This window comes from Bos javanicus, chromosome 11 (genome assembly GCF_032452875.1).
Source record: "Bos javanicus breed banteng chromosome 11, ARS-OSU_banteng_1.0, whole genome shotgun sequence".
Taxonomy (NCBI): Eukaryota; Metazoa; Chordata; class Mammalia; order Artiodactyla; family Bovidae; genus Bos; species Bos javanicus.
The window spans coordinates 47,306,765-47,450,943 of record NC_083878.1 but is presented as its reverse complement, the minus strand read 5'-3'; the positions used below and the strand labels follow the sequence as shown (position 1 = coordinate 47,450,943).

The 144,179-nt window shown below is 42.1% G+C and overlaps 2 protein-coding genes and 1 pseudogene across 5 annotated transcripts; 2 read left to right on the top strand and 1 right to left on the bottom strand.

Moving 5' to 3' along the window:
* The first annotated feature begins 20,478 nt into the window (after positions 1 to 20,478).
* Positions 20,479 to 25,583, top strand: SPMIP9 (sperm microtubule inner protein 9). Of its 3 annotated transcripts, none has more exons than XM_061432602.1 (4): positions 20,479 to 20,947; positions 21,885 to 21,921; positions 22,637 to 22,749; positions 25,054 to 25,583. In XM_061432602.1, the coding sequence occupies exons 3-4, from the start codon at positions 22,693 to 22,695 to the stop codon at positions 25,474 to 25,476; spliced, it is 480 nt and encodes a 159-aa protein (XP_061288586.1). In that variant the 5' UTR covers positions 20,479 to 20,947; positions 21,885 to 21,921; positions 22,637 to 22,692; the 3' UTR covers positions 25,477 to 25,583. The 3 variants fall into 3 exon arrangements, with proteins under 3 accessions (XP_061288586.1, XP_061288585.1, XP_061288584.1); XM_061432601.1 differs by having other exon boundaries at positions 20,481 to 21,140; positions 22,657 to 22,749; XM_061432600.1 differs by having other exon boundaries at positions 20,483 to 20,947; positions 22,657 to 22,749.
* Positions 25,584 to 50,130: 24,547 nt separating this feature from the next.
* On the bottom strand, positions 50,131 to 133,785 carry EIF2AK3 (eukaryotic translation initiation factor 2 alpha kinase 3). Of its 2 annotated transcripts, none has more exons than XM_061432598.1 (17): positions 131,421 to 133,785; positions 114,261 to 114,390; positions 89,476 to 89,670; positions 87,350 to 87,483; positions 84,781 to 85,015; positions 83,571 to 83,733; positions 82,305 to 82,445; positions 81,333 to 81,455; positions 79,128 to 79,345; positions 78,645 to 78,757; positions 73,521 to 73,643; positions 69,311 to 69,460; positions 66,802 to 67,579; positions 63,340 to 63,507; positions 59,004 to 59,105; positions 53,567 to 53,629; positions 50,131 to 51,333 (listed from the first exon to the last, which is right to left on the bottom strand). In XM_061432598.1, exons 1-17 carry the CDS (start codon positions 131,729 to 131,731, stop codon positions 51,133 to 51,135), a joined length of 3,348 nt encoding a protein of 1,115 aa, XP_061288582.1. In that variant the 5' UTR covers positions 131,732 to 133,785; the 3' UTR covers positions 50,131 to 51,132. The 2 variants fall into 2 exon arrangements, with proteins under 2 accessions (XP_061288582.1, XP_061288583.1); XM_061432599.1 differs by having other exon boundaries at positions 122,360 to 131,513.
* A 5,426-nt stretch (positions 133,786 to 139,211) lies between these two features.
* On the top strand, positions 139,212 to 140,742 carry LOC133256588 (eukaryotic translation initiation factor 4B-like; annotated as a pseudogene).
* Positions 140,743 to 144,179: the final 3,437 nt, after the last annotated feature.

Here is a 144,179-nt window from a genome sequence, read left to right as displayed (position 1 = left end):
CGTTGAAGGATCTGTTTTGTCAGTTTCAAGGGTTTTTTGTTTGTTTTGTTCTTGTTTTAGATTTTTTTTTTTTTTATGTGAACCATTTTTAAAGTCTTTATTGAATTTGTTACAATATTGCTTCTGTTTTCTGTTTTGGTTTTTTTGGATTTTAGCTCCCTGACTAGGGATTGAATCCTCAGTCCCCGAATTGGAAGGCGAAGTCTTAAACACTGGCCCACCAGGGAAGTCCCAGTTTCTAGTTTTAGTGCTGTAAGACATTTCAGTAGAGGACTATTCAAGGATAAAATGAACACTTCTACTTGCAAGGGGGTATACTCTATAAACATGTGTCCCCGTCCAAATTGAAGCCAAAACCAGAGAGGCAACATGGTAGCTGAAAAAGAGTGGCCTTTTAAGCCAAACAAACAATGGGTCACTTCCTAGCTATGTGCTCTTGGGCAAAGTCCTTAAATTCTTTGGTCCTCAGTTTCTTCATCTGTAAAACTGGCATTCTCATCCATTACAGGATTGTCATGAGGACTAGTAATAATATACATGGAGTAGGTAGTGCATGCGATCACTTTAAAAAAAAATTTTTTTTGGTCATGCCACATGGCATGTAGGATCTTAGTTCCCTGTTGTTGTTTTGTTGTTGTTTTAGTCACTAAATTGTGTCCGACTCTTTGAGACCCCATGGACTGTGGCCCACCAGGCTCTTCCATTCATAGAATTCTCCAGGCAAGCATACTAAAGTGGGTAGCCATTCCCTTACTGAACCCATGTCTCCTGTGTCTCCTGCATTGGCAGGCAGATTCTTTCTCATCTGAGCCACCAGGGAGGCCCCTTTAAGTTCCAAGTACCCTGCAAATAGTAACCAGAAGAGATGACTATATTATCAAGAGTCTGTATTTCTCTTATGTGAACAAGTGGCCTACTTTTGTAGCAAAGATGTTTCCTATCCCCCATTGCTTCCTCAGATGGATTTGGTTCTGTAGCTCTAGGACTATAGCAATACTGAACATATTTTGCAAGAAACTTACAAATCAATTCAAAGGCAAAATCAGTTTGAAAATTAAAGATCTACAGTATCAGTTTAGCCAAATGATGTAGCTTAAATTTTGCTTAATTAGTGTTTAGTGAGATGGAAGAAGGGCTTATTATGATAGCATGGGTTTGCAATATAGTATATAAAAAAGGGAAAACTACTCTGATAATGAATAAAGATAATAGTGGACAGTTCATGAGCAAATATACAGTGATGTGTATGTGTTTAGAGGGAGAGATACAGAGTGAGAAGGAAAGAGAGAGTTATAAAATGCAAGTCAGAGGAAGAATATTTGCTTCACAAAGGATTTGCCTATTTGTAAATCTGTAGAACAATGTCTTATCATTGGGGTCAATGGATGGGCCTCAGGGGCTCTGAGAAGTCCTTGATGGTGCAGATAGGATTTTTTGCACATAAAATCCACATTTTTGGAAAAAGTTTCCATGGCTTTCATCCGATTATCCACAAAAAAAAGTGTGGAAGCACTAACTGTTGCTTTAAACATTGAACTTTTAAACCATTTCAAATAGGTTTTTATTACCTATTTATGGGAAATGTAGTTAAAGTTGACTGTTAATCATGTTCGTATTTGGGCTTCCCTGGTGGCTCAGACAGTAAAGAATCTTCCTGCAATGCAGGAGACCCGGGGTTAGATCCCTAGGTTGGTAAGATCCCCTGGAGGAGGGCATGGCAACCCACTTCAATATTCTTGCCTGCAGAATTCCATGGAGAGAGGAGCCTTGCAGGCTACAGTCCATGGGGTTGCAAAAGGTTAGACACAACTGAGCAAGTAACACACACACACATGTACTCGTTTTCATTTTCTTTTTCTTTTTTCATTTATTTTTTACTGCACTGGGTCTTTATTGCTGCAGGAGGCTTCCTCTAGTTGTGACAAGTTACTCTCTAGTTTAAGTGTACGGGCTTCTCATTGCAGTGGCTTCTTTAGTTGCAGAGCATGGGATCTAGCGCACACAGGCTTTAGTAGTTGTGGTGCACAGGCTTAGTTGCTGTGAGACATGTGGGATCTTAGTTCCTGGACCAGGGATCAGACCCACGTCCCCTATTTTGGCGGGTGGATTCTTAACCACTGAACTACCAGGGAAGTCCTCTATTATGTTTTATCACAGGATATTGATATAGTTCCTTGTTGTTTACTCATTCTGTATATACTAGTTTGCATTTGCTAATCTCAAACTCTCAGTCCTTCATTCAGTTTCTGGCTCAGAGAAAATGTTCACAGATGTCTGCTGTGGTCCCTGTGAGGCAGAAGACAGAAGAACCATGTGCAGAAGAAGCAACCAGGCATTTTCCCCTTACTACTGTGAGCTCCAGGATTTTTTGAGCTGGGCCTTACCAGTTGTTCTGCTGCTACTGCTGCTAAGTCGCTTCAGTCGTGTCTGACTCTGTGCGACCCCATAGACGGAAGCCCACCAGGCTCCCCCGTCCCTGGGATTCTCAAGGCAAGAACATTGGAGTGGGTTGCCATTTCCTTCTCCAATGCATGAAAGTGAAGAGTGAAAGTGAAGTCGCTCAGTCATGTCCAACTCTTAGCGACCCCATGGACTGCAGCCCACCAGGCTCCTCCATCCATGGGATTTTCCAGGCAAGAATACTGGAGTGGGGTGACCAGTTGTTCTAGGTAGAACCAATAAAATTCACTAGGTGGTATGTAAAATATAAATGTCCTTTGTTAGTACAGACACTGCCATCTGCCATCAGCAGTCTTGGAAATATGCCTCATGGTTGGCTTTCTCAGCTGCAGGGCAGAGCAGTGCCCTGGGCCAGCACAGAGCTGGCACAGACAGCAGCTGGCAGAACCCAGTAACTGAACTGAATTCAATAGCAGTGTCAGAGGCCACGAAGCAGAATGGCAAAGTCAACCGAAGTTTGACCCTCAGTGCCTCAGTTCTTTAACTTTGCAACTTAGGGCAAGTTACCTTTTTTTGTCCAAGCTGTGTGACCCACGGGGAAGGACAAAAAGAAGTGAGCCTTGCAGAGTGTTTTGTAAAATGTCTGGCACGTCATAATAAATGATGTTAAGTGGCATGAATTAAGAATTGGTTGCTGAGACTTCTCTGGTGGTCCAGTGGTCAAGAGTCCATCTGCCAGTGCAGGGGACATGGGTTCAATCCCTGGTCCAGGAACTAAGATCCCTCATGCACAAAGCAGCCAAGGAAAAAAGAAGAAAGAAAGAAAGAAAAACAACTACAACAAATGAGTAATAAGTGCAGGTCAAACCTGTGAAATCTTAATAAACTCCATGGATTATATCCATGTCAATTTCCTGGTATGACAGCATAATATAGTTACACAAGATGTTAACACTGGGGGCAACTCGAGAACACTCTGTACTTGTAACTTCCTGTGAATCTGCAATCATTTCAAATAATAAGTTTTTTTAAGGAGTTCCTGGTCTTTGTGTTGAAGAGGAAGAGTGGATGTCAGTGGTAATGTTATCCACAGAGACTTGATGGAGGTTGGATGGAGTAGTGACAGTGGAGGTGTGAAGCTTGGAGGGAAAGGAGAAAACTTTTGAGGCTGTGATGGAGTGTATGTAGAGGTGGAGGAAAGGGAGGAAAAGAGTCAGGAATAAGCCCCCAGGTCTTAGACCTTAGTAACTGGATGGATGGTGGTGTCACCCATTACTGAAATGGTAGAGAAGGGAAGAAGACCAGGCTTGAGTGGGCAACACAACTTTTCCTTTTGTTGATTGTGGAAAAAAGTTCACATAAAGAAAATTGCTTGGGGCTTCCCTGATGGCTCAGTGTAAAGAATCTGCCCGCCAATGCTGAAGACATGGGTTCAATCCCCGATTCGGGAAGATTCCACATGCTGAGGAGCAACTAAGCCTGTGCACCACAACTACTGAGTCTGTGCTCTAGAGCCTGGGAGCTGCAACTACTGAGCTCACGTTCTGCAACTACTTAAGCCCATGTGCCCTAGAGCCTTGTACTCTCAACAAGAGAAGCCACTGTAATGAGAAGCCTGTGCACCGCAACTAGAGAGTAGCCCCCATGCCTCGAAATTAGAGAAAAGGCTGAGCAGCAACAAAGACCCAGGACAGCCAAACATAAATAAATAAGGAAAAAGGAAAATGCTTAAAATGTACATGAAAGTGTTAGTCACTTAGTCATGTCTGACTCTTTGTGACCCCATGGACTATAACCTACCAGGCTCCTTGGTCCATGGGATTCTCCAGGCAAGAATACTGGAGTGGGTTGCCATTTCCTTCTCCAGGGGATCTTCCCAACCCAGGGATCGGACCCAGGTCTCCCACACGGCAGGCAGATTCTTTATCTTCTGAGCCACCAGGAAAGCTCTAAAATGTACATAATGTAATGGATTTTTCTAACATATGTAAGTAATCTCTACCCAGATTAAGAAATGGAACCCTGCAAATCACTCACTCCATCAGCATCCTTCCTGATCACATATATCCCTCCCCACAGAGGTAACTGACATCCTGATTTCAAGTGTATTGCCTCCTTGGTTTTCTTTCCATGTATCCCCCCCAAATATGCATCAGCCAAGTTCAGTTTGAGATGCCATGAGACGTTCAAGTAAATATCTGAATTCAAAGAGCTCTAAACTTCTAACACCTTGAGGCTTGGAATATGGTCAAATCTTCATATCCTTTAAGGCTTTTATTTCCTTTTTGAGGCTGGAAGGAGGAGAGCCATTCATGACAACATCACGCAAGCTTGGATATTATAAATACTTGAGGAAGACAGTAAGAACTTCAGGGCTTGCTGCAAAGATATCCTTTTTGTCATGCTATTTCCTTTACTACTTGTAAAGTCTTAAATGTCAAGTTAATGGGACTTCCCTGGTGGTCCAGTGGCTAAGACTATGCTCCCAATGCAGAGGGCCCGGGTTTGATCCCTAGTCAGAGAACTAGATCCCACATGCCACAACCAAGACCCAATGCAGCCAAATAAATAAGAATTTGTTTTAAGTCAAGTTAACTTCCACACATATTTCCATAAAATAGCTTTGTGGGGAGTGCCCTGGCAGTCCAGTGGTTAGGACTGTTCACTGCTGTCACCCAGGGTTCAACCCCTGGTCAAGGAACTAAGATCCCAGAAGCTGCCCAGCACAGCCAAAACAAAACCAAAAACTTTCTAATGTAATTCAAAAGATCAGTGGGAGCATAGAACATTTATTTCTGCAAAAGCATGTGTTCTTTTAGTTCTCAGGACCAGGAGATATGAACAGCTAAAATGCTCTGTCTATTCTGATGGCCCTGGGATGGGAGCCTCCTGTCCAGTTCTGGCAGCACTGGTCTCATTCAAATGACAAGACCCATCCATGTGGCCAAATGAAGGGCTCTGTAGGTAAGTCCTTTTCACTGATATTGACATTAATAACCATAAAGATAGGATTGTTGGGTGGGTGGTGTCGCGAAGTCCAGGTCCCCTAGTGTTAACTCAGAGGGCACTGATTGGGCCAGAGAGTCAAGGCAGGGCCAATCTGGCTGCAGAACAGGGTGAGTGGGGGGTTGTGGGGGGACCTGACCTGCCATTCTAAGGCAGCTCCTTCAAAAGTTCCTTCAGACATTGGCCTAGGCCAACCAATACCCTGAGGTGAGACCCTAACCTCAATGCTACAGGGTATCTTTATTCCTCAAAGGGCTCTGACCCTCTCACCACAGCCACTGACAGCATCAGTTCTGACTGGGTTCCTCCAAGCACACTGCTTCTTGGAAGCTCTTCTGTGTTGGTAATCCTTCATCAGTGTTACTTGTGTTTCTGTCTCAGAACCCACAGGCTTGAACCCACATAATAATACCAGAGCCCCCCAATAAATGGATCCCAATCATCAAATGATCTATTACTATGCTCATAAATCACGACCTATGCACACAAATATTTTCTGAAGCACAAATGTCTTATGTACATATTTCTATGTGTCCACACACAAGACGCTAGACAAACCTAAGACATTGCTGTTTTACATCCATTTTGTGAGTTCTGAGTAATCTACTCAGTGGTCTAATGTCTAAGACTCCATGCTCCGTGGCCTGGGTTCAGTTCTTGGTCTGGGAACTAGATCCCAATATCACAAGTAAGACCAATGTCGCAACTAATTACCAAAGTAATTACTTAATTAATTTTTTTTTTAAAGATACAGAGCTGTTCCATCACCACAAGATCTTCCTTATGTTACACTTCATAGTGTCACCCAGTCTTCTTCCCCTGACCCCTGGCATCCACCCTATATGGGTGCCTGCTAAGTTGCTTCAGTCATGTCTGACTCTTTGCAACCCTATGGACTGTAGCCCACCATGCTCCTTTGTCCATGGGATTCTCCAGGCAAGAATACTGGAAGTCCACTCTATAATTGTCTATAAACTCCTTGTCTATCACGTTGTCATTTTGAGAATGTTGTATGAATGGGATCGTGCGGTTTGTGACCCTTCAAGATGGGCTTCTCTTTTTCATGCATCATTTATATCCTTGGGATCCATCCGAGTCATTGCATGTATCCATAGCTGTTGCTTTTGCATTCAAAGTGGTATTCAATGGTATGGCTGTCATCTTCAGAAACAGAACCTGTCATTTCTGGTACAAGAGGGGCTTTCCCATTGCACTGAAACCAAAATCTACATACCTGGCTGACACATCTCTGTGGGCCTGCTGCCCTTCCCCTCCTCCTCACACACCATCCTTCTGCCCCTCCTGAAACCCACCCAGCCTGTTTCTCTGTGCTTCTCCCCTGGGCTGGCCTCTCCCACCTCGCCTTGTCCTCCAAGTCCCTGCTTAAGTGTCAGTCCTCAGAGAGGCCTTGCCTGCACCTTCCTGGGTAAATGCTGCCCTCCTTTCCTGTTTTACTGCTTATTTCCTCCTTTGCACTAATTCTATCTGGTATCAATTTTCTCTCTTTGATTACTTGTATAGCGTGTGTTGCCCTCCCCCTGACAGGGTGACCAGTGTGTTATTCATTTGCTTAGTCATGTCTGACTCTTTGCCACCCCATGAACCACAGCATGCCAGGCTTCCCAGTCCTTCACCATCTCCTGGAGTCTGCCCAAACTCATGTCCATTGAATTGGTGATGTCATTCAACCATCTCATCCTCTGTCATCCTCTTCTCCTCCTGCCCTCCATCTTTCCCAGCTTCAGGGTCTTTTCCAACGAGGCGGCTCTTCATATCAGATGGCTAAAAGTGCCTTGAGAACCCTACGAACAGTATGAAAAGGCCAGTGGGTAACAGACACTAACAAAGGAATGAGTTGAATCAAGCAGTTCAGTGGTCTCCAAAAGAGAATGCTGATGATCAGTAAGGTACATGTGTGTGCCTGGCCTTATTCTAGAAGGGTTCAGGGTGATTTGCAAAAATACAGACAACATAACAAGATACAAAATAATAAGGAAGGAAAAAAAGGATAAGAGACAATGAAGCCAGGGTGGAAACGCCCACGGTCTGCAGATGGGAGTCAGAGCTGGCTGGACTCCTGGAAGTGGTGTTACAGGTGTGAGAAGAAAAGAACAGCTTCTTCTTATCTCCAAATGAGGTGCTAAGGCACCATGTCCAACTGAGGCAGACAGATTCACCAGCAAGGTGTGAGGGTTATGAAGAAAATAAAAGTTAAACATGGTCACAGAATCTGCAGTACCCTTGAAATTTAAAATAAGTCTGGTTTGGGATAAATAGCAAAGTCCCACTATATAGCAACAGGGAACTGTATACAATATTCTATGATAAACCATAATGGAAAGGAATATGAAAAAGAACATATGCACATATGTGTATAACTAAGTCACTTTGTTGTACAGCAGAAATGAACACAAATCGATGATACTTCAATAAAATAAATTTAAACAAATAAAACAAGTTGAGTTTGTTATTCCTGATTCAGAGAATCGAGGGGAAATTTTACCATAGATCCTAACATTTTTATTTTGAGGATAATTTTTTTTTTAAGACACAGTATAGTCCAACCCTAGAAGTATAATAGACAATAAAATGATGAGAGCTTTGGAACTTTCCCTGGTGGTCCGGTGATTGAGAATGCACCTTCCAATGTATAGGATGCAGGTTTGATCCCTCGTTGGGGAACTAAGATGCCACATGCCAGGGGGCAACTAAGCCCATGCACCACGACTGAGACCGGACACACCAGATAAATAAATAGTTGTTTTTTTTTTTTTTAATGACAAGAGGTTCTTGTCTTCTAGAAGTCTGTGTCATGGGGAAACAGGTCCCAGGTACCAATGATGTCTCTCTCTCTCCCTTTCTCCTCACTAGGTCCTGTTGCTCCTACCTCGTTCCTGCCCCCTGAAAAATTAAATGACCAGAGTGACACAGCTGGTTAGTGGCAAGCTGGGCCATGAAAACAAGTGTTTGGCTAGTCAGTCCACTTTCTTTCCACAACATTCACCCCTCTCATCAAGTGTTGAAGCTATTATAGTCTCAGCCTTGGCTGGCCTTAGGCCCTGTGCAGACTCCACAGCTTTTCTTTGTTAGTTCAGTTCAGCTCAAATGAATACCAAAGACAGCCTCAGATAAGGGGGTTGATTCAGCAAAAACCAGCTTACCTGCTGAGAGGTGTGCTTGTGTGTATGTATGTGAGTGTGTGAAGGGCGGAGCCCTAGCCATTCCCACACCTCACCTAGGGCTCAGCTCCCCCAGGAAGCCTTTGTCACCCTCAGCGTCCCCTTCACACACTGATTCTGAGTTCTGAGCCCTCCTCTGTGTCTCATAAGACAGTGAAGTGAAGTGTTAGTTGCTCAGTCCTGTCTGATGGAAACTGTAGTGTTTTCCAGAGGAGGAAAAAGCCTTGAGTTCACAGTGGGAGGTGTGCAGTGTTGGTGTTTAAGGTTTAGAAGGTGAGAGAGATGGTAGATGGGACATTGAAGCTGACGTAGAGGACGGGAGAACATCCCTGGGATGCAGGAGGTGACGCAAGGCTGAGACTGGGCTGTGGGATGGACCTGGTAGGGATCTGGGATCATGCCTGACTTGGAAGGAGTGGGATGGAGAGGAAAACCTGTGCTCAAGTCTGATGGAAGTCAGGAACTGGGTAGATGTCTGGGGCACATCGGGGCTTTGAGAGGCAGAGCCAGGTGTTACTGCCTTACTGAGCAGGGACCATCTACAAAAGCAGACGAGGAATGCTTCAGACACACTGTCCTGGAGCTGGGAAGGGGCCTTCCCTGCCTAGGACATTCTGGTATGTGAGGCCTGGAAGAGTGAAAAGTCGTCACTGAAGGTTTGGCGCCTGTGTCCACGATACTTTACAAATAGACATAAACAGGGAGGAAATCTCAGAACTAAGGGTAATTATTTCAACTTTTAAAATCTTTCTTTTTCATAAATTTGTATCTCTATCTCTGAGCTGTTCAATAAATGTTTGCTAAGTATCAGTAAATGGCATATTGGACTTGCCTGGCAGTCCAGTGGTTAAGACTCCTCACTTCCACTGCAGGGGGCATGGGTTCGATCCCTGGTTGGTGAACTAAGATCCCACATGCCATGAAGTACAGCCACACACACACACACACACACACACACACAGAGTAAATGGCTTGTATCTATACAATATGTCTTGAAATTTTCTTATTTCTCTTCCTAACATTGTTTTTGGTGTTATCTTCCGTCTGATATTTGCTGGAATATACACAGAGGCACCCACTTAAATCAAGCTTCATTTGTTTCTTAAAGATTTTTTTTTTTAATGTGGACCATTTTTAAAGTCTTTATTGAGTTTGTTACAATATTCCTTCTGTTTTATGTTTTGGCTTTTTGACCCTGAAGCATGTGGGATCTTAGCACCTGGAGCAGGGATGGAATCTGTACCCCACTGCATTGAAAGGTGAAGTGTTTATCCCCGGACTGCCAGAGAAGTCCCAAGTTGCATTTTTTACTTCTAGTTATTCTCTACCGCAGGATAATCGAGACATAAGGTCACTTGACTGTCTGCAAATGCTTCACACAAAGATATGATCAACCATCATGGGTTGCTGAAAGACTTGCCTATGGGCAAAATATCACCAAAGTCTGTCTAGGTTGTCCTCAAGCTTCAGGGCACAAAAGAATCTTCTTGAGAACTTGTCTAACATGCTGACTCCCATGCCTGACTCCAGCTTCTCCCATCAAAATCTGATTTGGAAGATAGGGAATGGGATTTTGAGACTGTTTTTAGCAGTTACTTGTGGAGGTCCAAGGACCACACTTAAAGATCCACCAGCTTACCCTGAAAGTGTTTGTGCTCAAAAAAGTCAGTCTTTTTTCCCAACCTCTCGTGGCCAGGTTTGTGGTATGAGGTATGAGGGGGTCTGACCTCAAGGTGACTGACCAATCTGTCAACGGGGTTCCTTGGGAAGATGCTCCTCTCGGCACTTCATTCCAACGTGATGGCATAAAGGCAGATCCTCTCACAGATTACGGTGCCAGTGCCAGGTCAGGTAGGGAGGGGATGGGAGTGTGACTTACTGATCACCTTGCCCTTTCAACATCTAATAGCCCGACCCACCACTGACCCCAGACCCATGGCCCAAAAAGCACTGGAAAGAATTTAGAGAAGGCAACAGAGATAAACAGAGACAAAATAAGGGCTGCTAATATGCTGGAGTAACTGTTAGGCAAAGTAAGATCTTTTAGGGATAGTAGTGTTCTAATTCTTTGGGGCATAGAATCTTTACCACTTCTTTCTTCATCATCAACCATCACAATAATCACTAGTTACTGAGCAGTCACGGGATACAGTTTAGATTTACTATGGAAAAGAGACCCCGAGAGGTGTAATTCTCCATTTCACCTCCAGGTCTTTAGGCAAAAGGATTTTATCCAACCATCTCTAAGGTTATCACAATTATTCTTTAATATCTTCTCAGAAATAGTATATCCTTCTCATGGACATGAACATCCTCTCATTTCAGTTCATCTGAAGGTCTATTGTATTTCCTTTAAAGGTGTGCTAATATTTCAGTGTGGATTTTTCTATGTTTATTTAATCAGCTCCTGCCAATGTAGATTTCATTTGTTGCAAGTTTTTCCTGTTTCAAGCAATTCCGTAATGAACCATGCTACGCCTGTCTTGGTACATGTGAGTGATAATTGATGTCAGACCAACATCCAGGAGTGTAACTGCTAGGTCAAAGAGTACAGCCTTCTGATCTTTAGGCAGGTAGCTCTAACTGCCTTTGAAAAAGCTATGGTCGTTTATACTCATGACTATCATGTATGAAAAAGTGTCTGTTGCCTCATGCCAGTACTGGACATTATACTTATTAATAAAACTTCCTTTTGGCACTCATAAGTAGGAAATTTCATATTTATTTGCATTCCTTTGATTTGAAATGATACATTTATTGGTCATTTGTGTATTTTTATTCTGAGAAATGCCTAATCTTGTGCTAAACACAAGAAAAAGATTGTTTAATATGACACAGTTTAATTTTTGTAATATTCAATTTTTAGAAGAGTAAGCTTCATTATTGGGAAAAACGTATGATATAGGGGCACTCAATACCTCATTCTTCACCTATATTCCATAACTTAAGCCTTGTTTTAATACAGAGAAGCCAGTAATCTGGATGAATTTTTTAAAATGCTTTTGAGCACTGCTGAAATAACAATAAAATGAATTAAGAATTGCAGTCTAAGCTCTTTCTGCCAGTCACCATGCTAGACATGGCTGCATGTTCTGCTGTTGAATTTTCTTTAATAAAAAAGTGAAAGTAGCTCAGTCGTGTCCAACTCTTTGCGACCCCATGGACTATATACAGTCCATGGAATTCTCCAGGCCAGAATATTGGAGTGGGTAACCATTCCCTTCCCCAGGGGATCTCCCCAACCCAGGGATTGAACCCAGGTCTTCTGCATTCCAGGCAGATTCTTTACTAGCTGAGCCACCAGGGAAGCCCTATATATATATTTGGCTGGGTCAGGTCTTGCTTGCTGCACACAGGCTCTCTAGTTGCAGCTCATGGGCTTAGTTGTCCCAGGGCATGTGGGATCTTGGTTTCCCGATCAGGGATTGAACCCTTGTTGGAAGGTGGATTCTTCACCACTGGACCAAAGTCTCTATTGAATCTTTTTAACAATTTGTTGATGTCAATATGATCCTCACTGTCACTTTAATGAAGAATTCTTTCTCTTTTCTTTAAAGGAGATTATGTGTGTGCTCAGTCCCTCAATTGTGTCTGACTTTTTGTGAGCCCATGGACTGTAGCCCACCAGGTTCCTCTCTCCATGGGATTTCCCAGGCAAGAATACTGAAGTGGGTTGCCATTTCCTTTTTCAGGGGATCTTTCCAACCCAGGGATCAAACCAGAGTCTCCTGCATTGGCAGGTAGATTCTTTATCACTGAGCCACCTGGGATTACTACTACTACTACTACTACTATGTCGCTTCAGTCGTGTCCGACTCTGTGCAACCCCATAAACGGCAGCCCACCAGGCTTCCCCATCCCTGGGATTCTCCAGGCAAGAACACTGGAGTGGGTTGCCATTTCCTTCTCCAATGCATGAAAGTGAAAAGTCAAAGTGAAGTCACTCAGTCATGTCTGACCCTCAGCAACCCCATGGACTGCAGCCTTCCAGGCTCCTCCATCCATGGGATTTTCCAGGCAAGAGTACTGGAGTGGGGTGCCATTGCCTTCTCCAACCTGGGATTAGGGGAACACAAAGATAATTATAGTGACTCTTTCTGAGGCCCCAGTCATGGCATAGCCTGACCAAGATCCCACTTCTGACAGGGAGAGGCAATCTGGGAAACAGCTTGGATATTGAAACACTGGGATTTCCAATGACTTGTCAGTGACTTCCATCCAGGAACCTGCCTGGGACTGAACAGCTGGGTTTTTGTCCAGAGAGAGAAGACACACAAGGGGGAGTTGTTAGAATGGGGTGTCAGGAAGTACTGATCATAGGATTTGGCCTTGTGTTAGGGTTTTGAGGGAGAGTTCGAGGAAGCGGGGCTTTGGTCTGTATTGGACAATGTTGGGAAGCAGGTGTAACTCTATAATTGGGTATCACAATAATTTTTGTCTATCAGGAAGGAGGGTTAAGATGAGAAGCAGGAGTGGCTTATTAGCCAGAATGAAGCTTTTTGGTCATTTTTGTGTGTTGGACAGGGTTCCTCCTTTGTCTGGGTTCAGACATAATTACAGAGTAGTCTTGTTTCTGCCTTGATCCGCTGTAGTCACAGGGGTCTTGTCGAATGTGTGTGTTATGTGAATCTTCACATTTAGCAGGAGGACACCACAGCCCAGCCATGGGTGCCAGTCTCTAGATTAGGAACCACTTTTCACTTTCTCAGGCAATTTCAGGACACTGAAAGGAAGACCATCCCCTGCAGTGCAGCATACAGGTTGCCCTATTCTAGAACCCTGTCCATTGTTTCTCCGGGTGTGTGGAGGCCGTACGGCCCTCAGATGGAGAATGTGGACTCTGGCCCAAGGCAGCTGGGGCTGCAATCCTGATTCTGCCACTTACTAGGCACAAGGGACCCTAAGCAAGTCACTTAACCTCTCTGTGCCTCATTTTCCGCATTTACAAAATGAAGAGAGGGATGAAAAGGGCTTCGTGTAGGGACTTCCTTGGTGGTCCTGTGGCTAAGACTCCGCACTCTCAATGCAGTGGAGGCCTGGGTTGGGGAACTAGATCCCTCAAGCCACATCTAAGACCCAGCACAATCAAAAAGAAGAAGAATCTGTGTTGTAGGGTCACGATGATGCTGTCAGGACAGTGACCAACACAGGGTACATGCTCTGTTTGTTACCAGCATCTCCAACTGTCCAGCCAATTCTCAAGTGCCCGGCTGATTGTAGAGGCTCCAGCTGTTGTCGTTTCTCCAGCTGTGTCCCCTTTCCTGTCTGTGCTGCACACTCATCCACACTGACCTCTTTAAAATGTCCCCTTCATCATGTTACTATTGAGTGGTATCTACCACACTCGTTCTTCTTCGCTGAGTACATCCCATTTGCAGTATATGTTGGGCATCGTGCTGAGCAGGACCAACACAGCACTTTATTCCTTTCTCCTGCCAGCAAGGCATTTTCAACCCCCATTTGACCACTTGAGAACGTAAGTAACTTATCCAAGGACACACTGTTGTTAAGTGGTAGTGCATGGGTGCATGTTCAGTCATGTCCAACTCTTTGTGACCCCATGGACTGTAGCCTGCCAGGCTGCTCTGTCCATGGGATTTCCCAGGCAAGAATACTGCAGTGGGTTGCCATTTCCTTCTCTGGGTCTTCCTGACCTGGAGATCGAACCCACATCTCCTGCACTGGCAGGCAGATTCTTTACCACTGAGCCACCTGGGAAGCCCAGTAAGTGATAGAGCTGGGTTCAAATGCAAAGTCACCTGACCCTCAAACTCTTTTCCTTTTCGCACTCAGCCTCTTGTCTGAAAGTCCACACTCCTTAGCAATGAAGGCCTTCACTGTCCTACTGCAGCCTGCCCTTCCAGCTTGACCTTGAAAAATTCCCCAGACAATCAAAGAGTGTCATGGAAGACCCAGCATTTACAGGTCTAGTCTAGGCTCAGAGGGTGTGGAGAGGCAAAAGGCAGTTCAGATCTCTTGAGGAAGTAAAAAATGCATGAGATCAGATCAGATCAGTCTCTCAGTCGTGTCCGACTCTCTGTGACCCCATGAATCGCAGCACGCCAGGCCTTCCTGTCCATCACCAACTCCCAGAGTTCACTGAGACTCACGTCCATCGAGTCAGTGATGCCATCCAGCCATCTCATCCTCTGTCGTCCCCTTCTCCTCCTGCCCCCAATCCCTCCCAGCATCAGAGTCTTTTCCAATGAGTCAACTCTTCGCATGAGGTGGCCAAAGTACTGGAATTTCAATAGCATCTATAAAGTGACAGGTATCTGCTGGAGTGTCCTAAATGTTCAGAGAAAAGGAGGGTGGGTGAGCAGGGGTGGACAGGAAATGGAACCTTCAGAGAAGGGCCAGTTTCTGGCAAAATAAGCTCGTCATTTAAGACTTGGTTTCACCACCACGTCTCTGCTAGGTCTCTGGGCCCCATTCTATACCACATGGTCCTGCCTCCACACTTCCACCTGTGCTGGTTCATTCTTCCTCCTCCCCCCGACTCACCAGGTTATAAAGTGCTAGATGGCAGGAACCTGGTGTTTTTTTTCTTTTTCTTTTTTTGGTTGCACCATGTAGCATGTGGGACCTCAGTTCCATGACCATTGAAAGTGTGTATGCGCATGCTCAGTCATGTCCAATTCTTTTGTGACCCATGGACTGTGGCCCACCAGGCTCCTCTGTCCATGGGATTCTCCAGGCAAGAATACTGGAGTCGGTTGCCATGCCCTTCTCCAGGGGATCTTCCACACCCAGGGATCAAACCCACATCTCTTGTGTCCCTGCCTTGGCAGGCAGATTCTTTACCACTGCACCACCTGGGAAGTGCATTACCATTGGAAGTGCAGAGTCTTAACCACTGAACCATCAAGGAAGTCCCATGTTTTCCATTTTTTATCATCATTCCAACAACACACCCTTCCTACTACTACTACTACTATTACACACACATACACACACACAGCAGCAGCAGCAGCAGCATTTAACACGTCTCGCTCACCAAAGGTGGTCATACATGTGTGTTGAACAAATGGAGCCAAATGCCCCACATTCTTGTCCCAATTTAACAATTTCCCCAGCTCTTCTGGCATCATTTCTGGAGTACCCTACACATCCACCAGTGTACCAATCGCAGCCAGTCGATTGACTGCCCTTGTACAAGATCCTGGAAGGCTCTGGGTCTCAGCTTCCTCCTGCACAAAGGCTGGGGGTGGCCCAGCCGGGATTTCCTTCCAGAGGAGTGTAGGAATCCTAAGAATCACCAGGGAGGCTTGCGAAAAGGTAGATTCCCTAGTTGGCTCCCCCTCCCAGAAATTCTGACACTGAAGGTGGCAGCAGAAATCTGGTTTTAATACGCATCCCAGGCGACTCTGAAGCAGTCACCGCGCTGCCCTTGAAGAAATCCATAGCTTGGCGACCCAGGAATTTCCCAGGAATCTGGCGTGGAAGGGGCTAGCAGACCGTGTTGGGAGCTGGCGAAAGCATCCGTGTGGAGACAGACCTCGCTGATGCACAAACACAGCTTAATTTTCAGAGCCGTCCACTTCAAAGCTAATGACCCGGTGGTGAGCGTACAGGGAAAACCTAGAAGAGCGAGGCGGTGGGACCGTCCCGCGGCCCCTCCCCCTCCTGAAGATGCTTCCGCTGCTGCTGAACTCCACGGATCGACTTTTGTTTGTTTGTTTGCTCTTGGCGTGAAGGGGTTTCTATTTCTACTGAGGGCCTTCCCGGCTCAGATACCCAGTTTGGGAAAAGCAGCGTTTGCTAAACCCTCCGAGACTCCGGGCTCCCGGAGGGGGATCAATATCCCCACTGCTCTGGGAGGAGGCCTTTGTAGTGTCGACTCGCTGTTTGTGCTTCAGGCTCTGGGGGAAGGTTTGCTCCTAATTAAAGGCGTAAATGCTTTAATCCCCGGCCTGAGGGCTTCCCAGAGCGCATTAGGCGAATTAGGAAGGAAATGGATTGTAATCCCTTTAATATAAGCCTGGAGGAACTCGAGGGCTTCCAGAAGAATTTCCTCCTGTGATTTAACAACATTAGCAAGCTGAATTTGCATAGACAGAAACTGCGGGCCCAGGTTTTTCTTCAGAGAAAGCCAATAGGAATTTCTCTCAGATGAATGAAGGTTGCAATAATTAAACTCCTACAGCATATCAGATCAGGTGCCAAGGCATTGTGCGCGTTTTTCTCCTTTGTTTGCCTAATCGCTCAGCCCTTTCAGACTCTTTGCAACCTTAAGGACTCTATCCCAACAGTCTCCTCTGTCGGTGGGACTTTTCAGGCAAGAATACTGGAGTAGATTGCAGTTTCCTTCTGCGGATCTTCCCCACCCAGGAATGGAACCTGTTGTCTCCTGTGTCTCCTGCATTGCAGGTTGATTCTTTACCGGCTGAACCACTGGGAAAGCCCTTTTCTCTTTTAGCCTTCCCTTCCAATCTATGAATATGTATTTTGTCAATAAGGAAACAAAGATGATTTGCAGCAACAGGGAGGGACCTAGAGATGATCACACTAAGTGAAGTAAGTTTGGACAGAGAAAGACAAATATCATAGGATATCACTACATGTGGAATCCTAAAAAAAATAGATACAAATGAACTTTACAAAATAGAAATGGACTTACAGAGAGGGAGAAAAACAAATTCATGGTTTCCGAAAGGGAAGGGGAGGAGGGATAAATTGGGAATTTGGAATTAATAGATACACACTACTATATATAAAATAAACAGCAAGGACCTACTATCTAGCCCAGGGAACTATAGTCAATGTCTTCTAATAACCTAAAATGGAAAAGAATCGGAAAGGAATGTGTGTGTGTATGTGTAACTGAATCACTTTGCTGTATACCTGAAACAGTGTAAATCAACTGCACTTCAATGTAAAAAAAGAAAAGAAATAAAGATGCAGAGGTTAATCTCCTCCCAGAGGCAGGAGGGGAGGATTTTTTGAGGGCCTTTGCTGTGCCCTGTGCTTTGTTACTGGAGAAGGAAATGGCAACCCACTCCAGTATTCTTGCTGGGAGAATCCCATGAATGGAGGAGCTTGGTGGGCTACAGTCCACGGGTCGCAAAGAGTCAGTTTATTGAATCCTGTCCACACACTGTCTTTTGGTGTGTGCTTTTTAAACAACATTTACTTCAGGAATACACTTGTGTTGGTGTATTATGAACTTATGTTGGTGTATTATGAAATTTAGTTTATCTTAGCCCACACAATTTGAAGCTAGCACTTGTATGTGATTTAGGCTTAAAAATAACAACCAGGATTTGCTTTCTGGTTTCTTTTTCATACCTAATGAGTGTGGACAAGATGCCCCCTGCCCCCCTGCCCCGCCACACACATGTGCTGTTGAAGGAGAAGGCAAGAACCATGAGAAATTTACCTGTGTTGTGTATTTCAGAAAAATAACATGTATCGCACTATAACTGTTGTTTTTATCAGACCCAATCTGGCCCTGTGCATGCATGCATGCTCAGTCATGTCTGACTCTGCAATCCCATGGACTGTCAAAACAGTGACGGACAGGGAAGCCTTGCACGCTGCAGTCCATGGGGTCTCAAAGAGTCAGACATGACTTAGCAACTGAAAAACAGTCATCACACTGTACAAACTTAAAAATTGGCACCACGTGATATTTTGCATGGTCCATCACAAGCTTTACAAAAATCCCTGACTATTTGAAGTCTGGTTGGAGGAAGTCTGAAACATAACACAGTGTTTCAACTCTCAGTGAACAAATAGGGACCCTGAGGTATGCTGTCTCAGAAAGAGAGATCCTCTTCCCCAAGAGCTGGGGATGGTACTCACCAGCCCACCTTGGGTCACCATCCTCTCCCTGAATGGCAGCCTAGAGCTGGAATTTTCTAGGGACAACAACACCCATTTAGAGCTGGGGTAGGATCAGCACCACTTAAACAACATGATTCCTGAAAGGGAGAGAAACAGCTCTCTAAAGGGAAGCTAGAATGAAAAATGGGACAGTCACAGATGCACAACATGCTCCCTCTCTTGGTTTCATGCCCTCACCCACTCCTTTCCTTGGCTTTTCTTGTTCCACTCTTGATCCTGTCTTCCAAGCTTTGCAGTCCTGACCCCTGTGCTAGGAAGCCCTTTTCTCCAGGTCTTTCCCTACTGAATTATTGGGAAAGCCTTTTCTCCTTTAGTTTTCCCATCCAATCTATGAATATATGTTTTATCAATAAGGAACTAAAGATGATTTGCTGGCAACAGGGAGGGATCTAGAGATGATCATACTAGGTGAAGTAAGTTTGGAAAGGGAAAAAAGATATATGCTATCACTTACATGTGGGATCCTAAAAGAAAAATAGATACAAGTGGACTTTACAAACAGAAATAGACTCACAGATACAGAAAACACATTCATGGTTAACAAAAGGAAGGGGAGGAGGGATAGATTGGGAATTTGGTATTAACAGATACACACCACTCTATATAAAATATATAAACAACAAGGACCTACTGTATATATGGAACTATACAGTTGCATGGCTGGTTCTTTCTGTGCTTAGATTGCTGCTTTAATATCTCTCTCCTTTTTGGACAACTTCCACCCCAATCTGAAGTGCCTCAGTCATTCTGCCATCTTGCTTCTTTAAAAAAAAAAAAAATATTTATTTGGCTATGCTGGGTCTTAGTTGTGGCATGTGGGATCAAGTTCCCTGACCAGGGATCAAACCCAGGCCCCCTGCATTGGTAGCACAGAGTCTTAGCCACTGGACCACCAAGGAAGTTTCCCTCATCTTGCTTCTTTGCTGGATCTAATGGAGGCTGAATCACTTAGTACTTGGTTTACTCTGTGTCTTGTTCACACCAGGGTGTAAGTCCTATGCAAGCAGGAATTTCCATCTGTTTTGTTCACTGATGAATCTGCAAGGTTCAGAACAGTGCCCAACACCAAATAAGTCCTCAATAAATATTGGTTGGGTCAATGAAAGGAGTCTATGGTGTATCTAGAGAGAAACCAAGGAAAGCTTTGTGGAAGAGGTGGCCCTTAGAGTGGAATTTGTGTGTATGAGAGTTAATATATTAACATTTATGCAAATGGTATGTATATGTAAAGTTTATCATTTGAACCATTTAAGTTCACAGTTTGGTGGCATTAGATACTTTCACAATGTTGCACAATCATCACCACTCTCCATTTCCATAACTCTTTCCTCTTTCCAAACTGAAACTCGACACATTCCTCCCAGCTTCCTGGCAGCCACCGTTCTACTTTCTGTATCTATGAATTTGACCACCCAGGTGTTTTATGAAAATGGAATCATACAATATTTGTCCTTTAAGGTCTAGCTTATTTCATTTAGCATGTTTTCAAGGTTCTCACATGTAACATGTGCCAGAATTCCTTTCCTTTTGAAGGCTGAGTAATATTCCATTTTGTGTCTACATCACAGTCTGTTTATGCATTCATCCACCAATGGATTATTGGGTTGTTTCAACCCTTTGGCTATTGTGAATAATGCTGCCAGAAACACAGATGTATAAATATCTGCTTGAGTCCCTGCTTTCAGTTCTTTTAGGTACATATTCAGAGGTGGAATTGCAGGATCAAACAGCAAATCTATCAGAGAAGGAAATGGCAACCCACTCCAGTATTCTTGCCTGGAGGGTCCCATGGACAGAGGAGCCTGGTGGGCTACAGTCCATAGGGTTACAAAGACTCAGACATGACTGAAGCAACTTAGCACGAATGCACACACGCACGGCAAATCTATGCTTAATTTTCTGAGAAACCGTCAAGCTCTTATCCACTTACCCACAGTGGCTGCATCATTTTACATTCCTTCCAGCAATGCACAAGTTTCTCCCCATTCTCGTCTATACTTACTATTTTTTGTTTTGGATTACAACCATCCAAATAATTGTGAAGGAGAGTGGAATTTTGACAGACAGAGGAGGGATAAGCCAGGCTTTCAGGCAACAGACGCTTGGGAGGGCTCTGGTATGAGACGGATTCAGTCACAGAAAGTCTAATGTCATAATCCCCAATGAGATTCTTTTTAACCTGCAAATAGACTGATTCAGCAGAGCGTTGGAAAGCCTTGCATTCTGGGTACCTTTCGATGCTGCCAGGGTTCATGTTGGCTCAGGTGTGCTGGAATACCATCAGCTCTCCGTGAGAAAGGGTGGGGCCAGGGATAAGGGGACAGACACACAGGAGGTTGGCCAGTCACCCCATCACAATGCCCAGGGACTGTGACCAAAATAGCCAACATTGTATGGGTCAGGGTTCATCTCACAGACTGCTGTGGTGAGAGACACAGCAGCAAGCCTGTCCAGGTGGCAGGGACACTTGGAACTGGCAGGGCTGAAACATCATTATCCTCTCGGCAGAAGGAAGGGTAGGTGCTCTTTGCATTGAAGTTGGCTTCCTGTCTGGGAGAGGAGCTGTCTATGCACAAAAAGGAAGGGACACAGGGGCTATTTGAGGTCTCTCAACCACCCTGATGGTCCACGGACCCTGAATGGAATGGCGCTCAGGGCAGGATGCCACGGGAATGAAATGGAGGAGCCATCCAGAACCTAGAGAGCCAAGTACGTGAGATGGAGTGGGCTCAGAGAGCTCCCCCAAGCCCAGGTAGAAAGGCCTCCCCACTAAGATATCAGGATTAGGGAGTGATTGGACCCTTCCACAGCTGTTGTCCACCAAGAATACAGAGCCTCAAAACCATCACCCTGGATCCCTTCAGTCTCCACTAGAAACATAGTTTGTGCTTCCACATCAGGATGCCTCTAAGTTCCAGGCCTGACCATTGCTTTCTCAGGGCTGTTCAGAACCCTGGCTCCCAGGGACCCCATGCACTGGAGTTATCCCGGCTCTGGGAGCACATTCTGTTTGCATGAGTGCTAAGTTGCTTCAGTCGTGTCTGACTCTTTGCGACCCCATGGGATTCTCTGTCCATGGGATTCTCCAGGCAAGAATACTGGAGTGGGTCGAAATGGGCCAGGGTGGAAATGACTTAGCAGAACTTCGCAAATGCTATAAACTGGGGTTTATTTGCCTCCCCCGCCCAAAAAGGAGATTGCTAAACATTTACTAGCACAGCACTTGCTATCAGGTTCACCTCTGCCTGAGGGGTAAATCTGATGTTCTCAACAACTGATTCCCTCTGAGTCCTGCTGTAGCCCCTGTGCCCCAGGACCCCTGTCCACCAACCCATTTAGCCCTGCTGCCATCACCAATGCCTGGCGATTGAGTCATGTGATTGGTTGGTGGAGCTTTAGACTACTTTCCCTGCCTGTGGCAGAAACGGGGCTAATCATCTTGTCTGTGTCTAGGTCGTCTGCTATGTCAGGTGTGGTGTTCCCCGGACAGGTGAGTGTTGTGGGCTTCTGACCACTGTGACCACCTCAAGATCGGCAGCATTGACAAACAGCCCCAGGGAGGGCCAGGCTCCTTGAAGCTCCCTCTGGTTACCAACCCTGCATGGCGTTCTTTTTTTTTTTTTAATAAGCAGAAGAAAGTTAAGAGTTTATAGTTTTCTGGAGATTCCTTTACTTGCTTAGTGTACATTTATTGTTCACCCATGGTATGTCGGGCAGTGCATTGGGCTTTAAGGTTGAAAAGATGCCTAAGATTAAATCCTAATCGAGTATCCTTCACTAAGTCAGTGATAGCACACCGTGATAACTGCTGTAGTGAGGGATGTAAAATGTGCTGTAGAAGCAGAGGAACAAGAGTTTAATTGTTGGAAGGTAGAGAGAGATGGGAGGGAGAAATTTGGGGGGAAGGGATTTAATATGGGTTTTGGAGGATGTGTAGGAATTTGCCAGCAGGTGAAGAATACAGCTCATGTTTTCAGCTGGAGATAAGAATATGTGCCAGCCACCTGGGAAGAGTCAAAAGCAGTGAGGCTGGGGTAATGGGCATAGAGTTGGGCCAAGGGGGTTTAGATGGTAGAATCAAGTAGAAACCAGATCATGAAGAGCTCCAAATTCCAGGCTCAAAAGTTAACCTTTGTCCTACAAACAATGAGAAGTCACTGAAAGCCTTTAAGTGGAAGAACGACATGTTGAAATCTCTTGTTTAGTGTTCTCCCTTAACCTTTAGGCCCCTGTGGATTTGGACATATACCAAAGCTCCTACATGATCGACTACAGACCTTATGGGAAGCACAAATATGCCAGGGTCACATCAGAAGAGGTAAGAAGTCACTCAGTCCTGCCTTCCATTCAATGGCCCACTGAAATCCTCTTTATCCATTTTTATTGTGAGTGTGGACATTGAGGGCACTTACTGAGAACAGTGTCTGAAGCCAGGAGATCTAAAGAGATATTCCGTGTGTACGTGTGTGTACTGTTTTATTTCTTTTTTTGGCCATGCCTCGGGGCATGCGGGATCTTCCCTGACCAGGAACGGAACCAGTGCCCCCTGCAGTGGGAGGGGGGAGTCTTAGCCACTGGATCACCCGGGAAGTTTGTGTGTATTGTTTTCAAATATACACCAAGTAGGTCACCCATACAACACCTAGTAAATAAAAAACATTTACAGTTTAAATAATGTTGATAAACTCCAACGTACCTATTATCAGCCAGCTTAAAACACAACACATTAGAGCCCTGCATGCCCCTCCCTGTTCCCACCCCTCCCCCGACTTCCAGAGGTAATCATTCTTCTGAGTTTTGGGTTAAGCACTCCCTTATATGTGTGTGTGTTTTAAATAGTTTTACCTTTATGTATGTATCTCTTTAAATGGGAAGTTTGGCATGCTGCAGTTCACGGGGTCTGGAAGAGTCAGACAAAGCTTGGTGACTAAACAACAGCAATCTCTTTAAATAAATTATTTAGGGTTGCTCTTTTGGAACTTCATTATATAATTGAATCATATTATTTGTCCTCTTCTCTGATTTCTATTGTTTTGCTGAACCTTATGGCATGTTATTCATTTTCTGCGGTATAAATATTATATTGCATAAAGATGCCATGACACATTTGTCCCCTCTCCTGTCAGTGGACATTGGGGTTATTTATTTTTTGTGACTCCTCCCACCCACAAATACTGCAATGAAGATGAGGCAGGGCCTCCTGTGCAGGCGTTCACCCCTCCCAGGAGTGGAATTGCTCGTTGGAGGTGACATCACTGTTCCAAAGTGGATGTATCAATTTACTTTCCCACCAGGACAGTCAGGTAGCTCTCCAATCTTGTCATTCCTTGGGAGTGGTAGACTTTTTTTCATTTTTGCCGACTTCAGTTCAGCCGTTCAGTTGTGTCCGACTCTTTGCGACCCCATGGACTACAGCATGCCAGTCTTGCCTGTTCATCCCCAACTCCTGGAGTTTTCTCAGACTTATATCCATCAAGTCGGTGATGCTGGGCTTGAAATAATATTTTCTTGTGGTCATAATTTTCATTTCAGTGATTTCATCTTTCATTTGTTCATGGCTGTTTATTTTTCTGCTTATGTCACTTGTCCACTTTTCTATTGAGTGGCTTGTCTTCTTCTTATTAATTCGTGTGGGTTCTTTAAACATTCTGGACTCTTACATGTGTCAGTTATATAAGTGGCAAAATTCAGTCTGTGACTCGTCATGTCACTCTTTCACTGAATAGAAATTCTTATTTTAATATAGGTAGATGTGTCAGTCTTTTCCTTTATCATTTGCTCTTTTCATTGTTGTTTAGTTGCTAAGTCGTGTCCAACTCTTTTGAGACCCCATGGACTGGAGCACCACAGGCTCCTCCATCCATGGGATTCTCCAGGCAAGAATACTGAAGTGGATTGCCATTTCCTTCTCCGGGGGAATCTTCTTGACCCAGGGATCAAAACTGCGACTCCTACATTACAGGCAGATTCTTTACTACTGAGCCACCTGGGGAGCCCTTGCTCTTTTTAAGTCTTGTTTAAAGTTCCTATCTTGAGGTAACCCCACTAAAATTAATAAGAAGATCTATACAAACAAAGGTGGAACCGTTTCTGAGATTATTTAGGAGAAGCAAAGTGCAGACTGGAATAATAATATGTATCACTTGTGTACAGATGGAAGGCATCTGGATATATACGTGTAAGTTTACATGTACATCAAATATTTCTAATAAGACACAGAACACTCTGTGACAGTGGGTGTCCCTGGAGAGGGGACCTGAGAAAGAAGGAGGGTAGGAAATAGACTTACTTTTCGCTATAAACCCTTTTGTACTATTTCAGTACGTCCTTCTGTTGTATATATTGCCACTCAAAAACTAATCTCTAGAAAGTAAAGAAAAGTATACCCTGTCTCATTTATTTATTTTTAAATTTAATTTTCTTTTTTTGGCCACCTTGCGGTATGTGGGATCGTAGATCTCCAACCGGGGATTGAACCCATGCCCCTGTAGTGGAATCATGGTGTCTTAACCACTGGACTGCCATGGAAGTTCCAAGTGTGCTCTGTCTTGGAGACTACCTAGGAAGAAGCTTCACTGTTGCCTCGCTCAGCCCTCTTTTTGTATATGATTTATTTCCACAGCAAGCAAAGCTGGACACCCAACTCCAGGACAAAGAGTTCTACAGACCCACCCCCAGCCCCAACCCCAAGCTAGAAGATGGATACCCTGCCTTCAAAAGGCCCCACATGACCGCCAAGGACCTGGGGCAACCTGGCTTCTTCCCACCCCAGGGCCGTGTGGGCCCAGTGGAGGATGAATGGAGGTTCACCAGCACCTGTCCATCTGTGTACCCAGCTTCCCACGCTCTGTACCTGGCCCACGGCGACCCAAACCGGATTCGACAGAGCGCCGACTTCCCCTGTCTTCTGGAGCCTGAGCACCAGCCCGCCCCAGACGTGGGCAAAGGCTACTTTCTACTGCCCGGCTGTGCCTGTACTTATCACTGTACAGTCAAGGTTCCCATATTGAACCGATGGGGCCCCTTGATGCCATTTTACCAGTAGGTAGGCTGAGAACACCTTCCAAGGGCCCTGTGGAAATTCCTCCCTCTCACAAGGAAATCCCTTGAAGTACGGATTGGAGAACTAAAAATAAAACTCTGGAAAGACGATCCAGTGGCACCAAGACTGTGCTTGTTTGACTTGGCCTGCCTGGTTTCACTTGACTCCCTGGCCTGCCCCGGGGCACAGCATCCCCGCCATAGAAGGAAGATGGGAGGGAGGGAAGAAGGGAAACTGGTATGTATGAAGGGTGGAATATGTGTGTTTCAGTATAAGTAAGAACCTTGCTGTAAAGAGTCTTACAAAAGGGAAAATAATCATGTTTCCCATAGTCATTGAAAGTTGGGTAAGATTATAAACCTTAAAATGCTGTTGGATAAGTTTTTACCTCAATGCTCTTAATTCATTCCACACTCCCACCCTTGTAGCAATCAACAGTAACCATTTAGAGGGCTTCATTTCCTGTATTTCTTCTTGCTCAGTGGACCTTGGGGAACACAAATGTAAGGGTCAGTTAGGAAACAGGCTAAGGTGCTGTAACAAAGAGAACCAAAGTACAAAGTCTTGAAAAATGTACTAGTTTGTCTCTCATCTAACAGTTTAGAGGTAAGCAGGTGAGAGAAGAGGAAAGGGCGTTCTTTGTAGCAGTTTCTGGCTCTGAGTCCCAGGTGACTGCTGTGGAGTCCATTGTGCCCCCATCCAAATTCATATGTTGAAATCCTAACCTTTAACGTGACTGTATTTGGAAACAGGGCCTTTCAGTTCAGTTCAGTCACTCAGTTGTGTCCGACTCTTTGTGACCCCATGGAGTTGGGGGTAATTAAGGTTAAATGAGGTCAAAAGGGTGAAGGCTTAATCTGAAAAGACTGGTGGTCTTTAAAAAGAAAACGAAAAAAGTAAACACACACACACAATGAGAGCTCTACACACACACACACACACACACACACACACAAACACACTCCAAAGAAAGGCTATGGGAAGATACACACACACACTCTCTCTCACTCTCTCTCTCTCTCTCTCCAAAGAAAGGCTATGTGAAGATGTAGCAAAACGTTAGCCTGGGAGCCATAAAGAGGTCTTACCCTGCCAGATCTTAATCTTAGATCCTCCAGCCTCCAGAACTGGAAGAAAGTAAATTTCTGACTGTTGTACTTTGTTATGGCAACTGAACAAACTCATACAGTGGCTGATTTTGTGACTGATAACTTTCAGTTAGCAGAGAGTTAGAAACAGGGCTTCCCTGGTGGCTCAGTGATAAAGAATCCACCTACCAATGCGGGAGACATGGGTTTGATCCCTGGTCCAGGAAGATCTCAGTGCCATAGAGTGGCTAAGCCTGTGTGCCACAGCCATTGAGCCTGTGCTCTAGAGCCCAGGAACCACAACTACTGAGCCCATGCGCTGCACCTGCTGAAGTCCGCATGCCCTAGAGTGGTTCTCCACAAGAGAAGCCACCACAATGAGAAGCCCTTGCACCACATCAAAGAGTAGCCCCTGCTTGCCACAACTAGAGAAAAGTCCTCATAGCAACAAAGACCCAGCAGAGCCAAAAATAAATAAATAAAATAAGTGCACACTTAAAAAAATGTAAGTAAGAAACCACCAGGGGGATTCAGTCAATGTCCCTTTTAGGGGCAGAAGTGAGCCTCTTCACTTCCAGTGTGTCCTCTTGGCCAGAGCTCAGCCACATAGTCCCACCAAACTGCAAGAAAGGCTGGGAAACATAATCTTTGTCCCAGGTGGCCATGCACCCAGCTAAAAGTGAGAAGTTAATGTAGAACTAAAGGTCGGACTTTGGTAGATCAGATCAGATCAGATCAGTCGCTCAGTCATGTCTGACTCTCTGTGACCCCATGAATCCCAGCACGCCAGGCCTCCCTGTCCATCACCAACTCCCGGAGTTCACTCAGACTCACGTCCATCAAGTCAGTGATGCCATCCAGCTATCTCATCCTCTGTCGTCCCCTTCTCCTCCTGCCCCCAGTCCCTCCCAGCATCAGAGTCTTTTCCAATGAGTCAACTCTTCGCATGAGGTGGCCAAAGTACTGGAGTTTCAGCTTTAGCATCATTCCTTCCAAAGAAATCCCAGGGCTGATCTCCTTCAGAATGGACTGGTTGGATCTCCTTGCAGTCCAAGGGACTCTCAAGAGTCTTCTCCAACACCTCAGTTCAAAAGCATCAATTCTTTGGCGCTCAGCCTTCTTCACAGTCCAAATCTCACAACCATACATGACCACAGGAAAAACCATAGCCTTGACTAGACGAACCTTTGTTGGCAAAGTAATGTCTCTGCTTTTCAATATGCTATCTAGGTTGGTCATAACTTTCCTTCCAAGGAGTAAGCGTCTTTTAATTTCATGGCTGCAGTCACCATCTGCAGTGATTTTGGAGCCCAGAAAAATAAAGTCTGACACTGTTTCCACTGTTTCCCCATCTATTTCCCATGAAGTGGTGGGACCATTTTTGCCATGACACATGAGAAGGCATCCCCTTTATAGGATCGCACTAAACACTGGTGTTTCTGTAGGGAATCTTGTTAAAATGCAGATTCCAGTTCAGTAGGTCAAGGATGGAGACGAGGGACTTCCCTGGCGATCCAGTGGTTAGGACTTCTCCTTCCAGTGCAGAGGATGTAGGTTCGATTCCTGGTCAAGGAGCTAAGATCCCACATACCTCGCAGCCTAAAAAACATAAAAAAAGAAGCAATATTGTAACAAATTCAATAAAAATTTTTTAAATGGTCAGTGGTCCACATCAAAAAAAAAGAAAAAGATTAAGAAAAAAAAAAAAGAATGAGAACAAGATTCTGTATTTCCAAACAAGCTCCCAGATGATGCCAGTACTGCTGGTAGATAAATCACACTTCAGTAGTGATGCTATACACAGTACTCTATTCCTTTTCACACTCCATTACTTACAGATCCAATTCTTTTTCATGACAGCCTGATAATCCATTGAATTGATAGATTTTGATTTATTATTTTCATATTGGTGCATAGTCATGCTTTTTCCAATTCCCTCTCTACAAATCATGCCACAATAATTATTCATAAACATATATCCTTACAAATGGTGCTTTGATTTCTATTAGACAGAATTGTACAAATGGGATTTCCAGGTCAAACCATGTGAGTATGTAGTGTTAATAGATCCTACCAGAACAGCCTCCTTCCTGCCAGCAGTGGGTAAGAGTGCCTCTTTTCCCATCTCCCCACCAGCTTGTGGATATTATGAATCTTTAAAAATTTTGCTAATTTGATAAGATGGAAAATGGTATCTCATCATGTTTTTGTTTTGGCGGTTTTTTTTGTTTGTTTTTGGCTTTTTTTTTTTTTTTTGCCACACCACAAGGCATGTTCGAACTCAGTTCTTGGATTGAAACCAAGTCCCCTGCAGTAGAAGCATGGAGTATTAACTACTGGTTCATCAGAATGTACCAGCATAGTTTTAATTTAACTTCTAGCAATATATTGAATCTTTTGGCTACTGAATCTAACCATTGGGTTTCTGAGTTGCATCTTTCTCCCTTGAATTATTTATCTTTTTTCTCATCAATTTATAGGAGATTTTTGCACATTGGTCGATATAAACATTTATCTAGCACATGCTCCAAATATGTTCACTATTTAGTTTCAAATATAAAAGTTTAAATATGTAATCTGCATATATTTTCTCTGGAATATGTTGCAAAATGAAGAAAAGTGTGAAGAAGAAAAAGAAACCACCTGTAATCCCACTGCTCACTGACAACTTTGGTTGACTTTTTGATGCCCAGGGAGTCGAGGTAACTCTTAAATTATTGTGCAGTGGAGCCAGACAAAACTGGAAATCCACCAGTTTGGGGGAGCCAGGCAAAACTGGGGTTCCTGAGTTCACAATTTACCAGCTGAGGAGTATTCTAAAGACTTATTTCATCTCTCTGAACAGTAACTTATTCATCTGTAAGGGGTATTAATAATGCTCATACCTTTTGAGTGAACATAACACCTGTGATACAGTCTGTGTTTAGTTATATGCACATTTTACATGTTTATATGCATATTTACAAATCTCACACTGAACACATTATTTTACATTCTGCTTGGTCTTGTTGCATTAAGTATACACACAGTTACTCAACCTTAAACCTTCATAAATATTATTGCACGGACTAATTATTGCATAATTAGTATTGTTCAACATCCAAGTTTTCAATGATGTATTTTCTCTTACAAGTAACGTCACAGAATAAACTTTTTTCTCCAGTTAGGTAGAAAAAGAAAGATGAAGTTACTGGGTCAAAGTGTATGAATATGTTCTTGATGTATATTACCAAATCACTTACTAAACGGGTTTGGTTTTAAATTTTTATTGAAGTTGATTTACCATGTTGTGTTGTGCCTCTTAGTCCCAAAGCCCAATCTCTGGCCCCTCCCCCTTTCTTCTTCTCACAGGTAACCTCCAGTGTGTTCTCTATGTCTGTGGTGTGCGTGTGTGTGTGTGTTTGTCGCTCAGTCGTGTCCAACTTTGTGACCCCATGGACTATAGCCCACCATGCTCATCTGTCCATGGGATTTCCCAGGCAAGAATACTGGAGTGGGTCGGCATTTCCTTGTGTGTGTGTGTGTGTGACTGAATATATGTATAATGGAATATTGGGCTTCCCTGGAGGCTTGGATGGTAAAGAATCCACCTGCAATGTAGGAGACCTGGGTTTGATCCCTGGGTTGGGAAGATCCCTGGGAGAAGGGAATGACAACCCACTCCAGGATTTTTGCCTGGAGAACGCCATGGACAAAGAAACCTAGTGGACTACAGTCCGTGGAATCGTAAAGAGTCAGACACGACTCAGCAACTTACACTAACTAATAATGGAATATTACTCAGCCATAAAAATGAACGAAAATTTGCCATTTGCAACAACACAAATGAATCTGGAGGGTAATATGCTTAGTGAAATAAGTCAGACAGAAGAAAGACAAATACTGTATGCTTTCACTTATATGTTGAATCTAAAATGTAAATGAATAAATATAACAAAACAATTGGACTCACAGACATTTGTCTCCTCATCAGTTGTGAAATGCTTCCTACCTAGTATGTTCCCTTCTCCCTTACCTGTTATATTCTTTAGTGAATCTCTTTTATCCATGATGCCTTCCAACATGTCCATAAAAAAGGTATCTAAGAATGAAATTGCACTACTTCTCAGTACTTGTTAATAAATAACATTTTCCCCAGTGTTGTCATGTGAATCAGCTGTTTGAACATATAGTTTCTTCCACAAAATGACTTAGTTGAGGTGAAAACATGAATAATATTGTTTTCTTTCTCTCTTTTTTTTATGTCTCCCTCTCTCTTTACATGTTTCTTTTTAAAAATATTTATTTTTGCCTGTGCTGAGACTTTGTTGCTGTGCACAGGCTTTCTCTAGTTGCTGCAGCAGGGGCTACTCTCTAGTCGTGGTGCTCGGACTTCTCAATGCGGTGGCTTCTCTCCTTGTGGTGCATGGGCTTGGTTGTTCTCAGGCACGTAGGATCTTCCCAGACCAGGGATCCAACCAGTGTCGCTTGCATTGCAAGGTAGATTCTTAACCACTGGACCACCATGGAAGCCCCCTTTCAGGGGTTCATCCTAGCGTTACAAGGGGTATGACTGGCTCTGCTTAAGATAGACAATTGAGCGTCCAGACGTACCTGGACAGCTCCAGGACTGGACAGGGCAAGAAGACTAGCTGAGCCCTGGGTCACATGGAGCAGGAGAGGACAGTGGAGGGGAATTCCAGGAGGGATCCGCTCAAAAGAGGAGGATGAGACCCCAACACGTTGCATATGAGGCACTAGCTTCACGTTCTCAAGTCTGAAGGCTGATAAATTGGGCTTTCTCTGAGCAACAGCCACTAAAGTCCCAAGTTTCTGCCTCAGAAATCTCTTAACTTGGCTCTTCCTCCGGACGCCGCTGCAGCAATGTCCTCTGTTGGCACAGGAGCGCCCCCTGCAGTTCCTCCTTGTATTACCCCTAGAGGAACCTTAGAAAAAAGGTCGGATTATTTCTCATCTCCCTGAAGAACCACACCTTTGGGGTCGTCACTGTAAAGGCCCTTCATATGTGGCATCAACCTTTCCAACCCCACCTCCCTGCCTTCCCTATACACACACACACACACACACACACACATTTCACACTTCTGTGCTTTGCACTTGCTGCTTCTGTCTGTCTGCTAGAAAGTCCTGCTTTCTCCCAACTGCATTATCACCTCCTCCAAAGAGCTTGCCTTGATAATCTCCTGTCCCAAGCAGTTTGGGTTCCTAGGTCCTTTCATTTTCCCACACTTTATAGGGATGCTGTGAGGGTTACATGAGTCAATGCCTAGAGCCTGGCAAACAGTGAAGGCTCAATAACAGTAAGATATTTTTAATTTTTATTTTTATTATCTTTACAATTATTAGGGCTTCCCTGGTGGTTCAGACAGTAAAGAATCTGCCTGCAATGCAGGAGACCAGGTCAGTTCCTGGGTTGGGAGGATCTGCTGGAGAAGGGAATGGCAACCCACTCCAGTATTCTTGCCTGGAGAATCCTATGGAAAGAGGAGCTGGCAGGCTACAGTCCATGGGGTGGCAAAGAGTTGGACATGACTGAGCAACTAACACTTAAGATTATTACTTAAAATATAAAATTGTTTTATTTATCTTGGTGGCTCCTGAGACCTGGCACACAGCAGGTGCTAGATAAACACCGAAGGAATGAATGGCAGAGGACAGGCTTTCCAAGCCGAGACATAGAAAGGAGGTGGTCCCAGGCCTGACCTCCAGACATTTCTGTAGCTGCTTTCCATGCTCTGGCCTCCAGCTGCATCAGGCTCCAGACAAGGTGGTCTGTCCAACTTCAGCCAGCGAAGCTCTCTGTACCTGGCCATGTCAAGTGAAATTACCTGGGCAGACATTCTCGAAGATGGCTCACACCTTTGCCCACTGAATTCTACTCTCTACCAATCAGAGTCATCTTTGGGAAAAGCAGGATGGTGAGAACTTCAAATAAAGTTTGTCAACCCCCCGTGCCACCCCTCTACCCCCAATATCCCTGGCCCCATGCCTTCCCAGTCCTGATCCTAGCCTGGACTGGTTGATCAGTGGATCCAGGAGAAGCCTGCTATGGCCAACAGACATGGCAATTTTCTCAGCAGAAGGCTTTCAGCTCCATGCCTGGTTATTCCTGCAGCAGAACATGGCTGGGTACTAGTAGCCACCCCATCTGTCTTCATTGCTCTCCATGTTTAGAGCTCCCTGAGGTCCCCAGGGAATAGGAGTAGAGCACAGAATAGGGAGCAGGGGCTATGGAGGGGACCCATGTGCCAATCCCAGTGTCAGGCCAGGCACATGCCTTATAAAATACCCCTCATAACCATTGAGAAGATAATCTACCTCTCACTCTGCTTTATAGCCGAGGAACCTAAAGGATCAGGTGATTTAGCCAAATGTCACAGGATCTGAAGCTTGGCTTCTTTCTTTCATGAAATCCCATTTCCATGAAAACCTTCAGTTTTCTCATCTGTAAAATGAGGATAATTATACCCATCTTACAAGGTGCAAATGTGCATGTTAGTTGCTCAGTTGTGTCTTTGTGACCCCATGGACCGTAGCCCGCCAAGCTCCTCTGTCCATGGAATTCTCCAGGCAAGAATACTGGAGTGGGTTGCCATTTCCTTCTCCAGGGGATCTGCCCAGTCTAGGTATCAAACCAGGGTCCCTGCACTGCAGGTGGATTATTTACCATCCAAACCAGTACATGAAACATGATAACACAGGGAACTATACTCAGTACCTTGTAATAATCTATAGGGGAAAAGAATCTGAAACAGAATATATATATATATATATATATATATATATGTATGTATATAACTGAATATATATATAAGTGAATCACTCTGCTGTAAGTGATGCAAGTTGATTGCAAGTTGATTGTAAATCAACTATACCTCAATTTAAAAAAATAAAGAGGTGTACTTAAAAGAAAATAAAAAGAATGTACATTAATGGATATTTAAAAATTTTTGGTAAATGTTAGTAAAGTGTTTTACTTCATTTGCTTAAGACATGACACATGAACTGAGCTCCCCGCCCCCACCATGATGTCAATCTGATGGGATGTTTTTGTCATTCCTTGGCCTGGGGTGGGGCCTTGATGATGAGGCTGCAGAAACAGGACTGGGAGGCTTCTCTGAGATAATACTAACAGCCCTTACATGTGTATATTCTTCAGCGTTTACAAAACACAATCGCAGATGCTATCTCCCAAGATGTTCATCTCATCTCTGTGACTTGGGAATTCTTAGCCCCATTTCACAGAAGGATAAGTACCTAAGGCAGGGCGGGGCTGCAGACCTCAGGCTTGTGCTGCAGTGTGCCCTCTTCTGGATCAAGTGGCCATCCACTGTGGATTGGAAACTCTGAAGTCACGCCTAGCAGGCAATACTATCTGAGCACCTTGATAAAATGCTGATCCTCAGCCCCACCAGGTGTGGGTGGAAAGTCACTAGGTCTGGAGCAAATGTCAAGCATCTGCATTTTCATCCAGTTTACCTGGAGATTGGCTCCCTGGTGCTCTGAGAAGCAGCAGAAGAGAATGCCGAGTTCCTGGAAGTCTTGACAAGATCAGCCAGTAGTAAATCTCTGATGGAGCTAAATCACAAAGTGGGGTGCAAGAGACAGCATGGAGGGGTGGAGGTGGATCAGAGTAGCAGCTTTTTTTTTTGACCGAGACACACTGGCTTATGGGATCTTCCTTCCCTGATCAGAGATTAAACCTGGACCCTTTGCAATGAGGGCTTCCCCTAGTGACTCAGCAGCAACCCGTTCCAGTATCCTTGCCTGGGAAATCCCATGGACAGAGGCGCCTGATGGGTTACAGTCCATGGAGTCATAAAAGAGTCGGATACTACTTACAGACTAAACAACAAACAACAGCAATAACCTTGGCAGAGAAAGCCCCAAGTCCTAATCACTGGACCATCAGGGAATTTCAACACCTATTTAAATGTCTCAAGAGTATTTTGGCCACACAACAAGCCAGAATGTGTGCATTAATTTCCAAACATCTCCCTTGTGGCTCAGCTGGTAAAGAATCCACCTGCAACATGGGAGACCTGGCTTCTATCTCAGGGTTGGGAATATTCCCTGGAGAAGGGAAAGGCTACCCACTCCAGTGTTCTGACCTGGAGAATTCCATGAACTATACAGTTATGGGGTCACAAAGAGTCAGACACAACTGAACGACTTTCACTTTCAAAACATGTGTGTATGTGTATATACATATGTATGTACACACATACACATATGTGCACATACATGTACACATATGTGTATGTGTATATATGTATATGTTTCATTTATAAGAAGTGCTTGGAGTAGTCAAACCCATAGAGACAGAAAGAGAAATGGTGATTGCCCAGGGATAGGAGGAGGTGGAAAGGTGATGATGTAAAAGTTCTGGAGGGGGATTGGTGATGGTTACACAAAAGTCTGAATATACTCAATGCTATTGAACTATACACTTAAATGTGGTTTGAATGGTACATTTTATGTTATGTGTATATTTTATCACACACAAAATATATAAATATGTGTGTGTGTTAACTCACTTAAGTCATGTCTGGCTCTTCATGTCTGGCCACCAGGCTCCTCTGTCCATGGGATTCTCCAGGCAAGAATATTGGAGTGGGTTGCCATGTCCTCCTCCAGGGGATCTTCCTGACTCAGGGATCGAACCCACATCACGTTATGTCTCCTGCATTGGCAGGCAGGTTATTTCCCACTAGTGCCACCTGGGAGGCCTATATATATATATATATACGTGTGTGTGTGTGTGTGTGTGTATTTAGAACACAAATGAAAGAAGCATCTGAGTCCCTTACATACCAAAAAAGAAAAAAGGCCAACAGTGCAGGAGAAAAATTATTTTTGAATTCAACTCCTTACTTGTTTGCAAATATTTGTTTAATGGTATATGCCAGGCACAAGTCTAAGGGCTGGGAATACAGCAAGAACAGTAAGACAAGGAGATTCCATACCAATTGGAAAAATGATAATAAACTAAAAAGGAAAGCAAGAAGGCTGAGCACTGAAGAATTGATGCTTTTGAACTGTGGTGCTGAAGTAGATAGACTTCAAGAGAGTCCCTTGGACAGCAAGGAGATCAAAGTAGTCAATCCTAAAGGAAATCAACCCTGAATATTCATTGGAAGGACTGATGCTGAAGCTAAAGCTCCAATCCTTTGGCCACCTGATGCAAAACGCTGACTCATTGGAAAAGATCTTGATACTGGGAAAGACTGAGTGCAGGAGAAGAAGGAGGCGTCAGAGGATGAGATGGCTGGATGGCATCAATGACTCAATGGACATGAGTTTGAGCAAGCTCCCGGAGTTGGTGATGGACAGGGAAGCCTGGTGTGCTGCAGTTCATTGGGGTTGCAAGAAGTTGGACATGACTTAGCGATTGACCAACAGCAGGAGATGCTGGTAGAATTAACCATGGCCCAGTTGTTTATGCTACTTGTAGGTGGCTACTCATAGTTCCAGTCTTCTCTCCACACTATCATTCTGAGGCTAGGCTACTGGAGGAGTGCTGAAATAAATGGAAAACCTCACCCACATCTACCTCAAACGTTAATTTGCTTATGAATCATTTGGGGGCTCCAGTTAAAGTGTGGATTCTGAACCAGCCAGTATGAGGTGTTGAACCTGAGATTCTGCATTTCTGCCCACACTCCTGGGCCAGCAGGACTATGACTGTTGAGGCTTGTGGTTCCCAGCCTTGATTGTATCTGGGAATCATCTGGGAGCTTTAAAAAAAGCCTGATGTCTGGATGTCACAGACAGAGAGTGTGGGTTTTTAAGGCTGGAGTGTGGCAGGGGGTTAATGGCATTTTTAAAGGTCCCAGTATTCTAACCTGCTGCAGAGATAGAAAAGCAGAGCTTTAAAAATCATCCAGGGAGTTTTTGTTTGTTTGTTTGTTTGTTTTAATGTAGGTTCCCAGGTGGCTCAGTGGTGAAGAATCCGCTTGCCAAAGCAGGAGAGGCAGGTTCCATACCTGGGATAGGAAGATCCCCTGGAGGAGGGCATGGCAACCCAATCCAGTGTTCTAGCCTGGAGAATCCCATGGACAGAGGAGTCCATGGGGTCGCAAAGAGTTGACAAGGCTTAAGGACTAAACAACATGTTGTAGGATAACAATTCCTAAAGCCTTTGATTTTTCAAACCTTAGAAAAGGTTCCCCCAAAAATGTGCGTTTTAGCAGACAGCCCTAGAGACTCCACTGCCCATGAATCGCATTCACGCAGGAGCGCTCCCCCTCCCCCGCTCCAAACGATGCCCAAGGCCAGCGATTATCTGAATCAGATACAGCGGGTTTGGACTCCAGGCTCATTCAATAGCTGCATAATTGCAGGTAAATCACCTTAAAACAAAACAAAACAAAACAAAACCTTATTTGCCTTTCCCACTAAGGTTAATATAGTGTGTGGCTATTTCTGAAAAATAGATTCCACAAGGGGAATTTCTGTATCAAGAAGAATTTGCTTGCAAATTTCAACAGATACCAAAATTCATTCAAATGCATTCTTCTTTGCATTCCTAACACTGTGGAGAATTCTTTTTATCACACACGCACCCCCACAGGTGAATCTTTCAAATTCTTGCCATCGACGAGTGGAAAAATGGGATCCCCGTTGTTGCTTTCGTTCGTATTTCCCTGTTGAGCAGGGAGGTTGAGTTCTCTTCATTCATATATTTGTTTTAAAATATTTACAATCCGCCTGGTGTGCCTGATTATCCCTATTGTGGGTAAATCCTTCGACTTAGTTTTCCTTTCCTCCGCTATAGAATGGAGGCAATACTATCTCCCAAGGCGGTTGTGAAGATTAGGAGATCTCATGAATATACAGTGCTTAGTACAGGAGTGGATGTACAGTAGGCGTTCCAGGAATGTTTGCCTTTGAAACTCGCGCAGGAGCCCACCCTACCGCGGGCAGCAGGTCTGAGCCCCAGGCAGGTTCATTCTACCCAAGGGAGGGGAGAGGGAAAGAGGGCCGGAGGTGGGAGGTAATTAACAACGCGGAGGTACCAGCTCCTCCGCGCAGTGCGCACCATTCGCGCAGCGTCCGCGGTCCATCACATCCCCACTAAAGTGTCCCCTGTCCAGTTCGCCTTCCTGCATCTGCCCCACATAGGGACAAGCCACTGGACAGACTAGGTACCACCCAGTCAAACCCCACGGTCCGCGGAGCTCCAGCCTTCCCTCGGTGTCTTATCGCCCCCACGTGGTCAATCTGAGCTCTCTTCCTCCCGGACCGGTCTTTGCACCAACAACAATTCCTGGCGCCGCTCCCGGCTGCGCAGGAGCCAGACATCAGACCGCGGGCCAGAGAATAGATGTCTCATTCACATACCTTTGGTCTTCAAACCCTCTGGCCACCCTGCGCCCCGGCTCCCCGCGGAGTCAAACCAAGGAAGATTCTCAGGCTGCCCTGTTGACCTGAAGCTTAGGGTCAAAGTTCTGAAAGAAAGGGGGAATTTTCAGCACCACCCTCCCCCCCTGCCTGGCCCCACAGGGCAGCCCCACACCCCTCGGGTAACAAAGGGCGTCTCTTGATTACTTTAATAATAACCACACTTTCATCTTAACCTAACACATTATCCTCGTAACATCAACTGTCAGCCTCTGGTCTTTGTCATATGTATATTCAATGTCTGTAGTTTTGCAGAAACAGTATGAAATTTATAAGCTACATATTTTACTTTGGGATCTTTTCTGCTTTCGTCTCCTGTTTCCTTCTTTTCTACTCCTTGAGGGCAGTTAACAGCCAGGGGTTCTTTCTCTACCTTCCTCTCTCCCCCATCAGGTAATCGTAGATTTGCATATATGCACTTTTGTGTGACTCTTTAACTGAAATTATGTCACTTAATCCTCATAGTAACTCTGCAACAAATTATGCCCATTTTATGTATTTAATTTTGACTGTGCTTGGTCTTCGTTGCTGCTCCGGCTTTTCTCTAGTTGCAGGCAACAAGTGGGGATTAGTGTTCAATGCAGTGTGTGGGTTTCTCATTGCAGTGGCTTCTCTAGGGCACTAGGGCACTCTGGCTTCAGTAGTTGCAGCTTGCAGCCTGGGTTGCTCTTTGGCAACTGGGATCTTCCCAAATTAGGGATTGAACCCCTGTCTCCTGCATTGGCGGGTAGATTCTTTTCCACTGAGCCACCAGGGAAGCCCTATTTGTTTACTTCTATTGTTGTTTAATTTTTTGGCCATGCTGCACGGCATGGGGGATCCTAGTTCCCAGATCAGGGATGGAAACCGAGCTCCCTGCATTGGCAGTGGGGAGTCTTAATCACTGGACCACCAGGGAAGTCCCAAATTATACCCATTTTAGAGTTGAGGAAACTGAGGTTATGATTTTGTTTTCATTTCTATTTATAGAGTGTTTACTACTTGTAGGATTCTGTGCTAAACGTTATATATCTTATCCCCTTGATCTTCAAAACCTGTTACTTGCAATTGTGGAAACAGATTAAAGAGATCAAGGAAAATTATACTAAACAAGTAAATAGTAATACGGCTGATTGTGACTACAAAGCAGTCTCTCTTGTTACCTGTCACTCTTCGAAACTGCCCTCTGGATTGAAAGAAATCAGAAGTGAAATTGTGGGTAGTGGGATGATAAGTGGATTATTACAAGCTTCCTGCTTTGTGACTGTAGTTATTTTAACAATGGTGTTGGTTCCTTATGGATAAAACTGCCGTGAAAATATCTGAGTTGCAGAGGGCCCAGCAGAATTAAATGAGACCATATCACGTCTGTCTAAACTATAAGCAGCAGGATACAAAGATGAGATCAATTAAAATAGTGGAAATAGTTTATTGGTTTCCTTTTTCTTGTTTTATTAATTGATTATTCTTTGATCTTTTATAATTTTATTTTTATTTACTTGTTTAGTTTTGGCTGTGCTGTGTTTTCATTGCTGTACAGACTTTTCTCTAGTTGTGGTGAGCGGGGGCTGCTCTAGTTTCGGTGTGCTGGCTTCTCATCGTGGTGGTTTCTCTTGTTGCAGAGCATGGACTCTAGGTCTCACAGGCTTCAGTAGCTTCGGCTCCCAGGCTCTAGAGCACAGGCTCAGTAGTTGTGATGCATGGGCTTAGTTGCTCCGTGACATGTGAAATCCGGACCAGGGATCGAACCCATGTCCCTGCATTGGCAGTCGAATTGTTTATCACTGAGCCACCAGGGAAGCCCTTGAATATTGTTAATCCTGAAAATAGTGCCTCTGTTGAAAGAGGTCAAAGGATGGGTGAGATGAAGATTGGAGTTAATAATCTCTTCCTTTGACCCTCCTCCCCTATTCCTCTCTCCTGAGGTAAACAGTGTGGTGTTTGGTGTAGGTACTTCTAAACTTTATCCCAATGAAAATATTCCATTTAAACAGATATAGAAGCCATTCCATTTGGCTGCAATCATACTACTCACACTCCTTTGCAACCTGGAGATTTGTCACTTATCTGCTTTAATCATTCCATCTAGGCTGCTGACTCATTTGCAACATATCAGAGTACAAATGTATCTTCATCTATTCAGCCTTTAGTCTGAGTATTTCTTCAAAAGATACTTTTGAAGAAAGAACACCCTTTCCCCTTCATTACTTCTCAGAATCAAAGCCTCTCTCTGCCACTGGGCAAATTTCTGACCTTTCTGGGGAGTGCGGATTTCCTCTGTCTCCTGAAAGCACCTGAGTTCTGACTAGTGAACTCTGCATTGTCTGGGCTCCTCTTCCTACCCATGTTCTTTCTGCTTGCAACAAAGCAGATGCCAAGGTTGAGCTGATCCCAACCTTGCTGTTATCCTTCCTGACATATTCTCTGAGTGAGCTCTTGTTGTTCAATAGCTCAATCATGTCTGACTCTTTGTGACCCCATGGACTGCATCACACCAGGCTTCCCTGTCCATCACCATCTCCCAGAGTTTGTTTATTTCATGTTTACTGAGTTGATGATGTCATCCAACTATTTCATCCTCTGTCACCCCCTTCTCCTCCTGCCCTCAATTTTTCCTAGCATCAGGGTCTTTTCCAGTAAGTTGGCTCTTTGCATCAGGTGGTAAGGATTGGAGCTTCAGCTTCAGCATCAGTTCTTCCAATGAATATTCAGGGTTGATTTCCTTTAGAATTGACTAGTTTGATCTCCTTGCTGTCCATGAACAGTATGAAAAGAGTGAGTTCTAAAAGTCCTTATCTCCCAATTCATCCCACCCGCTTCCCTTCCCCATTTGGTATCCATACATTTGTTTGTTTGTTCTCTGTGTCTCTATTTCTGCTTTGCAAATAGGTTCATCTGTACCATTTTTCTAAATGAATTGTGAGATTGGGAATGACATATATATACACTATTGATACTGTATATAGCAAATAGACAACTAATAAGAACCTACTGTATAGTTCAGAGAACTCAGTACTCTGTGGTGACCTAAATGGGAAGGAAATTTTTTAAAAAGGAGGGATATATGTATACATATAGCTGACTCACTTTGCTGTACAGTAGAAACTAACACAACATTGTAAAGCAACTATACTCCAATAAAAATTGATTTTAAAAAAGTTAAAGTAGAACTACAAAAAAATCGTAAAATAAAAGCTCCCTGGACTTCCCTGGTGGTCCAGTGGCTAAGACTCCAGGCTCCTAATTCAGGGGCCCCAAGTTCAATCCCTGGTCAGGGAACTAGATCCCACATGCTGCAACTAAGACCTGGTGCAGTCAAATGAAGAAATAAATAAATATTAAAAAAAAAAGCTCCCTTCTTTTCAGGAGGCAGAAGACAGGGAGCCTCCCACTGCAACAGCGCCTGGAGAAATCCTTCCATACCCAGCACTAAAGAGTGATGACAGAAGAGTGGCCCTGGGCTCCTGGGAGCCAGCCCAGGCTTAATCACTGGACAAGAGGCGTCTTCTGGCTCCCACAGACCAGGCTCAGGCCCTTTGCCCACTCTGCTGGGTGAAGGCCTCTCTCTCCAGTCCATTCTCTTCCTCACTTGCCACAGGGATCTTAAGGATCACATCACATCTGAGCCTCCCTGGCTCAGAAACTTGGAATGGTTTCCCATTTTCTCCTGACTAAAGCCCCAGGTTTTTTTTTTTTTTTTTTTTTTTACCACAGAGACCTGGGAAATCCATTATTTTCAAAAGGCAGCAAACCAAACCATCTCCTCTTTCTTTTAGATTCTATGGAAGTTTCTGCGCTAGAAATCCAAGAGCCTGGGAAAGGAGGTGGGAGGGAGGTTCAAGAGGGAGGGGACATATGTATACCTATGGCTGATTCATGTTGATGTTTAGCAGAAACCAACATAGTACTGTAAAACAATTATCCTTCAATGAAAAATAAATACATAATAAAATAAACCTTAAGAAAAAAAGAAATCCAAGACTCATCTTTTTCTCCTCTACCATTTATTCACTGACTTTATTTTTTTGGGCTCCAAAATCGCTGCAGATGGTAATTTCAGCCTTGAAATTAAAAGACACTTGCTCCTTGGAAGAAAGTTATAACCAACCTAAACGGCATATTAAAAAGCAGAGACATTACTTTGCAGACAAAGGTCCATCTAGTCAAAGCCATGGTTTTTCCAGTAGTCATGTATGGATGTGACAGTTGGACTATAAAGAAAGCTGAGTGCTGAAGAATTGATGCTTTTGATCTGTGGTATTGGAGAAGACTCTTGAGAGTCCCTCAGACAGCAAGGAGATCCAACCAGTCCATCCGAAAGGAAATCAGTCCTGAATATTCGTTGGAAGGACTGATGCTCAAGCTGAAACTCCAATACTTTGGCCATCTGATGGGAAGAACTGACTCATTTGAAAAGACCCTGAAAGGGTCGGTGATGCTGGAAAGATTGAAGGCAGAAGGAAAAGGGGAAGACGGAGAATGAAGTGATTGGATGGCATCACCAACTTGATGGACGTGAATTTGAGTAAGCTCAGGGAGTTGGTGATGGACAGGGAAGCCTGGCGTGCTGTAGTCCATGGGGTTGCAAAGAGTCAGACACAATCGAGCGACTGAATTGACTGACTGACTGACTGAATTATTCACTTAATTCCAGTGTCCCTGGCCTTCCTGCCTCAAAAATAATTGTCAAGTTCTTTTATTTCTCTCCACTCCCATTACAGAGAGCTCACTTTCTCATTCCTCCCCTCCCCACCAAGCCTTTGATTGGGCTGTTCCTCCTGCCTTCCCCATTTTTCTTATTGCACCAGCCCGAGCAGGGGAAGCAGCAAAAGAAGATACTCTCTTGCTCTAAAGAGGGATGCTGAGCCAAGATGAGGGATGCTAAAGCTGTTGGAAGTAGCCAGTACATATTGCCCTAGGTTTATTATTTTAAGTCATTGTCCACTTGAGGAATTTAAAAGTAGCTCATGGCAGAGGCATTATGGGACTTGTGATGGTTGAATTTTTTTATGTCTGGCATGTTTAAGTCAGTCACTGTGGACCTGCTTGTTATGGTGTTCTCATGATGTCTGGAGGAGGGGCAATACCTTTACAGGTGGAAGAGTGTTTTCTATTCCAGCTCTCAACTATAGATTTTCCTCAACTTACCATGGAGTTACATACCCATACACCCCTAAGTCGAAAATGCATTTAAATCAGCCAACCTTCTGAATATTATAGCCTCACCTATTTTAAATGTGCTCAGAATATTAGCCTCAGTTCAGTTCAGTCACTCAGTCGTGTCCGACTGTGCGATTCCCATGGACTTCAGCACACCAGGCTTCCCTGTCCATCACCAACACCTTTAGCTTACTCAAACTCATGTCCATGGAGTCAGTGATGCCGTCCAACCATCTCATCCTCTGTCATCCCCTTCTCCTCCTGCCTTCAATCTTTCCCAGCATCAGGGTCTTTTCCAAGGAGTCAGTTCTTCACACCAGGTGGCCAAAGTATTGAAGCTGCAACTTCAGCATCAGTCCTTCCAGTGAATATTCAGGACTGATTTCCTTGGGATTGACTGGTTTGATCTTCTTGCACCCCAAGGGACTCTTAAGAGTCTTCTCCAACACCACAGATCAAAAGAATCAGTTCTTTGGTGCTCAGCTTTCTTTATGGTCCAACTCTCACATCCATACATGACTACTGGAAAAACCATAGCTTTGACTAGATGGACCTTTGTTGGCAAAGTAATGTCCCTGCTTTTTAATATGCTGTCTAGGTTGGTCATAGTTTTTCTTCCAAGGAGCAAGTGTCTTTTAATTTCGTGGCTTCAGTCACCATCTGCAGTGATTTTGGAGCCCAAGAAAATAAAGTCTGTCACTGTTTCCATTGTTTCCCCATCTATTTGCCATGAAGTGATAAGCCCAGATGCCATGATCTTAGTTTTTCGAATGCTGATTTAAGCCAGGTTTTTTACTCTCCTCTTTGACTTTCACCAAGAGGCTCTTTAGTTCCCCTTCACTTTCTGCCGTAAGGGTGATGTCATCTGCACATTAGTCAGGCAAAATCTTCTAATACAAAGCCTATTATTATTTTTAATTGCACTGGGCCTTTCATTGCTGTGGCAGGCTTTCCTAGCTGCGGTGAGCGGGGACTACTCTCTAGTTGCGGTGCGCATGCAGGCTTCTCTCGGCAGTGGCCTCTCTTGTTGCTGAGCACAGGCTAAGTGCACGAACTTCAGCAGTTGCAGCACACGGGCTCGGCAGTTGTGCCACTGGAGCTCTAGAGTGCGGGCTCAGTAGTTGTGGCTCACAGGCTTAGCAGCTCTGTGGCATGTGGAATCTTCCTGGATTGGGAATTGAACCTGTTCTGCTGCTTTGGCAGGTGGGTTCCTATCCACTGAACCACCAAGGCAGAGTTCCAAAGAATAGCAAGAAGAGATAAGAAAGCCTTCTTCAGCGATCAATGCAAAGAAATAGAGGAAAACATCAGAATGGGAAAGACTAGGGATCTCTTCAAGAAAATCAGAGATACCAAAGGAACATTTCATGCAAAGATGGGCTCGATAAAGGATAGAAATGGTATGGACCTAACAGAAGCAGAAGATATTAAGAAGAGATGGCAAGAATACACAGAAGAACTGTATAAAAAAGATCTTCACGACCCAGATAATCACTATGGTGTGATCACTGACCTAGAGCCAGACATCCTGGAATGTGAAGTCAAGTGGGCCTTAGAAAGTGTCACTACAAACAAAGCTAGTGGAGGTGATGGAATTCCAGTTGAGCTATTCCAAATCCTGAAAGATGATGCTGTGAAAGTGCTGCACTCAATATGCCAGCAAATTTGGAAAACTCAGCAGTGGCCACAGGACTGGAAAAGCTCAGTTTTCATTCCAATCCCAAAGAAAGGCAATGCCAAAGAATGCTCAAACTACCGCACAATTGCACTCATCTCACACGCTAGTAAAGTAATGCTCAAAATTCTCCAAGCCAGGCTTCAGCAATATGTGAACCGTGAACTTCTTGATGTTCAATCTGGTTTTAGAAAAGGCAGAGGAACCAGAGATCAAATTGCCAACATCTGCTGGATCATCGAAAAAGCAAGAGAGTTCCAAAAAACATCTATTTCTGCTTTATTGACTATGCCAAAGCCTTTGACTGTGTGGATCACAATAAACTGTGGAAAATTCTGAAAGAGATGGGAATACCAGACCACCTGACCTGCCTCTTGAGAAATTTGTATGCAGGTCAGGAAGCAACAGTTAGAACTGGACATGGAACAACAGACTGGTTCCAAATAGGAAAAGGAGTACGTCAAGGCTCTATATTGTCACCCTGTTTATTTAACTTATATGCAGAGTACATCATGAGAAACGCTGGACTGGAAGAAACACAAGCTGGAATCAAGATTGCCGGGAGAAATATCAATAACCTCAGATATGCAGATGACACCACCCTTATGGCAGAAAGTGAAGAGGAACTCAAAAGCCTCTTGATGAAAGTGAAAGTGGAGAGTGAAAAAGTTGGCTTAAAGCCCAACATTCAGAAAACGAAGATCATGGCATCTGGTCCCATCACTTCATGGGAAATAGATGGGGAAACAGTGTCAGACTTTATTTTTCTGGGCTCCAAAATCACTGCAGATGGTGACTGCAGCCATGAAATTAAAAGACGCTTACTCTTTGGAAGGAAAGTTATGACCAACCTAGATGGCATATTCAAAAGCAGAGGCATTACTTTGCCAACAAAGGTTCGTCTAGTCAAGGCTATGGTTTTTCCTGTGGTCATGTATGGATGTGAGAGTTGGACTGTGAAGAAGGCTGAGCACCAAAGAATTGATGCTTTTGAACTGTGGTGTTGGAGAAGACTCTTGAGAGTCCCTTGGACTGCAAGGAGATCCAACCAGTCCATTCTGAAGGAGATCAGCCCTGGGATTTCTTTGGAAGGAATGATGCTAAAGTTGAAACCCCAGTACTTTGGCCACCTCATGTGAAGAATTGACTCATTGGAAAAGACTCTGATGGTGGGAGGGATTGGGGGCAAGAGGAGAAGGGGATGACAGGATGAGATGGCTGGATGGCATCACTGACTCGATGGACGTAAGTCTCAGTGAACTCCGGGAGTTGGTGATGGACAGGGAGGCCTGGCGTGCTGCAATTCATGGGGTCGCAAAGAGTCGGACACGACTGAGCGACTGATCTGATCTGATCTGAAAGTGAAAAACAGGATAGCTGTCTGAGTGCAGAATGATTTTAAGTGTACTGGTTGTTTCTCTTCCTAACTGTGTGGCCGAATTCCCAGCATCACTAGAGAATACATCATGCAATGTATCACTAGCTCAGGAAGAGATCAAAATTTTAAATTCAAAGTACAGTTTCTACTGAATGTATATCATTTTCACATCAATATAATGTCCAAAGATCCTGTTTGAAAGGTCTGTGAAAGTGAAGTGAAAATTGCTCAGTCGTGTCCGATTCTTTGTGACCCCATGGACTGTCCATGGAATTTTTCAGGCCAGAATACTGGAGTGGGTAGCCTTTCCCTTCAAGGGATCTTCCCAACCCAGGGATCAAACCCAGGTCTCCCACACTGCAGGTGGATTCTTTACCAGCTGAGCTACAAGGAAGCCCCTGAAAGGTCTGTACTACTACTACTACTAAGTCATTTCAGTCGTGTCCGACTCTGTGTGACCCCATAGACGGCAGCCCACCAGGCTCCCCCGTCCCTGGGATTCTTCAGGCAGGAACACTGGAGTGGATTGCCATTTCCTTCTCCAACGCATGAAAGTGAAAAGTGAAAGGGAAGTCGCTCAGTCGTGTCCGACTCGATTTCTTGGGAGAAAAGGTGAAAATGAGCCCCCTGGTGGCAGTTACGGTAGTTGCAGGACTAGAATCTGGATGGGGAAGTCTCCTTAGGCAAAGTGCCTTACAAATCTAGTTCTCAAAAGAGCAAACGTCCCTGGAAGTGATCCAGAAAACATCCAGAGTTCCTGCTTTGCCCTTGACTTACTCCAAGAGTAAGACTGAGTCACTCCATGATCCGTGATTGCACTGGAAACTTGTTCTGTCTCCACTTCCTTGGAGAAATACAATCACTTTTGGTGTAAATGCTTCCATAGGAAAGTATCAGTGAGAAACAATCTGGAAAAAGAAAACTGCCTGGAACATCCTAAGTGTCCGCTTTTCTGTTCTTCTAGGAGGCAAAGGGCAGGCTAGATAGCTCGTTTTCAGAATTTCTCACAGTCTTCCTGACCTCTGGACCAGTACTCACTGCCAAGGTATTGCTTTCCTGAGGGAATCTGGAAGCTGGAAGCTGTGTGCATGTGCTTACTCCCAGCACAGAGTCTATAAGCTGTGTGGCTTCCCTATGGGACCCCACCCCTGCAGGGGTGGGGGATGTAACCCACTTCAGTGAAAAATGGAGAAGGTAGTAGGCTAAAGCAACAGCATCAGGCAGAGCCAAATGGATGCTCAGGGTCCCAGCCCACTTTTCCTCTCATTTAAATTAAACCCTAAGATCTCATTCCTTTAGAAAACTTCCAGGATTTGAGATTTTTAAATCTGTTTTTAACATTAGGATTGTTGAACCATCTTTTCTCCTTCACTTTGCAAATAGTTATTTATTGCCATGACTGGTACATTTCCTTTCTTCCTCATTTGGCTATTTTCTGAGGGCTGCAGCTATGTCAATTACATGTTATGTTCTCCAAATCCAGTTTGACAAATAAGCGATCAAGTACCACACCTTATGCTGGATGCTGATGGGATTACAAGAAGGGGTACCCATACCTTCTGAGATCTCAGCTATTAAGGAGATTGGTTTGTACCAATTACTGGCTCAACTGCATCCTGTGGGGCAAGTCTGGAGGGAGAGGGCTTGAAAAGATGTCAGAAAAGCAACAACTTGAAGGAGGAGGAGGTAGGGTTTGGAGTCCAGAAAAAGAGCTCTGGGAGACAATGCTGGAGACTCCATTCTGGCGACCCCTGAGGAGTTGTCAGGTTCTTGTGGCCCAGCCCCTGAGCTTCCAACACTGCTTTCCTACTGATAGCCAGCAGAGGCACAGGCAGAATTAAAATGAAAGAAGGGGGGCTTGCTTCTCTGCTGATCCATTGGCTAAGACTCCGAGATCCTAATGCAGAGGGCCAGAGTTCCATCCCTGGCCAGGGAACTAGATTCACATGTGTCGCAACCAAGATCACAGACCCCGTGTGAAAGTGTGTTAGTCTCTCGGTCATGTCCAACTCTTTATGACCCCATGGGTTGTAGCCCACCAGTCTCCTCTGTCCATGGGATTTCCCAGGCAGGAATACTGGAGTGGGTAGCCATTCTGTTCTCCAGGGATCTTCCAGACCTAGGGATCAAACCCGGGTCTCCTGCATTGCAGGTGGATTCTTTACCATCTGAGCCACCAAGGAAGCCCAGGTTAGATACTTGCAAATCCTTAAGACAGCTTGGTATGAGGGAGTAGGCAAGAACCTTAACTAGGGACTGGAATTCCTGGGATTTGGTCCCAGTTCTGCTCTGATTGGCTGTTAATAAGGGGCAAATCACAGCATCTTTCTGGACCTGAGTTTTACAATAAGAATGGTAATAATAACATCTGCCATGGTATTTTTTATAACTTTAAATTTTATTATTTTACTATATATTTTTATTTATTTGACTGTACCAGGTCCCAGCCTCAGCAAGCGAGATCCTTTTTTTTTCAGTTGCTGCATGTGGAATCTGCAGCTCCCTGACCGGGGATCAAACCTGGGCCTCCTGCATTGGGAGCCTGGAGTCCTAGTTACTGGACCACCAGGGAAATCCCTAAATAGCTAGCTCTCAGGGTGGTTGTGAGGGTCAAAGGATCTGCAGCTGGAACCGAGTTGGCAGAATGGGAAGAAATCAACAGGATCCCTCGCTGGGGTGAAGAGGAAAATAGTCACTGAAGCAGGCTAAGAGAGGAAGAAAAAAAAAGAGTTGAACTGGCTAGGAGCCAAGCTGAACAGGGAAGAAAGACAGTTGGAGCCTCATTAAGCAGTGAGAATCTGGGAAGAGCACACAAAGACCTGTGACGTGTGCCCAGCTTACAAACTGCTCAAACTCTATGGGGCAGACATCACATGTCTATAAGATGGAAACAATCATTACAACCCTGAAGGCTGTGTCTGGCGAGTTTGTGCCTGGCAGCTCTGCACGCCAGATGCCTCCATCAGACACATCGTGATCGCAACACAACTGGCTTTGCCATAGCCTTTGCTCTGCGCAGCCTCCCTTTAGGGTAGAATGGTCTTTATGTCTCTGGCACAGAGTAGAAACTGAGCTAATGTGTTTGGATTATGAGTCCAGTGAATTTTGAAAAGGACTTGGTCCTGTGAAGTCTTTGGGAGAGGACGAGAAGATGCCTGTTTAGAACAGGTTCAGTTCAGTGTCCGACTCTTTGCGACCCCACGAACCCACAGCACGCCAGGCCTTCCTGTCCATCACCAACTCCCGGAGTTTACCCAAACTCATGTCCATTAGAACAGGTTAGGAATAAGTTTTCTTTCTATTGTCTTAAATTAATTTTTATTGAAGTATAGTTGCTTGAAATGTGTTAGTGTCTGCTGTATAACAAAGTGAATCAGTTATACACACATGTATATTCCCCTTTTGGGGTTTCTTTCCCATTTAGGTCACCACAGAGCACTGTAATAGAGCTCCCGCTATACAGCGTGTGTGTATGTGTGTGTGTGTGTGTGCTCAGTCGTGTCTAACTCTGCGACTCCATGGACTGTAGCCCACCAGGCTCCTCTGTCCATGGAATTTTTCAGGCAAGAATATTGGAGCAAGTTGCCATTTCCTACTCCAGGGGATCTTCCCAATCCAGGATCTGAACCCTTGTCTCTTGCGACTGCAGCATCGTCAGGCAGATTCTTTACCACAGAGCTACCTGGGAAGCCCTGTGCTACACAGTAGGTTCTCATTAATTATCTATTTTATACATGGTATCAATAGTGTATATGTGTCAAGTCCAGTCTCCCATTTCATTCCCTGGCCCTTGATGTCCATATGTTTCTTCTCAACATTTGTGTCTCTATTTCTGCTTTGTAAATAAGATCATCTATAAGGAATAAGTTTTCTTGAGAGTAGGGTTATGACTCTTTGGAGACCTATGATCCCATTTTAAAATCTGAAAAATTCCATTTTGGAGCTAGTTCCCTCAAATAAGAATCAACCATATATCATTTCTAAAAGTTTTATTAAACCATTTAGACTTGAAAGAAGTCACAATAGTTAACACACTTTTAAGTGCGTTCTGTACACCACCAACCCAAATGGATTGAGTTCAGAATTTTTATAAATAAAAAATAAACTTATTTACAGTGAAAAATAAAAACATGTTAGCAAGTTAGATGATTAAACTGTTATCTACAATCAGTTCTGAGACAGTATCAACCTACAGTATTACATTTAAGACATTTAAGATTTCATTAGATTTTAAAAGTCCATAATTGAAGCAGTTAGTTGTAATATATGATTTGTTTCTTACTACGGCTTTTTTTCCTTCTCCAAGCCAGAATTTTTGACCAATTTACACAATAAGCTTCATTTTCCTTTTATTGGAGGTAAAAGTACAAAAAACCCTTAAAAACCTTTCTCCCTAGAACTATCTGAGGAATAAAGCTATTTAATGCTACAAATGACCCTAGAAAACTAGCTATATAATTTGTGCTACTTGTCCTCCAAAATAATGCAGCTTCCTAATTCACCCACCAGGGACAAAAATGGGAGTCAGCTTTGTTTTGAAATCAGTCTTAAAACTTCCACTATCTCTCTAGAAAGCATCTTTCTATAACAATATGGTTACCACCATGTAGGGACTTTCATTTTTCTGTACTATAAAAATATTTCCATTTCGTAATTCTCTCTGTACATTTTAGGGATTGCTTCTACCTCCTTAGGCAAAACGTGAGGACAGAATGCTTGGCCAGCCAGTTTCAACAGACCAACGAGGGAAAGGACCGCATGTGACAGCCCTCCCCTCGACTGGAGCGAAAATCAAAAGTTGGCTCAGATGAGGTGTGAGCTCCAAAATCCAGTTTAAAATCTGATTTAGAAAAGGCAGCCTAAAACAAAATCAAGTGGAGAACCATATTTTCAAGTCTGCGATTTTGGAAAAGCAACATTCCTCTGAAGCAGGCTATTCTGATGTCACTTGTTAGGGGCGAGAGCGGAACTTAAGGCTAATTGCTGGGCAAAGGGCTGTGGGGGCTGCTGGAGTGTCTTGAATGTTTTGCTCCGGGCGAGCTCATGGAGCGAGACCTCTGTCTGAGGAGTGTCTTTTCTGGAAACTCCAAGTCCTCGAAGATCGCGTTTTCAATGATGCTCGCCGCTTCTGGCCGTTCAGTAGGGGATGGGGACAGCATGTCTTGCACCATGGCATACTGAAAGATAAAAATTGTTTTGTGATGGCCACTAAACCATTGCCTAAATCAGGAGTCCACCAAATATTATGTTTCCGTAACTATGTTAAGTTGGTGAGCCAGTTTCTCTTTTTTTCTCAATTAATTTTTATTGGAATACAGTTGCTCTACAATGTTGTGTTAGTTGTGCTGAACGTTGTCGAACCTGGGTTTCTGGCATTGCAGGCAGATTCTTTACCATCTGAGCCACTTGATTCCATAGGGAATCAGTTATAGGTACACATATATCCCCCCTTTTTTGGATTGCCTTCCCATTTAGCTCACCACAGAGCACTGAGTAGAGTTCCCTTTGCTATAGAGAAGCGTCTCGCTGGTTATCTATTTTATACATAGGATCAGCAGGGTATGTATGTCAATCCCAATCTCCCCAGTCATCCCACCCCATCCCACCCACCTCACCTCACCCTCCCTTGTCCATATGTTTGTTCTCTACATCTGTGTGTGAGCAACTTCTCAGCTCTGCCACTGAAATACAAAAGCAGCCACAGACCGTACGTAAACAGGTGGGCCTGCCAGTGTTCCCATGAAATTTTATTACCAAAACAGGTAGCAGGCTGGATTTGGCCTATGGGTCATAGTTTGGCCAAGTCTTGCTCCAAATACACATGGACTATTCCAGGTTAATTGGTTGTTTCCTAATATAAAGGGCCTTAAATCACATCTCTGAAACACAGTCTGACCTTTAAAATAAATTCATCTTACAACTGCATGTGAATGTACAATTACTTCAATAAAGATGTCAATTAAAAAATAATCATACCAAATAGAGACACCGAGAAGGGACATGTGGACACAGAGGGACGGGGAGGATGGGATGAACGGGGAAAGGAGTGTTGATGTACATACACTACCATGTGTAAAAGAGACAGCTAGTGGGAAGCTGCTATATAGCACAGGGAGCTCAGCTCAGTGCTCTGTGATGACTTAGATGGGTGGGATAAGGAGGCAAATAGAGGAAGATACGAGAGGGAGAGGATATATGTAAATGTATAGCTGATTCACTTCATTGTACAGCGGAGACTAACAACACTGTAAAGCAATTATACCCCAATAAATAAAAAGAAAAATAAATCATGCCAGTGGTCAGTACCTAGCCCCTTTTCCTGATTTTTTTCCAACCACTTTAACATAACACAGATTCTTGTGAGTCCCCCAGGAACTGATTCACCACTTTGCAAAATATACAACAAACTAATTTTTAGTAAAATAAACTTCACTTTAAGTTAGCATATCTCTATATTGTTATAAAGTTCATTTTTAATGCAACCCTTCAATATACTTAAAATACTGAAAGATCAATTAGACTTTTTCCAATTTGATAATTAGCCACAAATTTTAATTTTCTTCAACTGAATTTACTAAGAAAATCCAAGAACCATCAGTGCGTAAATTTTAAAGTGATGTGCTTGTGGACATAATATAAATAAACAAAAACTGCAAAAAGAAACTTCAAACGTTCATTACACACAGTTTTCACTATCAAGACCATTTTAACTTTCCCTTCCCACTATTCTGAATCATTTACTGTTTCTCTGAGGGGTATAATTCCAACACACAAAATCAGGGGAAATGAGTGACTTTTTTTTAAGAAGCTGGTTTTTAAGATCTGTGTCAAATTCATTAAGATAAAGAAATTAATGGCCTGATTATAATGGCAACTTGATTCCTATGAAGGTGGGGTCTTTAGGTTCAGCCTTACTGAAAGGTGTGCACATGCTCAATTGCTCAGTCATGTCGGACTCTTTGTGACCCCATGGACTACATACAGACTGCCAGGCTCCTCTGTCCATGGAGTTTTCCAGATAAGAATATTGGAGTGGTTGCCATGATCGAACCTGCGTCTCTTGCATCTTCTGCATTGGCAGGAAGGTTCTTTACCACTGAGCTACCTGGGAAGCCCTACTCAAAGGCAAGGTTGTTACAATCCCTGAATGGGCTGTCATGCAGCATGGAGCAGACTCCTAGCTGCCTGAACAGGGACTAAACTCACAACCCTGCAGTGGAAGGTCACACTCTTAACCAGGGAATTCCCCAGCCTTTGGTTTAACAAGTTGTATGTTGTTGGGATCAGGTCACTTTCCTCTTTAGACCTTAGGCCTCCTCATCTATAAAATGTGGAAACTGATGAGCTGACTGCTGACTTCACATCCTAAGTAAGATTTTAAAGAAAATAAAAGATGAGAATTATACCAACCTCACGAGGATATTTTTGAGCAAATAGTGGTGGAAATTTGAGATCTCTTACATCAGTTAGGATCTGCAAAGAAAGAAAAGTGTTACTTATCTTTAAATCCATTTTGATATGTTAATCTATTTAAACAGAGATATTTTTTGATACTGTAAGAAAGGCTGAACATTAAGTAGATAGAAAATTTATCAATAGCTTTTTCTGACTTGATAATCTACACATCAGTGCTTCCTGGGCACAGATTTATCTGCCACCAAATCACCATATAATTTACATATATTAGAACTGTACATGATCCTGACATCTGGATTTTAACTGAAAATGGACTGATCTGCATAAAAAATAATTCAATCATTCATGAACACACATTTGTGTTCTTAAGTGGGTAACTTTTTCTACTAGTCACTGATCACTTGTATTTGATATAAAAGGACACAGTGTTCTTTTGGAGTGAAGTAAACTAAGTCAATTGTGCTAAATTCTGAATATAAAAAATAAACTAGCTTTTTGGGAAATTTTCATACAAACAGGATAACAGTGTCTACTTTGTATGATTGCTTTGAGACTTAAATGAGGTAATTCAGGCAAACTATTTGGCACAGTGCCTTAAACTCCTTTAAAACATTTTTATTACTTATTTATTTTCGGTTGCTCTGGGTCTTCGTTGCTACACTTGGGCTCTCTCTAGTTGCAGCGAGTGGGGGCTATTCTCTAGCTGTGGTGTGTGGGTTCCTCACTGTGGTGGCTTCTCTTGTTGCAGAACACAGGCTCTAGGCACATGGGTTTCAGTAGCTGTGGCACGTGGGCTCAGTAGTTGTGGCTCCCGGGCTCTAGGCACAGGCTCAGTAGTTGTGGCTCAGGGGCTTCGTTGCCCCACAGCATATGGAATCTTCCTGGACCAGGGATTGAACCCATGTCCCCTGCATTGGCAGGTGGATTCTTTACCACTGTGCCACCAGGGAAGTCCCTGATACTCCTTTTGTAATGAATCAGTTTTGAGAAATGAAATAAAGCAAGTATGTCTTCATATTTCGTGAGAAATAAGCTAAAATGTACTTAAACAAAAACATGAACTGGGCTGGCATTTGTCACTTCCCACTAAAGGAAAACAGAAACTTCACTAGAAGAATCTATGACACAAGCCATAGAAGGGAGTGTTTCACCTGCTAATAGGTAGGTCCTACCAAATAATGTGCAGATAAATGCTTGAGTCTTGAATCACAGAATTTTTAATCCCATAACATGTTTGTTTTTTTTTTTAACCTGCTGCCCTTTCATTAAGAAAATGAAATGGGAAGCCACTGGCTGGAATAAATTGGTCATAATACATAATACATATACTTGGCAAAGGACTTGAAAAGATGGTCAAGGTCATTAGTCATCAGAGAAATGCAAAGTGAAACCACAATCTGATTGTATTGTACTCCTATCAGAATACCCAAAAAATGTAAAGACTAAAACCTAAGTGTTGATAAGGATGCCGAGGACCTAGAACTCGCCTACACTGTGGGTGAGAATATAAAATGGCACTTTCTTATACAGTTAAACCATTTACACATAATTTACCAATCCTACCTCCTAATTACCCAAGACTAATGAAAAACAGATGTGTGTCTACAAAGAGACCAGTTTACAAATGTTCACAGCAACTTCCACTTTATTCACAGGTGTTTCCAACAGGTAAATGGACACAGGAACTACGTATAGATACCATGGCATGTTACTTAATAAAAAGGAGAAACTGCTGACACACTGAGTAATGAATGAACCTTAAAACCTTTAAGGCGAGTCAAAGAAGGCAGACACAAATGTATATACATGTATGATTCCATTCATATGAAACTTTCTAAGACAAAATAGATGAGTGGTTGCTTGGAATCAGGATGGGATGAAAGAACAGGAGACTGACTGGGAAGGAACAAAAGGCAACTTTTGGGGATGATAGAAATATTCTGTATTTTGAATGTAGTGGTCATTACATGAAGGTTTAAAAGTATCAAAATCCCATAAAAATGTAGAAAGTGGGTACACTGTACTGTATGTAAATTATACCTCAATAAAATTAGTTTTTCAAAAAACATCTTGGTCAAATCACTGAATAGTCTCTTTTACATTCACTAATAGAATCTCAGAGGGGTTCTGGCTAAACAACGCAGATTTTCTGGAATTCCTTGATGGTCCAGTGGCTAGGACTCTGCCCTCCCACTGCCGGGGGCCTGGGTTCAATCCCTTGTTAGGGAACTAGATCCCACATGCCACAACAAAAGATCAGAGATCCTCTGTGCTACAACTAAGATCCAGTGCAACCAAATAAAAAAAAAAAAAAAGAGTAAACATGGCAGATTTGTTTAACTATATTTCAAAGTAAACATTTTCACTAAAACAACTCCAAAGAAAGGAAAAACATTTTAAATCTTTAAAATGAGTGCAATGGAAGAAAAGATCACATCTTTGGAAAGAGAGAGAAAGTAGATGGAAACATAGTGTAACTACTTTAGCTCAACAGAGAAAGGTAAACCAGGGTGCCCACGGGGGATAAGGCCAACAGATGGGGAACTGCTTAGCTGTGTGGAACCTGCAGGAGGTGGGGGTGAGGGATGAAGATGGCTGTAGGAGAGCTGTGGGAAGTTCTGTATATGAAGTGATATTATATACCCCCATAGGACACAAAGGGCTTCCCCGATGGCTCAAACAGTAAAGAATCTGCCTGCAATGCGGGAGACCCAGATTCAATCCCTGAGTCAGGAAGATCCTCTGGAGAAGAGAATGGCAACCCACTCCAGTATTCTTCCCTGGGGAATCCCATGGACAGAGGAGCCTGGCAGGCTACAGCCCATGGGATAGCAAAGAGTCAGACAGGACTGAGCAACTAACGCTTTCACTGTTCACAGGACACAGAGGTTTGTCCTTTGAAGAAACTGAACCAAGGCATTCCAAACAGGCATGAGGATGAATTGGGGGGTGGGGGGCATGGAAAACAGAACGAATGAAGATCTTCAACAGTAAGACACTCTCCACCCCCATCCATCCCAATTCTTTCTCAAGCAGGAGAATGAAGCTTCTTCTCTGGAGAGAATGAGGAAAGTCCGAGATGCTAACATGTGAGTGTTCTCCTCCACCGCCACCCCAAAGAAAGCACTGGATCGTAACACTTAACAGTCATGTCCACTTCAGGTTTTTTTTTTTGGTTGCATGGCTTGCAGGATCTTAGTTCCCTGTCCAGGGATGGAATAGGGATCCACAGCAGGTGAAAGCTCTGAGTCCTAACCACTGGACTGCCAGGGAATTCCCTTTTTTGTTTATTTTTTAATGTCCACTTCTGGTTACCATTTTAGAGCACCATTCTTAAATATGAACAGTCAGGATTGTCAACATGTGAAACACACACACAAATCATTAGAAAACTCAGAGATATTAGTAGGGAGAAAGTAAGTGTGACTATAAAGGGGTAGCAAGAGGGATGGAACACTTCTGTATCTAGACTGCAGTGTTGGTTACAGAAACCATAAAGAGATAAAATACCCAGAATACAAAGTACCAATGTCAAATTTATGTTGTACTATAATTATGTAAGACATAACACTTAGAAATTAGATGGAGGGTATTTCTTATATTATCTTTGCAACTTTCTGTGCATCTATAATAATTTCAAACAGAAAGCTAAAAAAAAAAAAAAGGAAAGAGACAGTATAGGGGAAGAAATACATACATACATATAATTGAGATTCTCAGCAATATGAAGAGACTGAATTCATGTAAAAAGAGTGCAAATACTACAAAAAAGGAACAATCTTAGACGATAAAAACTGAATTGTCAAAGGAATTACGAAAGTTAGAAGAACAAGTTAAGGAACTTCTGCAAAAAATAGTACAAAAAGACAATAATAGAAAATAGGAGGGAAAAAAATTAGACATTTTTAGGAATAAGTCAGGAGTCCCAGAAAAAACAAAAAAATTGAAGAATTTATCCAAAAAAAATATGAGAAACTTACTAGACTGAAGGATGAATCCTTCTAACTCAAAGAATCTACCAAGTGCTAAGTACAGTAAGTGAGCAGGGGGTGGGCAGGGTTGGTGGGGAGATCTGAAAGGATCTGAGAGGACTAAATTTCACAACGGCACTGATAAAAACTAAATCCCTAAAGCCCTCAGAAAGGAAGATATAACAGGTCCAAAATACCCCATATAAAAAAAAAAGACACATCAAAATGGTATCAGCTTTTCAACAGCACTATTGGAAGCTATAAGAGAACAGGGCAATGCCCTCAAGGTTCTGAAGGAAAGTTATTTTCAATCTAGAACTAGAACCTAGTCAATTTATCAATTATGTATAAGGATAGGGAAAAAAAATACATTTTCAGATACCCGAGGACTCTAAAATTTTCCCTCATACATTCTTTCTGAGAAATTTACGGCAGAATGTGCTCCAGCAAAATAAGAGAGTAATAATAATAAGAGAGTAAACAAAACAAAACATGAAATCTAGGAAACAAGGGATCCAAGCCAGGATCCAAGGTGATTAACATCTGGGTTGCTCCTACCTACTAGTCATTATGAAAATGCTACTATGAACATCTGTGTACCAATTTTTGTGTGGACCTATGTTTTAATTTCTCTTGGAGAAATAGGAGTAGAACCTAGGAGAAGAACACGGTCATTCCATGTTTACCTTTTTGAGGATGGGTCACACTGTCTTACACAGTGGAATGTACCACTTTACACTCCTACCAGCAATGCACAAGAGCACTAATATCTCCATATCCTCGCCAACACTTATTTTCTGCTCTTATTTTATTCTATGATAGCTATTCTGGATGGTGTGAAGTGGTATCTCACTGTGATTTCAATTCACATTTCCCTGATGAATAGTGATGCTGTACTTACTGGCCATCTGTAATCTTCAGAGAAATATATATTCAAGTCCTTTGCCCATTTTTTAACAGGGTTGTTTGTTTCTTGTTGTTGAACTCTAGTCATCCTTTATATATTCTAGGCACTATTTTTAAGACTTTCAGTACTATACTCCTTAAAGGCAATAGTCATGGTTTAGTTTGAGAGGGGAAAGAAAACTTAACTACGCTTAGTTTTTCAGCTTTTAAGCATATGACTGTGTGGTCATTTGTTCTCTGGAAAATTCTCTTGACCACCACCATCGCCCCACCCTGTGGTTCCCCTAGCTTTGCCCTTATGACAAATTTGAGTGCAAAATATGGTTAAGTTATGATGAATTTAAGCAACAGCAAGAAAACAGACAATTCACCACAATAATTTTTGAAGACTGAGCTTTAAATGGAAGCAAAGAGTCTACAAATTATTTCTCTTCTACTTGCAGTCAACCAAGTTGTTGGTATTAAGAATAACTTATTTTTCTCTTACAACTCATTCTTTTGTCAATTGAAGAGTATTTTCTTCTGCCTTTTTGGAGGGGAGGGGAAGAACTTACCCTGACCCTTTCCATCTGAGTGCCGAACGGGTATAGTAATTCAAACAGAATGAGCCCCAAAGAAAAGATGTCCACTTTATGAGAGTAGCTGTTGCCATGAATCTGAAATCCCAAATAAAGAAGATTAGGAGAACAGTCACAGAGACAGTATCATAGATGATCATATAGCGTGAGTGAATCCCAACAATGACTTAGTCCCTACTTGGTTTAAATGTAATCCTGCAGGTAAAAATGTTAGCAAAGAGTTAATCATCTCTGAAGCCTCTTTTCTTCAAGTCACCCACAGCAAGAGTAATTAAACTACTCAGCATCACAGAAGGAAGCCCAGGTATAGCACTGAGATATGCATCAGTAAAATAGGCCCAGCGGAAGCCAGGAGCCAGGAAAAGCTGCCCCCATACCCCTGAGGTGAAGTTTTTCAAAGCCGGCACTATCTAAAGCAAATCTCTCATTTCTGACTATCTTAGTCCTCACCTATTTTCATGAGAAAATCTTCCAAACCACTCATCAACTGTGGTTAGCCCTCATTACGGCACTTAATTATGGACTTCTCTGCATTCTCGGCTGTATTTTTCATGTGTGTTATTTCTTACTCTTCACAACTAGATTATAAAGACCTGGAGGGAAGGGAGCTGCTTCTTTTGTATTCCTACCATCCAGAACTGGGCAAAGTAGAGAGAAGGCGTTAACAAGAACTTATTTGCTAAAAGGAACAAACGAATTACAACCCAACAGACTCTTAAAAAGTCTCATTCAAATTAAAAGTGACCTCCTAGGACTCATAAGAAGCCTTTCATTTGGGAAAATGAAGCTAGCCACATAACTTGACACTTGGCAAAGGCCAACAAAGGCCGGAACTTTGAGAATACTCACATCAATATTTCTTTTTATTTAGTTAGAGGTATGCAGAATCTTAGTTCCCCAACCAGGGATCAAATACCCAAAAGTGAAAGGATGGAGTCTTAACCGCTGGACCACCAGCCAATGCACCAAGATATTTTTTTAACTCTTATTTACCTAAAAATGCCTATTTTCTTTTACACGAATGACTTTTGTTCAGAAACATGATTTGCAGGTCATAGCTATTTTTCATCAAAACTGTACTTATTGGTTTATTGTCTTCTAGAGTTGAGTGTTACAGAAAACAAGCTCTTTAAGCTGTAACCTCTTTTTTTCCCTACCTAAATACTTTAATACTATTTTTCCTTTATCTTGAAATTCAAGATGTCTAAGTATAGGACTATATTAAAAAAAAACCAATTAAATTAAAAAATGAAAATGTTAAGCATGAAAAATAACACACTTAAATAATGCAAACAACTCAGGCAGTCTAGAAGGATACTGTACAACAGTAAAATAAAGGCTGATTCCTATGACTGGTCTCTGATAAAACCTTCCAAAGATAATCTAATCCATTGGTTCTTAAAGTGTGGTCTATGGATCCCTGGTGATCCCAACATCCTTTCAGGAGGTCTACAAAGTCAAGACTATTTTCATAATAATTCTAAGATATGATTTGTCTTTTCACTGTGTTGACATTTGCTCTGCTGAATCTTAGCACAAATTAAGGCAGTGGCACCAAACCATACTAGTAGTAATTATGTTCTTCAGTTTACATACTGGGGGAGTAGGGTGGGAGCAAAAAAAAGCAAGAGAAAAGGAGAAAGCAAGAGAGCCAGTGAGAGAGAAAGAGAGAGAAAGAAAAAGCAAGAGAGAGAGAAACAGAAAAAAGAGAGAAAGTGAAAGTAAGAAATGCAAAGAAAGAGAAAGAAAGAGAGAAAAGGAGAAAGAGAAAGCAAGAGAGAGAAAGAGAAAGAGAGAAAAGGAAAAAGAGAAAGCGAGAGAGAAAGCAACAGTAAGAGAAAGAAAAAGAGGGAAAGAGAAAGCAAGAAAGAAAAGAGAAAAAGAGAAAGAGAAAGTGGAAGTAAGAGAGAGAAGGACAGTTTCACTTAAAATATCCTTTGCTGAAGCAATAAAACTGATTAATTTTATTACGTCTTGCCCCTTAGGCACGCGTCTTTTTGACATTTTGTGTGGCACAGTGAGCAGTGTTCATAAAGCAGTTCTGCTCCACGCTGAAGTAAAATGCTGTCTCAAGAGAAAGCATTTATGCGATTGTTCGAGTTCCTATGTGAACTTCTCACTGAGCACTTCTCATCGAGCACCACTCTGACTTGAAAGAAAAACTGGTAGACCAACTGTGGTTATTCAGACTTGGAACTTGACAGTATTTTCTTAAAGATGAATGAAGTGAGAATGGCACTTCAAGGAAAACTGACAGTTGTTGCCAAAGATAAAAGCTGAACTTTGAAGTGAACTTCAGAATTTTGGAAAATTTGTGTCCATCACTGGGAACCTGACAGCTTTCCTAATACTTAAAAGCGCTTTCTGGTGAGCTTGGTTGGTGATATTAAAATATTGATGATTTTTAAAAATATTATATGAGATTGAGAGGAATAGGAGAAGGGGGTGACAGAGGATGAGATGGTTGGATGGCATCACCGACTCAATGGACATGAGTTTGAGCAAACTCTGGGGGATAATAAAGGACAGGGAAGCCTGGTGGCTACAGTCCATGGCATTCAAAGAGTTGGACACGACTTAGCGAATAAACAACAACAATACTGAATTGTGACAATTTTTGGAAGACACATAACGTAGAGACCCAATAATTTCCAAATGACCAACGCACAACTTTAAAAACTCATGCACGAAAAAGAGGTCCATTCAAAGTGTGAAATGGGTGTTACAATAACAGAATACAGAATGTCCACTGCTATGGTTTTAGATTCCACAGGGCAAATGATTCTTCAGAAACTTCAGAAACTTTTGCTTATTGAGTTTTGGTGATGCCCGTATCAACCTGGAAATGGTATTAAAATGTTCCTCCCTTCCCCACTGCGTATCTGTTTGAGGTCAGATTTGCTTAATATACTTGAACCAAAATAACATAGTTCAAGGGATTAAATGCAAAAGCAGATATGAAATCTAACCCTTTTAAGTCAGAGAGTAAAGAGCTTTAAAAAAATGGAAATAAATACCACTATTCTCACTAGTTTTCTTTGGGAAAATATTTATTTTTCAGAAAGTATCTTGAAGATTTGATAGATTTAAGACGGTTATTTTTAATTGAATTACTAAAATTTTATAAATTTCTGCTTTCATCTCTAATGTGGCAAATATTGATAGATATAATCTCACAAGAAAAATTATTAAGCTCTCAATCATATTTAAGTATAAACAGGCACTGGCCAAAAAGTCTGAGAACCATTCATCTAAGCATCTATAAGCTTGTGAATATCATCAGCTCTGGGGAGGCTACACTGAATCTCCCAGGATGCCCTGCTCCGACCACTTCCGGTCTCTGTTCCATTTACAGTTTTTCCCACAAGGCAACACAGCTCAGCCTGTCCGCCTCTGTTTCCTGCCATGCCTGTGGATGAACACAGAGGGCAGTTCACTAAACTACCTCCAACTGTCTCTGAAAACAGTTCCTACCTAGTTCACATAAGGGGAAATGAGAGTTAGGTTTGGGAGGAGGACATTCAAAGTCTCCTCTAAATTTCTGGGACTTCCCTGGTGATCCAGTGGTAAAGAGTCTGCCTGCCAGTGTAACAGACACAGGTTCGATCCCTAGTCTGGGAGGGTCCCACCTGCCACAGAGCAACTAAGCTCGTGGGCCACAACTATTGAGCCAGGGATCTAGAGCCTGGGAACTGCAACTACTGAGCCCATGGGCTACAACCGAAGCCCGCTGCCTAGAGCCTGTGCTCTGCAATAAAAGAAGCCACCACAATGAGAAGCCTGCGCACCACAACAGAGAGCAGCCCCTGCTCGCCACAACCAGAGAAAAGCCTGCAGCAATGAAGACCCAGCAGAGCCAAAAATAAATAAACACTAAATTTCTGGCTGTTGTCAGGTTCTGGTTCAGAAGGCAAGCACATTTCATGCATTGTGAGTATTTTTCTTTATCCACCCCCAATCCAGGTTGCAGGAATTGCACCCTAGCTGTGTTGCCTGTGGAACACTACTGTCAGTTTTCATCATTTTCAGATTTTTATTTTATTGGGTATTTGAAATGTAGCACAGATGGAGATTCACAGGGGTACATCTAGCTTGCTGCCATCCTCATTAATAAATTATTTAGGGACTTCCCTGGTGGTCCAGTGGTTAAGACTCTGTGCTTCCAAAGTACGTGGCATAGGTTCGATCTATCATCAGGGAACTAAGATCCTGCAGGCCAGACTTCATGGCCAAAAAAAAAAGACAGAGCATACCTAAAAAAACTATTTTAACAAAAATCTATTTATCCTCAGAAGGAAAAGGAAGAGCTCACCTGTTCCGGGCTCATATACAGCTTGGTCCCCACTTGCCCCGTGTGCCTGGCGTAGCCCGGCATTGGGGTCAGAACCATCTGATCTTCCTCGTCTTGGTCCATTGCTGTCACCAGTCCAAAATCCCCAACCTTGACCACATCATCCATTGTAAAGAATATGTTGGAAGGCTGGAAAAAAGCAGGTAAAAGCACAGTGGGTGTGTATGGAGGAGAGACAGGGACGAGAACTATTTAAATGACTACAGAAAATAAATACAGGACACTCGATATTCTCAGGCATCTTTCCCTTTACAATGGACTAATATGAAAATGAAAACAATCCTTCATTCTAGACAAGTACTGTGAATAAAGAAAAGGCAAGGGGAGCAAGTGTTCATTGAACATCTGTTTAAATAAATCCTTAGAGATTCACATTCCCTAGTGTCTAGGGTACTTAATCCTCAATCTCCTTATTCTTTTCTTAATTTTTTATTTTGTATTGGGGGTACAGCCAATTAACAATGTTATGCCAGTTTCAGGTGAACAGCAAAGGGACTCAGCCACACACACACACACACACACACACACGTATCCATTTACCCCCAAACTCCTTTTCCCATCCGGGCAGCCACATAACAACTAAATCTCATTATTCTATACACTCGGCAAGCTCCTCTACATTCTGACCTAAAGGATGATTATAATAATAACAAACACACACAGAGCACTTGCAATAGGCCAGAAGATGATCTAAGTGGTTTATTACTGTTTATTATTATTAACTCATGCAATACTCATAACCCTTTTAGTCCTATTGGTCCCTCCTTCCACAGATATGAAAACTGAGGCCCAGAGAAGCTAAGTAAATCACCCAAGGTCACCCAGTTAGTAAGGAGTGGAGCAGGTTCAAACCCAGGCAGTCTGGCTCCATGAGAAAAGGGTATCTGCTCCACTGCCACGTGTCCAATTCTTGCCCTACGGTAGCAAATCACTACTACATGGTGAAGGAATGAAACAGACTGACCTTTGGGCTTGTTATAAAAGGGAAATGTAGGCTGTCAAGGAGAATAATAAGAGCTCTTAACAACAATCTTTATATATATATATGTGTGTGTGTGTGTATATATATATATATTTTTTTTTTTCCTGGCTGTGCAGCTTGAGGAATCTTGGTTCCCTGATCAGGGATTGAACCTGGGCCCCACATTAGTGAAAGTGCAGAGTCCTAACCACTGGACTGCCAGGGAATTCCCTTAACTACAATCTTATGTTGTCTCTTCTAATACAGGGTCCCATATACCTTGTCCCAAATTCTAAACTTTGTCCCGAATTCTAAACTCTTATATGCAGCTGTTCATTGGATACACCTAACCATGGGCTCCTCACATTCAAAATCCTGCACAAGAAATATATCACCCTGGGACTTCCCCGGCAGCCCAGAAGCTAAAACTTTGCCTTCCAATGCAGAGAATCAGGTTGGATTCCTGGTCTTGGGGAGCTAAGATCCCACATGCCTCTTGGCCAAGAAACCAAAACATAAGTCATAGTAACAAATTCAATAAAGACTTTAAAAATGGAATGGTCCACAGCAAAAAAAAATAAAAAAAAAAAAATATATATATGCATATATAATATTATCATCTTTTCCTACAGGTTACTCTAATCTCAGCTAACATGACCACCATTCATAGGCCTTTGAAATAAGGGGGAAAAAAAGCCATTTAGCTCATAAAATTTACTTTCGTTGGGCTTCAAATGAGGCTTCCCAACTGGTACTAGTGGTAAAGAATCTGCCTGCCAATGCAGGAGATGCTGGAGATGCAGTTTCAATCCTTGGGTCAGAAAGATCCCCTGGAGAAGGAAATAGCAACTCACTCCAGTATTCTTGCCTGGAGAATCCCATGGACAGAGGAGCCAGGTGGGCTACGGTCCACGGGATCAAGAAGAGTTGGACACGACTGACTGACTTAGCACACAACACCCTACTCTTCCTCAAATAACCCTGTACAAGAGATAGGATTAGACTGTGCTGCCTTCAATTTCCTCACTCCTCCCCTCTCTGGGCTCTGGTGTCAGCTTCTATGTAACCAACACTAACAGACTTTGGTTCCTTTTTGGTTCTCCAGCATCTATCCATCCCTCTATGCTTCCACCGGAAGCATCTGGAAGTGACTTTAGGGATTCCCTTCTTCTGGGCAGCAAGTTCATGGTTCATGTGGGATGTTATCTGGAGGTGGCATCTAGAGCTTGCATCCACCAATAAGCATAATCCCAGCTCCTGGCCAGAAGACTGGTTTGGGGATAGTATTTTGGTCACCTGATGGGAACAGCCGACTCATTGGGAAAGTTCCTGATGCTGGGAAAGATAAAGGGCAGAAGGAGAAGAGGAAGTCAGAGGATGAGATGATTGGTCGGCATGTAATGGACATCAACTTGTGCAAACTCTGGGAGATGGTAAGGTACACTGAGGCCTGGTGTGCTGCAGTTCATGGGGTCACAAAGAGTTGAAGACAATCGGCACCTGAACAACAACAGTGTGTCCCTGGCTTATTAATTAGAAGAAAACCCAGGACTTCTTGATCAACAGCAGCAGAAAAAAATACTTTTCTCCCCAGCACCTCCAAAAGACTTAAAACATGGAGCCCTGAGAACTGCTGGCAGTTATGCTGAGACTGACATGTGACAAACACGTGACCAAAATATAAAAAGGTTAGAGGGCCTAGAAGGCTTAACATTAGGCTCAGTGACAGGTCAGAATGAACACAGTAAAGAACTTTTCAACTGGGAATATATATATAACTGAATCCCTTTGCTGTTCACCTGAAACTAATACAACATTGTGTTACTTCAATAAAAATAAATAAGTACTGGAGAAGGAAATGGCAACCCATTCCAGTATTCTTGCTTGGGAAATTCCACAGAGAGAGGAGCCTGGCTGGCTACAGTCCATGGGGTGGCAAAGAGTCAGACGTGATCAAGCAACTGAATAATAACAACAAACTGAGGCTGAGATGTGCAGTCACTCAGCTCCCAGGGGGCTGGCCCAGATGGGCCTGACTCTGAAAAGTGGTTCAGAAAAGTCAAGTCAATCTTCTAAAAAGAAAAATAAATAAGTAAAGGACTTCCTTGGTGGGCCAGTGGTTAAGAATCCACCTGCCAATGCAGGGGACACTGGTTCGATCCCACGTGTTGGGGAGCAACTAAGCCCATCAGTTCAGTGCAATTCAGTTGCTCAGTCATGTCCAACTCTTCGCAAGCCCATGGACTGCAGCATGCCCATGCACCACAACTACTGAAGTCAAAGCACTCTAGAGTCTGTACTCTGCAACAAGGGAAGCCACAGCACTAAAAGATCCTGTGTGCTGCAACAAAGACCCAATGCACTCAAATAAATAAGATCAATTTTTAAAAAATAAGTAAATGAAATAAATAGAAAAATAAAACAGGTTGAAACCCTCAGGTGACAAACCACAGATAACAGACCTTGAGGTCCCTGTGCATGAGCCCTTTGCTGTGCAGAAACTCCACCGCCTCTGCAATCTGCAGAAAGATGTGCAAACATACGCTCCTCTCTCTCGCCTCAATGGTGCAGCGGCTGTTCAGCCAGTCTTTGAGGTTTTCCTTTCTGCACAGCTGCATCTGGATGTACAGATACACCTTGGGCGAACTGGGCTGGAGTTTCCCCACCGAGCTTTTAGTGAGGTCTAAACTTAAAGTGGTTGGTCTTGACGGAGAAACAGACACAGTAGGTTCCGAAGATTTGCTACCGGAATGCCGGAGTGCAGACAGTTTATTCGCATAATGGTTGCCCACAGGGGGTTGGTTCATTCTGGGCTCCTCTTTGCTGGACGCGTTATCACAGCCAGAATCTTCAAATACTATAGACGAGGAGGTTCGCTCCCTGGACCTTATGTAAGGAGAAGCTTCCGAAGGACAAAGTTCAAAGGAGTGCCCTTCATCATTACCATCCATGGTACCATCCTCCCCCTCGCAGTCTGTAAGGCAGCTATCCTGGAGTTGGCATACTGCATCTGCTGACTTGCTCACATTTCCGTGGTCCATCCCAGAAAACTCCAGCGGAGAGAACTGGCTCTCGGATGAACTGGTCTGGCTGCAAGAAATCCCAACTGAAAAAGACCTGCTGCTGTGTGGCGAAGGAGCTATGATTTCAATACATTCCTTTGTAGAGAAAGGATCCATTCTGCGTATTTTAACAGAAGGCGCATCCACGGGACTAGGAGAGCTGAGCGGCCAGTCTGTGCTAAGAATGGGAGAAGTAAAAGGCACAAGAGTGAACATGTGCAGATTAAATTGCATGAACTACATCCTCTGTCTGCTTGTTTATTAAATTTTTTTAGAGTATCTTTTTTTAAATTTATTTTTTTACTGAAGTACAATTGTTTTACAATGTTATGTTCTTCCCAAGTGGCACTAGTGGTAATGCAGGAGATTTAAGAGACGTGGGGTTGATCCCTGGGTCGGGAAGATCCCCTGGAGGAGGGCATGGCAGCCCATTCCGGTATCCTTGCCTGGAGAATACCATGGAGGGAGGAGCCTGGTGGGCCACGGTTCATAGGGTTGCAGAGTCTGACACACTGAAGCGACTTAGCATGCATGCTGTACAACATGAATCAGCTATAAGTATACATATATGCCCTCCTTCTTGAGCCTCCCTCCTACCCTCTATTGATTTATTTTTATTGAGGTATAGCTGACTTACAATGTTGTAACTACACCCTTTGCTTCCAAAGCTTCAACTATAATAAAGCCAGTTACCAAAGGAGGACACAGAAATTCAATGAAAACATGCCACAGGAGACAAAGATCAGTCGGGCCATTCCTTAACTGGAAAGCTTGATTTCATACCAGAAACTGTTATCTGGGACTGTCATGCCCAGAGCAGCCAGGTTCTATGTAAAACACAAGGCACAAAGGAAGATCAAGGCCAGGAACCCTCAGTACCCGTGATTTGGAAGCCCCCATCCAAATCAGGGCTTGACATACAGAGCCACTTCTCCTGGTCCTTCTGTGGTTGGGCTATAGACAATGGTCACTGCAGCTAACTAGGTACCTCATGTGGACCTAGGGCTGTGTTAGGTACTTTTAGGCAGAAATTTTATTCCAGCTGAATAAAATGCAGTTTATTTAGTAGCTAAGTAGTCTACTTAGTAAGTAGGCTTCCTAGGTGGCTCAGTGGTAAAGAATCCACCTGCCAATGCAGGAGACACAGGAGATATAGGTTTGATCCCTGGGTGGGGAATATCCCTTGGAGGAGGAAATTCCACTCCAGTATTCTTCCCTGGAAAATTCCACGGACGTAGGAACCTGGTGGGCTACAGTCCACTGGGTCACAGAGTCGGACACAACTGAGTACGCACGTGTTCGCACACACGCATGTACTCATGCTATTGAGTAAGTAGTCTATTTTTACTCCAGCCCTTTGGTAAGTAACCTGTTTCCTTTTTCTTTTTATTTAGTAGTTTTTAAAAGGACCTTCTCTCCTAGGGAATAGCATATTTAACATAGGAATTATCTACAGGTTGCCTGAGTTCATATATTTTTAAATGCAAGTAGTTTAAAACTACTTCAGAAAGGAGTTGTAAAATTGCTAACCATCAGTCCTAAGAAACTAAATGAAAATTGAAAATAAAAAATGGAGACAAAAGTCAGACAGTGTCTCTCATTGAGAAAGGCTACTGTAAATCCCTCAGTGAATTATAAATCATAGAGCCCTATCTACCAATGAGTTTAGAAATTCATGTTCTGGACAAACAAAGGGAAAAAAAAGTTCATGTTCTAAAAACTAAACCAACTTAAGTAACTAAAGAAGATTCTAAAACATGATAACAGAATCAGTAATGTGCTATTCTTTTGTTGGAAAAAAAAAACCAACCTCTAAAGTTATAGTAATAGAAAGGATATTTTATTCATGTAAATCAAAGATTAACCTGAAAGAAACACTCATTTTTAAGTCTATGTCAAACCAAGTTACCTGTCATCTTTCAGCCAAATTTCATCCATTTTTTCTTGCCACTTTTCTGGTGGCGCTTCCAACCAAGCATTGAAATATCTCACAATTCCTGGGTGTTCAAGCTTGGCTAAGGCTTTCACTTCTCGCATTACCTTCTCCCGAGCCAGTTCCCTGAAACAGAGAAACAAAGAAGACACTGAAGGTTGCTCTGAAGAAGCAGTTATATCCAACAGTGCAAAATACTAAGAAAAGAATTCTTGCTTGACTCTAAAAATCAGAAACAGAAAAATCAGCCTAGTAGCATAATTCTAAAAACCAACAAAGTGTTGTATTAAAAAAAATGTATAGTATTTATTTTCTCTTCTAGAAATAAGTGCTACAAGTGTACCCATCCACTCAAATAAAGAGTTCTTAACTGACGAAAAATGAATGACTACAGACCCTTGAAGGTAATTGCTTAATGCTCATTCCTTAATAGGGAGATGAAGAGGTGGAAGTGAAGTATTCAGAAAAGAGGGCTCAGCCTGGCAGCTCTGGAAGACAGAGAAGAAGCACCCTGACAAGGTATACGCAAGAATCCAAAAGGCTTGTATGTGTGTCCTTCTCTGTTTAAAGCCTCAGGCTTCTCTGGTGGCTCATACGGTAAGGAATCCGCCTGCAACAAAGGAGATCCAGCTTTGATTCCTGGGTCAGGAAGATCCCCTGGAGAAGGGAATGGCGACCCACTCCAGTATTCTTGCCTGGAGAATTCCATGGATAGTGGAGCCTGGCAGGCTACAGTCCATGGGGTTGCAAAGAGTAGGACATGACTGCGTGACTAACACTTTCACTTTCACTGAATATCACGGCAGTAATGTTTAGCCAGAAAAGCATCTGGAGTTGATCTGCTCTAACACCTTTTCTGATGGATCTAAGCTCACATTCAAGGGATTCCACCATCACCTGAAACAACATAATATTAATGAATATGTTATATCCTCTTCCCTCCCTAAGAGTCAGCTACTCCCACTTTTCTCACTGGGCTTTATTACTGTTAATGGTCCTGCCCTGAAAATTCCAATAGATTTCTGAATTCTTCACATTCAGTGACCAAATCCTATCAGCTCCTCCTTTTAATTCCTAACACTCATTTCTTCCTCACTTGGAGAACAGATGGGGGAACAATGGAAACAGTGACAGACTTTATTTTCTTGGGCTCCAAAATCACTGTGGTGGTGAATGGACTCATGAAATTAAAAGATGCTTGCTCCTTAGAAGAAAAGCTATGACAAACCTAGAAAGCATTTAAAAAGCAGAGACATCATTTTGCTGACAAAGGTCCATATAGTCAAAGCTATAGCTTTACCAGTAGTCATATACAGATGTGAGAGTTGGATCATAAAAAAGACTTAGTGTGGAAGAATTGATGCTTTTGAACTGTGGTGCTGGAGAAGACTCTTGAGGGTCCCTTGGACTGCAAGGAGATCAAACTAGTCAATTCGAAAAGAAATCAACCCTGAATATTCACTGGAAGGACTGATGCTGAAGCCCCAATCCTTTGGCCACCTGATTTGAAGAGCCTACTCATTGGAAAAGACCCTGATGCTGGAAAAGACTGAAGGCAGGAGGAGAAGGGGGCGACAGAGGATGAGATGGTTGGATGGCATCATTGACTCAATGGACATGAGTTTGAGCAAACTTTGGGAGACAGTGAAGGACAGGGAAGCCTGTTGTGCTGCAGTTTATGGGGTGCCACAGAGTTGGATGCGAGTGAGCGACTGAACAATTCCTTCCTCATCTGTCTCTACTTCTGCTGCACTAATGCTCTGCATCTTAGGATTGAACTTCTAAAAAAAAAAAAAATCTACTGAACATGCTTACATGTTTGTCTCTTACTACATACCACCTCCACTTTGATCATGTCATTCTTCTGCTCAAAGGCACAAAGTTGACTGTCTATGGAATAAAATCTAAACTCCTTGCCTGGCATTTCAGGTGCTGGAAGCCACTTTTCCCATCTTTCTTCCGTACTCTCCTCCATTTTTTTTGGCCATGCTGCAAAGCTTACAGGACCTTAGTTCTCTGACCAGGGATCAAACCCATGCCCTGAGCAGTGGAAGCATGGAGTCTTAATCACTCGTTCACCAGGGAAGTCCTACCCCTCCATTTTTACCCTTGCTTCACTCCTACCAGAATCCTTACTAATATTTACACCTCTGCGAGTGTTTGCCTAGAGACTACGCTCAGCCCATTCAGTGCATTTGGCTGTCCTTCCCCTACGTGTGTCCACCAAGGGACAGGCTCCCCTTGAACATGGTACAGACATCACCACCATCATAAGGCTTGCTTTCCTTGACTGCTTTTTGGCTACATCTGTGCTTTCCTCATGAGAACCTATTTACTAAGCTAAGCCATGGGTGATAATCTCACTCGCTTTGCAGTTATTTGAGTACACATACAAGGGCCTCAAATAGTTACAGGGTCTGGAGGGCAGACGCGTTTCTTAATTTTACATCCTATCCAGAGCCTAATATATAGGAATATTTAAACTACTCAAAAATTATATACCAAAGAAAAGAAAATTATATATCAAAGCACTCATGTTACCAACCAGGGTTCTTGGCTTCCTTAATCAATAGAAATTGATCAGAAGCCAGATAAGAAATTCAGGCAAGGCTTTACGGGGGCCCCTGCTATAGCAGGGGCAGCGAGAATAAACAACAGGTTCCCTTGCTCACTCACTGCCCGAGGAGGAGCAAGTTGGTTCCTTACATGGGGTGAGTGTAGGCATGCGTCCAGGGGTTGTGCCAGAGGGGTGGCTTAGGTGGTCTGCCCACCCCTTAGGTGGTGTTGTGTGCAGAGGGCATGCGCAGTACCCTGCTCTTGCTCCAGGATCTTCAAAAGAGGCAGTTGGGTTTTTTGATCTCTTTGTATCTTTTGTCCACAATTCGCCACAACTGCACATGCATGCACTATTTATTAGTCCTATGTATTAATAGTTTCTTTGTATTTTGTTGCTTGAGGAGAAGTGTGTCCAGGTGCAAGCATCGCAGCAAAGGGTCCCAGGTTCCAGCCTGTCTCACTCAGACCGTCTCATTCCTGTGTCTCTATCTGTTGGACAGCACGTTTAACTATTCATTAGAATGACAGTCCAGCAATTAGTGAACGTTTAATCAAGAATCCAAAGGAGAGGATGTCCCTGGCGGTCCCTGGTTAAGAATCCACCTGCCAATGCAGGGGACACAGGTTTGGCCCCTGGTCCAGGAAGATCCCAGATGCCCGGCTGGAGCAACTGAGCCTGTGCGCCACAACTATTGAACCCATGTGCCCTAGAGCCCGTGCTGCGCAGGAACAGAAGTCCCCTGCTCGCCACATCTAAAGAACGCCCTCGTGCAGCAACAAAGACCCAGCACAGCCAAAAGTAAATAAATTCATTATTTAAAGAAAAGAACCCACAGGAAGCTTCCACAATAGATGGCAAGAAAGGTATCTGAAAGCCAATCATTTTAAGCAGCACACGTTTTTAGCCCAAAATTCTATTTTCAGGAATCTATCCTAAGGAAATAGATATGATCAAAATTTTCTATAAAAGACGAACACTGCAAAGTTATTTTTAATTTCAACAAATTGGAAACCTAAGTATTTAATAACAGCAAACAGTTAAATAAGATATGGTACAAGTATTCGTTGGACTATTATCCAGGCATAAAACATCTTCAAAATATTTTAGCATTTCAATAACAAACCCTTAATTTCAAGGAAAATACTGAGCACACAACAAAGGAAGCAATAGATACACTGTATTATATTGATAACTGTGCTACCAATGAGGTAAATTTATGACCAGTAAAAAAAATCAAAAGAAAATACCCTAAAATGTTAAAAGTCTTTATTACTGGGTAGAGCAGACATGGATTGGTCTTTATTTTAATACTGTTTCTTATTTTCCACAATAAATATAGATTATTTTTCAATGGTGATATGTACTAGAAGTTTGTAGTTATCGAAATTCACTGTGGGAATGCCCTGAGTTGTTAAGAATCAAAAACAGGGCATATTTTTTAAGAGGATACAAAGCGGTCAGAGTAGATGATATTTTTAAAAGAGCTGATTACCTGGTGGCACTTAGGACATAAGATTCAGAAACTATGTTTTCTATAGTCTCTACGGGGTACAGTAAGAAGGACATATTGCCTATGAGATTAGATAATACAGTTCCAACTCCAAGTTTACTAAAAGTATCATCCATTACCTGTTGGGGAGACGGATTCTCTTGATAGCATAATTGCAGTCATCAACCTTGTTTCTAGCTTCAAAGACAACTCCAAACCCCCCACGGCCCATGCACTGAATTGGTTCAAAGTCTGTTAGATACCTAAAAAAAAAAAGTAAATTTCTAAAAGTTTGCAATAGTTTTAAATTTTGCTTTATATAAACTAAATCTAGAAATTATCTTAATAGACTGTAAATAAATTCTTATTTAGCTTTCTTTGCTTTTCTATTTGTATAAATGAAGCAAACACATTTTAATTTTTTCCTTGGGAAATTTATAAAAAGTTAAAAAGCTTCTGCTTCATGGGGAATCACTTATTAATCATTTATTCTTACAGCAATTTTTTTCTTAATTTATTTAATTTGAGGCTAATTACTTTAGAATATTGTAGTGGTTTTTGCCATACATTACCATGAATAAGCCATGGGTGTACATGTGTTCCCCAACTCCCCTCCCACCTTTCTCCCCATCCCATCCCTCAGGGTCATCCCAGTGCACCAGCCCTGAGCACCCTGTCTCATGCATCGAACCTGGACTCGAATCTGTTTCACATATAATAATATACACATTTCAATGCTACTCTCTCAAATCATCCCACCCTCGCTCTCTCCCACAGAGTCCAAAAGACTGTTCTATACATCTGTGTCTTTTTTGCTGTCTTTCATATAGGGTCATCGTTACCATCTTTCTAAATTCCATATATATGCGTTAGTATACTGTATTGATGTTTTTCTTTCTGGCTTACTTCACTCTGTATAATAGGCTCCAGTTTCATCCACCTCATTAGAACTGATTCAAATGTATTCTTTTTAATGGCTGAGTAATATTCCATTGTGTATATGTACCACAGCTTTCTTATCCATTTGTCTGCCAATGGACATCTAGGTTGCTTCCATGTCCTGGCTATTATAAACAGTGCTGTGATGAACACTGGGGTACACGTATCTCTTTAAATTCTGGTTTCCTCGGTGTGTATGCCCAGCAGTGGGATTGCTGGGTCATATGGCAGTTCTATTTCCGGTTTTTTAAGGAATCTCCACACTGTTCTCCATAGTGGCTATACTAGTTTGCATTCCCACCAACAGTGTAAGAGGGTACCCTTTTCTCCACACCCTCTGCAGCATTTATTGTTTGTAGACTTTTTGATTGCAGCCATTCTGACTGGCGTGAGATGGTACAACACTGTGGCTTTGATTTGCATTTCTCTGATAATGAGTGATGTTGAGCATCTTTTCATGTGTGTGTTAGCCATCTGTATGTCTTCTTTGGAGAAATGTCTGTTTAATTCTTTGGCCCATTTTTTGACTGGGTTGTTTATTTTTCCGGAATTGAGATTCAGGAGCTGCTTGTATATCTTTGAGATTAATTCTTTGTCAGTTGCTTCATTTGCTATTATTTTCTCCCATTCTGAAGGCTGTCTTTTCACAGCAATTTTAAAACTCTTCTGTCCTATCCAATACTTTCCATCATCCATCAAAATAATTAATCCTTAATTCTGTAACCTTTTATCTCCTGTGGCATTCTGTATTCAAGTAGAAAATGTATTTTACTCTTATGTCAGTGCCTGTATATTTTATGGAAAAGATTTAATCAGTCCTATTATATTTAAGTAACTTTTTTTTTTTGGCTGCACCATGCAGCATGTGGGATCTTAGTTCCGCAACCAGGGATCAAATCCGTGCCCCCTGCAGTGGAAGCATGCAGTCTTAACCATGGACTGCCAAGAAAGTCCCTTAAGTACATTTTTATCCAGAAATCTCTCTAGGAACCAAAGCTATCTGAAATTTGCTGAGATGCCTCAGGAGTCAGTGTGCTCATCACCAAAGGTATTTGGACAGAAGCTAACTCACCATCTGGCACTTACAGGCAGACCTCCACTTTGTGGCCTATTTCCCCATTACTGTCTGGCCTTGCTTCTCTGCTCTGTATATTCCAGTCAGCTTGCACCAGGTTTTCTCAAACTTGAGGGCTTTTGCTTCCACTATTGGCTCCAATGGGAACTTATTTGGACTTAATAAAATTCTATTCTTCATTCATTCTGTTTATCTCACCACCTCTGTAAGGCCTTCCTAGACCCCTATCTTAATGATCTTATAGCACTTTGCACACAGTACATGGAATATTTAAATTAAGTCTTACTATTTTGCAGTTATTTACATGCAGCTTTCTCTCTCCGCTGCCACTGAACTGTAGGGGACTTGACTACCTGGTGACTCAAACAGTAAAGAAACTGCCTGCGATGCAGGAGACCTAATTCAATCCCTGGGTCAGGAAGGTCCCCTGGAGAAGGCAATGGCAACCCACTTCAGTATTCTTGCCTGGAGAATCCCATGGACAGAGGAGCCTAGCAGGCTACAGTCCACGGGGTCGCAAAGAGTTGGACAGGACTGAGTGACTAACAGACTTGACTGCAGGAAAGCATTCTTTTTTCTCTCTGTATTTCCATAGTCTGGTTTTACTTGGCAAATAGAAGGTCCAACAAATATCTATCGAATAATGCATGAATTAATAAATAAATGAATGCATGCATGTGTGCTGTGGAAGATATTCTTCCAGCCACGGAAGGGAGTGTTGAACTAGATTACCTTTGGTGTCCCTTATAAGGCTAAGTTTATTACTTTATGACTTGCACACTCATATTAATTTAGCAGTTGGCTCAGCTGGTTAGAGCATGGTGTTAGGAGGAGAGACAATACATCCCAACCCTCCATGGGCCAATTACTGTCCAGAGAATGAAGAGTCATAATCTGTATGCCTAAAAATACCTACTCAAGGTAATTCAGTACAAATCCATCTCCCCAACTGCAAAAGCCCATGAAGTTCACATCCTCCTCCTGGAGGGCCAACTGAATTATCTTCCTACATTAAAGAAAACACTAACATGAAAATAGATATATCTTTTGAAAAAGAGATGTATCCATTATATATAAAATCATATCCTATACATGATTACAGACTCTATAAACCTAAGTATCACCTTGACTCAGGTCCCAACTTAGGACTTAAATTCATGACTAAATCCAGAGTTCATGCTCTTAATGATGCTTAGAACATAGTAGGCACTCAATAAACACCAGGTATTACACAGAGCTCCGGTATTTTAAAAACAACAGCATTCTCTTCATACTGAATAAAATCAAAGGAAAATTAAGTCTGATTCAATTTTAGAGTACATTATTCCAATTCTCTTCAGAACAGCCTTACAAATATATGCTTATTCATCATACCCCACTCAGCCTCCATCTCCACCTGTCACTTACTCATGATTTATGCTTTAATTAAAATGTGACCTCATTTATGACACCTTGAATCATCAGGGTCAGGATTAGTCACTTAGCTCGTGGGTTTTTTTCTTATATGTTTTATCTAGTATCACCTTCCTCCACAGATTTTAAGCTCCTCCAGGTGATAAGCCCAGTCTTTTTATTGATATTTCCCCCAAAGCCTGAGTTACTGTCCTGTACATAGTTCCTCAGCATAGATGTTGAATGAACAATGAATGGCTTGGGTAGTGAATTGCCCATGGAGCTGGTGGGCCCGTCTCCTCTCCCTCCCTGCCTGCTGGTGGTGTTGGCCACTGACATGTAAGTCAGCATCTCTATTAGCAAGGGTATTAAAGCCTTTACCACTTGCTGGTCACCCAGTACGTTTTGCTAGAACATACTGATTACAGTCAATTCTCAATTTTTGAGGATACAGTATGAATGCAGCTTAGATAAATCCACAGATGACCAAAATAACACACATTTTAGTTGTAATTATCAGTCTTTTCTGTCATAAAGCTGTTATTATCCTGGATATTAAGCAATAAGTTTCATACAGAACTTCCCCTTGTCCCCACATTATGGAAGTGCTAGGCACAATATCAAAACCAAGGGGAAATGTAGCAATAATCCATGGAATAAGAAAACCAAACCACAGCATCATTTCTAGTCCCACAAAGCATTAAAATCTGTACACCTGACAGATCTGCTGACAGATTCTCTACTTATATTTTACTTTCAAATTATTTGAATTGGCTGCTTTTTAAGTAACCAATCTCTTTTTTATGCTTTTAACAATGATCTATTCTATTGGTGTATTTCTCCCATTTTTCTGCTTTTTATTTTAGACAGAACAAGGATAAGATAAATGAGGATTAAGTAACACAGGAGATTTACATCATACTCTAATAATATAATAATTAACATTATTATTTATATCATATTTTAGTAATGTAATAATTATCAATTAATGTCAAGCCCAATACATGGTAAACCCTCAATAACTAAGTTATCTGAATAACAACTCAATTTGATGGCCATAATTCTTTTTTTAATTTCAATTTTACTGAGATGTAATTGACATACATGGTGGCTGTAATTCTAAACTTTTGTAACACTATGCATCTATCCATCTTTTATGCCACTTTGAATGAGTTTAAGTCATTTGAAGGATAAGTCTGTTTCAGGGCTTCCCAGGTGGCGCTAGTGGTAAAGAACAGGCCTGCCAATGAAGGAGACATAAGAGAATAGGGTTTGATCCCTGGGTCTGGAAAATCCCCTGGAGGAGGGCATGGCAACCCACTCCAGTATTCTCGCCTGGAGAATCCCAAGGACAGAGAAGCCTGATGGGCCACAGTCCACAAGGTCAAAAAGAGTTGGACATGACTGAAGCGACTTAGTACACATACATTAAAAAAAAAAAAAAGTTAAACAAGATCTTAGTTTAGAGGTTGTTTCTTCTTTTTTAATTGAAATATAGTTGGCATATAATATGTAAGTTTCAGGCGTACTATATAATGATTTGGCATTTGTATACAATATAAAATGATCACCATGGTAAGTCTAGTAACCATCTGCTTCCATAGACAGTTACTGCAGTATCATTAACCATATTCCTTACACTGTCTATTATATCCCTGTGATTTACCATATAACTGGAGGTTTAGAGCACATGTCAAATGAACAACTACTCTAGTCTTCATCTATTTCGCTCACCAGTCCCACTCCTCTCCATTCTGGCAATCCATTTGTTCTCTATATCTAGGGCTATTCCTTTCTGGATTTGAACAGTTACCAGCAAAAGCTACAGCACACACACACTTTAGCATAAGACTCTTACCGTGACACGTATCCAGAATTTTTTATGTCATTCCAGCTACTGTCATTAGCTTCTCCACTGACAGCATCATATTTATTTTCAGTTTGACACTGAGTTTCAGATTCCTTCCTTTGCTGAAGAGGTGGGGGAAAAGAAATCACTCTCAGTACAAAAGCTGAACTGAAGTTAGCTAACAATATTAGGCTGTAAAATAACATGGAAGAACAAACAATACTGAAAAAATGTATTAGAAGAACACAAAACAACAGCATTTTCTTTGTCAAAGGGAAGGGAAATGATCAGGGTGGAGCCAGGGTTGAAGAGTGAAGGAGGGGTGATAAGCACGTGGAAACAAAAATATAGGCAACAGTGATTTCAGGGTGAAATTTAAGGAAATGTACCCTTTGCCCAGCACATGGGCATGTGTGCACGCACACACACACATATAAAGTTTTCTACAGTCCCAACACTTTGAAATAAATGAGATTCCAAAAAATGTCTTACTCTGTGAGGATGAGGATGGAAGAGTCTGCGTACAATGAAAGTTGTTGCTACAATACAAAACACGATGGTTCCAACTATTTCTTTCCACCAGTGTAAGAGAAGAACAGGGTCCTTCTTGCGGATGTTCTTGTAATTCGGGTTGTCAAGAAATCTGACCGTGATCTGCGTGCTCCGTTTGTTTCTTTCCCTCTTATAGTATGGCAGATAATAACCATTATCTTCAAAAAAATAAACATTAGAAGTGGGTTTCTTTAAAAAGATAAACCAATATAGTTCCACCATTAATTGCTAATAATTATCTAATTTCCTATGACTTATAACACTTTCAATTCCTTTTTTAAAAATATCATCTCTTTAGCAAATTTCCACAGCCTCATTTACCGTGCTTTTTCTTCCTTCTACACAGATATATTTTTCTTTATTCCATAACACCATACATTTTCTTTCTACTGAATAATAATTAGACTAAAAAAAAAACTCTTATTCATTTTCTCATTAATAATTCAATCCTTTAAGTGGAAAATAAAATTAGTATTCAAACTTCCTTCAAGAATTTTAAACTTTCCTTTCATTTAGCCCCAACAAAATACCAAAATACCAAATTTTAGCATGACTCGTTCTTCACAAGGAAAGGAAAACATTTCAACTGTGCTCTCTGGTTCATTTCAGGCTGTCAAAATGAGTCTGTCCTAGAAAGCAGCTTTCTTTTTAACTTCTGTTTTACACAGTATGGGCAGATTACACAATTCTCTTTTGCGTTCTATGTTGATCAATAACAGACTTTAGCACCTTGTTCTGTTTTGTTTTTTTTTTTAACGAAATCAATTTAAATTCTACAATAACCTCCCAGTTCTACCATCTAGGGTAACTAACTGATGAGGAGCCTATGTTTTTGCCTAATACAGATTTGAGGATTTTTTTTTTTAATGTTCAACTGTTCAAAAGATGTTCAACTTTCATATCTGAATATACCCAGCTTTCCCAGTGGCTCAGATGGTAAAGCGTCTGCCTACAATGCGGGAGACCTGGGTTCAATCCCTGGGTCGGGAAGATCTCCTGGAGAAGGAAATGGCAACCCACTCCAGTATTCTTCCCTGAAAAATCCCATGGACAGAGGAACCTGGTAGGCTACAGTCCATGGGGTTGCAAAGAGTTGGACACAACTGAGCGACTTTACTTTCACTTTCCTAAATAAACAGGAATGTGTTGCATGCCAAATTTCACCTATTTTTGACTTCCATGCTAATTTTCCTTGTCTTAAAACAAAATTAAAATAATCCCATTGTATAGCATTTTCACATAGCTCTTATGGGAAACATCTATTTTCACTATACAGATGGATATTACATAGACTACATTATATAAGCTGATCATTAAATAAGAGGTAATGGCAAGAACTAATGCTTACTGAACATTTACTATTTGCCAGACTTGGTGCTAATTAAGACTAAGCATTATTGGATTTCCCTGGTGGAGCACTGGATAAGAATCCATCTGGCAAGTTCAGGGGACCTGGGTTTAATCCCTGGTCTGGGAAGATTCCACATGCTGAGGGGTATCTAAGCCCATGTGCCACAACTGTGTTCCAGAGCCTGTTCAGTCACAACCATTGAGCCACAATTACTGAAGCCTGTATGCTTTAGGTCCCACAAGCCACAACTAATGAGCCCGGGCACCAGAACTGTTGAAGCCCTCGTGCCCTAGAGCCTGTGCCCTGCAACAAGAGAAGCCAACACAATGAGAAGCCCTTGCGTACTCATGGTGGGAAGCCCCTGCTCTGCCTAACTAGAGAAAGCCCACATGCAGCAATGAAGACCCAGGGCAGCCAAAAACAAATACATTTTTTAAAATAAATAAATATAGCAGTGTGTACATGTCAAAACAAAAAAAGACTACATTATTTCATTTAGACCTTAGAACAATTCAATAAGTAGATATATAGGATTATCATATCTTTGTTTTACAGATGAAGGAATAGAGACATAGGTAAGTTAGGTGTGTCCAATCTAGCATGTGACAAAACCCCTGCAAACAGTCTCTGGAACCTTGGCCACCATATACAACTTTTGCTTCCCAAGATATTTTATTTTTTACCCTCCAACTGATTACCCTGCATTTGAATTCTATTAATTAATTTCAAATTAATAAACTAAAATAAATAGAAGAGTCAGACACCATTTTCAGTTCAAAGGTAATCACACTTACCGTAAGGATACTGCAAGATTGAAAGCGCACCATTACTGTACTCTTCGTGAGAAAACTTATCATTACTAAGACATTTGTCAAATTCATCAGAGCCCACCAAGACAGGAGTTCTAGAAGGAGAATCTAAAAGAAAACGGTGAAATCTTCACTGTTATGATTTTAATGAAAATATGCATGCCTCATTCATTCAAAACACAGATATTCAACCACAGTTCAGTTTAAATATGTTAGTCAAACAATGGCCCAAGATTTTTTCCCTTGAAAAGCAGTCTTGTAGAGAAGATGAATCATTTATACAAGTCATTAAAATCTGATGTGGTGTATGTGATAAAAAAACATATACAAGGTACAGAAAGACAGCCGAAGAAAATAGATGGCTTAATATTTGAATTCAATTCATTTGAGTGTCTCAAAGAATATGATGTGATAGCCAGATAATGTTTCACAAATATTCTTAACATAAATATAAACTAAATGATACCAAGGCATGGTCAGAGAATGATTAAAAATTTTTCTAACCTGTCTAGAGAAACATTTTATTAACACTGATTTCTACAGAAGCAGCTGTTGCTTCGATGAAATCATGTTGTAAATGATAATTAAAATTCATTAACTTCTGAAATACCTTCCCCATTTATTAGAAAGTACGAGCATGTGTGCTCAGTAGTGTCCTACTCTTTGCGATCCCAAGGACTATAGCCCACCAGGCTCCTCTATCCATGGGGTTCTCCAGGCAAGAATACTGGAGTGGGTAGCGATTTCCTCCTCCAGGGGATTTTCCTGACTCAGTGAGTGAACCTGTCTGCATTGGCAGGCAGGTTCTTTACCTGCTGAGCCATTAGGAGGGCCATTAGAAAGTACAGAGTATATAATAGTTGTGATCCTCGTGATACTCAAAACTAGGGCAAAGACAGTCATGATCAGGCCTCTGAACATCTTAATAACATTTATAAAAGTTCACAGTTCACTTACGAATTAGAGGTTTCCATTTGATGGTTGGCAAAGGAATAATAGCATTTTCACTATTGACAGATTCCAAGGCCTTGGGACTCGTAGGAAACTTTTCTGAAATTCTGACTGATGATTGCAGATACAGCTGGCCTCTGTACATTCCTAAATCAACCAGAACCCTGTCAATTACATTTAGAATCAAGTGCCAATGATTTTTTTTTCCAAAAAGGTTCATTTTGATTTAATAAAATTAGATGAATTTCAGTTATTTATTCATGTGCTACACAGCTCTTTTCAAAGACTCATGCCTGAAGCACTCAAATTTGACCCAAAGGTTATTCAACAAAAACAGGGCAGGAAAGTTATGTACACGTTACAATGTTTCTCACTGAATAATCTTTGGTAAAAACTGGAAAACCCCTCTGGCAGGAAAACTGAAAGAAATAATTGTAATCTTAGGAAACTAATAGCTTAGATGAAGTAACCTTTTCTTTAAGAAAACCTAAACACCTATCATTCACAAGATACTAACAATTCAATTAAATACTGTCATATCATGTGTATGACATGTTACTCTTTCAAATTCTTGCATTTCACTGAGATTGAGGGGTGGGTAGCACATTGATAGCGCTAAAAGAATTTTATGAGAATTTGGCCACAAAATTAGTTCAAATAATTAGATTTTAGGGTCTTCAAAATGTATTATATTAAAGGCTTTCAATTGCCCAGTAGCACACAAGAATTTTGTTTTAATTTTTCAGATAAGCTGTATAGATGTATCAGTTCAGTTCAGTCGCTCAGTCGTGTCCGACTCTTTGTGACCCCATGAATTGCAGCATGCCAGGCCTCCCTGTCCATCACCAACTTCCAGAGTTCACTCAGACTCACATCCATTGAGTCAGTGATGCCATCCAGCCATCTCATATAGAAAAAACTAAATATAATCTTTAAGAGGGTGCAAGTTGATAGGGATACAAATACAAATGTAAAAAGTTTTAGACTTTGAGGATACATAAGTAACATGAAACCATGCTATGTAATGGCAACACTGTTAAGCATTTTAAATAAAGGTCTCAGAGAAAAAGAATACACTATGGTAATTAGAAGTTTCAAAACTGAAAGAATGAGAAAACACTGCAGAACAGAAATCAAAGTATAAATCTTAAGGCCAGAGAATGTACTAAGAAATTAAAACTCCTATAGGCACACCTGAAGTAGGGAGAGACCATGTAGAAATAAAACCTGGATTCAACATGTACTATCTCGAGCTAAGAGACATCCACTCACCCAAGTAAACACTGTTTTCTGTGGCTCCCCGGGCAGCTTCTACAATATCTTCTTCATCTTCTAAAACTCCATCATTGGGCGCGTAACTTGTATCATCAAAAAGACTGATGGGAATGACTTTGCCATCCTTAACCAACCAGGCAGATGCAATGGGAGTACAAAACTAAACAAACAACAAAAGGAAAAGAAAATTTAAATATCTTCAAGCAGTATTTATACGTATCCCAACTCCTGAAATACCATTTAAAGACACAGATTTATTTAAAATTTTTTCATTTTCCAGCTTTTTTGTTATTGTTCAGCTTTATTGAGGTATAATTGACAAATAAAAATGTATGTACTTATGATATTGTTGTTTAGTTGCTAAGTCATGTCCAACTCTTTTGTGACCCCATGGGCTATAGCCTGCCAGGATTCTCTCTCCACGGAATTTCCCAGGCAAGAATACTGGTGGGGGTTGCCATTTCCTTCTCTAGGAAGAAGATCTTCCTAGACCCAGGATTTCTCTAGGATCTTCCCGACCCAGGGATTGAATCTGTGTCTTTTGCATGGCAGACGGGTCTATACCACTGAGCTACCTGGGAAGCCATTTATCGTATAGAGTATGATATTTTGGTACATGTACACACTGTGAAATAATTAGCACAATCAAGCTGATATAGCCATCATTTCATAGTTACTTTGTATGTGTGTTGTAAGAACATTTAAGATCAACTCTTCACTTCTGTTTAATATTATAAGGATCCTCCATGCTGTTTCCCATAACATCTAGGTCAAAGAAACGCTGCTATAAGCTGTTCACCTCACCCACACTTGCTATCTTCTGTCTTTTTCATAATAGCCACATTCTAACAGAGGGCTTCCCTTGTGGCTCAGCTGGTAAAGAATCCACCTGCAATGCAGGAGACCTGGATTCAATCCCTGGGTTGGGAAGATCTCCTGGAGAAGGGAAAGGCTACCCACTCCAGTATTCTGGCCTGGAGAATTCCAAGGACTGTATAGTCCATGGGGTCACTGTATAGTATAGTCCAAGAATCAAATACAACTGAGCAACTTTCACATTCTAACCGATGTAAAATCACAAATTTCTTAGAGCACAGAGAACAAGTTGAAAAATTGCAAAATGGCAGTCACCTCCCCTTACCCAACGTGTCTGGTCAGACTGAGAAGGAAAGAAACGCATTCATATATTCTCAGCGGTTCTAGGTACCTGGTATTCCCACTCCAGGTGTCCTCCCTTCTTATTAAACGCCATAACTTTCCAATCTGCAACGGAGACCTTTATCACTGTATCCATCATGACAGCTTCCTGCTCTTCCACGTCTGAAATAATTTTAGACTGTTCTTTGTTTCCACTGGGCTTTAAGGTGCTTTCAATAAATCCGGCTCTAGTTTCCATGTCTGGAATATACCGAAGTTCAAAGTGGCCAACACTGAAATTCCACCTTAAATTTACAAAGACGTGTTTTAGAAATTTACATTTTAAAAAAGGGACCAAATAATAAAGAACTCTTGTAGAGTGAAGAAACAAACACTAAAATTTGGGTGATGAGAAAAGGAACAATTAAACACAATCTTCTGGAAAAGAGCACACTATACTGATTTCAGCCACAAGAGGGCATAAGTTGGGTCCTGGCCCTTTAGAAACTGGTTCTGAGAGCTGTGATCTGACAACAGCTATGGGATAGATTTTTCTCTCAAAGATTAACAAATGTTCACATTTCTAAATCAAGGCAATCTTCTCAAAACACATCAAAGTCACATCAAAATGACGCAGCTTGCAGTCGGTCCTACTTCTTAATTAAAGTGTGGAAACATTTCACTCAAGTGTAGAGAAATTAACCCTTATTGGGATATCCCAATAAGCCAATGTAAAAGGCAAGATGAATACATCAAGTTTAGATTTTTATGAAAATAGAGCCTTGAAAGGCAATGTGACCCAGTATACCAAGTCTGAAGGTCATAACACCTCAGTTTCAATCTTAGTTCTCTTTGGTTAGCCTTAACCTTGCCTGAGTTTCAGTGTCCGTATCTGTAAAGTGGTAGCAGTAATGTTCCTCTATAATTAACATATAGAAAAATCACGTATCTATTGACACTATAATGGTCTTGACACTTAGATATAAAATGGCCCTAGAATTCTGACATCTGTTAAAAAGTAGATACTCAAGGAATATGGATCTCAGGCGGCAGACTCTTCCCATTCTGATAATTCAAATTCTATTAAGTTGCACATCTGCTCCTATGGTGGCTGAACACCCAACAAGCACTCAACATTTAGGGAAACAAAATCTCATCAGGATAAAGGAGCTCCGGTTGCCAGCAAAGCCCTCGACTTACAGTCCAGGGAATGAAGAGAGAATACATTCTTCACTGAACTTGAGAAATGTTTTCAGGAAACAATGATTGTGCATCAAATTAGACAAAATCTCAAAGAATGGTTCAAAGTCCGGTTCACTTTCAAAAAGATAAACATGGGCTCTCAAATTCTTTTTATTGCATGGCAATTTAGAATTTAAACATTAGGTTTAAAAAAACTCAAGCATGTAATTTATGACCACTAGCATATCTAATCCAATCACATAATTTTATCTTAGTTTTTTAAATATTTATTTTATTTGGCTGCATTGGGTCTTAGTTGTGGCAAGCAGAATCCTTTGCTGTGGTGTGCGGGCTTCTCTCTAGTTTTGGCTTGTGGGCTCAGCAGATGTGGCATGTGGGCTTATTTGCCCTGTAGCGTGTGGGATCTTAGTTCCCTGTCAGGGATTGATCCCAGATCCCCACCCCCCACACTGGAAGGCAGATTCTCAACCACTGGACCACCAGGGACGTTCCTAATCACATTATTTTAAATGTAAAAATTTACATTATTTGAAAAAGGAAACAAAAAAGTATTTGACCAAATAAATTATACTTTAACACTTTAAGAAAATAGATTAAAATATTATTTTAAAATTGAGGTGGTAGTCAGACAAACCACAAAACTATCTACCAGAGAGAACTTCAGAGTCCAACAGGCCCAAGTAAAACAAAGCACATCAGCTTTGTCTGTCTGTATTCAAAGAACTTTGACCAGTGAGGTTGCTGTGAAAAGTATCATAACCTAAAACTAAGCTAATATATGGGCTTCCCTGGTGACTCTGGTAAAGAATCTTCCTGCAATGCGGGAGACGCAGAGATTTGGCTTTAATCCCTGAGTGGGGAAGATCCCCTGGAGGAGGAAATGGCAACTCACTCCAGTATTCTTGCCTAGGAAACCCCATGGAAAGAAACACCTGGGGGGCTACAATCCATGGGGTCGCCAAGAGTCAAACACAACTGAGCGACTAAGCAATCACAACAACAAAGCTAATATACAGTCATCGTATGGGACTCCTCCTGGTTACCATATCCAAAAGCACATGGTGAGAAGTTCAGCTCAAGATTTGTTAATATTAATAGTCACGAAGCCATTTTAAATTTAGGGGCTACAGGGAGTTCCCTGATGATCCAGTGGTAAAGAATCTGCCTTCCGATGCAGGGGACGTGGGTTCAACCCTTGGTGGGGGAACTAAGATCCCACATGCCACACATCACAACTGGAGAAGCTTGTATGCTGCAGCCAACACCCAGCACAGCCTAAATAAACAGATAAATTGAGGGGCTACATTTATCTTTAAAAAGTAGTATGCTTTTGGGGAAACAAAAACAGTTCAGAAAATCTCAACAAAGAAAAAGCCGATGAACTCTGGTCTTACTGTACTTCTAAACATCAACAGCAACATCATCTAAATACACACTTCTCATTGCCACTGCGAGGTCCAACGGCTCTCACAGTTTTCTGGGTGCGCTGCAGAAGCAAGATGTCTTCTTCTTGTTCCATTTCATCATTATCCCACTGGCGACAACCCAGAGCTGAACAGATGTACCTCACCTGAAAAGACAGGTGTAAAATTAGTAAAGAGAATACATTCCAGGAGATCAGAGACAGTAAAAGACTCTCGATAATTTATAAAAAGTGAAAGGAAATTGAGGAAATGTATAAAAAGTACCCAAGGATTAAGAAGCAACAGCTGTACTGTTTAGCACAGGGGCCTCTACTCAATACTCTGTAATGGCCTATATAGGCTTCCCTGGTGGCTCAGCAGTACAGAATCCGCCTGCCAAAGCAGGAGACATGGGTTCAATGGAGAAGGAAATGGCAACCCACTCTAGTATTCTTGCCTGGAAAATCCCATGAAAGCTACAGTCCAAGGGGTCGCAAAGAGTTGGACACCACTTAGCGACTGAACAACGATGACAGTGGCCTATATGGGAAAAGAATCTTAAAAAAGAGTGGATATATGTACAACTGATTCACTTTGCTGCATACCTGAAACTAACATAACACTGTAAATCAACTATACTCCAATAAAATTTTTTTAATAAATTTTTAAAAACTGGAAAAAAAAAAAGCAGCAATAGCTAGATTACCACCAGTTCCTAAAATGAAACATTCAGAACCATAGAAGTGCCAGTGAATATTTACTTCAGGGAACGAGTTTCAGGATTTAGACAATTTCAGTCTTACTGTGAGCATTTATTTCCATGAAGAAATGGAGAGCTAGTTGTGATCTCTTAGTAATAATACCATGAATAAAATCCAAGGTGAGCTAAAAAAAAAAAAAAAGAAAAACCACCTCGGAGATTCCATATAGCAGATGCATTTAGTTCTAAAAAATTCAAACCTTCTCTAACAGCTGTTAGCATTTTCAAGTACCTCTTTCAAATCCTCATTCAAAGGAAAGGGGAAATTCTTTGAATGGTGTGACCAAAATCCTCACAGAAAGAAGCGTACCTGCTAGGATACCAGAATTTTGGAGCAGCACATCAAACCACAAAACTAGCTGCCCAGGTTCAGTCCCACTGCTTCACAAATGAGAACACTGAAGGAGAGAGAGGACCATAAGGCCTCCTCAGTACAATACAGATGCAGGTGGCTGGAGAAGGCAAAAAAAAGCTTGCGAGAACAAGAAGGGCCTATGGGCCGAACACTCAGACAAGGGATCATCAAGCTTGAAAAACTCAAGGATCAAAGACCTTTTCTCTATTCTTCCTTGTTTTCAAGTCTATATACAAATATTCAAGTATCAATGTGTTCAGGGGTTAGAAAGAGATTTTTACCTTTCTAAAAAAGCGTATTTTTAGTTATTCCCAACAATGGATTTATAAGACCCAATCTTAACAGTCAGATTATTTCCTAAGAGCTAAGAATGGAGAAAGCATAGGTCATTAACAGCATGACTTTTTCATCAGACAGATTTAAATCAAATCTGACCTTGGAAGTTTCTGAACCTTTGAAAGCCTCAATTTTCTTATCTTAAAATGAGCACGAACTTGCCTCTTAGATTCTCTCATGACAGGCTCAAACTAGAGAAATAAATAAGTAGTAGCGCTTATTCTTATCATCAGGATTATTATTAATCCTTGGAGCATTCCTCATCTATCCAAATAAAAAATTTTAAATGTAACCATTAGAAATATTGTGATGATTTCAAAATGATGCATGAAAAATGCATCTGACACACAGCAGACCAGTTATTCCTTCTCTTCCTTCTGCTGTTCCTATTTGACTCTTGTTTATTCTGTTGTTTTTGATAAATTCAGTTTTTCTTAATAGTACTTCCCCCTTTCTACTTCACAGTTCTTTTATCAAAAGAAATGATATCCTTGGGGAAAAATTATAACAGACCTCAACCAGTAATAGTACAGTTTAAGAAATTATTTCTTCTATTCTTATTTAGTCTGACTGTGTTCTTGCCTGGAGAATCCCATGGACAGGGGAGCCTGGTGGGCTGCCGTCTATGGGGTCGCACAGAGTTGGACACGACTGAAGTGACTGAGCAGCAGCAGCAGCTCCCCAAAGAAACTAAACATTTTTACTCACCTTTCCACTATATGCACTGAGTCCATATGTAGTGAGAGACTTTCCTCCAACCAAGACAACATCATCTCCAAACTTATAAGACGATTCAAGAAGTGATTCAACTGTAAACGGAACTGTTTCCATGCTCTCACGGTCCCGGTCCCACTGGAAGAGGTCTCCATCCAGGGAAGGAATGATCATCTTGTTCCCAAATACCTAAAATAAAAGCTAACTTTTAAAAGGATTCTATGAATGAATAAAGAAGATGTGCTACACATATACAATGGAATATTACTCAGTCAAAAAAAAGAGCGGAACAATGCCATTTGCAGGAACATGGATGGACCTAGAGATTATCACGCTAAATGAAGTAAACCAGACAAAGATAAATATCATACATATCACTTATATGTGGAATCTAAAACACAACACAAATGAACCTAACTACACAAAAGAAACAGACTCACAACAGACACTGAGGATATACCTGCGGTTGCCAAGGGATGGAGGGTGGGGGAGGGATGGATTGGAAGGTTAAAACTAGCAGATGTGAACTATTATACGTAGAATGAGTAAACCAACCACAAGGTCCCACTGTTTAGCATAGGGAATTATATTCAATATGTTGTGATAAATCAAATAGGAAAAGAATATGAAACAGGATATATATATATATATATATAACTGAATCACCTTGCTGTACATAGAAATTAACATGACACTGTAAATCAACTATATGTCAATAAAACAAATAAATAAATAATAAAAATAAAAGGATAAAAATAAATATAAATATAATTAGTTAATAGTTAAACAATTGACAAATTAATTAATAATTAAATAATTACCAAATTAATTAATGATTAAATAAATAATAAATAATTTTTAAAATAAATAAAAGAATCAGTAAGAACTAACAGCCATGGTCTCATGCCTGATGTACTTTGGCCTCTGGAGCAGCATACAAAGTTGTACAGCTTATCAACCAAAAGCAATTTAAAAGAACCACCCGTCTCTCCTGGGGCCCACAGGTACACTCCAGTATGGTTTTCCTCAAACTCTGTTCACCAGGAGCCAAGAGTGTTCCATAACAAGACCAAATGAGAGTTCTGTGACTAAGTGTGTTCAAGCAGAAGTTACTGTAGGAGTTCTTATGGTGATTACTATGCTAATGGATAATGTAATTTTCTAGTAAAGGGACAGTTTATGCAGCACTTTCCAGGCCTATTTTATCCAAGCCAGTTACCATCAATGATTCAGGTCTAAGGAACATAGGTTAATTTAAGCAGCATCCCACTCTTTCTTTCATTCAATTTCTCAGATCTGCTATGAGCAAGAAGCCTGGTAACCAAGCTTAATGATTTCATGCTCTTAGTTGTCCTTCTTTCTTTTAACAACGTTTATGGAGGGCCTATTACATGTCATAGGAAATACTGCCGTGGTCTCATGCCTGATGTACTTTGGCCTCTGGAGCAGCATATGAAGTTGCACAGCTTATCAACCAAAAGCAATTTAAAAGAACCACCTGTCTCTCCTGGGGCCCACAGGTACACTCCAGTATGGTTTTCATAGGAAACAGAATAGGAAAGACTAGAGATCACTTCAAGAAAATTAGAGATACTAAGGGAATATTTCATGCAAAGATGGGCTCAATAAAGGACAGAAATGGTAGGGACCTAACAGAAGCAGAAGATACTAAGAAGAGGTGGCAAGAATACACAGAAGAACTATACAAAAATGATCTTCATGACCCAGATAATCAGGATGCTGTGATCACTCACCTAGAGCCAGATATCCTGGAATGTGAAGTCAAGTGGGCCTTAGGAAGTATCACTAAGAACAAAGCTAGTGGAGGTGATGGAATTCCAGTTGAGCTCTTTCAAATCCTAAAAGACGATGCTGTGAAAGTGCTGCACTCAATATGTCAGCAAATTTGGAAAATTCAGCAGTGGGCACAGGACTGGAAAAGGTCAGTTTTCATTCCAATCCCAAAGAAAGGCAATGCCAAAGAATGCTCAAACTACCGCACAATTGCACTCAGCTCACATGCTAGTAAAGTAATGCTCAAAATTCTCCAAGCCAGGCTTCAGCAATACGTGAACCATGAACTTCCAGATGTTCAAGCTGGATTTAGAAAAGGCAGAGGAATCAGAGATCAAATTGCTAACATTGGCTGGATCATCGAAAAAGCAAAAGAGTTCCAGAAAAACATCTATTTCTACTTTACTGACTGCCAAAGCCTTTGACTGTGTGGATCACAATAAACTGGAAAATTCTGAAAGAGATGGGAATACCAGACCACCTGACCTGCCTCTTGAGAGATCTGTATGCAGGTCAGAAAGCAACAGGTAGAACTGGACACGGAACAGACTGGTTCCAAATAGGAAAAGGAGTACGTCAAGGCTGTATATTGTCACCTTGCTTATTTAACTTCTATGCAGAGTACATCATGAGAAACACTGGGCTGGACAAAGCACAAGCTGGAATCAAGATTGCCTGGAGAAATACCAATAACCTCAGGCATGCAGATGACACCACCCTTATGGCAGAAAGTGAAGAACTAAAGAGCCTCTTGATGAAGGTGAAAGAAGAGAGTAAAAAAGTTGGCTTAAAGCTCAACATTCAGAAAACTAAGATCATGGCATCTGGTCCCATCACTTCATGGGAAATAGATGGGGAGACAGTGGAAACAGTTGCTGACTTTATTTTTGGGGGCTCCAAAAATCACTGCAGATGGTGACTGCAACCATGAAATTAAAAGACGCTTACTCCTTGGAAGGAAAGTTATGACCAACCTAGACAGCATATTAAAAAGCAGAGACATTACTTTGTCAACAAAGGTCCGTCTAGTCAAGGCTATGGTTTTTCCAGTAGTCATGTATGGATGTGAGAGTTGGACTATAAAGAAAGCTGAGTGCTGAAGAACTGATGCTTTTGAACTGTGGTGTTAGAGAAGACTCTTGAGAGACCCTTGGACTGCAAGGAGATCCAACCAGTCCATCCTAAAGGAAATCAGTCCTGAGTGTTCTTTGGAAGGACTGATGTTGAAGATGAAACTCCAATATTTTGGCCACCTGATGCGAAGAGCTGACTCATTTGAAAAGACCCTGATGTTGGAAAAGATTGAAGGCAGGAGGAGAAGGGGACGACAGAGGATGAGATGGTTAGATGGCATCACCAACTCAATGGACATGAGTTTGGGTAAACTCCAGGAGTTGGTGATAGACAGGGAGGCCTGGTGTGCTGCGGTTCATGGGGTTGCAAAGAGTCGGACACGACTGAGCGACTGAACTGAACTGAACTGATTACACGTCAGGGACTATTCAGTTGCTTAGGATACACAAGTAAGCAAAACAAAAAGAAAACAAAAACACCTGCCAATGTGGCTCTCAAACTCTGGACTGGGGAGTTAAATAACATAATAAATAATTACAGACTATGTTAGGGGATAAATGCCATAAGGAAAAAAAATAGAACAAGATGAAGGAGGAAGGGAAAGTATATGCATAGGAGGGGAAGGGACTGTCATTAATGGTTAAGTTCAGGGCAGGCTCCCATAGAGAAAGTAACATCTGAGCAAACTCTAAACACAAGTACTAACTCTGATGATATAGGGGAACAGCCCTTGCAAAGGTCTTAAGCAGGAAGTACACGGTGACAGCGGAGGGGAACAGGCTGGAGAGGCAAGGATGGAGAGCAAGCGGAAAGCCCAAAACTGTGGTGGTTGTGGACAGTGGAGGTGATGCCGGTGGTTAGATTAGGGATGCGATTGGAAGGTAAAGCCAGTAGGATTTCATGGTGGATTCCCTGTACACACGAGCGAAAGAAAAGAGCCCAGGATGACTCTAAAGGAGCCCAGGATGACTCTAAAGGTTTTGGCCAAGAACACCTTGTTTCTGGAGAAAGAGTTTAAATTAGTACATGCCTTTGTGACACTGGCCTTTCAGCATTAACAAATAGACGCAACTCAGGAATTCCCTGGTGGTTCAGTGGTTAGGACTTGGTGCTGTCAGTGCTGGGGTCCAAGTTCAATTCCTGGTCAAGGAACTAAGATCCTGCAAGCCATGTGGTGCAAAAAAAAAAAAAAAAAAGGACACAGCTTGACTTATTTCAGCTAATGCCACAACTATTTTCCTGACTGTGAAGGCTCAAAACTTTGGAAAAGGGGCTATGAAAGAAGTATGAGTTTAAAAACCAAAAGCCTCCAAACAAATGTCGATATAAATGTAAAAAAAAATTTTTTTTTCTCTATGGACTTCTTTGTTCCTTAAGCAGCAGAATCTTTTCTTTAAAGAGATACTTACAGGGATATTTTAAAGAGATCCTTTTCTGTCACAAAGAGTTTTAAGTGTTGTTCAGTTAATATGTTCTTTCCCCCACCCCCTACCCCCAGGTTTGTCCCACACTCCTGGAGTTCTAGAAAACAGGTTGAAAAACACGACTCTAATCCACTTCTTTCCTTCATTTCGTAGTTCAAATCCTTATATCTCTGGTTTGAACTATTATAATAATCTCTTCACAGGTCTTAGCTGGAAATTTCCTCAACCTAACCTCTGTGTATCTTCTAGATTAATCTCTAAGTCAGTTAAGCTTGTTATGACACTATTCAAAAATCCTCAATAGCTCTCCATTATCTTCTTACTAAAGACCCCAAATCCTAAGTCCAACATTCAAAGTCCTCTAAACACAACCTCATACAACCTTCTCCTCCTTGTCTTTCTTTTTTTAATTTTTTAATTTTTTTTTTCCTCCTTGTCTTTCACCTTTCCCCACGTGGGTGGAAATCAGGCATCATTACTTAGGCAGGATATTTAATGTTATTACTGTTATTGTTCACTTATGTCATTGTCAATGTCATTCATTCTCCCTGGAACACCCCAGTACCAACTCTGCCCACTGAAATCCCATTCGGCCTTCAGGCTAGCATCGCTTATATTTTTCCTTTGAAATCCAAGAAAATTTTAGCAGTGGAAGTTCACTGACCGAAGTCTTCCTACTATACTTTTTGCTGTGACTATACTGAGGCAATATTACAGTCTCCAAAAGTGTTCACTGTACTGTTAAATGTTAAATATGTTAATGTGTACGTGTTTATGCTTATACAGTGGCTGTAAAATTAATGCACTCAAACCTAGTGGGCAGACTCTATCAAACTCCGTTCCCTCAGCAAGAGAACAAAGGCCTCTGAGAGACATGGCTGACTCTTGGGCTGGGGCAAGGCAGGTAGAAGGTGAATCTTTAATATCTTATTGGTCTGAAAAGTAAGAATATATACAAAAAAAAAAATGGAAACATGTCACTGACCACATCTGGAACTGAAGCACCAGAATGATTAACTACTGAATTATAAAGCATTGAAAAAAAAATAAGGAATTTATGAGTCCATATTGTTAACAAATAGATAAAATAAACAACATATGGGAGAGAAGGGAATGCTTTTACTGCAATAAAATGCCAAGAGTCTACTGATATATTTGAAGGGAGGACTGCAGTTGGAAAAATTAGCATCTTGCAGTCATCACAGTTAAGACTGTGTCAGGCAAAAATCAGCCATAGTGTGAAATCTAGGGGTAATTTTGACGAGGAGCAGGATATCTGCATGGTCCTAAAGTATCTTCCTGCGCTTCCCTGGTGGCTCAGTGGTAAGGAATCCAACAGCCAATGCAGGAGACGCAAGTTCAATCCCTGGGTCGGAAAGATCCCCTGGAGGAAAAAATGGCAACCCAGTCCAATATTCTTGCCTAGAGAATTTCATGGACAGATAAGCCTGGCAGGCTCTAGTCCATAGGGTCGCAAAAGAGTTGGACATGACTTAGCAACTAAACAACAACAAAGTATCTTCCAAACTGCTTATGAGTAACAGTAGATTAAAAACAAAAAAACAGAAAAGTCATTATATAGCGGAGAATTTAGACAATACCTTGACCAGATGATCAAATGAGTTTGATAGACAGGAAACCCTAAGAGAAGGTTACCTACACAGCATTCTGAACCAAGAATGCACAGCCTGGATCTAATTATCAGGAAACATCAGACAAGCACAAAAGAAGGAAAATTCTATTTTATTTTTAAGTAAAAAGCCAGAGAGACAATATTTTTCAAAAATGTCAATGTTGTAAAAGATAGTGTCTGTGGGGAAAAAAATCCAGATTAAAAGAAGCTAATGTGACAAGTAACTGTACTACCTGACCCTAGACTAGATGCTACACTGGTAATGAAAGACACCATAAAAGACATTATTAAGTCAACTGATAAAACTGGAATATAGATGACTGATTAAAAGTTGATGACTGTACTGTGGTTATGTAAGAGAGTATCTCTATTAAGAAATGCATGCTGAAGCATTTAGGAGTAAAGAGCTATAATGGATATTTCATTTATCTTTAGATATTTCAAAAAAAAAAAGAGTATGTATGGGGGTTTGGGAGAGGAGAGATTACACATACAACTCAAATGATAGAGCAAATAAATTTTGAGCAGATTAATCTGGGAATACAAGGGTTGGTTCTTTTTTTTTTTTTTTGGTACTACTTTTCATACCAAAACGTGTGCAACTTCTTGTACTGTGAAATTACTTCCAAATAAGAGATTAAAGAGAACAGATACTCAGCTTTGCAGCTGTAATTAAACTCAGAAGGCTATACCATGAAATTGAAGGTTCATCATAATTCTTGCTATTTAAAGATCTCCAACTATTTCTCTTTGTTTTTTAAAAATCTAAATTTGGGGAGACTTCCCTGACGGCTCAGTGGTTAGGACTCTTCCGCTCCACTGCCAGGGGCCTGGGTTCAATCCCTGGTCGGGAACTAAGATCCCACAAGCCATGTAGCACGGTCAAAAGTAAATAAATACATAAATAAAAATAAACATTTGATTTTTAATGAGCTATCAAATGACACTGGCATGTATACATATACACCGCAAATTATCTTAGAATTTTAACATTACTATTTTATTCTTTGCTTTCTTCTATTTACTGATAACAGATAAAAAAATTCTAATTTCAAAAATCAAAGCCTTTCATCTTTTGAAGAATGTTCAACTCAAAGTTGTCATTAAGAACAGATTTAGGTCATGGTGAAGCTACCAAAGTAATCTCCCCTTTTAAGTTACACATTAGTCAGGAAATCAAGAGTTTATTGTTCTCTACCATCCACATTCTCTCTTCTATTTACTAGAACAATAAATTCAAACTATGATATAAAAATGATAATAAGGGACATCCCTGGTGGGCCAATGGCTAAGACTCCTGGCTCTCAACGCACGGGGTTTGAGTTCAATTCCTGGTCTGGGAACGAGATCCCACATGTTGCAACTAAAGATCAAAGGTCCTACATGCCACAACTAAGACTTGATGCAGTGAAATAATATTTTTTTAATTATAATAAAAATGATAATAAAAACTTCAATAAAATGATAAAATTAAAAAACAGGTATTGTCTGGTAATGTCAACAGCAAGCACTGGCTGAGGACAAATAGGCAGAGCAGGTGTGTATCACTACAAGAAAGAGGAAGAGTGGTTGCTGGGTCTGCAGGAAACAAATAACATTTATTTTTACTTGTTTCCTCTTCCATTAAACAACTTCTCTTTCTCTAAACAAGCGGCAGGTCCTTAGGGAATGCAAAGGCTTCGAAGTGCAACCACCCTCAATCACTACCCCCCCACCCCCTACACACAAAAAAGAACAAACAAAAACCTGCATCAGATGAACAGGAGCTAAAGTTCACCTTTGCTTCCAAATGTAAAAGAAAGTAAACTTATCTGCAATTAAAAATACGGTTTAAACAACCAAGCAGATGTCATGTGATTGACCATATGGAGACAAACTGCCTTATTTTATTTGCCTTTTTTTTTTTTTTTGGACTTATTTTAAAAGAGGACAAAACCCAAAACAAAAAAGCATTATGATTCCAGCCTTGATCATGTCATATTTCTGGATGATGATTTTAAAGTTTACTTTCAAATAGCTGCTCTTCACTAATTGGCTGCTTATGAGTCATACTCACGGCTGCTAACCTCTGCACCAATCTTTGTGAAGTCTTTGAGGCTGCAGCTGTGAAAGCAGATGGCGCTTTTTCCTTGAGAGCCACAGAAGCGGTCGAGGCCTGCAGTTCAGGTAGAGAGATGACCTCACCTCTCAGAAAAGCATTACCTCACCCTCCCAGCATAGGAATGAGTCACCCGGAGAGTCAGCTGCAAATCTCTTGGTATAAAAAAAATGTAGGTTATGGTGATGCATTTTCACATTCCATCAGTTTGTCTCTGGAAGGAGCCATTTGTTCTGATTCGCTGCTCTGCATCTCAGACTAATTACGTGCTTCGCTTCCCACTTCAGTCATTTTCAAAAACACACATGCTTATTATTTGGGGGTGGTGGCGGGGTTTCCCTCTATTTGTTTTTTCCTGTGAATAATTTTAAAATAAAAGGTTTGTCAAATTGGCAGGCAAACTCGGTATCAAAGATCCAACCCCGGTCTTTAACCACCAAGTCACAAAGCAGCTTAGTAAAAGTAATTTAGTTACCATTTCTGATCAAAACCTGAATGGCATAATGCATACCAGTGGCACCCGGAATCAAGGACTGCTATTTGAAATCAGAATGTGAGGATAAGAACTCTGTTTTCAAGTGGCAGAAGGAACTTCAACTGAGAAAATAAAGGAACTGACTGAAAACAAAAATTCCTCTTATTTGAAAAAAACATATTTTCATTTGGTTCTTCGTTCTTTTTCTATGCGATCACCTCCCCACCCACCCAGCCCCAACCTCCCACCATCAACACATACACTTTGGGTGGGTAATATTCAACTTTAACTTAAAATGAAAGTTTTGAAACATCAAATGTAAAGAGATGACTATAATAAAACCCCATGTGTCTATGACCCAGTTTCAACAATCATCAGCATTTTGCTACTTTCCATTCATCTGCTACATCTATTTGTTAGGGCAGTATTTTAAAGTCAGTCACAGGCATCATGTCATTTCACCTACACATACTTCAGTATTTGCTGCTGAGAAATAAGTACCACGCCAAATGTTACATCTAACAGAATTAAGAGGAATTCCTTAAAAATCATCTAACATTCAAATTTCCCTGACTGTTGCAAAAACATACTATATAATTGGGGCTTCCTTGGTGGTGCTAGTGGTAAAGAACCCACCTGCCAAGGCAGGAGATGTGGGAGATGTGCGTTCAATCCCTAGGTCAAAAAGATCCCCTGGAGGAGGGCATGGCAACACACTCCAGTATTTCTGCCTGGGAAATCCCATGGACAGAGGAGCCTGGTAGGCTATATAGTCCATGGAGTCTCAGAGTCAGACACGACTGAAGTGACTTAGCACTCAGAACTATATAATTCATTTGCTCCAACAGGAATATAAAGTCCACATATCACATTTTATTCTTTTTGTCCCCTATCAGGCCCCTTTTACTCCCTTTTTCTCGCTTTGGTTTACTTGAGAAACCAGATTATTCATCCTACAGAATGTCCCTCAGTGTGGATTTTGCAAGTGACTTGTTACTTTATTCCCAGTATTTCTTTCCTTTCTTTCCTTTTCCCCCCCTTTTTCTTTTCAAAATTTATTTGGCTACGCCAGGTCTTGGTTGCAGTGTGTGCGATCTAGTTCCCCGACCAGGGATCAAACCCAGGCCCCCCTACATTGGGAGCATGGAGTCTTAGCCACTGGTCCACCAGGGAACTCCCTATTCCCTGTATTTCTTTAAAAGGTGTAATAAAAACTGGAGCTTTGATCTGATGCAGCTTTGATGTTTTGGGACAAGACTATCTCACAGGCTGTGCTGTATATTTCCTATTATATTAACAATCAAGGTCAGACATTCTCATTCATTTCTGTATCACCTATGACTGGTTTCTCACTATAAGTAGAAAGACTGCATAACCCACAAAGCCCAAGATATTTACTATCTAGCCCTTTACAGAAAAAGTTTGCCAACCCCTGAGTTATGTCATATGTGTTACTATTAATCAGTGGATTCAGTACAGTCAGTCTGGTCCCTCCATTTTAAAGAGTCCCATCAACTTTTCACCATTTTAGTATCAACTGAGGATCTACTACTTCAATAAAATGATAAAAGAATGACTTTCAATTCTATCATTCTTTTTTCATTTCTTAGCTAGAATTTTTCTAAAAAAGAAAAATTGTTTGGCTTTAGATGCTGGATTTGCCTCTAGTTCCCTGATCAGGGATGGAATCTGGGCGTCCTGAATTGGGAGCTTGGGGTCTTAATGACTGGACCATAGGAAAGTCCCCTCCACAGCTATTTAAAAAGGTATGTCTACAATAAACGCTGGAGAGGCTGTGGAGAAAAGGGAACCCTCTTACACTGTTGGTGGGAATGCAAACTGGTATAGCCACTGTGAAGAACTGTATGGAAATTCCTTAAAAAACTGGGAATAGAACTGCCATATGACCCAGCAATCCCACTGCTGGACATATACCCTAAGGAAACCAGAAATGAAAGAGATACATGTACCCCAATGTTCACTGCAGCACTATTTACAATACCTAGGACATGGAAGCAGAGAAGGCAATGGCATCCCACTCCAGTACTCTTGCCTGGAAAATCCCATGGATGGAGGAGCCTGGTGGGCTGCAGTCTATGGGGTCGCTAAGAGTCAGACACAACTAGGTGACTTCACTTTCACTTTTCACTTCCATGCATTGGAGAAGGAAATGGCAACCCACTCCAGTGTTCTTGCCTGGAGAATCCGAGGGACAGAGGAGCCTGGTAGGAAGCCGTCTATGGGGTCGCACAGAGTTGGACATGACTGAAGTGACTTAGCAGCAGCCGCAGCAGCCGCAGCAGGACATGGAAGCAACCTAGACATCCATCAGCAGACGAATGGTTAAGAAGTTGTGGTACATATGCACAATGGAATATTACTCAGCAATAAGAAGGAACACATTGGAGTCAGTTCTAATGAGGTAGATGGACCTGGAGCCTATTATAAACAGTGAAGTAAGTCAGAACGAGAAACACAAATACAGCATATTAACACATATATATGAAATTTAGAAAGATGGTAACAATAATCCTATATGCGGGGCAGCAAAAGAGACACAGATGTAAAGAAGAGACTTTTGGACTCTGTGGGAGAAGGCGAGGGTGGAATGCTTTGAGAGAATAGAACTGAAACGTGTATATTACCATAGGTAAAACAGATGACCAGTGCAAGTTTGATGCATGAAGCAGGGCACCCAAAATCATTGCCCTGAGACAACCCAGAGGGGTGGGGGGGAGGGTGGTGGGAAGGGGGTTCAGGACAGGGGACACATGTGCACCCATGGCTGATTCATGTTGATGTATGACAAAAACCATCATAATATTGTAAAGTAATTATCCTTCAATTAAACTTAATAAATTAATTTTTAAAAAGGTATGTCTCTTGGTTCCCAAACTACTGATGAATGTTTCTACCATTTTGGGGATCCTGCTTTTCCCATTCCTTCTTCTGTTCCCCCAATTCTTCCACAGTCAAAACAGAAAGAGTTTTGGTGTTTTTTTTTTTTTAACATTTTCTTCTGCTTGAAGACCTTCAATCAGACTTTGACAAATCAAAGGGTTCTCTTAGTGAGGCACCTGCATTCTAAGCATATTTGTAAATACTTTTAAAGAATTCACACCAACCAGGTGGGTAAATCTACAAGAGGGCAGGAAAATCCTAAAATTCTACTAAAGCTAATCTATGCTTGAAACCCTTTTCTCTCTGATTCATCACTCTCTACTTGAATTTTAATAAGTTAGTGATTCTGCTGCTACTAAGTCGCTTCAGTCGTGTCCGACTCTGTGCGACCTCAGAGACGGCAGCCCACCAGGCTTCTCCATCCATGGGATTTTCCAGCAAGAGTACTGGAGTGGGGTGCCACTGCCTTCCACTCAGCCATAAAAGGGAACGAAACTGGGTCATTTGTAGAGACATGGATAGACCCAGAAACTGTCAGAGAGTGAAGTCAGTCAGAAAGAGAGAAACAAATATTGTATATTAATACATATATGTGGAATCTAGAAAAAACTGATGTAGATGATCTTATTTACAAAGCAGAAATAGAGACACAGATGTAGACAACGAATATGGATACCAAGGAGGAAAAGTGGGGGTGGGATGAATTGGGAGACTAGGATTGACATATATATATTATTGATACTATGCATAAAACAGATAACTAATGAGAACCTACTATATAGCATAGGGAACTCTACTCAGTGTTCTGTGATGACCTAAATGGAAATGAAATCCAAAAAAGAGGGGATATATGCAGATAGTGGATTAACTCTGCTGTACAGCAGAAACCAACCCAACATTGTAAAGCAACAAAACTCCAATATAATTTTTAAAAATTAAAAAAAAAAGTGTTAGGGATTCAGAAAAGTTGGTTGGAGGTCATTTTCTCACCATACTCCTCTACCAAGGGATGGTTTCTCTCAGTTCCCGGGACACTAACACTCCTAACTTTTCTCTTCAGCACAGACTTTTCCTCTGTGAGCACCAGACCCACATATACAAATGCCTTCTTAACATCTCTGCTTGGAGAGCTCTCAAAGTCACTTTGAACTCATCACATCTAAACAAATTCATGTTCTCCCTCTCTACACCTGTTCTTAAGTTACTACTAATTCCTCCTTTGGTCTTCTAATTTCACAAAGACTTCCCTCCCTAAACATCTCTTCAATCCATCACTTTACTTCCCTCCACTTCCTGTCTCACTCCAATCCAAGCTATCCCCATCTGTTCCAGACCAGTCTCTTAACTAGTCTCCATACTTCTGCTCTTCTTCCTCTTCCAGTCCATTTTCTATGGTGGTTGTTCAGTTGCTCAGTCGTGTCTGCCTCTTTGCAACCCCATGGACTGAAGCAAGTGAATCTTCCCTATCCTTCACCACCTCCTGGAGCTTGCTCAAACTCATGTCCATTGAGTAGGCGATGCCTTCCAACCTTCTCATCCTCTGTAGTCCCCTTCTCCTCCTGCCTTTAACCTCTCCCAGCATCAGGACCTCTTCCAATGAGTCGGCTTTTCCCATCAGGTGGCCAAAGTACTGGAGCTTCACCTTCAGCATCAGTCCTTCCAATGAATATTCAGGAATGACTTCCTTTAGGATTGGCTGGTTTGATCTCCTTCTAGTCCAAAGGACTCTCAAGAGTCTTCTCCAACACCACAGTTCAAAAGCATCAATTCTTCAGCGTTCAGCCTTCTTTATGGTCCAACTCTCACATCCATACAGGACTACTGGAAAAACCACAGCTTTGACTATATGGACCTTTGTCGGCAAAGTAATGGTTAGTACAACTATGTAACATAGTATACTATGGTCAGTACAGACAATATACATAGTCAGCAGAGTACAGGAGAGGTTGGTTTAGTAGGATTTTAAGAATTTATCTACTTTCTTCCAGATTTCCACAACTTCTGGCTGGTGTGAATACATCATAAATATTTTATTCTTATTTATTTGTTTGGCTGCACCAGGTCTTAGTTGCAGCACTCAGGATCTTTAGTTTTCATGGCAGCATACAGGATCTTTTAGTTGCTGCATGTGACCTTTTAGTTGTGGCATGTAGAAAATCCCATGGACAGAGGAGCCTGGCGGGCTACAGTCCACGGGGGTCGCAGGGCTGGACACGACTTAGCAACTGAGCACGCTCATGGGATCTAGTTCTGTGACCAGGGATTGAACCTGGGTCCCCTGTACTGGGAGCATGGAGTCCCAGCCACTAGACCACCAGGGAAGTCCCTTTACAAATATTTTCTAAATGTAAATACTTCCACAGTTAGAGATAACTGGCTTATAATACAAATGCCTCACTGTGCCAACCTTCTGATTCATCAGTCTCATTGAAAGTCTCAGCAAAACAGAATGTCAAAAAACCCTTTCCATTTTGACTATGGAGGAGTCTCTCCCAGTTAAAGCCTTTCAGTGGCTTTCCATGGCTGAGGATGAAATCCAAAACGCTTCCCATACATTATGAGACCCCGTACAGTCTGACCCCGGCCTCCCTCTATGGACTCATCTCTACCTCACCCTCATCCGAGTTGCCACCCTTGCCTTCTTTAGTGCTCTGAGCACACCATGATCATTCCTGCTGCAAGGCCTTGACGCTGGCCATTTCCTCTCCCAGAGCAGTCCTTCTCTGCATCTCTGTCCATCTCTTACAGCTCTTTGTCCTCAAAGGATCTCAGTTGTAAACACCGTTTCTTCTAAGCAGCCCTCTCTGACCTCCCACCTTGGGAGGTCAGGTACCCTTGCTAAGCCTCTCTTAGTTCTACCCTTCCTTGTGGCAGTTACCGTAATTTGACTATGATATTTACACTATAATAATTTTATATCTGGCTCCCCTGCTAGCTCCACATAGTGCCATGTAAGTTCCATAAAGGCTAGGATCTTACCAGACCTGCGCATTGCTGTAACCCCAGCCGCATAGTCCCGCAAGACCCTCTGCCGCCTTAAAGACCAGTTTGAGTTTGGGGTGTGTTAAAGTTCAAGTACCACTGACTCTCTCATTAGGGTTAAGAAGCAGGGACTTCTCTGGTGGTCCAGTGGTTAAGAATCCACCTTCCAATGCAGGGGATGTGGGTTCCATTCCTGGTTGGGGAACTAAGATCCCACATGCTGCAGGGCAACTAAGCCCACGAGCTTCAACTAGAGAGAAGCCTGCACATAGCAATGAAGGATCCTGTGTGCCGCAACTGAGACCCAATGCTGCAAAATAAATAAATAAATATTAAAAAAAAAAAAAAGCTGCAGCAGCAGTCAGGTGCTCACAGTGCACTGAGCACCATGGTAATTTGCTCTCTATTATGATGGGCTTCCCTGGTGGCTCAGATGGTAAAGAATCTGCCTGTAATGCAGGAGACCCAGATTCTATCCCTAGGTTGGGAAGACCCCTTGGAGAAGAGAATGGCAACCCACTCCAGTATTCTTGCCTGGAGAATTCCATGGACAGAGGAGCCTGGCAGGCTACAGTCCATAGTGGTTCGAAAAGAGTCAGACACGACTGAGGGACTAACATACGATGTCTTTGTCCCTAAATTTCAATGAGAATGTTGAAATTAATGTGAGGGAGAGTAGAGGAAGCTTATTTGCTGAACATTCGGTGTTCCAGGGAATCATACCTCCTCAAGGATTAAGGACAGGGCCTCAGGGTTAACAACTAGTTGGTTGATCTTTCTGATGAACTGATGAAATCTTTCAGTAGATTTGGATATTAGTCAAAGGCATCCTGTGTGACATGCTTAAAAGGAAATGTAGATTTAAAAGAAGAAGAAGAAAGAAAGAAAGAAAATGCAGAAGAAAAAACAAATCCTGAAGTAATTTGGTATTTATAATCATCAAAGATTCTGAATTATTGCGCAAGGGCAGTGAGATACCAAGTAGATAATCATTTTTTCATTCTTTCTTTCCTTAACCTATACTCAACCTATAAAACAAAATACCTCAAGGAAAACTACTAGCTTAACTGCTTAAGTATACTTTTGGCATTCATGGTGAAAAATAGAGTTTAGTAACTACTTCTGCCTTCACTTAGATTAATAAACATCCATAAAGTAGATAAATAATATGCACAAGGGGTCAGTTTCCTACAAAACAGAGTCAATCAATTTCTCCCTTGACAACATGCGTGCTGGAATAAATCGATTTAGTTCACAGCACTGCTTTCAGACACGCTAAGGGATGAAAAAGACAAAATTATGTCAAAGCACTGTTTCACTTCTATAATTAAAAGAAAAGCAATTAACCTAAGCAATTATTTAAATATTGGCTTGCTCCATGACTGACAGCGACTTTTCCAAATAAACCACCATCTGAGATGGTGCTCATCTAACACTCACATTGTGCTAGTTTATGTACAAATGAAAAACTGCCAAATGATCAGACATCTTTCAGTATAAATTATAGAATCTTTAAAAGAGATTACAGAGTCTCTTTTAATAAAGCAATGCTCAAAACAGTCTACTGATGGACCCTTTATGAACAAATCAAGTAACCATTAAAAATGTACTCTTTTTCAAAGGCTCCCTCCACCAACCCTCAGCCTCTTGAAGGCCCATCTTAACAAATGCAGTCTGATGCAGGGCAGGGAGGAGGCTGGAAGGCTCTCGGATTATAGTTGTTTCTGCACCTGTCTGAAACCAAAGGGCAGTGTGTCCCTTGGGGAGAAACATGCCTAAAATAAAATAAAACAAAACCCCAAACTCTAAGTATAGACTTATAATAGAATTGTTTGTTCCTTTTAAGAGGAAAAAAGGGGAGGACATTTTAACAGAAAAATGAAACAAAAAACAAATATGGTATCTCTAAATAAAGAAAAGGTAAAAATATTGTCTAAGGATAGACTAGCTATATATACACAGTTATAATATACATTCTAAATACAGATAAGGAAGGTCTATGTATTTATAAGTGTGTTTCAAAACATAGAGAAGTAAGCAGATAGTTCAAGAATCTGATGTCTACTTAGATTTGGTGAACTGTAATCCTAATGCCATCCAGAGACCCCAAAGAAAAACCATGCTATTACTTACAATAGCCAGGACACGGAAGCAACCTAGATGCCCATTGGCAGATGAATGGATAAGAAAGCTGTGGTACATATACACAATGGAATATTACTCAGCCATTAAAAGGAATGCATTTGAATCAGTTCTAATGAGGTGGATGAAACTGGAGCCTATTATATAGAGTGAAGTAAGTCAGAAAGAAAAACACCAATACAGTATACTAATGCATATACATGGAATTTAGAAAGATGGTAACAATGACCCTTTATGTGAGACAGCAAAAGAGATACAGATGTAAAGAACAGTCTTCTGGACTCTGTGGGAGAAGGCGAGGGTGGGATGATTTGAGAGAATAGCATTGAAAAATGTATATTATCACATGTGAAACAGATTGCCAGCCCAAGTTCGATGCATAAGACAGGGTGCTCAGGGCTGGTGCACTGAGATGACCCTGAGGGATGGGATGGGATGGAGAGGGAGGTGGGAGGGGGTTCAGGATGGGGAACACATGTACATCCATGGCTGATTCATGTCAATGTATGGCAAAAACCACTACAATATTGTAAAGTAATTAGCCTCCAATTTAAATAAATAAATAGATTAAAAAAAAAAAAAAACTACCATGCTAAGGAGATCCAACCAGTCCATCCTAAAGGAGATGAGTCCTGAGTGTTCATTGGAAGGACGGATGTGGAAGCTGAAACTCCAACACTTTGGCCACCTGATGTGAAAAACTGACTCATTTGAAAAGACCCTGATGCTGGGAAGGATTCAAGGCAGGAGAGAAGGGGACAACAGAGGATAAGATGGCTGGATGGCATCACCGACTCAACAGACGTTAAGTTTGGGTAAACTCCAGGAGTTGGTGATGGACAGGGAGGCCTGGCGTGCTGCGGTACATGGGGTCACAAAGAGTCAGACACGACTGAGTGTCTGAATTGAACTGAACTGATGTCACAAAAAATTTTAAAACCATCAGTGAAGAACCATGGCCAAATCTCCTGAGCGCTTTGACTCTGCATATAAATCACTAGAGAAAAGCAAATTGGATTTCAGGTGGTCCTTCTGAAAACTGAAAACAAAATTCTTAACTACTGTCAAAAGTATTTGATTTAAATAGATAGCCAGTGGGAATTTGCTGTATGACTCAGGGAACTCAAACTGTGGCTCTGTGACAGCCTAGAGGGGTGGGATGGGAGGTGGAAAGGAGGTTCAGGAGGGAGGGGACATATGTATACTTATGGCTGATGCATGTCGATATATGGCAGAAATCAGTACAATATTATAAAGCAATTATCCATCCATTAAAAATAAATAATTTTTAAAGAAAGTATTAGATATAGAACCTAGGAGCACATGTGCTGAAGGTAACAGAGTAAACTTTAGGTTCATCATTCATTCTGACACACAGACACACACACACACATTTTAGCCTGGTTTATATCACTGTTCTTTTGAGGAAGTTTATAAATACCTAGTTAAAAGGAAAGAGTGGCAAATCAGATCTCTGTCCCAAGGCAACTCAACCTTCCTGCAGCTTACAGTTCATTCTAAAAATAATGTGAAACTCTTGTTTTTAATGGAACCATCAATCTCTCTTATCCTCTGGGAACTCATTTTTTTTCCTTAACACAATTGAAACATGACTAAAGCAACATAATAAGCTATTTTATATGCCTTTTGAGTCAGAAAAGGTTAAGGGCATCATCAGAGCAGGTTGAGAGGCAACAAGATATGTATCTAACGGTCGTGAATTTGTGTTATTTTTAAACGAATCCTTAAAGGTACTAAAAAGGGAAATCAAAAAATTCCTCTAGATAATTTATAAGGGTGTTTCATGTATTTGATGGTACCTGAGCCCTGAAGTTAGGACAATCTTTAGAAATTTAGTCCTATCCATCATTTTACAGAGAAGGAAATTAAAGCTCTCCTGAAATAAAGAACATGAGTTTGCACAAGCTCTGGGAGATGGTGAAGGACAGGGAAGCCCGGAGCGCTGCAGTCCATGGGGTCACAAAGAGTCAGACACGACTGAGCGACTGAACAACAGCAACAACAACTGAAATAATTTAGCCAAGTCACACAGCCAGTTAACAGCAGAATCTCAACTAGAACTAGCCCCTGAATCCTGGTGCATACTCCATACCACACAGACTACAAAGTTCCTGTGATGCTCTCACTTTATTATCACGCAAAAGTACATGTGACTCATAACCAATTCCTCTAGCACTAATAACTTTAAAAGTTTCTTTACCACTGAGTCACCTGGGAAACATCAGATCAATCACTTTAATAATCACTGCACAGAGGACTTTCCTCGTGGTCCAGTTGTTAAGAATCTGCCTGCCAATGCAGGGAACACAGGTTTGGTCCTTGGTCCAGGAGGTTTTTATAAGCCATTGGGCAGCTGAGCCCAGGCACCACAACTACTAAGCCTGCACTATAGGGCCCACATGCTGCAACTACTGAATCCCGTGTGCCTAGAGCCTGGGCTCTGCAACAAGGGAAGTCACTGCAGTGAGAAGCCCGTGCACAACTAGAGAAAGTCCACAAAGCAGTGAAGACCCAGTGCAGCCAAAAATAAATAAATAAATAGCAAAAGAACAAAAATAAAAAATAATCACTGCATAGAGAATTGGAGAAGGCGATGGCACCCCACTCCAGTACTCTTGCCTGGAAAATCCCATGGACGGAGGAGTCTGGTAGGCTGCAGTCCATGGGGTCGCTAAGAGTTGGACATGACTGAGCGACTTCACTTTCACTTTTCACTTTCACGCACTGGAGAAGGAAATGCACTTCAACCCACTCCAGTGTTCTTGCCTGGAGAATCCCAGGGACGGGGAGCCTGGTGGGCTGCCGTCTTTGGGGTCACCCAGAGTCGGACACGACTAAAGCGACTTAGCAGCAGCAGCATAGAGAATATGTTCATCACAGCACTGTTTATAACAGCCAGGACATGGAAGCAACCTAGATGTCCATCAGCAGATGAATGGATAAGAAAGCTGTGGTACATATACACAATGGAGTATTACTCAGCCATTAAAAAGAATACATTTGAATCAGTTCTAATGAGGTGGATGAAACTGGAGCCTATTATACAGAGTGAAGTAAGCCAGAAAGAAAAACATCAATACAGTATACTAACGCATACATATGGAATTTAGAAAGATGCTAACAATAACCCTGTATACGAGACAGCAAAAGAGACACTGATGTATAGAACAGTCTTTTGGACTCTGTGGGAGAGGGAGAGGGTGGGATGATTTGGGAGAATGGCACTGAAATATGTATAATATCATATATGAAACGAGTCACCAGTCCAGGTTCAAAGCATGATACTGGATGCTTGGGGCTGGTGCACTGGGACGACCCAGAGGGATGGTATGGGGAGGGAGGAGGGAGGAGGGTTCAGGCTGGGGAACACATGTATACCTGTGGCAGATTCATTTTGATATATGGCAAAACCAATACAATATTGTAAAGTTAAAAAATAAAATTAAATTAAAAAATAAAAAAATAAATACTTACTATAAATAGTTTGTAAAAAAAATTAAGAGATCACTGGTAAGCTCTTTTATTTTCAATCATCTATTCATTTAAATAATGTGTTGCAATAAGACATAATCCTTGGTAATCAAAAGACTCAAGTCATAATTTCATCCATAAAAATGAACTCTGTATGTATTCAAGTAAGGTTTATATAAGGTACATAAGATTTATTCTGATTCTAAAATTGTTATGATTTAGAAAATTGTTTGAAATATGATAAGATTCAAAGCCAATAAAAGTTTGAAATCTAAAAAAAAAAGAATACACCCTCTCTGGTCTTCTGGGTTTAATCTGTTTCATCTTCATACCACTCCTGATGAAAGTATGGAGAAACTGACACTCTAATAGAGGAGTCAACAAATGGAGACTTACTGTCACCTGGGTGGCTCCTGTTACATCTCCCCACGAGTTCCTTCTGCCTGCTGGGTTCTACCCAGTCCTTCTCTCTACACTACCTGCCCTAGCAAATGCTGAGCTTCAGACAAAGAAAATTAATTTTTCTCCCTAAAAGCTAAGGACTGTCATAAAATAGTCTATCAGATGCATTCAGAAGGGTACTGTCACGCTATGCATCTAATCTGGGGCATTTCAAATAGCAGTTTCTGTTCCTCTTTTGGTGGTGTGTCGTCCAGTTTCTGAACATAACTTCTAGAGGATGAGTGACGCACACCTTGCTGAGTAACGGGTGACCCAAGCCCACCTGTTCTCTCTCCTTGTTAATGTTTATAACCTTACCAATACTCTCCTAATACTTCTATTATATACTAGATCAGTTGGTCTCAAAGCATGGTCTGTGGATTCTGTCCCAAGTGCACATGGTCAAGCGGTTTTCATAAGAAGGTGGTGCTATCTGCCTTTCCCTGGGGTGATATTTGCATTTACAGTGTAGAAGCAACAGTAACTAAAACTGTGCTTTAGCCTGAATCTAGCACCAAATCTGTAGTCCTGGAATCTTCACTTGTCACACACTTGTGACAAAATAGAAGGAAAAAAGTTTCACTCAAGAATGTTCTGATGATACCCCAACGTTCATTGCAGCACTATTTACAATAGCTAAGACATGGAAGCAACCTAGATGTTCACTGACAGATGAATGGATAAAGAAGTTGTGCTCCATATATACAATGGAATATTATTCAGCCATAAAAAAGGAAAGCATTTGAGTCAGTTCTAATGAGGTAGATGAAACTGGAGCCTATATACAGAGTGAAGTAAGTCAGAAAGAGAAAAACAAATACCATATATTAACACATATATATAGAATCTAGAAAGACGATACTGATGAACCTATTTGCAGGGCACCAGTGGAGATGCAGGCATAGAGAACAGACTTATGAACAAAATGGAGGAAGGAGAGGGTGGGACGAGTTGAGAGAGCAGTACTGAAATATACATATGACCATATGTAAAAGAGATAGTCAGTGGGAATTTGCTGTATGATGCAGGGAGCTCAAATCTGATGCTCTGGGACAACTTAGAAGGGTAGGATGGGGAGGGAGGCGGGAAGGATGTTCAAGAGGGAGGAGACATACGTATGCCTATGGCTGATTCATGTTGATGTACGGCAACCACTGCAATATTGTAAAGCAATTATCTTCCAATTAAAAATAAATTTCTTTAAAAAAGAGTATCCTGATGAAACAATAAAAATTAATTTCATCAAGTTGTGACCCAAATACATACCTTTCTACTATTCTGCCCAACCAACTACGAGGTATACATTAAGGACTTCAGCCACAAATGGAAGCATGTTTTGAGAAAAAGTACTTGTGAGACTGAGTTTTGAGCTGAACTAGCAGCACTGCTCACAAAGCTCCATTTTTACTTGAAAAACTGAAAGGAAAGCTATGATTATGAGACTCGGGTATCTGGCAGACATTTTCTCAAAAATAAACAAAGTGAACCTCTTACTTTGAGGAAAACAATTGACTGTGTTAATGATCAAATCTAAGTTGCCAAGTGAAAATTAGAATCTTGTAAAAGCTGTATCTTCCCATGTGAGCTTCCCAGTACTTAAAGGATTTTCTCATGAGATTGGTGGGGATAATAAAAAGTTTGACTTTATAAAACATTCTACAAGGAAATATGTCAACATTTGGAAGATCTGTGTAACTCAGTGAATCAATATTTTCCCAATGATGTTAGAAGATCATGCATGAGTAAAAAGCAAGACAGGCCAATGGATGTTACTGCAACAGAGTACAACTGCTCATTGATATGATTTCAGATTCCACAGGGCAACTAACCTTCCAGAAACCTTCACCTGTTCTTGTGTAGAACCAAAAAAGAATGACCACAATTATCTGAAAAGGCTACTAGAATACTCCCTTTTCCCAACTACCTGTGGATTTTCTTCTTCAAATAGCTCAACCAAAACAACAATGCAACATGTTGAAGGCAGAAGCATGCAGGAAAATCAAGCTGTCGTCTATTAAACTAGAAACAGGACATTTAAAACGAGAGTCCCATAACCAGTGCGAGTCTGATATTTGAAGCAGGGCACCCAGAACCAGTGCTCTGTAGCAACCTGGAGGGATGGGGCGGGGAGGGAGTTGGGAAGGGGGTTCAGGATGGAGGGGACACATGTACGCCTATGGGTAATTCCTACTGATGTATGGCAAAACCCATGACAACACTGTAAACTAATTATCCTCCAGTTAAATAAATTTCAAAACAAAAAAACAAGACAGCCCTAATAAACCACAGAAAATGGTAGGGACAGTGAGAAAATTGAATTGTAGTTTAAAAAACAGCTAATATAACTGCTATAGTAAGAAAAGCTTCAAGGTTGACCAGCTGCTTATAATTTAAACACACTCAATGGCACTCAGGTTATCACAACTATTTGTCATAACATGCAATTTCTCTTTTTGTCAGTATGTGTATTTTAGTTTGTAAAAGCACACATGCTTTACACCACTACAACACACCAGAATGTTACCTCAGGCGTAAACAGCTTACAGTCTTCTGATTTTGCTCATCATCTTTTACGTCTAGTTTGAAAATAAAGCAAAATGTGCATGCCCAAGCATTATCCCAGGAGGACACAAATAAATGACTCTTCGGTCTGGGTAGTAATTCATTTGACTATTGCACCTGATTCAAAATTTGTAACTTAATTTATAATCAAAGTGCTTTTATATTAATAATTCACAACACAGAAGTTCACGATTCTCGACAGATGTTTTCAGCATCCTGCTGGATAAGCAGCAGGCACTCTGAAAGTCTACTCAAAGCTTAGCACATAGCAAGCGTGGAGGCTGGGCAGTGCCACATCCCTAAGTATCTGCCTGGGTGCTCCAGAACATAATTCAACCTGGGTTTTCTAGAGAGCAGTGGGGTCACTGATGCAGTTTTTCCATCCTAATGTTCCATCACCACTAATCAGGTCATTCTCAAGCCCCTCATGCTAGGTTTTTCCCAAACTTGGTACCAGCTTAAAGCTTTTTGAAAGGGGAAGATTGACAACGAAAGGGGAAAAAGAGGAGGACTTCCCTGGTGCTCCAGAGGGGCCTCCCTGGTGGCTCAGACAGTAAAGAATCTGCCTGCAATGCATGAGACCTGGGATCGATCTCTGGATGGGGAAGATCCCTCAGAGAAGGGAATGGCTACCCACTCCAGTATTCTTGCCTTGAGAATTCCACAGACAGAGGAGCCTGGCGGGGCTACAGTCCACGAAGTCACAAAGAGTCAGACGTAACTGAGAGATTAACACTTTCCCTGGTGGTCCAGTGGTTAAGACTGCATGCTTCCACTGCAAGGGGCTTGGGTTTGATTCCTGGTCAGGGAACTAAGATCCCACGTCCCACAAGGTGAGGCCCAAAAAAAGAGAGGGGGTGGGGGCAGGAGGAGGAAGAGTACCCTAGTGATTATCCTCTAAGAACAAGGTAAAAGGCTGAGAATGTTCTGGAAAACAGATGACTGCTTCTATGTCAGCAGTCATAACTCAAAAGAGGGACCTGTTTTAAATGATTTAAACAAGAGGGTAGAGTGCCAGAAAAGGAGAGAGTCTTCATCTAAGTCTAGACTAAAGGTGAGAAAAATAAACTTCTGTCATTTAATTCCCCTTAACCTGTTCCTCTCATCGAGGTAGGTAGGCAATGTCATGACTTTATCGATGCAGATGCTAAAGCTCTGAGGGGCTAAGTCACCTGCGCAAGTTCAGGAGTCACGTGCCAGAAAAGTTTTGAAAGCAACTAATTGCAAATAATCCAATTTGTTTAAAATTACAAGAAAATTTCAGATGAATTATATTTAAAATTAAGATGGACAACTGAGGGAACACATAGGGAATAATTTATGGGGTTTTGCAACATGTATTTCCAACTGTTAAAACACAGTTGTTTACATTTGTTTTATTATTCCTAGGGACCTCGTGATGATGATGATGATGATGTTAGGAAGAAGAAATTATGATCATGTTACAGCTCAGAAAATGAGCTTTACTGGTACAGCAGATAGTATCCTCAATTACTCATTTATACGATTAACTCATTTCAGGCCCCAAACAATCCTAAGAAGTAGGTGACATCATCCACCTCATTTTACAGAAGGGGGAACTGAGGGAAAGAAGAGCTAAGCAAATGCCTCCAGGGGACACAGCTTGCTAGAGACAGACATCCCCCACACCTAGGTGATCAGCTCCTGAGCCCCAGTCCTATAAGCAAAATCTACTAGTAATAGCAACAAGTGCTCATTTTAACTAAGTTTCCCTGTCGACACATAACAGAAAATACTCACCTCTGGTTTGCTAAGGCTGGACGACACCAAGGAACCAGACCCCACGTCCAAATCCCACTGCTTTTTCCCATGATTCTCAGGATCCAAGGCAGCAATTCGGCCATCTAAAGTGCTGATGATCACTAATGATCTGTAAAATTCAAAACGAAAAGGACAGAGTTAAAAAGATACCAAAGGCATACACTTAAAAGAAACCAGCCTCTCCCGGACTTCCCTGGTGGTCCAGTGGATAAGACTCTACCTGCCAGTTCGGGGGACGTGGGTTTGATCTCCAGTCCAGGAAGACCTCACACGTCACAGTGCAAGTAAGTCCATGTGCCACAACTACTGAGCCCAAGCTCTAGAGTCTGTGCTCCACAACAAGAGAAGCCACCACAAGGAGAAGTCCACGCACCACAAGAGAAAAGCCAAAGAGCAGCAACAAAGAGCCAGTGCAGCCAATAAAGAATGAAAGAAAGAAACCAGCCTCTCCCCAGGGCTTTGTCTGTAAGGGCCGGGAGCAGGGGTACATCCCCATGAGACTTGTAGTCTTTCCACCTTGTCTTGAGCTCTCCAAGACAACCGCACTACGCCCTTTATCTGCTTGTGCCACTTATGAAAAGCCCCAGAATCCAAGGTCACTCCTCGTCCCCACACTCTAATCCCCACTTGGAACTCAACATACCCTGTTCTGTCCTTTCCTCTTGTATTTCCCCAACTCGTGAAGCCTTCACCCTAAAACAGCCTCCCCTGAACGTCCACTCACCTTCTTGCTCTAAAAGAAACCTGAGGACACTCCTTCAGAAGCTATGAGAATTTTTTTTCTCCATCACCCTTACCACGTCCAGTGATGGGATAAGTGTAGTCCTCGTACTGTGCTACCATTTCTAGACTATTTTCTTTCCTTCCTCTCTAAAAACCCTCAGGATCAAATCATTCCATCCATTACCCCTCCTAATAATTGTCTTTTGATCTTTGGGTCGCTGGCTCCATTCCTTGGGAATTCTGGGATCCTGGTTCATTGTCACTATTAACACATTCTGTGGGTTTTCATGATCTGTCCACCTTGCCTCAGTCATTCCCATGAACAGACCTAAGACCTTGTCATTACCTCTCACAACTTCTCTGTCCCACTGAAATTTTAAGCATCCAACCCCAAGCCACCAACTCTTCTTTTCAGCTCACCTCCTCTACTTCTCTGACCCCACCAGAATCTATTAGCTATTGATCCTACCACTGTTACCCTGAACTTCACTACTATTATGCCTTTACTTTTTCCTTATCCAGTTTTTCGTTTTGGTTTTTTCCTTAAAGCCAAGATAGTTTTTATTTACTTGACTGCACCGGTCTTAGTTCTCACATGAGGGATCTTTGCTGCCGAGTGTATGATCTGGCTCTCTGACCAGGGATTGAACCCAGGACCCCTGCATTGGGAATGCTGAGTCTTAACCACCAGACTGCCAGTGAAGTTCCTCTTATTCAGCTTATATTCCACATCTTTCATCTTAAGCACTTCCCTGCTCATGCCTTCAACTCCCTTCTTCCTCTCCTACACATCACACTGGACTAGCAGAACTCCAACCTGAATTAAACTCAACTTTCTGCCTTTGCTCCATCTTGCATCTGTGCGGTTGAAGACAAACATAACCATGCTGACAGGTCTCACTTTTATTCACTTACCATCAACATCAAAAGGGCTACAAATGTTGTTCCACAATCATAATATGGTTCCTAGTCTATCCTCTCCCACTGTCCCAGGTTAACTACTTCATTCTGCCTTTGTCCTCAGACTTCCTACACTACTTCTTCCAAGCTCATGCATCCGAGGGACTAGGCCTCCTAGATAGGTGTTTACTAACAAAAACAGAAATAATCAAGAGATCCCACCATCTCATCTCTCTGTGTATCAGCACTTGGACCCATGAAATCCCCTTCGCCTCCTAGTACTGCAAATGAATTGTCCACATTCCCATCCACTCCCAACACTTCCACTCAGGCAACAGGTCTTTCCCCATGCATATGTGAGGACTATTTCCTCAAAATCTTTCCTCTTGCTTTCCCATCAATTATTTCCCCTCTAACACGGCACTCCCCACCCCCAGTCATCAAACCTGCTACTATTTCTCCCAACTTAAAAACCAAACCAGATTACACATAACCATCAACTCTCCCTGCTCCAGCTTCCAATCCATTGCTTGCCCCACTTTGGAACAAAGCTCCTTGAAAGAGTTGTTGTGTAGTCTTAGTCTCCAAATCCTCTCCCCACTTCCTGTACTGAACTATTTCTAATCAAGTTTTTGTCTCTACCCCTCCATTGAAAAGGCTTTAATGGAACTCACCCATGCCTTTCACAGTGACAAATCCCATTCACTTGACCATCCAGTAGCACGTGACCAGCCACTTCTGCTCTCTATCAGCTACATTTTTTCCCCCTAGTTTACTGGCACTTTTAAAAAAAATTGTAGCTGATTTACAGTATTGCGTTAGCTTCTGGTATACAGCAAAATGATTCAGTTACATATATCTATGTTCTTTTTCATATTCTTCTTCTTTTTGCTTTATTATAGGATATTGAATGTAATTCCCTGTGTTACATCAAGAAGAACTAAAGAGCCTCTTAATGAAGGTGAAAGAGGAGAGTTAAAAATGCTGGCTTAAAACTCAACATTCAGAAAACTAAGATCATGGCATCCAGTCCCATCACTTCATGGCAAATAGATGGGGAAACAATGGAAATAGTGACAGACTATTTTTTTGGGCTCCAAAATCACTGCAGATGGTGACTACAGTCATGAAATTGAAAGACACTTGCTAAGTGTCTAAGAAAAGCTAAGACTAACCTAGACAGCATATTAAAAAGCAGACATTACTTTGCCAACAAAGATCTGTATAGTCAAAGCTATGGTTTTTCCAGTAGTCATGTATGGATGTGAGAGTTGGACTATAAAGAAAGCTGAGCGCTGAAGAATTGATGCTTTTGAACTGTGGTATTGGAGAAGACTCTCAAGAGTCCCTGGGACTGCAAGGAGACCAAACCAGTCAATCCTAAAGAAAATCAGTTCTGAATATTCATTGGAAGGACTGATGCTGAAGCTCCAATACTTTGGCCACCTGAATGTGAAGAGCCAACTCATTTGAAAAGACCCTGATGCTGGGAAAGACTGAAGGCAAGAGGAGAAGGGGACAACAGAGGATGAGACGGCTGGATGGCAACACCAACTCAATGCACATGAGTTTGAGCAAGCTCCAGGAGATGGTGAAGTACAGGGAAGCCTGGCATGCTGCAGTTCATGGGGTTGCAAGGAGTCGGACACGACTGAGCCACTGAACAACTCTGTGTTATACAGTAGGATTCTATCCATGAACAGAGGAGCCTGGCGGGCCCCAGTCCATGGGGTCACAAAGAGTGGGACACCACTTAGTGAATAACACACACATTAGGACCTGGTTGTTGATCCTCCATCAGCCACCCTTCACACAGCTTCCAGAACACCATTCTCTCCTGATCATTTTTTCTCCATTCTAAGCTTCCTTTCTCAGTCTCGTTTCCTGGTTGCTCCTCATCTCTCCTATCTCCAAAAATATTCTCTACCTACATGTACTTTTCTTTAGTGCTCTCCTAGATTAAAATATCATCTATTCCTGGTGGCTTAGAAAGTAAAAAATCCACCTGCAATGCAGAAGACATGGGTTTGACCCCTGGGTTGAGAAGATCCCCTGGAGAAGGAAATAGCAAACCACTCCAGTATTCTTGCCTGGAGAATCCCAGGGACAGAGGAGCCTGGTGGGCTGCCATGTATGGGGTCACACAGAGTCAGACACAACTGAAGCGACCTAGCAGCAGAAGCAACAATAACGACGTACATCTGCAACTTCCAAATTTATATTTCTGGTTCTAGGCCCCTTCCCTGAACTCTGGGCATACATATCTAACTGCCTGCCAGATTCGGACTGTGTAACAGGCTTCTCAGTGTCCACATACCTAAAATCAATATCCCCAGACTGATTCCCCCAATTCCTCAAACACATGGTGCGTAATTTTCCCTCAGATCTTTCTGGAACATACACCCCAGGTACATGACAAGCTCTCAATAAATATTTGTGGAATGAAAAGATGTGTTGAACAGTCCTTCTAGGAATTTGTTAGGTGTATTTGTCTACTTCTCAAAGATGATACAAATTCCAAGCATAGACAGTTATGTTCCTGGTTTGGATTATAAAATGCTACTTTTATCTATTCTACTTCATATACGATATATAGAAATTCAAAGTAAAGCTACAAGTTGACCAAGACAAACCAGTTCAAGTAGTCTCCTTTGAAACCTTTCAAAGAAAATAAGACAAGCCAGTTCAAGTAAACTCCTTTGAAACCTTTCAGAGAACTTACTCATTTAGCAAATGAATAAATTTATCAAGAGAATAAAAGTGTTAATATAATTTAGTTCCGTATCTATACCAAGGGAACATTTCATGCAAAGATGGGCTCGATAAAGGACAGACATGGTATGGACCTAACAGAAGCAGAAGATATTAAGAAGAGGTGGCAAGAATACACAGACGAACTGTACAAAAAAGATCTTCAAGACCAAGATAATCACGATGGTGTGATCACTCACCTAGACCCAGACATCCTGGAATGTGAAGTCAAGTGGGCCTTAGAAAGCATCACTACAAACAAAGCTAGTGGAGGTGATGGAACTCCAGTTAAGCTATTTCAAATCCTGAAAGATGATGCGGTGAAAGTGCTGCACTCAGTATGCCAGCAAATTTGCACAACTCAGCAGCGGCCACAGGACTGGAAAAGGTCAATTTTCATTCCAATCCCAAAGAAAGGCAATGCCAAAGAATGCTCAAACTACTGCACAATTGCACTCATCTCACATGCTAGTAAAGTGATGCTCACAATTCTCCAAGCCAGGCTTCAGCAATACGTGAACTGTGAACTTCCAGATGTTCAAGGTGGTTTTAGAAAAGGTAGAGGAACCAGAGATCAAATTGCCAACATCCACTGGATCATGGAAAAAGCAAGAGAGTTCCAGAAAAACATCTATTTCTGCTTTCTTGACTATGCCAAAGCCTTTGACTGTGTGGATCACAATAAACTGGAAAATTCTGAAAGAGATGGGAATACCAGACCACCTGACCTGCCTCTTGAGAAACCTATATGCAGGTCAGGAAGCAACAGTTAGAACTGGACATGGAACAACAGACTGGTTCCAATTCAGAAAAGGAGTTCATCAAGGCTGTATATTGTCACCCTGCTTATTTAACTTCTATGCAGAGTACATCATGAGAAACGCTGGGCTGGAAGAAGCACAAGCTGGAATCAAGATTGCCGGGAGAAATATCAATAACCTCAGATATGCAGATGACGCCACCCTTACGGCAGAAAATGAAGAGGAACTAAAAAGCCTCTTGATATACATGAGAGAGGAGAGTGAAAAAGTTGGCTTAAAGCTCAACATTTAGAAAACGAAGATCATGGCATCTGGTCCCATCACTTCATGGCAAATAGATGGGGAAACAGGAAACAGTGGCAGACTTTATTTTTCTGGGCTCCAAAATCACTGCAGATGGTGACTGCAGCAATGAAATTAAAAGACGCTTTCTCCTTGGAAGGAAAGTTATGACCAACCTAGATAGCATATTGAAAAGCAGAGACATTACTTTGCCAACAAAGGTCCATCTAGTCAAGGCTATGGTTTTTCCAGTAGTCATATATGGATGTGAGAGTTGGACTGTGAAGAAATCTGAGCGCCAAAGAATTCATGCTTTTGAACTGCGGTGTTGGAGAAGACTCTTGAGAGTCTCTTGGACTGCAAGGAGATTCAGCCAGTCTGTTCTAAAGGAGATCAGTCCTGAGTGTTCTTTGGAAGGAATGATGCTAAAGCTGAAACTCCAGTACTTTGGCCACCTCATGCAAAGAGTTGACTCACTGGAAAAGACTCTGATGCTGGGAGGGACTGGGGGCAGGAGGAGAAGGGGACGACAGAGGATGAGATGGCTGGATGGCATCACCAACTCAATGGACGTGGGTTTGGGTGACCTCTGGGAGTTGGTGATGGACAGGGAGGCCTGGTGTGCTGCAGTTCATGGGGTTTCAAAGAGTTGGACACGACTGAGTGACTGAACTGAACTGAACTGAATTTATGAAAATAAGATTTTGCCATACTATGCTATGCTATGCTAATGCTAAGTCACTTCAGTCGTGTCCGACTCTGTGCGACCCCATGGATGGCAGCCCACCAGGCTTCCCCGTCCCTGGGATTCTCCAGGCAAGAACACTGGAGTGGGTTGCCATTTCCTTCTCCAATGCATGAAAGTGAAAAGTGAAAGTGAAGTCACTCAGTCGTGTCCAACTCTTAGCGACCCCATGGACTGCAGCCTACCAGGCTCCTCTGTCCATGGGATTTTCCAAGCAAGAGTACTGGAGTGGGGTGCCATTAAGAAAAGGAACAACTGGACTTCCTTCCCCACACATTATCTTGCATTCTAAAGAGATCTCCTGGGAGTTGGAGAAGAAGGATAAAGTAAGTCAAAAAATTATATCATAAGGAAAGGTATAAAAAATTCAAACCACCATGGAAAAGAAAATGAAAAATAATATACATATATGTATATATAATTGAGAATATTATATACTTACAATTGAGTGAGTCACTTTGCTGTATGGGTTCAATCTCTGGTCTGGGAAGAACCCAGATGCTGCAGAGCAACTAAGCCCATCTGTCATAACTACTGAGTCCACGCTCTAGACCCTGCAAGCCATAGCTACTGAGCCTGTGTGCCACACGTACTGAAGCCCGCGTGCCTAGAGCCCGGACTCCACAAGAAGAGAAGCCACAATGAGAGTCCAAAGCACTGCGGATGGCAAGCAACCCCCTGCTCACCACAACTAGAGAAAAGCCCAAGCAGCTACGAAGACAAAACAGCCAAGAATAAACATTTCTTTAAAAAAGATGCATATGTCTTATGTAAAGATTATGCTTTTTAAAATAAACAAGATATTTTCAGAAAATAAGATATTTTCAGATGATGAATTGTATCTAGACGGTATGTGTGAATTCAAGCAATAAGTGAAAGAAAGAAAAACATGCAGGCAGGAACAATTAAGTACATCACGCTCTTAACTGGCTATTGATATTAGTATCAAATTCTTAGATCTGTATGGCGTATCCTTAATTCTTTTTAACTCTTCTTAATGGGAATAACAGAAATTTCCATAACAAACCCTGTCAATTCTTCTTGCACGCTCAGGTATGTCCAACTCTTTGCGACCCCATGAACGTAGCCCACCAGGCTCCTCTGTCCATGGGATTTCCCAGGCAAGAGTATTGGAATGGGTTGCCATTTCCTTCTCGAGGGGATCTTCCTGACCCAGGGATCCAACCTGTGCCTCCTGCATCTCCTGCACTGGCAGGTGGATTCTTTACCACTTGAGCCACCTGGGAAGCCCATGTCAGGTGTCCAAAAAAAAATTCATTATCCCCACTGCTACAATTTATGGGCTGGGTCTTAAGCACATCACTGGAAGAGGGCTTTCCCTTCTGCTGCTGCTGGAAATAAGTAACAGCTGGAGGGCAAAGAGATACTTAACAGTTACATCTTATCACATTCTTGGAGAGAGATGCTCTGAAATACTATTGGTTGAGAGCCACATGAAGGAGACAGACACTGCTGAAAAACAGTCCTCCAGCTGAGGTCAAAATAAGATCCCCTTTCCTCAAAAACAAACAAACAAACAACCCCCCAAAAAACAGGGAGAATCTAAGGCCATTTATCTCCCCATGATCCACTCTATTTGGCAGTGTCTATGAACGAGACGAAAAACTCTTTAACTTATTTAAAAATCAAAAGAACTACACAGGCAGCATTTCCAGGGGAAAGAATCAGAGCTTTGAAGTCAACCCTGTGTGCCCATCCCCACAGCCCTGCTGTTGTTCTGCTCATGGCTCCATTCAAATTGCTTTTTCATGGATAAAACAGGACGATTTCACCCAGCTCAGCATAACTCAAATTGACCTGATTACCAAAATAATCTGGAGTGCTTGTTAAAAACCAGTGAAGATTCAGAGGTTCCCTCTGCAGAGGGGTTTCAGAGATGGTGGCTTAACAAGTACCTGAAGTGAGTCTCAAGACCAGTCCGGCAAAGAGTGATTTACCTCAAAGGGCGATTGCCTGGGAGTAAAAAAAAAAAAAAAAAAAAAATAATCCATTACCTGGATTAAGATGGCCTACTAATCAACGCTATCAGCAAACTCTAGAAATTTCTCTCACTTACAGGCTGCTTCAGTTTACAAAGTCATTTGTTTGGGTGATTCAGCAGCAAGCACTTTCTCTCACTCATAGTGTGATTCTTCAAAGCCCCTTTCAGGAAAGGTTTGCAATGACCTCTCTTGAGGCCAGGTCTCCTCCCCTCATCAGGTTTGTCCCTCCAGAGGTAGCTGGAACACAGTGCGTGTGCTCACTCAGTCAACTCTTTACAACCCTATGGACTATAGCCCACCAGACTCCATTGTCCATGGGACCTTCCAGGCAAGAATACTGGAGAGGGTTGCCATGCCCTCTTCCAGGGGATCTTTCCAACCCAGGAATTGAACCTATGTCTCCTACGTCTCCTGCATCAGCAGGCAGATTCTTTACCATTGAGCCACCAGGGAAGACCTTAGTCGGAACACTGGCTGTCTCCCATTCTAGACCAGTTCTTGCCCCCATCCTCACCTGCCATCCTTACAGCTTTCAATCTCCAAAATGTAGGCTGAGGAATTCTAGTTTTATCCAAAGTCCATCACTTACTGTATGTGTAATCTGACAGCTCCCTAAACTAATGTAGTATTTACAGTTCATCCCTCTCCCAACCCCAGTTCAGCATTTTCAGCAGGGCATCACCACAGTGCATTCAGAAAGCTTCCCTTCTCTCCCCAGGCTTTCTGCATCCACCCTATCACTGAACATCTATATCAGAAATGAAACCTGCCTCCTCCCTCACCCCCTGCATTTCAACAACAGTTGTGTACTCTTGATCTGTTTTTCAAGCTTCCTTTAAATCTTTGCATTCTTCTTCAGTCCCAGTGCCCTTGTTCTATGACATTAGAACATCTTAAAAAGACGTCCAGCCTACAAACCAAAACCAAACCAAAAAAAAAAAAAAGACTAAAAAAAAAAATAACAGAAAGCAAAACCCAAAACAAACAAACAAAAAAAGACTTCCTGCCTCTGGTTTCTTCCTTCCTCTACTCTTCTGACAGTTTTGTTTCTATAATTGAGATCTGATCAACTTCCAAAGCTCCCTGTGCCCACTGAATAAAGGCCACACTACTTGGTATCACACATAATCTGGCATAATCTAGGTTTCTAACTCTTTGAACAAAGTTCCTTTGTTAACTTGGCTCATATCTTTTTTTTATTTTTTTGTTGTCTCATGTCTTAAATGATTTCATATGTCCCCCAAATATCACTTCTAATGAATTTTCCTATCTTTAGAGAAACTATTTAAGTACTAATCACAATATTCAAGACTTTTGGAAAGAAAGAGCTGATATTACTAATTAAGTCTGGTATTTAGTTCCAGCGCAAAACCGAGAAAACTTAACTTTTTAATTAGCCTTCTCCTCAGTGAATGGCCAATCTCCCTTAGGTTATTTGGAAATCATAGAACCAATCTCCTGGCTCCCCCACAAGCAAGTACATAAGGGTCCCGGAGCCCTGGTTTGGCAACCACAGCTTTGAGCCTGTGCTCACATCATCCCAGCAGGTGAGACCTTCCTTGACACTTCATATTCAAGGGCTCACTCAGTTGACGTCTCCGTTCTCTTCGCTCTCAAACTCCTCTTATGTCATTATCATCCATCTCAGTACAGTTAATTCTTTAACACTTGTAGCTCCCTCTTAGGCCTGGACTCAAGGACAGTCCACGTATCCATCCCCAGCACCCAGTAGTGTGGAGCTCCTAATAAGATGCAGTAAGTGTTCGTTGGATGAATACATTTTGCTGGGGCAGATACTACTACTCACATAAAACAAAAAAGGAGCTGAGAAAGATGTGAAAAGATGCAACCTGGCTAAGGTCATGCACCTAAAAGAGATTTTGGACAGAACTGTGAAGTATAAATTTCGGGGTTTTTTTTAACTCTAATTCAACTAGTCTGTTAACTATATGTCTACATAAGTGGCAACTCCTATATTACTATAAGGTGCAGCTTTTATTCCCCCCAGAAATCTCATCAAAATGTCACACATCCTGTTACTGTTCTGATTATGCCCTTAACTGAGCAGAAATGCTCTTAGACCACAATGAATACCAATTTTAAAAAAGTTTGTTTGCTCTGACTTCCATCACCCAGAATCCCTGCCTATTATAATTAAGTTTATCAGAGTCTGATAAGTAAATGCTGAATTCTTTCATACAGTAACTTTGCCTGAATACATTTTCCATTTGAAACAGAAGTAGGTGACAGTAGAAAGTTCTATCGATTGAATGGTTTCTACGTTAACAACTGCTTATTTTAAAATTGCGTATTTCCTTTCAGAGGAAAAAAAAACAGTCACAATATTAAAAATGTGATTGGGTTAAATCTGCTTTTTTTTTTTTTATGTAACAAAGAATCCTCTGCCTAAAATATATGCTCTCACTCAAGGAAGCCTATATTCTTGTTGAAAAACAAACGTATTAATTGGACTTTACTTCGTAGTCCTCACCTACTAAGTAAATCTTCAGATCAAACTTCCTTTATTTAAACCTGTCACAAGACTAGTCATGCCCCCAATACAAACAAATATAGTGCCAAAAATTACTAACTATATAACTCTGACATATCAGCTAAGCCTTACAGAAATCCAGTCTAAGTTTTCAACAGCATAAACCAAGTGAGAGCAGCACATATCTGTTTCCAATTAGAATTAAACATTTTCAAAGCATTTTGTCTGCTTTATTCCATGAAATCTTTTAAATAAAATGGTTATTGACAAATAGAACAGCGTGGAAAACATTAAAACAATGGTTTTTAAACTTTTTATTTTGTATTGGGGTATAGCCAATTAACTGGAGGAGGAAATGGCAACCCACTCCAGTATTCTTGCTGGAGAATCCCATGGACAAAGGAGCCTGGCAGGCTACAGTCCAAAGGGTTGCAGAGTCCAACGTGGCTGAAGTAATTTAGCACACAGCCAATTAACAATAGTGTGTTAGTTTTAGGTGAACAGTGAAGGCACTCAGACATCCATATACATGTATCCATTCTCCTACAAACACCCCATCCAGGCTGCCACATAACACTGAACAGAGTTCCATGTGCTATACAGTAGGTCCTTGTTGCTTATCCATTTTAAATATAGCAGTGTGTACATGTCCATCCCAAATTCCCTAACTACCCCTTCCCCCCAGGCAACCATAATAAGTTTGTTCTCTTAAGTCTGTAAGTCTCTTTCTGAAAAACTTAAAAAAAATTTCCCCCTCTCACACTTAGTTCTAAAATCTACCAGCTTTACTTCCTGCATTTTAAAATGTTTTGTAATAGAAATATACAATCAGCTCCTATCTTACCAAAAAAAAACACAAAACTCGATGGAGTTTCCAGACAGTATTTATGGAATGAAGGACCATGCGGAAGCCACAGCTTACAGCAGGTGATAAAGACAGGTCACCTTCTGCGCCCAGGAGTGTGAATACAGAACAGTTTCCTCTACCCTGTCAATCTCAAAGCCAGAGTCCAGATGTCAATTACACTAAAAAGACAATTATAGACAGGAAGGATAATCTATTATTCACCAAGTATATTTACTTTGGCTTATAGCCTGCCTTGAAAGTTATGCACAAATTCTTCTTTCAGTGTGATTCTTAATCAACTTTAAAAGTCTGGGATCTTATGGTTGCCAAGGGGACGGGATAGTTAGGGAGTTTGGGATGGACATGTACATAGTCCTATATTTTAAATGGCAAGCAACAAGGACCTACTGTATAGTGCATGGAACTCTGCTCAGTATTATGTGGCAGCTGGATGGGAGGAGAGTTTGGAGGCGAATGGATACATGGTATCTATGATAAGGTTCCTTTGCTGTACACCTGAAACTGTCACAACATTATTAATGGACTAGACCCCAATACAAATTAAAAAGTTTTAAATAAGTGGAAAAAAAAAAGTCTGGGGTCAGAAAAGTGAACAGATAACTGAGTTTCCTTTCAACTCTGTATCCTATAATTCTATTATTCAATGGTCATTTTAGTTGAAAAAAAAAAGGCTTGATTATGAATTTGAAAATCTGAGGAAGACTAGATTTCTAAACCATTGATTCAGATCAGATCAGCTTGTAAAGGATAGAGAGGAGAAAGAAATACAGAGGAATTAAATCATCTTATATTTGGGAAGTGTTTTCCTGTTTCAACTCATTAAATCCAAAAATTCCAGTTTACAGATGCACAAATTAAAGAAGCATGAGAGATGAAATGAATGTCAAATGTAGTGACTCTTTTGTTAGAGGGGAATCAGAGGCAAAAGGAACATAATACTTTAAAAATTGGTGTGATAGCTAAAACTAGTGCTTTACAACTTCCAAGGTTGTCAGATGTCAATCTGAGGATGCTCAACCCATCACAAGAATGCCAAATGACATCTTGCAGTTTGCTTTTTGTGCTGAAGTCAGAAAACTGGTAACTCATCATTTAACGCCAACGTGCATGCACAAAACTGAACAGTGAGGTGAGATTTTGACTTTCTTCCCAACACTCTGAAATGACCGTCTCATTTAAATTTCAACTAAATGTAATATTTACCAGAAGAACCGCTGACAACAAGACTGCTACAAGAAAAACAAGTTCATTTTAGCTACTTTTTAAAGGGAAAAAAAAATAGTTTATTCACTCATTTACATGTCTGAGATGCAGAGTAAGCATTCAGATTGAAAATTCCATCACAAGAAAATAAAAATTCCATCAAGAGAAAAAAAAAAAAGAATGAGCAAGTTGCATTCTGCTTCTTGGGAGACAAAATACAACCTGTAAAAACAAAGATCTCAATTTCCCACCTCCTACTTTTAAAAGTTTTGCAAAGACTATGGCTCTTCACAGTTATCTGAAATAAACGCTTGGTTAATCCAAATTTGTTCCCCTAATCTTCCTTCTTTAAATAAACAGGATATTGGTTTATTGTTATAGAATTGATATTCTCTTTTTTTTTTTCCACTTTTTTCTGTAGTGCACTTAAAAAAAGTCTTTTATAAACTACATATTTATCTCTTGCTGATTCTACCAATTTACTTACTCAAGGTTTCTCAAACTTACCATACTATTTAAGCTACTAGGCAGACACCTAAACCCCAGCCCATATTATCCTAACCAATTCTGTTTGCCAAAGATCTCTTATTCTCTGGCAGGCAAAACTCCTCTCTTTTCACTCTTTTTCTTTCTGAGAAAGAAGCAGTTCTGCTTGCCAACTACCTTCGCCTCCTCTCCTATTCCTTTCTTTTCCAACCTGTCTATATAAGCTCGCACTCTCTGAATATATAAAGAAGATCAGCAATCCCAACAGGTTTAACAGTGAGGGACTGAGGAAGTGGGGCCAAAAAGGATGAATCTTTTCTTTGGGGGTTGCGGGGAGCAGGGAGCTGTGTAGCGTGGCTTTAAGGATCTCAGTTCCCCAGCCAGGGACTGAACCTATGCCCCCAGCAATGGAAGCTCAGAGTCCTAACCACTGAACCACTAGGGAATTCCCAAAAATGATGACTCTTTAACCCCTTCTCTAAGTATGCTTGCTTGCTTGGTAAGTCACTTCAGTTATCCAATTCTTTGCAACCCTATGGACTGTAGCCTGCGAGGCTCCTCTGTCCATGGGATTTTCCAGGCAAGAACACTAGAGTGGGTTGTCACTCCTGACCCAGGGATTGAATCCTCTCTTACATCCACCTGCGTTGGCAGGTAGGATCTTTACCACTACCTTCATCTTCTCAGTCCTCACCCTATGCCTCCTGTACAACCTGGCCAGCTGTACCTGTCTCCTTTGCCAACTTATCTCTCCAAAACATAAAGGGCATTTCCTGAAGTTTTTATCACAAGCTCCTCTTTGCACAGTTTCAACCATTTACCCTGACATCTCTCCATCTGCAGGCACTGTTCCTACTTAATGTCTCCCTCTAGACTTCCTGCCAGCACTGCCAAGTCACCATGTCCAACACCAACCCAGTTACCTTTTCCTCTCTGCTCCCCTTAATCTTTCCACTTTCCACCTGTGCTCTACTCCCTAGCCATCCCATCTGCATCTTTAGCTGGTGGTGCCAAGAGAGGAGGAATCAATTTATTTGCCAAGAAGCAAGGTTCCACCTGCAATCTCTCAACTCTACCCACTCTGTTCTCTATCCACTGGACAGTGTACCTCTCATGGGCACTGCTATAACATGCTCCTTTTGGTTTCCACACCTCAAGTTTTTTTACTGTACACAGTAATGCCGGAGAAATAGTCCCTAAGCACAAACTTAGATCAGGCCTGGCATTTGACACAACACTTCTCAAACTGTAGTGCGTGAGGGACTTTCCTGATGGTTTAGTGGTTAAGACTCCTCACTTTCATTGCAGGGGGCACGGGTTTGATCTCTGGTTGGGGAACTAAGGGAGCTTCCCAGGTAGCGTTAGCGGTAAAGAACCCACCTACCAATGCAGGTAGACGTAACAACACAGGTTCGATTCCTGGGTTGGGAAAATCCCCTGAGGAGGAAATGGCAACTCCCTCCAGTATTCTGGCCTGGAGAATCCCATGGACAGAGGAGCCTGGCAGGCTACGGTACACAGGATCACAGAGTCAGACACGACTGAAGTGACTTAGCATGCACCCATTCAGGGAACTAAGATCCTACATGCCAAGGGGTGCAGCCAAAAACAAACAAACTGCAGTGTGCATGTGAATTGCATGCTGATCTTCTTAAAATGCAGATACTCATTCAGTGGGTCTCAGCAGTGCCTGATTCTGGATTTCTAACATTCCAGGTGTTGATGATGTTACTAGCATATGGCTGTATATATACAACATGGCTGCAACCTATTTTTCTAGGCTTATCGTCTACCCCTCCCTGCCCAGCACATATGTATGTATGTTTGTAACTCTTTCGTACCTACAGGTCACTCACATGCACACATACACACAGATGCATACGAACAAAAATAATGGGTGTGTGTATGCACTCAGTTGTGTCCAGCTCTTTGGGGCCCTGTGGACTGCAGCCTATCAGGCTTCTCTGTCCGTGGAATTTTCCAGGCAAAAATACTGGAGTGGGTTGCCATGCCCTCCTCCAGGGGATCTTCCGGACCCAGGGATCAAACCCGAGTCTCTTGCATCTCCTGCACTGGCAGGCACTTTCTTTACCACTAGCACCACCTGGGAAGCCCTCCCTAAACACACAGTTTCTGTGCCCCTGGCTGTTTCCTCAAGTCCAGCCTCTGCTCATCACATTTCTACCCACTTTTGAGGAAGCAACTCATTCTGCCAGAGTGTTTTCTTGTCTTCTTTCCTACTTCACCCCAGTACCACTCACTGAACACCACAAGAAACATGGGACACTGATAGCACTTAATTTGCATGGCTTCTGCCCTGTAATGTCATTACAGGTCATCTTATTTAATCCTCACTGCTGGACTGCACCTCTTCCTGGAGGACAGGGGCTATCTGCCTAACCTCTGTAACCCCAGGGCATCATGGGGGGGCCTTTTAAGCACCAATAAACACCTGCTCCAGTGGATCTGTATTTTAGGAAAAATGAAACATACTACTCCACTTCATGTAACTCACTTTGGGCAAGTGCTTCAGAAGTTTAAGATAAATAAAAACATTCTTTCTGGATAGCTAGCTAATTCATTAGCAAAACCTCTGAAAATTCTGTCAAATGTTTGGCATTTTAAAATCATCTACATATAAACATTCAAAGGGTGTTTCTAAAATTTTAGTACTTCCCAGGTGATGCTAGTGGTAAAGAACCCACCTACTAAGGTGGGTCGGGAAGATCCCCTGGAGGAGAGTATGGCAACCCACTCCAGTACTCTTGCCTGGAGAATGCCATGGACAGAGGAGCCTGCAGAGCTACCGTCCACAGGGTTGCAGAGTCTGACACGACTGAAGTGACTTAGAGCCCTCACCCAGGCATATAGATCAAAGCGCTGATATTTAACTGAAAAATTAAAACTAATTTGTCATAATCTAGTCATTACTACATTTAAATTTAAAATGCTTTCTAATTCAGTAACCCTCTCTGGTTTAATTTACCTAATGCTGCTGTTATCATTCCATCCATTAAATGGGATCTCACTTTCTCCTCGGGTGTGCTAAAGTTAGTCATCTGCGAAATAATTTACCATTAAAATGCCTCACATGTGCCCAGCCATGAAAAGTGCTTTAAAACATGTATTTTGAAGAAACATTTTTAAGGAGATGAAACAACTCAACCAAAACAGCCCTATATTAAATATTTATATACTAAACCCTCTAAATATCAAAGAACTGCCGAAATTCAAACAAACAAACCATAGCTTCTGAACTTTAGTGTGTTCAAGAATTGTCTGCAGTGCGTATTAAATGTGCAGATTCCAGTTTCTTACCTTGAGGAAGTCTAATCCAGTCAATCTGGAATGGGATTTAGAAAACTGTACAGTCAACCAGCATCCCCGGGCGGTTCTAATGCAGGTGTTCCACAGATCTCAATTAGAGAAATACTGACCTCAACCCTGGTGCGTGGGCACTACAGGGATGTATTTAAAGAAAAATGTTGAAATCTCTTTATGAAGTTCTTTCCCCAAACAGCTGTCACACTAGCACAGACATAAGGTAATTCATTAAAAAAAAAACGATGAGGAGTGCTGTAAGTTGCTTGGGGTAGGAGTAAAGCTCGAAAGCAATTAAAGAAGGAAAGTAACGTTTCTTTCCCACTTCTCACTCCGTTCTCCTAGCATCCTCCAGGTACCTTCGAGGATGCTGCTCGCACCAGGGAACTACAACTGGGCGCCAGGGAGCAGAGTGAGGCCCTTCTCTGGTCCAGGGGATGGGCAGGCGGCCCCGCTCTCTCCCCCAGGTCGTCATCAGTGGTCCTCTGCCAGCTAGAAGTCGCGGCGGAGGGGGGACCGCGGGCCCCGGAACCTCCGCGGCGCACGCGCATAAACAAGTCGCCTCCAGGGGTCAGCGATCCCGGTGCTCTACCCGCGCCCCTTACCTGCCGCACGGCCGAATATCGGGCTCCTCTTCCGGCTCCGGCTCCGGCTCCCGCGCCTCCTGCTCGCCTGCAGCCGCCGGCAGCGCCTCGGAGTCCTCCACCGTCACTTCGGCTGCAATCACGGCTCCCGTCGCCGGCACCCGCGTAGCCGAGGTGGGAGCCGCCGCGGCCCCAAGGCCGAACGCCGCCTCCGCTGTCGGTGCGAGGAGGTCAGAGGTGCGCCGCGCGGTCACTGTCCCAGCCACGAGCCCCAGCAGCAGCGGCAGTAGCAGCGTCCGTGCCAGCGACCCCGGGCCGGTGGCGCGCTCCATCAGCGGCCCGCCCCGCGAGCCGGCATGGAGGTGTAGCCGCCGGCGCCCGCCTCTCCCGCAGTTCAGAATCCCCGACTAAGGCGAGGACGCTCTAGGGACTCCGCCGCCGCCTAGATGGTCAGGAAGTCCAGCAGCTTTCCCTTGGCCACGTCTTAGCCCGGCCTCCGCCAGCGCCACCTGAGTGACAGCCTCCTCTGGACATCGCCCATTGAGCGAGCTTTCCGCGCATCTGCTCGCTGATTGGCTGCAGACTCTGCCACTCTGGGTACCGACGCTAGTCTTGTTGGAGCAGGTGGGCTCTCCCGGGTTGTCAACAGCAAAGCTGCCAATCAAATTGTATTGCCTTTAGCCCGAGGCCCGCCCTCTTCCGGACGCGCTTACCAATGAGAAACGACTCTCCAGGCAGCATTTTTACCTGATTGGTTGATTTGGCAGTACCCAGAACACCATTCCCCAGAGAAGATTGGCCATTGTGCTGATTGGCCTCGCCCCTCAAAGCGAGGCGCTAGAGAATACTTGAAGATCATTGGTGAAACTGGATGTCCCTCAAAAGTCTGAGATAATTTCCTCTTGATTGGTTGGAAGCAGCACTTACTACGTGGCGGATTCTGACTGCGGAGAGGACAGTCCCAAGTGAAAGGAAGAGTGAAAGGCGAGTCCCTGGTGGTGGGGAGGCGGCCGATCTTCAAGGAGTTACCGCTGTAAAGCCTGGTCCGTTTGGAAAGCCAAAAGAAGAGCGGGAAAAATAAGTGACCGCACAAAACATGTAGTTCCTGAAGGTGAAAGGGGTAACGTGAGTTGGATAGAAGATCCATCCACTGGGCTGGGAATTACTGCTTGTTTAAAGATGCTGATTTCTTCGGTGACCTACAGCAATCTAGTCTATCCGACACGCCCCTTCCTTGTTAGAAAGGAGAAGGAGCACAGGCCTGGTGCACTTACGTCATTTGTCTGCAGTCACATAAGTAGTTATTTACAGAACCATGACTTTTCATCCAAGCCTTCTGATCTTGGTCTGCCATGCTTTGTAGTTCACTAACAGGGCAAGAAAGAGATAAAACCACAAAAGGCCAAACTGGAGATTTGAATGTTTGGCCAAGGCATAAGAACTTTTCACGCAGCAGTTCCGGACACCCTGAAGATTCCTGACCAGATGAGTGAAGTGATAAGAGTTGTGGTTTAGAAACAACCCAACTGCTGTGAATTCCTCAGCAGTGTTTTCAAAAGAGCATTAAAGATGAGACCAGTTGTGTGGCTATATGTGAGAGGCTATGTCCCCATCAAAATTTTGAAGATCTTAATTTTTTTAAGCTACTGGCATACAGACATGCTCTTAATTTCTTCAGTCCAAAAGCAAAACCCTCCACTTCCCTTTCCACAGTCAACTATATTTCATAGTTGCTCAATACAGGAAGAACTCTAAAGTGTCTTCGATTCCTCTCGTCCCCTTGTCAAACACACTACTTTTGTTGCCACAACTCCACCAAACTGCTCATGCTGTGGCCGCCATTGCTAAATTCAAAAGACGATTATCCATCTTCATTTTATCATCTATATAATAAACCCAGACAGAGGATGAATGGTTGGATGGCATCACTGATTCAATGGAAATGAACTTGGGCAAACTCTGGGTGATGGTGAGGGACAGGGAGGCCTGAACTGCTGCAGTCCATGGAGTTGCAAAGAGTCAGAGAGGACTTGGCAATGGAACAAACAACAATAGCTAACCCAGTACATCAGTCTTTCCTGTATAAAACACTTAACTGGTTTTCCAGCTTCCACATGGGCCAAATCATAGCCCTCATTACCACCTCATTTTAACTTAATCTCCTTAAAAGATTTCTCTCTAAATAAGGTTACATTCGGGGGGTACTAGGGTCAGGACTTAAACGCGTGAATTTCAAAGGAGACACAATTCAGCCCATAACACCCAGATACTCATGAGACTAGTTCTCTCATTTCTTTCAGGGCTCTGTTACCTTCCCAGTAAAGCTTCTCCTGACCCTTTTTAAAATTGAACCCTCTACCCCACCTCAATTCCTAAACTACTCCCCTGCTTTATTTTTCTCTTTAATAAAATCTTTTTGGTTCAGTCACTCAGTCCTGTCTGATTCTTTGGGACCCCGTGGACTGCAGTACATCAGGCTTCCCTGTCCATTATCTCCCAAGTTTGTTCAAACTCATGTTCATTGAGTCAATGATGCAATAATTTGCATATTTATTGTCTATCTCCCTCCACGCCTACATAAATTCCATTAGCATTTACACATTGATATGTTCAAAGAGCCTAAAACAATGCAAAGTATTTAGTAAGTGTTTAATAAATATTTGTTGAATAAATGAAAATCTGAGGACAGCAAAATGGATAAATGGAAGAGATTGTAGTTGCTGTAGATAGAAGGGAGTGATTAAGGAAGCAAGAACCCAGAGTATCTGGAGAAAACAGAGACTGTTGTGCCTTCCATGTTGAAAGTAGAGATTAGAAAGTAGCCCAAAAAGAAATTATTTTGAAATGAGAAAATAGATGAGAGAGCTCAAACTAGTTAATCACTTTCTACTCAACTAAACAGATCAGATCTCCTAAGTGAGAGAATATTAGAGATAATATGAGGAAAGTGTCAGAAAATTAATGTGAGATGAGAAATGATTGTTGACTACTTGTATTGCCCATTTGAAATTGCCCTGTGCTATGTGCCCAGTCATGTCCAACTCTTGGTGACCCCATGGACAGTAGCCCTCCAGGTTTCTCTGTCCATGGCATTTTCCAGGCAAGAATCCTGGAGAAGGGTTGCCATTTTCTTCTCCATGGGATCTTCCATACCTAGGGATCGGCCTGCATCTCTTGTGTATCCTGCATTGGCAAACAGATCCTTTACCACCAAGCCACCTGGGAAGTCTGCATTTGAAATTAGCTTGTGTATATATTTTAGTGGATTTAGTCTTCATAGATCTGTGACTTTTTCAAAAGATGATCATGGCTTGAACAATAACAATCTGAGCTAATGAATCAGAAATCTGCTTGCCATTTGTAAATTACATGGAAGGTTTCTATTATTGTTATTATTCATTTACTATGCAGGGAGGACCATGTGTCCACCTGTATGTAATGGGAATAAAGATGTGAACAAAATAGGCCTGGTCCCTGCCCTTCTGAAGCTTAACAATTATCTAGTTAGGGAGACAGACACTATTTTAGTAATATATTTATATTATTAAAACCAAGATAAGTGCTATGATGGAAAGGGAACAGGCAGGAGAGCACAGTGGTTAGGAGAGTCAAGCTTTATACTCAAGGGAAAAAACATGCAAGAAGTTCCATTTTGGAAAAAGAAGATAAGTCCTGAGTCATGGTCAGCTGAATGGGATAAAAAATTACTGGAAGGGAAAAGAGTATGTGCCAGTTTTAACAGCGTGCAGAGTCACAGTGACTACACAGTAGCTCTGGAATCTGAATCAGTGAGACCGGCTGGGGCCTTGGACTCTTTAATGCAGTGCTGCAATGCTTGACCTGGCACATCTCTCCTCGAGCGGCAAAATATAAAGAAACTGTATGAAATTAAAAATAACTACATGCATGTGCATGCATGTACAGTTGGGGCAAATTATGGCCCCCAAAATACAAAGAGACCAAAAAACCCAACTGTCACTTTTGAAGAGCCTGGAGCAAAAACAAGGTTGATCCCTGGGTTGGGAAGATCCCCTGGAAGAGGAAATGGCAACCAACTCTAGTATTCTTGCCTGGGAAATCCCAAGGACAGAGGAGCCTGGTGGGCTACAGTCCATGGGGTCACACAAGAGTTGGACATGACTTAGCGACTAGACAATAGCAAAACTAAAATAAGTAACAATAGTACAAGAGGTGTGTGCTTAGTGTGTCCTGTCTCTTTGCTACCAGTCAAGAACACTGGAATGGGTTGCCATTTCCTCCTCTAGGGGATCTTCCTGACCCAAGAATCAAACCATCATCTTCTATGACTCCTATATTGACAGATTCTTTTACCACTGAGCCACTGGGGAAGCCCACAGCTTGAAAGGTGGGAGTAGGTAAATGCAGTGAAAGCAGCCTAACACTGAACTTCCCAGGTGGTTCAGTGGTGGAAAATCTAAATGCCAGTGCAGGGGACACGGATTCGCAATCCCTGGTCTGGGAAGATTCCACATGTTCCACAGCAACTAAGCCTGTGCACCACAACTACTGAAGCCTGAGCACCCTAGAGCCCGTGCATAAGATAAGCCACTGCAACAAGAAATTCACACACAGCAAATAGAGTAGTCCCTGCTCGCTGCAACTCGAGAAAGCCCTAGTACAGCAATGAAGACCCAGCACAGCCAAAAATAAACAAATAAAATTTTTAAATAAGCAGTCAAACATCTTTGCATTATCTGGGAAAATAAAGTACTAATTAGTTATACTGCATTAGGTCAAGGATGCATGTTATAGTCTTAGGGTAATCACTTAAAGAATGATATTAATACAAAGGTGATATAACTAATAGGAGGAAATGTAATAATAAAAATCTGTGATTTATTCAAAGTGGGCAAGAAAAGAGGAAAAAGAGGACAAGAAACAGGTGGGACAGGTAGAGATTAACAACAGTAAGTGGTAGCTATAAATGCCAGTATATCAGTATTGACATTAAGCATGTATGGCATAAGAACTGTTATAATACAAAGCTTATCTGCCTGGATAAAAGATAAGAGACATATCTGTAAGGTGTACATGCAGAAGTTATATATGCAAACAATAGCAAAAAGAAATCTGATGTGATCATAATTAGATCTGGAACAGTTAATTTTTAAAATGACTTTAACATTTTAAAAATAGATTCTACTTTTTTATTGTATGATTTTATTTTTTGTTGGAATATCATCGCTTTACAATGTTGTGCTAGTTTCTGTTGTTCAACATCATGAATCAACCATGCTGCTGCTGCTTCTGCTGCTAAGTCGCTTCAGTCGTGTCTGACTCTGTGCAACCCCATAGACGGCAGCCCACCAGGCTCCCCTGTCCCTGGGATTCTCCAGGCAAGAACACTGGAATTGGTTGCCATTTCCTTCTCCAATGCATGAAAGTGAAAAGTGAAAGTGAAGTTGCTCAGTCGTGTCCGACTCTTAGCGACCCCATGGACTACAGCCTACCAGGCTCCTCCATCCATGGGATTTTCCAGGCAAGAGTACTGGAGTGGATTGCCATTGCCTTCTCCGAGTATACCTATATCCCCTCCCTCCTGAGCCTCCCTCCCACTCTCCCAATTCCACCCTCTAGGTCATCACAGAGCACTGAGCTGAACTCCCTGTGCTATGCAAGGGAGTTGCTTCCCACTGGTTATCTATTTTACTCATGGTAGTGTATATGTTGGAGAAGGCAATGGCACCCCACTCCAGTACTCTTGCCTGGAAAATCCCATGGACGGAGGAGCTTGGTAGGCTCCAGTCCGTGGGGTCGCTAAGAGTTGGGCACAACTGAGCGACTTCACTTTCACTTTTCACATTCATGCATTGGAGAAGGAAATAGAAACCCACTCCAGTGTTCTTGCCTGGAGAATCCCAGGGACAGAGGAGCCTAGTGGGCTGCCGTCTATGGGGTCGCACAGAGTCGGACACGACTGAAGCAACTTAGCAGTAGCAGTGTATATGTGTCAACGCTACTCTCTCAGTTCATCCCCGCCTCCTTCCCCCACTGTGTTGAAAAATCTGTTCTCTACATCTGTGCCTCTATTTCTGTCCTTCAAGTAGGTTCATCAGTACCATTTTTCTAGATTCCATACATATGCATTGATATGAAATATTTATTTTTCTCTTTCTGGCTTACTTCACTCCAAATAATAGGTTCTAGATTCATCTACCTCACTAGAACTGACTCAAACTGATCCTTTTTTATGGCTGCATAATATTCCATTATATATATATATGTATATATGTACCACATCTTCTTTATCCATTTATCTGTCAGTGGACATCTAGGTTGCTTCCATGTCCTGGCTATCGTAAATAGCAGTACTCTGAGCATCAGTGAACATGGGGGCATTTGTGTCATTTTGAATTATGGTTTTCTCAGGGTATATGCCCGGGAGTGGGACTGATGGGTCATGTGGTGTTCTACGTTTAGGTTTTTAAGGACCCTCTTTACTGTTCTCCACAGTGGCTGTACCAATTTACACCCCTACCAACAGAGTAGGAGGGTTCCCTTTTCTCCACACTGTCTCCGTCATTTATTGTTTGTAGATTTTTTGATGATGGCTATTCTGGCTGGTATGAAGTGATACCTCACTGTGGTTTTGACTTACACTTCTCTAATGATTAGTGATGTTGAGCATCTTTTCATGTGCCTCTTGGCCATCTGTATGTCTTTGGAGAAATCTCTGCTTACGTCAGACAAAAAGATTACTCTCCAAAATGTGATAACAACTTATGGAGCTCAATAGCAAAAAAAAAAAAAACCAAAAAACAAAACACAAACAATCCAATCAAAAAATGGGTGCAGACCTAAATAGACTGTACTTTTTAAGAGTAGTTTAGGACTTCCCTGGTGGTCCAATGGTTAAGACTTCGCTTTCCAATGCAGGGGGTGCAGGTTTGATCCCTGGTCAGGGAGTTAGGATCCCATATGCCTCCTGGTGGAAAAAAAAAGAAAACAATACCAGAAAACAGGAACAATATTGTAACATAGTAAAGACTTTAAAAATGGTCCAAACCAAAAAAGCAATCTTAAAAAACAAAAGAGTAGATTTTAGGTTTATAGCAAAATTGAGCAGGAAGTACAGAGTTCTCATATACCTCCTCTCCCCATATAGGGACAGCTACCCGCAGTAGCAAAGTCCACCCTCACCAGGGTGGTACATTCGCTACAATCAATGAACCTGAGTTGATACATCATTATCATCCCAAATCCAGTGCATTTATCCCATGAACCCAGCAAGCAGATTGAAAGGTTTTGGTTACCCTGACTTTGAGGTCTAGAGTTTAGATTCCTTGCTCAGTATTACCCTGAGTATCAGTGAAGGATTTCTAGAAGGCAGGAGATTTCAAATGGATATTGCTGATCCAATACTGGATCCTTTGGCTGATACTTGGTTCTTTTGGCCAAGAGATTCACACTGTAGGACTCATCCTGCTGCGGACAGCTTTGATAACTACTTGTCCAGAAGAGGTGATGAGAGCTTTGGAGACAAGTGTTGAGATAGTTATGATTCATGCCAATATCACGATGTGTGTTAGGATAAATAGGATAGTAGGATGGTCCAGTCCACATGGGAATGTGGATTGACATGGGGGCCAGGATTGCTATGATGACTGAGGCAGTAGAGACTATGACAGAGGCTATGATTACAGGACAGGCAGTGGCAGGAAGAGTATTTGGTCGTGGGCACCAGAGAGATTAGAAATACAAAGGAAGAGGAGACGACTATGAAGGTAGTTATGGCAGACGACATGATTAGAGAGGCATGATGGTACAGGTCCTCCCACCCACAGACTCATCATGAATGTAAAGCCTCAGGGTACTCCCAAGGAAGACATTTCCTCTACCAGCACCTCCGGGTGAGCAGCCTCTGTGAGTGAGGGGCAAAGCTTGTTGACATAGCTGCTAGGGACATTCTAGAGCCAAAACTAGAACTTCAAACTCGGGAGAGACACACAAGCTGACAAAGTGAAGAAATTCAGGAAAAGGAAAGGCTGAGGACAGGAAGTGAGTCATCACAGACCGCACCTAGCAGAAATGTATGAAGAAAAGATAGGAAGAAGTCTCTAGAAAAGAAAATACTTACTAAGGAGAAAAATTGTCACTCTCCAACTTCTAAGCCTCCCAAACCTGAGCAATCTCTAAAGGTAATGCCAGCCACTCCACCAAAGGAGAAGGCTCCTGGGGAAGCAATCTAACCCTCCTGCTGATCTCAGACCTCAGACACAGAGCAGCAATAGTAGTTCCGGCTCTGCCATCTGAGCAAAGACCAGCAGGAAAGGTGAAAAGATAGATGAGCAAATGTCCCAAAAGGTCAAAGTGACAAGGCCAGTCCTGATCCAGACCGTGGAGGGAACAAAGCCTGCCAGAGAGTCAGGTGTGAAGGACGGTAAAAAGGATCAAGACTCCTGATCTGATGTACATTGGAGCCAAAGAAACATGAAGAAAATCCAGCCTCCAGGTTCAGTTCTGCAATCGGTCATGCTGCTCTTTCCTTTGATAGTGAAGGTGAAAACAAAGCTGACAGTCTAACCCTGTGCTTTCTCCTTGTCTCTCTCCATCCTGGAACATTTGAGAACAAATCAAACCTCCATCCAGACAAGATGAAATAATACTCACCATCTCTATCGCCTGGGCAGGGTGCGGGGTAAGAGAGGATCAACCCACCAAGATGATTGAATGGTTCTGAGACTCCTGGATTTTCCAGGACTTGAAAGCTTGTGCCTTAAAACTGGGAAGGTTTGGGGCAAAACTGGGACACATTGGTCCCCTTTTATGGTACCAAAAGACCAGGGATCCTGTGTGTCACAAATAAGCCCTGGCTTCCTTGTAGTCTCTGACTGGTTATGTTTCCCTCCCATCTTTCAACAGTCTGAACTCCGTTCTGTCTGAAAATGCACTTCATGACTCTTCTGTTTGCCTGTGCTTCTTCTCTTTCACAGCAGCTGTTACCCACTGTCCTCTCCTAAACTTTGGTCTCTAATCCTTCTAGGAGAGAAGAGACTTGGGTTCAATCCCTGGGTGGGGAAGATCCCCTGGAGGAGGAAATGGCAATCCATTCAACCCATCCTTGCCTGGAAAACTCCATGGACAGAGACTGGTGGGCTACAGTTCATGGGGTCCCAAAGAGTTGGACATGACTGAAAACACACGCACATACCCTCTAGGACTCTGCCCTAGGCTTTTCTATTAAAAAGAAGATGGTGGAGGGAGGAGGAAGGAGGGTTCAGGATGGGGAACACATGTATACCTGTGGCAGATTCATTTCGATATTTGGCAAAACCAATACAATATTGTAAAGTTTAAAAATAAAATAAAATTAAAAAAAAAATAAAAAGAAGATGGTGGACTTCCCTGGTGATCCCCTGGTTAAGACTCTGCACTCCCAATGCAGGGGACCTGAATTTGATCCCTGGTTGGGTTTTTTTGTTGTTGTTTTTTGGTGTTGGTTTTTTTTTTTTTTTGGTGGCTCAAATGGTAAAGAATCTGCCTGCAATGCAGGAGACCCAGGTTCAATCCCTGGGTCAGGAAGATCCCCTGGAGAAGAGAATGACAACCCACTCCAGTATTTTGGCTTGGAGAATCCCATGGGCAGAGGAACCTGGTAAACTACAATCCCTTGGGGTTGCAAAGAGTCGGACACAACTGAGTGACTAACACTTTCACTTTCAGGGAACTAGATCCCGTAAGATGCAATTAAAATATTCCCCATGCCTCAGCTGAGACCCAGTGCATCCAAATAAATAAATTAAATTGATTAAATAAAAAGAGGGTGATATATACTTCTGTATACATATGTGCATGTGTGCTATTATATGCATATCAGTTCAGTTCAGTTCAGTCGCTCAGTCGTGTCCGACTCTTTGCGACCCCATGAATCGCAGCACGCCAGGCCTCCCTGTCCATCACCAACTCCCAGAGTTCACCCAAACTCATGTGCATCAAGTTGGTGATGCCATCCAACCATCTCATCCACTGTCGTCCCCTTCTCCTCCTGCCCCCAGTCCCTCCCAGCATCAGGGTCTTTTCCAATGAGTCAACTCTTCACATGAGGTGGCCAAAGTATTGGAGTTTCAGCCTCAACAACAGTCCTTCCAATGAACACCCAGGACTGATCTCCTTTAGGATGGACTGGTTGGATCTCCTTGCAGTCCAAGGGACTCTCAAGAGTCTTCTCCAACACCACAGTTCAAAAGCATCAATTCTTTGGTGCTCAGCTTTCTTCACAGTCCAACTCTCACATCCATACATGACCACAGGAAAAACCATAGCCTTGACTAGACGGACCTTTGTTGACAAAGTAATGTCTCTGTTTTCTAATATGCTGTCTAGGTTGGTCATAACTTTCCTTCCAAGGAGTAAGCATCTTTTAATTTCATGGCCGCAGTCACCATCTGCAGTGATTTTGGAGCCCCAAAAATAAAGTCTGACACTGTTTCCCCATATATTTCCCATGAAGTGATGGGATCAGATGCCATGATCTTCGTTTTCTGAATGTTGAGCTTTAAGCCAACTTTTTCACCCTCCTCTTTCACTTTCATCAAGAGGCTTTTTAGTTCCTCTTCACTTTCTGCCATAAGGGTGGCGTCATCTGCATATCTGAGGTTATTGATCTTTCTCTCGGCAATTTTGATTCCAGCTTGTGCTTCTTCCAGCCCAGCATTTCTGATGTACTCTGATGATGTACTCTGCATAGAAGTTAAATAAGCAGAGTGACAATATACAGCCTTGACATACTCCTTTTCCTATTTGGAACCAGTCTGTTGTTCCACGTCCAGTTCTAACTGTTGCTTCCTGACCTACATATAGGTTTCTCAAGAGGCAGGTCAGGTGGTTTGGTATTCCCATCTCTTTCAGAATTTTCCACAGTTTATTGTGATCCACACAGTCAAAGGCTTTGGCATAATCAATAAAGCAGAAATAGATGTTTTTCTGGAACTCTCTTGCTTTTTCCATGATCCAGTGGATGTTGGCAATTTGATCTCTGGTTCCTCTGCCTTTTCTAAAACCAGCTTGAACATCTGAAAGTTCACAGTTCACATATTGCTGAAGCCTGGCTTGGAGAATTTTGAGTATTACTTTACTAGCGTGTGCTGCTGCTGCTGCTGCTAAGTCGCTTCAGTCGTGTCCGACTCTGTGCGACCCCATAGACAGCAGCCTACCAGGCTCCTTCATCCATGGGATTTTCCAGGCAAGAGTACCGGAGTGGGTTGCCATTGCCTTCTCCGTTACCAGCGTGTGAGATGAGTGCAATTGTGCGGTAGTTTGAGCAGTCTTTGGCATTGCCTTTCTTTGGGATTGGAATGAAAACTGACCATTTCCAGTCCTGTGGCCACTGCTGAGTTTTCCAAATTTGCTGGCATATTGAGTGCAGCACTTTCACAGCATCGTCTTTTAGGATTTGAAATAGCTCAACTGGAATTCCATCACCTCCATTAGCTTTGTTCGTAGTGATGCTTTCTAAGGCCCACTTGACTTCACATTCCAGGATGTCTGGCTCTAGGTGAGTGATCACACCATCGTGATTATCTGGATTGTGAAGATCTTTTTTGTACAGTTCTTCTGTGTATTCTTGTTTCTATGTAAAGGAATGTGTATATCTATACCTATCGATATCTATATCCCTCTGGAAGAAGAAAACAGACGACAAGATTGTTTCTGGAAAAAACAGGGTGGCCAAGGCACAAGAATGGGAGGATTGAAGGAAGATTGTTTCATTTTTCTAGCAGCCTTATTGAGATGCAATTTGCATAACATACAATTCACCAATTTAAAGTGTAACATTCAGTGATTGAATATATTGCCCAGTTGTGCAACCAGGAAGAATTTTATTTATGCTTATTTTTTTCTTGTACCACATGATTTGTGGGATCTTAGTATCCTGCCCACACCAGAGATCAAAAGTGCTGAGTCCTAACCACTGGACCTCCAGGGAATTCCTAAGAAGGAGAATTTTAAATGTGTACCCTTTTGTATCTTTCTAAGTAGGCATCAGATGTCATATCATCATCTGCTGCTGCTGCTGCTGCTTCGTCACTTCAGTCGTGTCCGACTCTGTGTGACCCCAGAGATGGCAGCCCACCAGTCTCCCCTGTCCCTGGGATTCTCCAGGCAAGAACACTGGAGTGGGTTGCCATTTCCTTCTCCAGTTATATCATCTACTACAATTTAAATAAATAGATTAAGGGACTTCCCTGGTGGTGCAGTGGATAAGAATCCACCTGCCAATGCAGGGGACATGGGTTCAATCCCTGGTGTGGAAAGATTCCGCATGCTGCCGAGCAACTAAGCCCATGCACTGCAACTGCTGACTCTGCATACTAGGCCTGTGAGCTACAACTACCGAGCCTGTGTGCTGCAACTGCTGAAGCCTGTGGGCCCTGGAACCCTTGCTCCACAACAAGAAGCCACCACAATAAGAAGCCCATTCACTGCAACTAGAGAAAGCCAGCACAGCAACTAAGGCCCAGCATAGCCAAAAATAATTATTAATAATTTTTTTTAAAAAAGAAATAGATTACTTAATAAAAATTGACAACAACAAGAATTTTTATTCCCCTATGGTCTATCATACAATAGGGCTGGAGCTTATAAACAGACTCAGTGTTTTCTACTTGTTTTATGCATTCTTTATCAAATATTTTAAATGCCTAGGCCATGGCCTGCCTGCTAGGCACTGAGATTCAGACAGAAAGTATTCTCATCATCAGGAGAAAAACAGTATTCCAGTCCATGGAATTCTCTAGGCCAGAATACTGGAGTGGGTGG

Excerpts from the sequence above, each read along its gene's own strand:
- SPMIP9 (XM_061432601.1), top strand. The coding sequence starts at position 21,895 with ATGTCAGGTGTGGTGTTCCCCGGACAG. Across the intron at positions 21,922-22,656 it reads GTGTGGTGTTCCCCGGACAG|GCCCCTGTGGATTTGGACAT; the intron begins GTGAGTGTTGTG and ends CTTAACCTTTAG. Across the intron at positions 22,750-25,053 it reads CCAGGGTCACATCAGAAGAG|CAAGCAAAGCTGGACACCCA; the intron begins GTAAGAAGTCAC and ends TTATTTCCACAG.
- EIF2AK3 (XM_061432598.1), bottom strand. The coding sequence starts at position 131,731 with ATGGAGCGCGCCACCGGCCCGGGGTCGCTGGCACGGACGCTGCTACTG. Across the intron at positions 69,461-73,520 it reads AGAATCCGTCTCCCCAACAG|GGAACTGGCTCGGGAGAAGG; the intron begins GTAATGGATGAT and ends TCTCTGTTTCAG. Across the intron at positions 59,106-63,339 it reads TGTATATGAGCCCGGAACAG|ATTCATGGCAACAGCTACTC; the intron begins GTGAGCTCTTCC and ends TTGGGATTTCAG.